Here is a 144,179-nt window from a genome sequence, read left to right as displayed (position 1 = left end):
TATGAAATTTTAGTTTTCATTGAAATATTTTAAAATTAATTCACTAATAAGTAATGTTATTAATAAAAAGAACATTTGAAACCAAAGTTGTATGTTTTACACCATTTTTAACCATTTTATTGAAAGAAAAGTTATATTTATCAAATGTGCTTATGCAAAAACGGTTCTAAATCCTATGGAGTTAGGACCTTTGAAACTTTTAAAACAATTGCATAAAGTATTTGAGCTTAAAATTTACATATCTTTCAATTTTTCAATCAACTAAAAGGTTATTATATAACCCTTATTGTATTTGCAGATTTATATTAAGCTTAAAAAACAAATCATCAATTGTATACTTTGTATTTGTTACACATCCTTTAGTTGATAAATTGATGAATATTTGATTGATCAACTAATTGATTTATTGACTGACTACAGGAAAAAAAATAAGAAATGGGTTTAAACATATATTCTTCATAGAAAGAAACAAAAATATAAAAGAACCTATCTTACGAATAAATGTTTTGTTTTCAAAAATTCAGAATATAATTACATGTATTTCAAAAATATTATGTGAAGGAACTGTAACAAACGTATTTTCACTAGACGACTACATTTATATAAACTAAGTTACAAATATTATAAAATACATCAGCTTTAGCTTTATAGTTTCAATATCTCAGAATATGGTCTCGAAAAATCCAACAAAAGCTACCAGAACATGCCTTTGTCGCCAAAATGTAAAATATTTATAAAATTAACATTAACTACCTAAAGCATCCCAAATGCTCAAATTTAAACATTTCCTCTTACACAATAAATGTTATGGTGATATATATAGAAAACCTCTAAACAATATCTTTCAGACTTAAATGTCTTCATGCAAAATTTTAAAAAGGGATAAATATGGTATATGTGCAACAAAGGTTCTATCTCCATGAACACAAAATTCACATAATAGTTTTTGTTATAATTTTCACACAAATGAATATTTCTGCAAATTAATTTGACAAAACATAGAAGAAAACATTGTTGTTGTATATTTCTATGCACATTTTGACATAAAATCAAAATATAATCACATTTTCATATTTTTTTTTGCCTCAAAACAAAAAAACATGGATAGATTTAATGCAACAAACTCCACCTCTGGAATAAGAACCTTTGTAAAATTTTCACCTTAAAAACAAAGAAATGAGTAACAAAGGGGGGTTATTCTAATTCCAAATAACGTTCTTTAAATCACAAAGGTCTTAACTCAATTTTACCCAAAATTGTAGCTAGGTACCTTGTTGCACTGACCCATTCTTTAATGTGTTAGCTTGTGTTGGTCTGCCATGATCGCATTGGTAGAATTATCAAAATTAGCCAGCAACCTAGATAATTATTAAAAGTATATTATGTTCAAATTTGATATTAGAACATATTGATAATTGCTCCACAATTTTTTTAAATATTAGACTTCACACAAATTAAATAAGTACTAAAAGTAGATTTGCTATGTTTAAATTTCTACACACTGAAGGTGGTCGCAATATGAATATAAAGTGTCATTTAAGGAAGGACCAATTTTACTTTAACAGTAATAGGAAACGCAGCTTCAAATACATAATATTATTATTTATATTATTAAAATGCATTCTTTAATTCAAATTAAACATATATAAAGTAAGAATAATATAGATTTCAGTAAGCTATTCAACTCAAGGATGAACATAGTATACCTGTAAATAACAATTTTATTTCATTGTCTCTTATTATTTAGATCTATTTCAAATGATAAAGAATCATGTACAGTGCTCATTTAGCAGACAATACCAAACATTAACTTTAGGCATCCTTGCTACAAAATAAATATTTGTATACTTTAATTAAACAAAATTCTGGAAACAAAGTGATCCATTGGAAGCATTAATCACAACAAAATAACATAAGAATTGCAGACTCGGTTTGATTGAGTCTGTACATGAGGGATAATGAATAAGTGCAACATCCCTCACGCCCCCTAGCTCCGGCTTGAGCGGTACTCAATTCTCAACACTTTATAGTGCTGGCATCAATGACCCCGAAGGACCAGAAAATATAACTACACGAAGTGAAGTACGGGGCAACTTTTTACGGCTGCCACACGACACCTGACACCTGCTGTTGTGAAGTACAAAATTCTGGAAACAAAGTGATCCCTCGGAAGCATTAATCACAACAAAATAACATAAGAATTGCAGACTCGGTTTGATTGAGTCTGTACATGAGGGATAATGAATAAGTGCAACATCCCTCAAGCCCCTAGCACCGGCTTGAGCGGTACTCAATTCTTTATAGTGCTGGCATACCGCCAAATAATTTGCATTAAAATACATTGTATCATTTATTTACATTTTTTTCAATTTTTGAAACACCTGCATAATTAATCTTTTGCATATATTGGCTAATCTTTCTTAAATAAGTAACCATGCCTCAAAATTAATACCTCTAACTTCTGACTAGCGTCTTAATACAATAATATAACGTACTATCAGGAAGGAAATTCAGAATTATTTCGAGTTTCAAATAAATTTGATTCACCTTCGAAATTAAGATATTTCGGAAAAAAAGAATTAATTCGAAACCTGTGCATGAAAATTGTAAAATCTAACTGTCGCGTCTTTACTACAAATTACATCGTAGTCATTCGTTTGGATTCGTCTACATAGCGATCTCAAAACAACGAGACCGCTTTTCACACAAAAAAAACACAACAGAATATGAAATCAGTTTCATTTTTTAAAGGAGTGATGTCACCCTATGGAGATTTATATTCTGCATTCTTAGGAGGCATGTAATAAAAATGTATGCAAGAATTGTTTCATATTAGCGGAACGTCTTTTTTGTTACTATTGATGTTATTATTGCTGTTAATGGCATTACTGCTGTTGTTGATGTCCTTGCTGCTGTCGCTGCTCATCTGTTTGTGTGTTTGTTTTGTTTATTTGTTGGTTTATTATTGGGAATATATATATATATATATGTATATTGTCCCTGTTGAGAACGTTTAAATCCTGTTTCCCTGCAACATTTCTTCCCTGATAGTACAAGCTTTATTGATATCCATTTTCTTCTCACTGTCGTCAGAAAAGAGTGGTTAAATTTCCTGATTTCTGAATAGTTATTGGTGTCATTAATTATATATCATAATTGAATGCGCACACTTTTATCCCCGTGGCCATTTTGTAATCCCGTTTGGTTTAAAATCAAAATAATTCATTAACGCATGGTCCCTGAAGTAGAATTGAATCAGAAAAAACATCATAAATGTCCGGCCAAATATAAATCGACAGATTTGCAAGATGTATAGTTATATGCCTATTACTGAGACGTTGTAATGGATCCTTTTTAAGGCGACTTTATCATGAAGAAGCTGACAAACGTATAACATATACAATGTTACAATTAAACTAACATGCTCAAAATTACACACTTATTGTGTAACTTAGATTTTTCCCAGCTACCTTCCTTTAATTGCAAAGCAATGATTCGAGAAAATATTTTGTGGCAACAATCATCTTCATTCACAAAACATCCTTTATCGTAAATGTACGTCAAAATCCCTAAATAAAAAACAAATGTAAACCTTGACCCTTTTTTCTTCTAAGGAACCGCTTAACACAATCATGTCCCGCTACCGAGAAAGCTAAGCAATATCATCTTCATGAAGCTTAGAAACACAACTTCGAAGCAGAAAGCTATATGTCCTCCCTATTTGCTGAAAACGCGATACTTTCACCCAAACTGAAACACAACTTCTGTAATGTACGATGCTTTACTTCAATACTATTCAAAAAAACATTTTGTCCATATTGGCGGTTAACGTAATTCTTTCTGTCCAACATACACTCAATTACCTTTTTCATGCATTTCATAATAACACGTATATCTTAAATCCACCACTTTGAGTTTATGTTAGTTTAACAGTATCTCAGTCTTAACTTAAAATAGATAAATATAGAATCCCTTGAGAAAGCCAAATACGACAAAATTGAAAATGTTGCAGGATCGGTTTGAATGAGCCTGTTCATGGACGGTACTGGAAAGTGCAAGTTATCGTCCACGCCCCCTAGCACCGGCTTAACCGCAATGTGCCTGTCCCCTGACATTCGTCACCAGCGCACGGGTCTTAATTAATGTAGCTGTAATATTTCTGTCGATATTGGCTCTAGTGAATAATTATTTGATTGAATACTGTCAGAAGAGGCATTTCTATGTAAACTAGTGTTCTTACAATATCATTTTTATCTCTAGTACAAAAGCCATAAATATATTAAAAAAAAAAAAACTTATTTTACTGTATTTGTCCTGAACATATATCACTCGTATGTGATTGTTGTAGATATGATGGAGATTATGATAAATCATGTAACAATCATACAAAAAACATATTTTGCTCATCAATTAAACATTTCCAAACACTTTGTTTAGAATTTACACAATTCATTTTTATACAATTTTACTTATATTGAATCGATAATTTCCTTACCTACCTATGTCTTTTTACATGTTGCTGCATGATATTATAAAGATTAAATTTTAAAGGCTAAACAGTCCCGGTTCTCGTAAGTTTAAGACTAATGCTTAGTTTCTCAAGCTTAAGATTCATTTCAACTTGCTTTTACCGATATATCAAAACCTATACTTACACTTATGTTGCCATATTATTTTCATGAGAAATATGCACTATTGTCTAATAAAAGCAAAGCTTGTAAATATTTAATATTCTATATCGACCTTGATCTATAGGTCGTTTTGTGGTAATTGCGATTCGCTGCAAGATGTTATAGATAAGATTTTAAATTAAATTGTATGTATCTCTTTCAGTGAGTGGAAAACACCGAAAGATATAGGACTATAAAAAATTACGGGGTACCAAACTTACAATAAATCACAAATATCCCAAGAAATACGTCAACGATTATGAATATAGCTAAATAAATAAGGTAATAACTTGTTTGATTCAAACCTTTCTCTGTAAAAAGTGACATAATTGATATGAAGCAATTATTTATATAGTTATTAACCATTGTCTTGTGAGAGCGTATCTTTTAAAATTTGATGCTTCTATATGTATCTATATGAGAGAAATAATGCACATGTTTCATTAGTATATGTATATTTTTATAATCATGGAAGCCCAAACTGTAAATACGAAATATGAAAACTGCACATAATAAGAATGATCAAACAAAAATAACTGAATGTCTGAATTAGAAGATAAAATCATGCAACCAAAAGGTATGTTTAGCGATTGCTCTGATAGTATATCAGTCAATTCCTCATTTAAACAGATTTAAAACCATTGCCTGACAACTCTTTGGAGCAGTTACTGTCAAAGGTCCTGGTAATATTTGACAGGTCGTCATAATGTTGTCTCCATTTCAAGAACAAAAGAAGAATTTTGTAGCCAGTAAACTTTATTCTTGCGTCGTGCACTAGTCATGAGTGACATTTGCGTCTGATCTGTCATGTATTGTCTAATATCAAATATATCCCATTGTCTGTTAACGTCAAATAAATCTGTTATTGATGCTTTGTGAATCTGCAGTTCCGAAAAGATACATGACACCTCCAGGAGTGCTTTTGAGTGCTTATTGCTTAAATTAAGGCAAAAAACGTCAGAAGCAGTGACATATACAGTCTAATAAATATGCGTGTCAAAATCACATACTTATATTTCAAAAAAAGGAAGCTGGACATGTCCGTTAAAGAAGTTCAGAGGGTTAGAAGTTAATGCAGTTGTTAATTCGATATGTATATTTAAGGTATTGCTTCTTAAAAGTATTATTATTATCTGTAGAGTCACGGAGGCACACTCTCCTTATGTACCAATTTTTGTGTCTTTGTTTTGGAGTTGATTCAATATTATATATGATAAATATAAACAAAAAGTAAATGCTGCAAGTAATTGTTGGTAATTGGGTATTTACTTCAACTATCTAAATAATTTGTAAATTATTTGTAAAAAAATGCGGGGTAAAGAGCTGATAATGATGTTAATTATGTACAGTATATTGAATGAGTGTTTTTTCAATAATGACTTTATTGAACGAGTTAAATTATCAAATATATCTGATGTTTTAAATTATGATAGCTATATTGATAATGACAGCTATAAAATAAAAACATACCACTATATGCTATTAAATGATCACGTGGTCGCAAAACAAGGTAGACGCCTAATTGAACTTTGTCACAATCTACCTCGCTAATAGTTTAGACGGTGATAGCTGTGTAGGCGTGCAAACATACCATTCATTTTACGGATCAAGTGTGGTAGATTATTTCTACTGAATATTGAAGATTTTTTGTTATATCTATTTTTTGTATCCTTCATCATAATGAATTTTCGAATCACTCGGGTTTAAATACAGTTGACTCTCGGTAACTCGAAATCCAAGGGACTTGGCATTTTACTTCGAGAGAAACGAAATTCGAGTAACGTTGAACTGCCGCCATTACTGTATATACATGTGCCTGATTAAATGTGCAAAGAAGTAGGTTTGTTATTGTTGTTAGCGGCAATGCTGCAATATTTAACCGTTGAAATGACGGTAAATCCCTTACAACTACAAATTATAAATCATTCAAAATTTAATACATGTATATTAATAGTGAAATACAAACACACAATTATATTTGATTTTATTGATCATCGGACGAAAACGAAAGTAGCAACTATTGTGAACCAGAAGTACAAATTAATGTATGCAAAATGACGGAACATTAATTATACAAATGTCATTTACGTTGATAAAACACATCAATACTTAGGCTGTTATTTGACTAACACCGTCAGACTGGCACGAGTCAACTTTCTTAAAGAAATGTAATTAAATTTCAATTTAGTTATCTAACTGTTAAAACTAATTAAGTGCTGAAACTGATGAAAGCCACTTATACGACGTGTTAATAATACATGATGACCGACAATTAAAAATTACTATGAAACGTGTAAATCACGATAGACAACATCTCAACTTTATGTCGCCGACTTTTGATCAGTCGGCTGTTTTCTCACTTCGACTTATTGAGATGAAAATATGTTGGACTTTAATTGACGGGACCAAATTTTCTTTTCGACTAAACAGGAGTCTCGGTAAGTCAAAATTTGACCTAAGCGGAGTTAAAATATAAAGATAAAGAAGGTAATTTGACGGGACTTTAGAAATTCTTCGACTAACGCGGAATTTTGAGTAAAGCGATTTTGACTTATTGAGAGTCAACTGTAGTTTGAAGAACGCAAAATAGAGAAAGACAAAATGAGTTCTCAGATAATTAAACATTTATCAGAGTGTTGTGATATAACCATAAAATGAATTTCATTCAATTCTTACCACATTTAGAAGCATTTAAAATTCTGCCTCTATAATATTTTAAGTATTTTCTTTTTCTCACCTTTGACCAAGATTAAAAAGTTTACTATGAAACAAATGTAGAAGACAATGGTTTGTGTGTTTGTTATTGAATGCTATAAGGAACTTACATTGCTCCATAGAACACTAGCGTAAATATGTGCGCGGTTCCTATTAATAACATAACAAAATGGCTCAGTGTTTATTCTTCTTATCTGAATCTGCATTGTTCAATAGTCTGCAATAATATTTTGTCTGTCCATTTATTAATTACGAATGGTATTATTCAAAATGGAAGTTAAAAGTCAAAGTCAGTAACAGTCTATATTTTATGGTTAAGTTTGAATTTGTTGTTTATTCAGTTCAAGATAAAGTGAACACTTACACTTATAAGTGAATAATAATTAATAGTTTTCATCTAGAAATATATTATGACGTCGGTCTTGATGCTTTGCATCAATGCTTTTCATTTTGCAACAGTTGAAATTTAAAGGTTAAAACTAACAAAACAAAAATCATGATTTTCGAACAAGGTTGTCATTCTACAAACACTTTTCTTTTTAACAGTATGCCACTTGAAGTAGTGACATCATTCAAATATCTAGGAATAACTTTATTTAAAACAGCCAAATGGATCGTACACAAAGGCAAATGTTTAACTCTCTTTATTTGCTTTACATAATTTATTTATTGTTTTTTTAATAAAATATACCTATCTACACCAGCAAAATGTAAACAACATTTGATTCTTTGGTGCAATCAAATAACTTCTCTGTAAACATTTTGTGTGATTGTTTTGCAAAATAAATGTCTTATTGTCTATTGCTAGATCTACACGGAGATATATTTTAATAACTTGTCTGAAAACATTTTGTACTGTATCATGAACATTTTTTGTAAAAATGTCCTGCACCATATCTATATTATGTAATTATGGCTATATGCCACATGTAGTTAAATGGCAAATGAATAATTGAAATTAATACAATTGTATTATGTCAGCCTCAGGCGAATATGTTTTATACTCTTTTTCTACGAAATCACAAAAATGGGTATACTCGAACCCCATGATACCAGTGACTCCACGGTACCGGTATATTCACAAATCTCGCGATATTTTTGTCAACACCACCTACCGAGTGTTTATATTGACATGCTCCCAGTAATATTGGCTATTTCAAAGTTTTTAAACATTTTCAAGAGTTTCTGAGGGAAATATTTCACATATCCTACCTTATTTTAATTTTACTATCCTATTTTTCCATTGCATAAATTAGTCTCTCGACAAAACACATTTTTTCCAAGAAAATAAAAAATCACAGGTGCTGACGTCATTCAACCTCGATTACATGTCACTTGACCTTTTGACATCATTTTTGGCGGGAAAAAATTAATCTATGGAAAGCCATTAGTGCATATAAAATAGTTTATGAAAATTAAATAGTCAGTTTCATTCAGTCTTTTAAGGGAGCCTGTGTTAAGTGCCATATCGATATTTTATCTTCATCATATAGAAATAAAATTGATTCAATGATACAAAAGGACCAGACAATCACAACAACACTAAGATTAAGTGAAGGGGTATTTTTGAATCCAGCCACATGGTATAATATACACCTGTAATTGGGAGGAAAAGGTTCTAAAACAGAGACCCCTTGGGAGTCATAAAAGATGAACAATAAAAAATTATTGAATCACACGTTTTTATGTTGTTTTTAAGCGTTTTTTTTTCAGATATGAATACAAGAATGCTAAAATGATATATTTGCAATTAAAACTGCAATGGCTTTCCATATAAATAACATTTTTACCAGTGCACCGGTAGCATGAAGTCTGTTTAACTACGTCATACAAAATGGTCGACCATTGTTTACATTCGCAATGAGCGAGAATTTCAGAGTAACAGAACTCTGTAATGTAAATTTAACATGATTAAATGTTAATGAAGTTGTTTATTCCTTCTTTTTTTCAAGTCAGTAAATTTTTATATGAAAAACACCTTGTATAAAATATGTACACCGGTATCGTGGAGACCCGGGCTAAGTGATTTATATTGGATATTGAATGAGTGTAGTTTCAATACTTAATTAATTGAACGAGTTGAATTAAAATTATATAATGCGAGCCTCTGGCGAGCAGTATATACTTTTTTTTTCAATGAGTTCAATAAATTCAGTAATGAACCTACACGAATATAAAATTATATTTATCACATACCCAAAATAAAGAATGTTACATTAACTTGCCTATACTGAAACGTTTACATTTAGCACATTTTCACATTATGTTTTCTATACTGTAACGAAAATGACGTCATGCCAAAATAGAATCTATATGCTTGGCCATTTTTGCGGGGTGGCAAGATAGGCACGGGTATGTAATAAAATTATGTAATAAAAGCGATATAAAAATAGTGTCATAACAATTTGACTCCACGTCAAATTCGTTTTATACAATCACAGCTTAAAAGCGGGCTTATATTAGCGTCAAAATTAAGGCGAGGCAATGAAAATGACACGTTTATCTGTAAACCGTTCTGATTTTAGATATGTGATAAATAGAATATTATATTCGTATAGATTTAATCCAAAATGTATTGAACTCGTTGAATAGATTTAGCATTAAATTTATATTCATTCAATGCCACTATTTATTTTCTTTAACAAAAAAAGACTGGCAATAGAATTGCACACCGGCGAACTTCATGTAAAGCAAAACCCATCGACTTGTACACAACATACATATTGACATTGATTTTAAGATATGACCCGTTAATATCAAGTCTATGAGTTTTTGCCATAAACCAAGTCGCTTTATCATTCTTCCGATGCAAATTTTTCCTTTCTACGTCTCCTCCTGAAACAGGTTTATTAAAAAAGCATTACAGTTAGAAATCTACGGAAGAGCATTAGTGCCAGGTGTATGTTTTTTATTAACTCGAAATTTCGAGTTACTAACTCGAAATTTCGAGTTACTTATCTCGAAATTTCGAGTTACTAACTCGAAATTTCGACTTACTAACTCGAAATTTCGACTTACTAACTCGAAATTTCGAGTTACTTATCTCGAAATTTCGAGTTACTAACTCGAAATTTCGACTTACTAACTCGAAATTTCGACTTACTAACTCGAAATTTCGAGTAACTTATCTCGAAATTTCGAGTTACTAACTCGAAATTTCGACTTACTAACCCGAAATTTCGACTTAGTAACTCGAAATTTCGACTTACTAACTCGAAATTTCGAGTTACTTATCTCGAAATTTCGACTTAGTAACTCGAAATTTCGACTTATTAACATTACAAGAATGGCCAAAGTTATTAGTTAGATGGTATAAGATATAGTAGGCAGTGCCTTTGAACGATGGAGATGGAGAAACGGGTGCCTGGACAAAAACTATTGAAATTTAACTTAAACTTAGTAATGGCATGTACACACCCGACCTAAAAAAACAAGGCTTCCTTTAATTTGTACGTTCAGGCGTTCTTCAGACTTTGTATTGTATCCCATCTGTTCGAACATATCTTTTCACTAATCATATTCTTCTCATCCCTGTAAAAAACGATCCTATACTTCACGTGTGTGACATCTGAGGAAAGTATCGCGGCGGGGCCAAAATAGGGCGTGCTGAGGCCTTTGTCAAAATTGTTGGACTGACTATATTTCTTGTAAAATCGGATGCTTTTAAATTTAAATTATTCCCAACATATATATAACAACAAGTATCACTTTTATCAACTTTTATCAACACAATATCAAAGTATTAGTAAATAATGAATAATGTTACAAAAACATTATTAGTATAAAGAAACGTGACAGACTAACTGGCGTACACACGCCAATTAAAACTTATTTAACACATGATATTGCACAGTTTACAATAGGGTGGGTTTTGGACTTGTTGTTTCTCCACATGATGGTTGTATGTGTGCTTAAGAAAAAGAAACACCCGATTAACACAGAAATGTGGAAAGTGTGATTTTACAAAGCCCCCCCCCCCCTCCACAAAAAAGCGAAGGATATGTTCAGTATGTGTGGACAATTTGACCCTATAAAATTGTTCTGTTAAATAAATGTTAAAAGTGCTCTGTCAATGTGCAACAGCTACACACGAAAGATAGTATCTTGAATTCAATCCTTGCTTTCTCCGGCAACCAATGAAAGTCGTGCGATGTAAGTCGAAATTTCGAGTTAGTAAGTCGAAATTTCGAGTAACTAACTCGAAATTTCGAGTTAATAAGTCGAAATTTCGAGTTAGTAAGTCGAAATTTCGAGTTAGTAACTCGAAATTTCGAGATAAGTAACTCGAAATTTCGAGTTAGTAACTCGAAATTTCGAGTTAATAAGTCGAAATTTCGAGTTAGTAAGTCGAAATTTCGAGTTAGTAACTCGAAATTTCGAGATAAGTAAGTCGAAATTTCGAGTTAGTAACTCGAAATTTCGAGTTAGCAACTCGAAATTTCGAGATAAGTAACTCGAAATTTCGAGTTATTAACTCGAAATTTCGAGTTAGTAACTCGAAATTTCGAGTTAATAAAAACATACACCTGGCACTAATGCTCTTCCGTAGAAATCTCATCTAGATCAAAGGTAATGAAATCATACTATCCAGAGTTATTGAAATTAAGCTTTTTGAAATTGCTTTGAAAAACTTCTGATGATATTTTTTTCAATTACAGACATTCTTTCACCGTTAAAGGTATTCTATTTTGAATTTCTAAGCCTAATTTCAAAACCATCATAACACTCTCTTTTTTTCTTTTCATCATACCCCTATATTGTGTATAGTTATTTTAATCTATGAAAACACATGCGCAGCGACCATTAAAAGCGGTGATGTAATGGTTATATACAGCCAACAACCGTTTAAAACTGTAGTATTTTGTGCATCAAAAAATGACGAAATTTCTATGAAAGAAATTTTTCGATATCTCTAATAATTTACAAATTGAAGTTTATTTTCATCATTTTCAGTTTAGTTAAGAAGCATGAAAAACTCATTTTTTAAGAAATGTGTTCAGATTATCGCTTGTTTCATACAGAATTATTGGATAGAGTTATATTTGTATAAAATTGTGCTTGTTGCGTGTAATAAACTGTCTAATACATTTTTTATAACAGTGTGGCTATTGATATTTATGGTTACAATGGAAACTGCATTTTACAAAAAATTCCAATACGTCAACATATATTTTTCTTTTTTATTTTTATTTTTGAATTCTTCATTAAATTTAACTTATCATACAAAAAAATTAGAAATTTCTATGAAAGCAAATTTTCGATATTTTGTTATTTTTTTTTTAAGTCCCCTACCGGTTTACCGGAGGGGACTTTAGGTTTACCCTCCGTCCGTCTGTCCGTCAGTCCGTCCGTCTGCCGCTCCGTCAGTCCGTCAATCCACAAAACTGGATCCCGCGATAACGCAAAAAGTACTGAAAATATTTTAATGAAACTTGATATATGGATGGATGGCAGTATGGAGATTATGCACGTCTTTTTCTTTTCTTCCTATGTTGAAAATTCTGGTTGCTATGGCAACAAATAGACTGAAAATATGGCAAATTTTACACATAACCTGGATCCCGGGATAACGCAAAAAGTACTGAAAATATTTTTATGAAACTTGATATATGAATAGATGGCAGTATGGAGATTATGCACAACTTTTTCTTTTCTTCCTATGCTGAAAATTCTGGTTGCTATGGCAACAAATAGACTGAAAATATGGCAAATTTTACACATAACCTGGATCCAGTGATACAAAAAGTACTGAAAATATGTTTATGAAACTTGACATATGGGTAGATGGCAGTATGGAAATAATGCACATCCTTTTTTTATCTTCCTATGTTGAAAATTCTGGTTGCTATGGCAACAAATAGACTAATTTCAAGATTTCTGATTCTAGTTTTTAAGTTTATTCACTATAAGTTCTTTATTTCTTAAGGTATTTTCTTCAAACTTTAAATATAAGTTGCTTGTCATCAACCACATCATATGTGACAAGGTTGACAACTCTAGTGCAAAAATTATCAGAATTACCTCCCTTGAACTTAAAATTTTCATGAAAAAAAACATTTTTTTTTTTTTTTGATAACTTCTTTTTCTGAATATATCTATTTCAAACTTCATATAAATGTTTCTTATTATCACTCAACATTTGTGAGTGTTCAATACTCTACTAAGACTATTTCCAGAATTATGCCCCTTTTGAACTTTGAGAAATTGGTAATTTTTACTCCAACTTCTTCAATCATGGTAGGATTTTAAAAATGTTATATTTTGATAACAGGGATGTTTAAAAAATAACTTTAGAGTGTCCTTCAGTCCGTCTGTCTGTACATAAAAACTGTTTCCTTTGATCACTTTTAAAGAACTTTTTCAACAAATTTACTTAAAATAGGAACATAAGTGAATGGCAATGGCCCTTCAGAATGTTGCTTGGGCTCTTACCGGTAGGGGACTTATGGATTGCTTGCAATACTATGATAATTGCTTGTTATTCTCGCCCTAAACATAATATAACCGTAACTATTGTACAATGAAAACTGGCGATTCACAATCAAAGAATATTGAACACATTAGAGCCACTGTTTCTACAACAGCTCAGGATTATTTCAAGATAAATTATCTATGAAATATACCATTTATCAAGTTTGAAATTAGACAACGAAAATTCGTCTATGTCAGACATTCTTTGAATAGAGGACAATTGAACATGTCGTAGCATTAACTGGAACAAAATGTCCTTAGAGAACATTTGGTATATAATTAAATACGCTGAAACTTTGAATCTCTAGGTGTGCATTTCTGTCCGTCCTGCGTGTTAACTTGTGTTTACTGTACCGACTTTTTTAATTACTTCATTATTTTGTACGGTATAAGTGTTTAACAAGTTAAATGTTGATACTACACATCAAGGACGCCGCAAATGATCTGAAGAACAAAATCAGCATTGAAAATCATTCTCTGTTACAGTTGAATATCCGAAGCTCTAATCAGTTTTTCTCTATGTTCTTGGTATGTTCTAGTTGTTTAATAATTAAGCTAGATGCATTTGTTTGTGAAAAAGTAGAACCGAATGCATAAATTCATAAAGAAATGCCATGTTTGAAATAATGAAAAGTTTGTCTGTTGCGACAAAGATTGAAAGGTCTGGTCGAAGCAAAATACATTGGATAGCAAGTAAAAATGAAATGAGTGGCTTACTTAAAATGAATTCAAGACAAAGACAGAGGTAAAGGAAAATATCTCCGTTGCACTGAGAATATGACCATTTAAATATTGATGCAAATTGCATAATGTTCGAAAGATTTTGAGGACGATTTTTTCTTTTATTTTACAAATAGCAAAAATCAAATAATAGTTATGAATAAACTGTTAAATATAATCAATTTTTATTGACATATTGTTTACTTATTTATAAAAGATTAAATTACTTGATTAAACACAATATTGCATATTTGCCTGGAATCTAGGTATAAAACCACCAAATGTAATAAAAATCAGGTAAAAGAGGATAATCGTCACAGAATAGTTCAGCAAATATTTGTGATACATTTTAAAATAAACATACTTTTTTAACTTTGTTAATCTGTTTTATAACTTAAATGTTATTTTCATGAAAAAGCACACGTTTTGCCTATTTGGCAAAAAAATTCCGTTGCGCCCGTAGAGACAAAAAATCTCCGTTTCGTATTTTAGTCATACCCCTTGTTCCCTGTCCGACTTTGGATCCCGTCCTGAAACGGTTCTTTTTAAAAGGTTGAGAGAGAACCGCCTCTCTAATAATGGGCTTGATGTAGGTTTTGTAACTTGCAATTTAATAATTCGTGCTAATTTTGTAAGGAAGTGATATTGGTTATAGTTGCCCTGGTTTTCTTTCCTCCGTCAACGAAGCATACAGAGTATCATATTAAATTTGACGATTATTTAATGCGGAGCCGTACTTTAACAGAGGAGGAGCATATGAACTGAGTGACACTGCCTCAGTCGTTACCTCTCTAAACCGTTAAGTTTTGATACGATCGACTATAGAATGGCTCATTGGCATGTTATTTATTAGGTAAATAAAATAAGATAATAATTAAAGGGATATTCAGGAAAAATTATGGAACGCCGTGACTGTCTTATGCTATCAATGATTTTGCTATCTTGTGAAATGATGATATCATTTTGTCATTTAAGCATATATACATGTGCAATTTACATCATATCTTGTCTAAAGACAATGCTGACTTGTTCAAACAGCATGTTAACTTGTCGAATAATCATTATGACATGTGCAGACAACATGTTAACATGTCAAAGTATCATGATGACTTGTGCAAACGACATGTTAACTTGTCAAAATATCATGATGACTTGTGCAAACGACGTGTTAACTTGTCAAAATTTCATGATGACATGTGCAAACAGCATGTTAACTTGTCGAATTATTGTGATGACATGCTCATAATACCTTAACAAGTTAACATGTGTTTTGCACAAGTCATCACGATTTTTTGACAAATTAACATGTTGTCTGCACAAGTCATCATGATAATTTGACAAGTTAACATGTCGTTTGCACAAGTCATCATGATATTTTGACAAGTTAACATGGCATTTGCACATGTTATCACGATACCTTGACAAGTTAACATGTTGTTTGCACATGTCATCATGAAATTTTGACAAGTTAACATGATACTTGGACAAGTTAGCATGTTGTTTGCACATGTTATCACGATGATTTGACAAGTTATCATACTGTTTGCACATGTCATCATGAAATTTTGACAAGTTAGCATGGCATTTGCACAAGTCATCATTATACTTGGGCCAGTTAAAATGCCGTTTGCACAAGTCATCATGATACTTGGACAAGTTTACTTGCTGTATGCACATGTCATAACGATAATTCGACAAGTTAACATGCTGTTTACACATGTCATCATGGAATTTTGACATGTTAGCATGGCATTTGCACAAGTTATTATAATACTTTGACAAGTAAACAGTACGGTTTGACATGTCAGCATGATACAAGATAACATGTCATTTGCACAAGTCATCACGATTCTTTGACATGTTCACATGTTGTCTTCACAAGTCATCATGGTTATTTGACATGTTAACATGCTGTTTGCACAAGTCATCATGATACTTTGACAAGTTAACATGCTGTTTGCACATGTCATCACGATAATTCGACAAGTTAACATGTCGTTTGCACAAGTCATCATTATACTTTGACAAGTTAACATGGCGTTTGCACAAGTCATCATGACATTTTGACAAGTTAACATGCTGTTTGCACATGTCATCACAATAATTCGACAAGTTAACATGTCGTTTGCACAAGTCATCATTACATTTTGACAAGTTACCATGTCATTTGCACAAGTCATCATTATACTTTGACAAGTTACCATGTCATTTGCACAAGTCATCACGATACTTTGACAAGTTAGCATGTTGTCTGCACATGTCATCATAATAATTTGACAAGTTAACATGCTGTTTGTACATGTAAGCATGTTCCTTTGACAAGACATGATGTAAATTGCACATGTTAACATGCTCATACGACAAAATAATATCATCGTTTCACAAGATAACAAAAACATTGATTACATAAGACAGTCACGGCGTTCCATAAAAAATAATGACAAAAATATTAAAATGATCTTATGCACTCAAATCACGCCAAAATGACATTTCTTGAAAGTTTCAGCATGAATTTCTGTTTAAATTCTATATAGTTTTGGTTTGAAGCGTAAATACACATGTATCTATATATGTTGAACAAAATTAAGACCCGAATAGAATCACCAAATAGTTTTAAAACAAGTCACATGACTTTAACAAACCCTTGAAGTAACAATAAAAGATATTATGGATATTATATGATTGTAACAAGTTTAAGTCATACATTTGACATGTTTCCAGAATCACGGTGCATATCCATATCGGTACCCTCTTTGCGAAATCTGCTGAAACGGTACCGTCTTTGCGCATGCACAGGCCACTCTCTGCTAAAACAAACCACGATGGATAACAATACAGTCAAATTTAATTAAATAAGGAAGAAAGTATGACACGTAGAAAAGATGTATACCACGGAACGTTAGAATGTTTTATCTATGTGCTGATGTGTCATGTGCCGTTATTCATGTACTACAACTTCACAATAAGCTACAAAAAATCGAAATGTCTTGCTTCGCCAATCACCTCGACATATTTTTTGGGCTGAAATGAAACCTATGGCTTGATTATATATGCATCATACATATTTAGTATGTTCATTTACTTATCATCTCCGGAAAAATGGCAGTATATCGTCAAAAATAATTGTAAAATTCATAAAAACACCCTACTTTGGTTTTGCAGCGGCACGGCTACCTCTCTTCATTTGATTTTTATATCACAGGCACCCTGTCATATTTTTTACAAAATAGGTACCCTCAAGGAAACGACATATGCTTTATTTTGCGTTAATCGTAAGGTATGTAATATTTCTTACTTTTATGTAAATATTAGATTTAATTTGCATACTTAACGATAAACGCAAAAAAAAAAGCATATATCGTGCCTTGAGGGTACCTTATGTGTTAAAAATGAAGAGGGTACCTGTGACATAAAAATTCAAACGAAGAGAGTAGCCCGTGCCGCCTTGCAAAACCGAAAGTATTGGTGTTTTTATAAATTTTACAATTATTTTCGACAATGTAATGCCATTTGTCCGAAGATGATATGTAAATGAACATAGTAAATATGTATGATGCATATATAATCAAGCCACAGGTTCATTTCAGCCAGAACAGTATGTCGAGGTGATGGGCGGAGCAAGACATGTTCCGTGGTATACATCCTTTCCACGTGTCATACCTCCTTTTCCTTATTACAATGAATTTTTACTGGCTTGTTATCCATTGCTGGTTTGTTTTGAGCAGAGAATGACCTGTGCATGTACAAAGAGGGTACCGTTTCAGCAGATTTCGCAAAGAGGGTACCGATATGGATATGCACCGTGAGAATTCACCTTGACAACTATTTAAAAATCCTAGCGCTCTAACCTGGCCCACGGGTGTCAAGTTAGGAAACCACCATTTTATTCATTATATGGAGAAAAGTTTTGTTCCTTTGACTGTTTTTAGGGCATTAACAGAATAGTGACTGAAAAACTCAAAACTAAGAAATGAAAATTTTGCCTGTGTCTCCCTTTAAAAATATGATATCACTTCAGTTAAAGATTTATTTTAATTCATTTAAGCTCGGTGACATGTTGTACATCAGAAAAGCTAATTTATTTTTAGAAAATTTGAAAACATTTTGATTTTGTAAAACCAAAAATAAAGACACAAAAACAAGACTAAAATTGTCCCTTTTGCTGAATAGACGAAATAATGATAATCTAACTAACTTTGTTCAAGATTTTGGTTGAAAAAGAAAATATATTTAAATAAGTATGCCCTTTTCTTAAATAAACCTTGTATCACTATCACAGGCAATATTGGATCACAATACCTAACGCATAAGTATAACACATATACATCTTCTGCTTGACTTTTATAACTTTCTAGTAGGTACTTTTTACATGATTTTTATATTGTAAAAAATTATTAATGAATTTTATATATTCTGACAGATCATTCCAGTCTTTAATTTCATTATAAAAAAGGGTCTGTGTCATCATAGAATTACACTGGGGGACAATAAATTTAAAATTGCTGTATCTAGTTTTGTAAAATCTTACGTCAGTACAACACCTATAGACAGCTCTAAGTATGATGGACTCTTTTTGTAAAAAATCTAGGTGTTTAATTCTGGATAAATCTTGATAATTGTTTGTTATTGGTTACTTTCTGTTCAAATGTTTTGTCAAGAGGAACAAGAGTAGTCAAAATGACACTTGAATCAACTTAAAAAAAAATTTGTTTTTTTTAAATCTAAAATGTCTGTCTCCGACAAAATTTGAGCTTCTTTTTGTTAGAAATTTTACATTAAAATTTTTTTTCCCCAGATACATCACTATTTCATTTATAGACAATTACTTAACAAATTAGAACTTTAATACTGTGACCATTCCATGAAATAGTAAATTGTCCTTCCCTTCGTAATTCTCTTTTCGGGACAAATTCAAGGGATAATTTAGTGATTTAACTGTTGGCAGAAATATGCCATCATATAAATAGCACTTGACAGTCAAATAATAATAATAATATACCACTAGATACCTAACAAAGAAACAAAAAGCAAATTTGCTTAAACATGGCCACGCGTTAAATGACTAATAAAATCGTTACCAGTTAAGTTATACAAATTCGTTCCGGTAAAGAATTGTTTATCTTGTCATAGCCACGACATATTACAATTAGTTTTTTTTCCCTTCGTCAAAATTATATATTTCTTTGTGGACACTAGTAAAGATAACCAAGCAACATCATTCAAATTTGTTCTGCCATATTATCTCGTAACCACGAAATAATATAACAAAATCACCATCTCCTCTCTGCGTTTCTGTAAATATATGCACATTGACACGTTTATATACAAATATCAATGAGAACATAATGAAAGTTTTTACATAAGAACAAAATTAATTGTTAATGAAGTGTTTTAAATTCATAAGATAGAGAAAAACGAGATCCCTAAAAACCGCCATAAACGACAAATTTGAAAATGTTGCAGGCTCGGGTTGACCTCTGCTATCATTTACCAGATAACATTCTCAAAAAGTCTCAGTAACCGTAATGATTGATACTTTGACCTGCTTATTAGTCCCCTACCGGTTTACCGGAGGGGACTTTAGGTCTGTCCGTCAGTTCGTCCGTCCGTCTGTCCGGCCGTCAGTCTGTCCGTCCACAAAACTGGATCCCGCGATAACGCAAAAAGTACTGAAAATATTTTTATGAAATTGATATATTGATAGATGGCAGTATGGAGATTATGCACGTTTTTTTTCTTTTCTTCCTATGTTGACAATTCTGGTTGCTATGGCAAAAAATAGACTGAAAATATGGCAAATTCTACACATAACCTGGATCCCGAGATAACGCAATAAGTACTGAAAATATTTTTATGAAACTTGATATATGGATAGATGGCAGTATGGAGATTATGCACATCTTTTTCTTTTTTCTTTTTTTCTATGCTGAAAATTCTGGTTGCTATGGCAACAAATAGACTGAAAATATGGCAAATTTTACACATAACCTGGATCCAGTGATAAAGCAAAAAGTAGTACTACTATAAATATTTTTAAGAAACTTGACATATGGGTAGATGGCAGTCTGGAAATTATGCACATTTTTTTTTATCTTCCTATGTTGAAAATTCTGGTTGCTATGGCAACAAATGGACTGAGTTTCAAGATTTCTGATTCTAGTTTTTTTAATTTTTTTCACTATAAGTTCTTTATTTCTTTAGGTATTATCTTCAAACTTTAAATATAAGTTGCTAGTCATCAACCACATCATATGTGACAAAGTTAACAACTCTAGCACAACATTTATCAGAATTACCTCCCTTGAACTTAAAATTTTCATGAAAAAATATTGCTTTTTTTAATAACTTCTTTTTTTCTGAATGTATCTACTTCAAACTTCATATATATGTTTCCTATTATCACTCAACATTTGTGAGAAAGTTCAATACATTAGCAAGACTATTCCCCCTTTTGAACTTAGACTTTTTTTTTCGAGAAATTGGTAATTTTTACTCCAACTTCTTCAATCATGATAGGATTTTCTTCAAACTCCCACATCATAATAATATGACAAGGTTTATAAATCTTGCATCCATATTTCCAGAATTATCTCCTCCTTTTATTTTTTCTTATTCGTTCTTTCATTTACTTCAAATTCAAAATAACCATTCATTATTCATACGTTCATTACTAATTTTCTTTGTAACACTCATATCATGTATGACATCTTGCCTCTTTATTTCAAGAGTTATCTCCTTTTTAAAAAAAATGCTTTTAAAAATGTTATATTTTGATAACAGGGATGTTTGAAAAATAACTGTAGAGTGTCCTTCAGTCTGTCTGTCTGTACATAAAAATCGTTTCCTGTGATCACTTTTAAAGAACTTTTTCAACAAATTTACTTAAAATAGAAACAAAAGTGAATTGCCAATGGCCCTTCAGAATGTTGCTGGGGTTCTAACCGGTAGGGCACTTATGGATTGCCTGCAATACTATGATAACTGCTTGTTTACAAATAATTTATGAATTATTTTCCGCCGTATTTAGATCGTATTAACAGTTATATTTTGAAGATAATTTTAATCTTATTATTTTTCTATCAATAACGTAATTTGATTGTAACTCGTCTCATTAAAACTAGGTTTAGGAAAGTACTTGAGGAAATCATTTTGAAAATTAACTTATTACTTAAAGGTTTTGTGAGATGTAAATTAGACATCGCTTAAATGAGTCCCGGATGTGTGTTTTCCTTATATTGTTGTAGTTGTTTCTTAACATGTTTGAATTATACAACTAATTAGATTGTAGGTAACTACAGAGGCTGTCATCAGTGGCATGTATTTTGAACAAAGTAATGATATTATTGATTGATTTTGTAAGTTTTGTTATCCAAGTATTTCTACATGAGCATGTCTATTTTAACTTAATTGATGTGTTTTAGATATGGTAATGAAACCATTATTGTTGTTGAAACGTTTTATTCCATTTCACGCTTTCTAGTAGATAGATAATTATATTTGAATAGTCAAATACGGTTTGAGGAAACGTTTTCCAATTTTCCCTACTGTCAGACAGGCTCAGAAAGTGAATTCGTTTTCTATCACTTCCATTTCACAAGTTAAGCATTTCCTGTCTTCCTTTCAAACGTTTGAACATAGGTCAGTTTAGATTGTCATGAGAAGAAAAATGTTATTTTAATATGCTGTTCGATATATCTATTTTTAGAATTGAAACTGTGTTTGTATACAAAGTAAAGATCCCTTTTTGTAAACGTCTAAATGTTCTTGAGTGTATTTCTTCTGTTGATTGGTTTAGTAAGATAAAAGATTTCTCATCTGATCTAATAATTATCTTATTTTTACTGTTGTTTGCATTTTGAGTAGAACTCCAAAAATCATTTATACAAATATATTTCTGGAATCATCAACTAAGATTTAATTCGTGTTCTATATAATTCTTCGTAATAGTCATCTAAATTGTTTTTTTGTTTTGTTTATTTGTTTAATATCATAGCATAAAAGACCTTACAAAAGAATTTACTTTTTTCAGACTCAAGATTCCTCAGAAACTTGGCATAATAAACATTGTATCTGTCTCGGTAAACACAGAGTACATTTACGTCTACGTAATAAGTAAAAGAAATTGCATATTATATGCACGACCATGTTGTACGTTTTCACAGAGTCGATAAAGGCAAATTTGTTTGTACATATTATATTTCTATCGTGAAGACCAGCTTTTTTATTTTCATTCGTGGCTACGCCAGTCAAAAACATATTCCTGCAAGTGGTGACAACTTGAGGAAATATAGTTCGATATAACATTGAAACAAACAAATATTCCCCTTATAGGTTTACATTATTGGCTTATATAAGGCAGCTCTACAGCTAGTTGACAAACGTCGGCAGACCTACTCAAGTGCCCGATCATGCCAGAAATTCTGTTACATGTCTAAGTGTGTGTTACCTAACAAGCAATTTATTGCAACGGTCACTGTGAAGTGATAATATCATTAATTGTTATAGTATGTTAAATATCATTCTAATTATGAATCTTCATGACAATTCCAAAATGATATTGCATACGGTGAATTTACCACATTTATATAAAATTATCAATGAAGATCATGACTCGAATTAGCAAATCTTATCATTTACTTTCATATTATCAGTCGATGGATAATTTTTCCTATTTTTTTTCCTATTCAAATTGGCCAATTTCTACCCTACACATTCGGTAAGTACTAGTAATTACATAAATGTTTGTTTATGTAAACATGTTGTTATTTTGAAAACGTAATGATAATATTGTAGTAACCTTTCGGCACTCCTTTTGGATGGTATTGTGCCTTACTGACAATAAAATTATGCAATCTAAAAGAATGAACATTTGAGCTTAGATTATTTATTTGTTTTTTCTTAATATAAACAATATTGTGCCATGAAATTAAGCTGTTGGTCTTTCTACTACATTGTATAAAAAAAGAGTACACCTGGTTATATGTAATTAAAATTATTTGTATATAATACGCATGACATATGTCGTACGTTTTTACAGAGTCGGCAAGACAAAATTTGTTTGTTCAAATTATATTTCTTTCGTGAAGCCAGCTGTAATGTTTTCATTTGTGGCCACGCAAGTCATAAACATATTCCTGCAAGTGGTGACCACTTGGGGAAATATATTTCGATACAGCATTAAAAGAAACAAATGTTCTCTTTATAGTTCTGTATCACTGACTGAAATTCAACAGGCGTTACCGTTTTCTCTGAAAATTATGCAATACTGATTGTGATTTAATTGACATCTTGTATCACAACAAAAACAGATTCTATACCAGCTAAGCTGTCATAATATTATTTAAATTTGATTACGGATTAGACGGAAGGGCTGGCGTTTGAACTCTTAGTGTAAAATAATATAATTTACATATCAAATAAGGATTATATCATATTATTCTAGATTCATTGAATCTGAAAGTCTTGTGTGGAATCAATGATTGAAGTACTGCAATGTCTGAAATTCATTTGGTTTTGTTTATAACGTTTTAATCAATGCCTTGAATGTGTTTAATGTACTTTTAACCAATTTAGCCATTACCCTGTTAAATGTGTTTCATATATTTGACCAGTTTTAAATATAACCATATAAAATTTGTATTATGTACTTTTTACCAGTTTTAAATGTAACACCATAAAATATTAATAGTTACTTTTAACCAATGTTGATTATAACCAGGCTGAATTTCAAAAATGAACATTTTTACCAATAATTTGTAAGTTTGCATAAGCAACTTGTTCTATTAAAGTTTAGATTTTATAAATCATCAAAAGCTTATAGCAGCCAACATTTTAAATACAATATCAACAACAACATTTTATTTGCATAAATGTATCAACAACATTTTACATGAAATATTGTAAACAGTGGCATAAGTTTAAATACAAACTGAAGCATAAGGGTGAAATTAAATTCTGTTTCTATTGCAAAATGCAAAATGCTAACATGCTTCAAACTATTCTCCTATCGAATGGATAGAGCACTCAAGTGCATTCACAAAAAGTCTTTTCCCTTAGTTTTTAAAACGAAAGCTACTGAAATGTATAAACGTGAGTGGTATGACACTATTTACAAGAATACTGTTATGGATTTGTATAAGTTTTTTATGAAACGTATCTTGATGTCTTGCCAAATTCGTTAAGAATATTTTTTTTCTCGACTACGTATGTCTGCACATCCTTCGAGGATACAGACCGGTAGATATAGTAATGATAATAGACCTAGACATGAACGATATTGTCTTGTTTGTAATTCATATGACGTTGAAGACGAATACAATTTTATTTGTATCATGTCATCTTGTTATTCAAATATTTGAAAACAATACATTGATACAAAATACTATGTGAAACCATCAGCTTATAAGTATTTGCAATTGTTAACAACTGTAGGTAAACAAAAACTAATCAATATTTCACTTTATGCTAAACGTGCTTTGCTTATACTTTCAAATATCACTTACACTGAACTTTAATTATGTTCATCTCCACTTTGTACCATTTTGTATACTTGACTAACGTTACAAACACTTTTTATATTATTTGCTATATTCTTTGTTAATCACGTTGACAAGTATACATATAGATGATGTACTTTGTACAAATCTAAATAAAATATCTCTCTATCATTATTACCTGAAATCTGCACAGAATATAGAGAATAACATGCTACTTTCTTTTGATATCAATTTTATCAGGCGAGGCTGATATGGGCTATAATGGGGCGAGGCTTGCCGAGTTCTTTCTGCCCGTATCAGCCGAGCCTGATAAAATTGATATCAAAGGACAGTAACATGTTTTTTATAATTATCATGTAACACATAAAACCTACTTTCAAATATGAAATTCGTAGAAAGGGGCATTTTTGTTCAAAAAACAAATTCCTCCGCCCCTGAAACTTAAAATTTGTAAATGGCGGCCATTTTTTTCTTTCAACTCGAGATTATTTCCTGTGGTAATCGATAAAACAGAAAGTAACACGATAAGTATCTTAACTTCAAACATCGATCAAAACAATCTCTTAGAATCACATTTACTTAACTGCACTTTTTTCCTTGAATTGTCAAATTCCAAAGTTCACGACGATTTTAATCAAAAAATTTAGTCATAGCGGCAATCAAACACAATCTACACAAACATGCGTCTTTTTGAAGAACCAATTTGTTATTATATTAAATAATAATCTGGTGAAGTAAAGTAAACATTTACAAGTTCTCAACAAAAATTGTGTAGCCTGTTTGTTATGTCTATGTATAAGATGACGTGAACATCGATGATGTCATTTGCAATATAAATCATGAGGTCACTTCATTTAGTTGGTGATCTTAATTATTCTTAATTGAAATCGAAATAATAAATAAATATCGCATCTTGATTCAAGACTTGTTAGGGTATGAGATAAAATTGCAGCATTCACATGCTGATAAAATGAGAATATAAACAATTGAAAAAAGTCCGTGAAAATGGACGGGGCTTATTTTTGATATTACTGACCTGATATCAGGCAAGTGTTATCGGGCGGTTACCATAGCAGTTGCATAATAAAAAACAAGAAATGCTTATACGTCGTTATCCAATCTACGCTCAATGTAGTTCAACATATTGTAATCATTTCTCTTTTTTGTAGTAGCAAGTTAGAATGTAAATATAGTATAATAATGCATGGTTTATCGTTTATTTGCTTTGTAATTATTCACTCAGGCCTATTGGCCTTCTTGATTATGTTCCTACACATTTGAACTCGAATCATATATTATTCTAAATTAATATCGTTTTCCTAAATAACATATTTGCTTAAACCAGTGAATTCTTAAGGTGACATTGTTATTAATATTTTTTAGTGAAGGCCATCTACAATAATAATATTTTGTTTTGATAATGTTTTAGATATCTTATTCTAATTCCTGTGTGTTAAATTTATAGATAGTTGTGTCAAACCGCACAAATGGCTCTGGAATTAACGATTGAATAGGCATCTTTACTTATTTTTGCTTTTTGTTTGGTTTGCTTTTTATTTTTACTTATCTATTTTATGTTGCTTTGTTGGTTTGTCCTTCAATATTTGTTTTTAACCGTTCAGAAAAGATTTCTATTTTATAAAAAAATGAGCTATTCATATTGTAATAATTCATTTCATGTTTTCCCCCTTTAAATATGTTGAAATCTAATTTTTATAGAAAGAGTTATTAGATTCTTCCAATTTTTTCACAGTTAAAAAATTGTATGCTTAGTATTATGCCATCCTATATTTTGTCATATTTTTGATGACATATCGGAAGTGGCCCGTTGTGATATACATGTAGTTTGTAAACCTGTACATTAAAAGAAAGCACTTCCGATATATCACCACTATTGACAATTTCTTGTATAAGTACATTGTATCATAATATGTCTTTAAATATTTTATGTCCTATTTCAAATCATCGGCTTGTAATAACGTGCATTGATTAGTTCTCGGAATAGAGATTAACTTTTAATGGTTTATGCACTTATATCTGCTAATTTGCAATTATTAAACTAAACAAAGTGTCACACTATTTCGAGATTGATAATGAGTTCGTTAGTGAAAACTAATCAGCTGTTTCAATAATACTCGTATGATTAAATAAATTTGAACATGCCTATTACAAAACTTATTGTTAAAATAATATGAATTAATGTTTTAAGTTATACCCATTTTTGTGACAGCCCATCCATCTTTATTATGATATAAATTTAGCAACATAACACATTCATTCTCAATGAAAGTAATTGTTGCAAAATCATATGCACTGTTCTCTAGCTTCTTACTTGTTATAAAAAGTTTCACATTTTTATTATGAACTAAAACGTATAACAGTGACAAGCCAATTCAGTTTCTTTATTCAGCACTTGAACAGTGACGTGTTCGTCGCCTTTAGCATGATATATTTGCATTTGAGAAAAACATGGAAATACCTAAACATATACATAATTAATTATCATTTGACTATGTATCTCTTGAAAGGTAATTAAAACTTACTACATATAAACAAATCAAAAGGAAACTTAATACATATAAACATTTAGATATTTATTAAACTTAGTTACTTTAAATCATTTATTTTATCAACTTCATTCAAATACTGGTTTACAAACGCCGGGGTAATTGCTTCTCCAACATTTTGAGTAGAAATAATGCTAGATAAATGTCAATTACTAGTAGTGCTCAGAAAGCTTCCATTTTTTAATTTGCATTTTACTATGTGTCCGTATTATCTAATCAATAATTGATCATCAAGACTACAACAAAACAAAAACAACAAACCAACAGGTGTCTGTTTTTATATGCGTCATTTGTGAAAAATATATTATCGTTTATATAAAATCGTTTTGTAACAGCGATTTACTCAGTGAAGTGTGAAATTTTATAACGTATCACTTCATTAGCACATATACGTCGTGAAGCATCTGGAAAATTAGTTCTTGCGTACATCTATACTATTATAACAAAAACAAGATTTTTTTCAAATGTCACCGGATATTACGAAATATATCTGTTAAAACAATAAAATATGACTTACTTATGCCATACTTATTTGTTTTAAACACTTTTTCAACAACAAAAAGTGTTCGTAAGTCTAAAAGCAATTATATCAAATGATGAAAGAGGACGTTGAAAGGTCATAAATTCTATTAACGTTAGGTTTAATGCACCATTTTTCGTGTATTTATAAACGCAGATTACTGGGCGGGTCTTCAAGATGAGGGATTAAATAAGGCCAAGGTCTAAGTATCAAAAAAGGTCAAGTTTATTAAAATACTAAACTTATATTTAGTTTATTTACAGAGCTTAGATATTTTTATACAACCGGTATTAGAATTTTGTATAACTTTTACATATAATATTTAAGTAACTGAAAGAGATTTTTACTACACTGTTTATTACTATTGTCACCGTGAACTATAACTGATACTCGTAACACAGAGAATTTTGGTTCATCAGTACTAAATATTATTTTGAAGGTGTAACGGTACTAAATCTGACGACCCAAACAAATAAAAACGAATGTGTATGATTATATTCTAGATAATTATGTTTTGACGATTTTGCTAATATTGATGTTATTTGTTTATAAATATTCAGGTGTTTTTATGTAAAAAGTTACATTCAAAGTAATTAGAAGCAACCAAACCATCCCATATTAGCACTATTTTTTACAATAACCAGTCGTGAAAGTCAGCAAAAATGGTGACATTTGAATAGGCAAAGAAACATGGCATTCAACAATTATAATAAAAAATTGAAGACTGTTTTTGTCCATTTGTAGTACGTACACGATATGAAGCTTCATATGTATATTTTTGATTAACAAATTTAAATATATATTTTTTAAACTTCACGAGTTATATATGCGTGTATTTATGTTATTAATATCAATATCTTGCACGTAACTGTGGGTAAACATTGACAAACAAACTATCACAATAAACAATCGGCAAATAAATATAAAGTGCATTATAAGTCATTTTGTCGAGGCATATTTTCTCGAATTTTAAGACTTCATTTGATAAACATCATTGTCTTGTGATTCACAGATCTAAGCGGTTCTTTAAGCTGACGCATACTAGGTCGAAGTGTCTAATACTCACTTACATACTTTTTCTAATTGCTCTATATTTTGAACATTTAAGCATAAAGCGGAATTCGTCCTTTATTGCGACATTTCAACATATTTGACACATTCTATTGTTTCCTTGTTTCCATATCGCCTGTTTCTATGTGTAAACAGCGTACCGACGTTCTGATTATTGTTATGAATTGATATGGATTTTTCGGAGTTGTAGATCCAAAACTCTGTGGAGATCTGAAACAAAATTTTGAAGACGAGTGTAACTAAACATTGTTGTTTGTGATTCAGACGAAATATTATATAACAATTGCCATTGTGACATCAGAAGACAAAAACACCCTTCCAAGTTTTTCCATATGCTTGTATATATTTACGTCGCACTATCTAGAAATGAAGAAAAAGACGAGCATAAAAATGTTATTTAATTCTCAAATTTATTGCATATCATGGTGTACGATATACAAAGATATTAACCAGGTCTGAATTTTTACAATATTGCAGCGATGAATTATTGGATATCTGGCATTACAAAATAGCATTATTCCATACCAAAAACTGTCAAAATTCCGAGGTCAGACGAAAGATCTGACAGGGTGACTGGTGAGTTGGATCTCATTTTCAAATGATTTAATCACATCATGCTTCATTTTGATTACGATGAAATTTTATTGGAAGTACTGGGAAAAATGTCTCGAAATTCTACAGAATGTTACAAAAAAAAACTAAGTGAAAAAATAAAAATTATATTTACGGAAAAGTAGAATAAATTGGAAAAGGATGCAAGAGTTGTAGTGTAAATAATAGAGTTCTGATAATGTACGTATAATCAGTTGAATAATATTAGGAATTCTACTGAGAAATATGTAATAGATGAATGTAAAATAAAGTTTCCTTTTAAAAGGAAAGGCTTGCTCAGTTGTGCCATCATCCCTTCCCTTTAAAATTGTTTTTTTTTTTTTTCAATTTATTATCACAATTTTTTTTTTAATTACGTATTTGTATATCATCTGGGATGTACTATAATATCGTATGTTCCAGATATCATAAAGAATTTATTTAGTTTTTTTTTTCTCGAAAAAAAAGTTTCACTTTTAAAGGGATATGTAGGCTTTTTTCGTTTTGGCAGTTGCTAATTTCATTTATATAGCAGTTTTATATAGCAGTTTTAGAGACAAGTAAATGCACTAAAAGACTTCGTTACGTGGTACCAATTAATAAGCATGTATCAACTATGTTACACCTAAAATATCTATGATCGACAACACAGGAGATCAGCACGTGGCAAGGTTAATGATATGCATGGGCTATTTTTAGATTACCTCACCAAGACGTTTAAACTCTGTCAGTAGATCTAAATATAACTTGATCATGCACTAATATTCTGCGTGATTCGGTCACGATCTTTTGTTAAGCAGGACCGCCCTTTGGAGACGGAATACTACTACAGTAACCATTCTCTATTGTATAACACTAATAAAGACAAAAACCAATTATAAAAGAAACTAACTTTTGCGTCTTGAAAAAGAATTAAAACGGAATCAAGTAAAAATAGAAATCCTATTTATATGATTACCGAAGTAACTAAAATAGCTTAGATTTCCGTAATATTACTACGTCTGATTCGCAGTATGACGGAATCGCCCGAATTGTCACGATTGCAATCGGAACTACATCGGCTATTATCATTAATCCGAAGAGTGACGGAAAGGGCCGAAAAGTTGCGATTGGCACGACTGCAGCTGGTTTCCCGTTCAATCATGCACTAACAAATGTAAGCAGGAAACCACCTAACCGGAACAAGTTTTCCAAAACAAATGTCTTGCAGCCGTGGCTGCAAGCCAAAAAGAAACTTAACCAAGGACACAGTTGGACTTTCTTTTTCAAATAAATATTAGTAGCTGAAAGTATATATTGCATGTATAAAAATGTGCTTATGTAACAAGCATACTCTTGGCTTAAACTTCAAAATAATAAAATGTCGTTTTTTTTCTGTTGTTACCATAAATTAATTATACAACATACATGCGAATGTGAAACTGCAGAGACAGAAGTATTGTCTTAACCGAAGTGATAACAGTGATAACGACTTAAAGCAGAAAACTGTAGTTCTGACATTGTGCTAAAATAATGGTTCTAATTGTCTTGTATCAAAATCAAATTACATTCTTAAGAGTCAAAATAACCGTGACGACTTGACCTGCTAATTTTCAAGTAATTTATGAATTGTTTTCCGCCGTATTTAGATCGTATGGACTGCAGTATTTTGAAAACAATTTGAATGTAATTATTTTTCTATTAATAACGTAATTTGATTGTTACTCAACTCATTAAAACTAAGTTTAGGAAAGGGCCTGAGAAAATCATTTTGTAAATTAGTTTATTACTATGAGGTTTCATAAGATATAAATTAAACAACGCTAACAAAGAGTTTGGCACATGTAATTTCTTTTCTGTTGTTGTTGTTGTTGACGATGATGTTGCTGCTGTGGCTGCTGCTGTTGTTTGTTTTGTTTTTTTAATACCACCTAGAATTTATTTTGCTTGAATGATGTAACTAATTAGATTGTAATGTAACTACAGCGGCGGTCATCAGTGGCTTGTACATGTATTTTGAACGAGATAATGATATTATTAATTGATCTTATAAGTTTTGACATGGACATATAAATTTTAACTGAAATTGTGTGATTTAGATATGGTAATGAAATCATTATTGTTGTTGATACGTTTTATTCTATTTCACGCTTTCTTGTAGATAGATAATTATATTTGAATAAATTTACCGTCAAATACGGTTTAAGGAAACGTTTTCCAATTTTCCCTACAATCGGACAGGCTTAGAAAGTGAAATTCGTTTTCCATCACTTCCATTTCACAAGTTAAGCATTTCCTGTCTTCCTTTCTAACGTTTGAACATAGGTCAGATTAGATTGTCATGAGAAGAGAAACGTTATTTTGAAAATGTTATTCGATATACAAATGTATGATATTAACTACCATGCCATACGGTTTTATAGAGACGACAGGGTTATCCAGTACAGACAATTTGTTTCTTCAAATTATACCAGCTGTAATTCTTTCTTTCGAGGCCACGCCAGTCATAAACATATTCCTGCAAGAGGTGACCACTTGAGGAAATAAATTTCGATCTAATATTGAAGTAAACAAATATTCTCTTTATAGTTTTTACATTTTTGACTGGTGTGAGGCAGCTATTCAGCTAGCTAACGGAACGTCTTTTTTTCTACTCAGATCCCGCTCGTGCCTTAAATAATAAAGTGCACCTTATAAAATTAGGTCTTTATCAACTAGTAAAGCTGGAAATTCTCCGTACCTTTAAAGTGTTGGTGCGACGTAAAACACAACCAGAACAGTCGTTATTGTCTTCATCATAATTTCTAAAGCCATATACATCATTACCTTTACATGTCTTTCATAATGTTAAGACTTTGCAATATTTAAATACAGCATCGGACAAATAGATTTCTAGACGCGGCGTTGGATAAAATAGATAAATACAGAATCCCTGAGGAACGCCCGACACGACAAATTGAAAATGTTGCAGGCTTGGTTTGATTAATCCTGTTCATGGACGGTACTGGAAAAAGCAAGTAACCGTTCACGCCCCCTAGCACCAGCTCAAGCAGAATTCAACATTTAACACGAAAATAGTGAAATTTTGAATTTAGAAACATCCGCAGATGTGTCCATACTGTGGATATCATGGAACCTTCAATGTGGCACAGTAGTGCCATCCAATGAAAAGCGGCGTATGGTCCCCACGTAAAGAATGCTTTTGCCCTCAACGAGAAAACAATGGGCGGAACTAAATAAAATGGAATTTTGAAAGGGGTCTGAGGTTATGAAGCCTGCATATCACAGATAAGACGTCAAAAGACAAATTTAAAAGCAGGCAACATATCCCAAGGATGATTATATAGTATTCAAGTAGACATATTGGAACCACCCAAGTTGAGAATGGCCGAATAGAAGAAACTAAAAATACCACAAGCACAACAATAGTAAAACCCCTTCGGATAACGGTTGTTCAAGGACTGGTTTGTTACAGCCAGTTTTGCAATAAAACGTGTTTTGCAATAACTTATTGCAAAAACTGTTGCTATGACATACTTTTGTTGTTTTTTTTACACCAGTTTTGCAATAAAACCGAGTTTTGCAATATATTATCCTGATATCAGATTTCATATAAACATTAAACTCTAAACATTGTAATGTTTGTCTTATTATATAAGGTATGACATTCAGTGATTTCATTCAATAAATATGTATATAATACTTAACATCAATTTCCATTCTAAAACCATATATTCATTATTGCCAAATACATGTACATGATAAAAATGTATTGTTTTTAAATCTCAGCAATTTTTTTTCTATCAGTTTTGCAATAAATTATTCTTATTAGACTGACAGGTCATAACCATATGAAAAATTAATTAAAATCATAGTCAGCTGGTCGCAACCGATTCTACAGCTTAAGACTAGACGTTAACACTGCCCGCTATTAATTTTATTCAGTGTACGAGTAAATCTAAAACTATCTCTGAAATTGTTAAATAGCTGCATCCATATTCGAAATATGGACAATTGCATATCACTAATGGTAAGAGTTAAATGTTACGTTGCAATGGAAACAATTGTTACGAGCCAGGCGTAACGAGAAAGAAAAGCCAGCAACAAACTTGTAACAATAACAAATTTATTACAGAAAAATTATTAAAGTAAAAATAAAATAACAAATTATCTTTACAAATACCTGAAGTCCAAATAAAAATTACAAATGTCTAGTCTGATCCTGGAATGATCCTTTTTCAATAGCACAGTTAAATCCAAGTTAAATCCAAGAACACTTTAGAATAAATTCCCACAATAAAATCCACAAGAATAATTAATAATCCAAGCTCCAATAAATCACTTAATTTCCAAGTTGAATAATACTCCAAATATATTGATGACTTAAAAGATCACTGATGACTAAAAAGGTAACTGATGACTTAAAGATAAGATTAATGAAAAATGTCTCCTTATATATATTAACTAAGAAGTTTCCAGAAAGGTCTATTATGTTCTCAAGTAATCATAATCTAGCAACTTCAACAATAAAGATCATTCCAGAAGTTTCTATCTAAATATAATGCATGAGTTTTCTACAACAGTTAAGAACCTTCTAGTACATACATGTAGTTTATGTTCTAAAAATAGAACAATGATAATATTGGAAATACCAACTGGTCAGATATAAATTATATACATGTAATATGTTGCATACATAACACAATTAAGATTTCATGTCAACCATGATACAGATTAATGAGAATAGATCTTAAGGGAAGTTCTAAATACAATGCGGACAGTGGTCACCTAAATCACTGGAGAGTAAGCGGCTAGTGCTGATATAAATGTCACCAGAATTCTCTTATTAATTATCATTAATTCATTGGTCAATTAGTTTATGACGATCGTGTCATATCATAGGCGTTATTTGCCTTATTTGCATTGGAATATACACCAGAATAAATCAACATTATGAACGTACGTAATGTTGGTATAAGTTATAAAAAATATGAAGTTAACTGATAATGTGTCTATAGATATTTATGTATTCTAACTTATATAGAACAACTTTTACCGGTAGGAAGTTAGCAGTAGCAGTGAGCAGTAGCAGTAACAGTAGCAAATTTATAAAACGTGAAGTTGGCAGTAGCAGTAGGACAGCAGTAGCAGTAGCAAAATTATAAAACGTGAAATTGGCAGTAGCAGTAGCTCAGCAGTAGCAGTAGCAAAATTATAAAACGTGAAGTTGGCAGTAGCAGTAGCTCAGCAGTAGCAGTAGCAAATTTATAAAAACGTGAAGTTGGCAGTAGCAGTAGGACAGCAGTAGCAGTAGCAAAATTATAAAACGTGAAATTGGCAGTAGCAGTAGCACAACTGTAGCAAAATTATAAAACGTGAAATTGGCAGTAGCAGTAGCACAGCAGTAGCAGTAGCAAAATTATAAAACGTGAAGTTGGCAGTAGCAGTAGCTCAGCAGTAGCAGTAGCAAATTTATAAAACGTGAAGTTGGCAGTAGCAGTAGGACAGCAGTAGCAGTAGCAAAATTATAAAACGTGAAATTGGCAGTAGCAGTAGCTCAGCAGTAGCAGTAGCAAAATTATAAAACGTGAAGTTGGCAGTAGCAGTAGCTCAGCAGTAGCAGTAGCAAATTTATAAAACGTGAAGTTGGCAGTAGCAGTAGCACAGCAGTAGCAGTAGCAAAATTATAAAACGTGAAATTGGCAGTAGCAGTAGCACAGCAGTAGCAGTAGCAAAATTATAAAACGTGAAATTGGCAGTAGCAGTAGCACAGCAGTAGTAGCAATGCAGTAGCAAAATTATAAAACGTGAAATTGGCAGTAGCAGTAGCACAGCAGTAGCAGTAGCAAAATTATAAAACGTGAAGTTGGCAGTAGCAGTAGCACAGCAGTAGCAGTAGCAAAATTATAAAACGTGAAATTGGCAGTAGCAGTAGCTCAGCAGTAGCAGTAGCAAAATTATAAAACGTGAAGTTGGCAGTAGCAGTAGCTCAGCAGTAGCAGTAGCAAATTTATAAAACGTGAAGTTGGCAGTAGCAGTAGGACAGCAGTAGCAGTAGCAAAATTATAAAAACGTGAAATTGGCAGTAGCAGTAGCTCAGCAGTAGCAAAATTATAAAACGTGAAATTGGCAGTAGCAGTAGCTCAGCAGAAGCAGTAGCAAATTTATAAAACGTGAAGTTGGCAGTAGCAGTAGCTCAGCAGTAGCAGTAGCAAATTTATAAAACGTGAAGTTGGGAGTAGCAGTTGCTCAAAAGTAGCAAAATTATTAAACGCGAAGTTGGCAGTAGCAGTAGCTCAGCAGTAGCAAAATTATAAAACGTGAAATTGGCAGTAGCAGTAGCTCAGCAGTAGCAGTAGCAGATTTATAAAACGTGAAGTTGGTAGTAGCAGTAGATCAGCAGTAGCAGTAGCAAAATTATAAAACTTGAAGAAGGCAGTAGCAGTAGCTCAGCAGTAGCAGTAGCAAAATTATAAATCGTGACGTTGGCAGACGCAGTAGATCAGCAGTAGCAGTAGCAAAATTATAAAACGTGAAGTTGGCAGTAGCAGTGTTCAGCAGTAGCAGAAGCAAAATAATAAACGTGAAGTTGGCAGTAGCAGTTGCACAGCAGTAGCAAAATTATAAAACGTGAAATTGGCAGTAGCATTAGCTCAGCAGTAGCAGTAGCAAAATTATAAAACGTGAAGTTGGCAGTAGCAGTTGCACAGCAGTAGCAAAATTATATAACGTGAAGTTTGCAGTAGCAGTGGCACAGCAGTAGCAGTAGCAAAATTATAAAACGTGAAGTTGGCAGTTTCAGTAGCTCAGCAGTAGCAGTAGCAAAATTATAAAACGTGAAGTTGGCAGTTTCAGTAGCTCAGCAGTAGCAGTAGCAAAATTATAAAACGTGAAGTTGGCAGTAGCAGTAGGACTCAGCAGTAGCAGTAGCAAAATTATAAAACGTGAAATTGGCAGTAGCAGTAGCTCAGCAGTAGCAGTAGCAAAATTATAAAACGTGAAATTGGCAGTAGCAGTAGCTCAGCAGTAGCAGTAGCAAAATTATAAAACGTGAAGTTGGCAGTAGCAGTAGCTCAGCAGTAGCAGTAGCAAAATTATAAAACGTGAAGTTGGCAGTAGCAGTAGCTCAGCAGTAGCAGTAGCAAAATTATAAAACGTGAAGTTGGCAGTAGCAGTAGGACAGCAGTAGCAGTAGCAAAATTATAAAACGTGAAATTGGCAGTAGCAGTAGCTCAGCAGTAGCAGTAGCAAAATTATAAAACGTGAAGTTGGCAGTAGCAGTAGCTCAGCAGTAGCAGTAGCAAAATTATAAAACGTGAAGTTGGCAGTAGCAGTAGCTCAGCAGTAGCAGTAGCAAATTTATAAAACGTGAAGTTGGCAGTAGCAGTAGCTCAGCAGTAGCAGTAGCAAAATTATAAAACGAGCATTGAGCATTGACATGAATAATACATTTTCAACAAATCATGTATTACAACTTCCATAATATGACTATTTTCAGTGTTAATTTTTAGTTAATACAAATTTATTTTATTTTGTTATTCAACATCAATTGGTAAAAAATAACACTATTAACTGGGTTGAGTAAAGCAGTCAATCTAACTTATGGGGACATGTTACAGAAAGAAGGAAGACAATGTTATATATATTGTTTTATCATATATGTAATTGTATTTTAGAGAAATTTTAAATTTACAACCGAAGATCGGTTGCCTTCGTAATGCCTGCCGAACACTTCTGAATACTCCAGGTAATCGATTTCATGACCGAACATAACATAATTTATCAATAAATGATTTATATATGATGTACGTCTTTTTTCAAATTTACAAACTGGACAGGATTTCTTTTTTCATTAAACGAGGAAACTTTAACTTTCAATCTGGACATAGGTGCGTAATTCGACATATAATTTTCGACATTTTCACTTTTCATAATATTTTCTGTAGTTGGTAGTATTAATCGGGTTTTATTTTTTTCCAGCAAATCAGGAAGAACTGACCTTTGGTTAATGCACATGCAAACGAAAACATGATGAAAATTAATTTCTTCTAAAAAACCAATTTTATGTTGATTTTTTTAACTGATTCGAAGACATGTGTCAAGATATCAGATGTGGTGTATTTCCAAATAACTGGTTTCTTACATTAGAGTAGATTGAATAGGACGGAGCTATGAAAAATGATACTCTGATGCTAAGATATTTATTATATCACTTAGGAATTGGTGTTGATAAGCAAGACATGTCGCAAAGAGCGAGTTTATGAACTTTGTTATATTTTGTTATGTTTTTACGAAAGGGAGCAGGCTGCTCCCAATGGAGTATATAAACAATTGATGGGAGCAATATTATTAAATATTTTCATGTATTTCATGTATTTCCTGATTTTCATGGTTTTCGATATTTTCATGCTAATTTTCCCGCTTAAATATTTACTATAAAAGGTGTTCACTTTTTCGATTGTTAGGGACTGATTTGAGATTTACTATGCTGTGATGTATAAATGTGAACTTAAAGTTAAAAGTATTTGGAATTATAAAAATAAAGGAAAATAAAAGGTATGAATATTAAAGTTGTTTTCAAGTTATCTATTCAACATTAAACATCCGATGTAATGGGGATAAAAGTTAAAATGGTATAAAGGTTTAAAAGTTGTTATTATATCTTCACTACATTGATTGGCGCCGGAACCCGGGAGCAGCAATTATTCTCATAAAAAGCAGTGTTTAAGGTTTTGTGTATTGATTACTTAAAGTGAAATTAGTGTGCTGACAATTCATCCAGTATGTCGGGACTTCAATACTTGAAAGGTGTGCGAACAAGATTTTACAACAAACTGTTGGAAGAGATACAAAACGTAAAAGAAATTTTGAATACTGATTTGAGTGATTTGTTTGATGTTGATGAATATAAACAACTACGTCAGCGTGTGCTGGAAGCTAAGCTTAGTATCAACTTATATAACGACAAGCTTATGATGCAGTCCGAGAAATTATCTCAAGCAATCGATGACAAAGACAGTGAATTTATAGACATAATAATAAAAAATGACTCCGATATAATAGAAGAGGCTAGCACTTTATATCATAAGCTACAGATTTTTGAGGACACTTTGCAAGAAAGTAAGGAAACAGAACATAACAAGAAAGAAGAAAAGGAGCGTGCTTTATCTTTAGCTGTAGTTACGGAAGAAATGAAGAAAATGTTTGAAGCTCAAATGGAATTACAGAGAGATTTAGTTGAAAGCAAACGAGTAAAGAAAGACACGGTAAAATTACCTAAGATTGACATACCATCTTTCAATGGAAACAAGTTATACTGGATTGAATTCTTGGATTCTTTTGAAAATTCTGTGCATAAAAATGATAATCTCTCAGATGTTGATAAATTCAATTATTTGAAGAGCAAGCTTACGGGAGATGCTGAATGCAATAATAGGTCTTACCTTATCAAATACGAATTATTCAGTCGCTATTGAGTTATTGCATAAAAGATTCGGAAAAAGGCAGGAGACAATAGATTCTACTACAAAGCATTGATGGATATGAATCCTGCAAGAAATTCCGTGGAGAATTTAAGACAGTTCATTGATAAGGTCGAGAAATACCTTCGATGTCTTGAAGTTTTGAGCCAAGATACAACCCAAGACATTTGTGTATCAATGATAAGAAGAAATTACCAAATGACGTTCTTCTTCAAATTGAGATAATGAAAGGAACTGAAAAAAGTGGTCAGTGTGTAACTTACGTGACTTACTTCGTCAATACATCGTGGCAAAAAAAAAAGCTGAAAACGCAGATATTGTGAAACCAAAGCATTGGAGCAAAGATTCTACTATATATGATTTGGATGCGACAAATGGTTCGAGAAGGTTTAACAGACCTGAAAAGCAAGGAGTTTCTTCATCGAGTGTTTTAGTCACTAGTGAAAAGTCAAAGAATTCAAACATATTGAAATGTAGATACTGTGACCAGAAACACTGGAGCGATGAATGTCCAAATTACACGACTATAACCGAAAGAAAAAGACGAATTAAAGGGAGCTGCTATAGATGTCTCAAAGAAGGACACATCTCAAGTCAGTGTAAATCGTCGAAAGGCTGCGTATATTGTGGTGAATTTAACACCCACCATAGGAGCTTATGTGGAAGGAAATTCAAAAGGGAGACACCTAAAGAGAGTGTTTATCTTTCAAAAGAAGTAAAGAGCCTTGAAAGCAATGAAGCTGAAAATATGTCTGGTGAAATAGGACTCCTGTCTTGTGATGAATCAGTTGTGATGCAAACTGCGAAATGTAGTATTGAGAATCCTGAAAGTGGAGCATCTGATGAAGTCAGATTAATTCTAGATTCAGGCTCCCAAAGGACTTACATAACTGAAGATTTGGCGCATCGACTTAGACTTAAGGTTGATAAGGAGCAACATATTCAGTTAGTGACATTTGGTAGTAAAAAGGAAAAGGTTATTAAAACTAAAAGTACTAAGCTAAAAGTAAAATTAAATAATGGCACTTATATGACTTTAGTGGCAAATATTGTACCAACATTGACTGGAACAATAACGCGTAAACAAGTAAAGCTCAATTCACCAAGAAGGTTTAAAGAAATTACACAAAACTTGATGCTGGCGGATACAATTCCAAACAAGAATGAAGCTGTTACGTTAGAACTTTTAATAGGAAACGATTATTATTTGGATATAACTCAACCGGAAAAAATCGAAATACAACCAGGATTTTACTTGTTATCATCAAAGCTTGGATGGATATTGTCTGGTAGAATGAAATCAAATGATGAAGCTGTTAAAACACCTGAAGCGAGTATGTTGATCCTTACATATGGCGAAAATGCCACTGAAACAAACTTGCTCACATGTGTTGATAGAGTTCTTCCCACAAAACCAAACTTGGAAGACTTTTGGAGTATTGAGAGTATAGGTATCACAGATAGAATCGATCAATCTGAAGATGAAACCGCAATGGAACGTTTTAGGGAGACACTTCAGTTTAATAATGGTAGATACCAAGTAACATGGCCTTGGCGAGAAGAGTTCCCAGATTTACCAGAAAATCGTGGTTTGGCAAAAGGTAGGTTAAGATCCCTTGTTAGTAGACTAGAGAAACAACCAGAGATAATGAAACGATATGATGACATCATTAAAGATCAGCTTGAAAAGGGGATAATAGAAAAGACGGAAACGGATGTTAGTGATGGATTAAAACACTATATTCCTCACCACGTAGTGATTACTCCAGAGAAAAGCACTACAAAAATGAGAATTGTATACGACGCATCTGCAAAAACACGAAAAGACTATAAAAGTCTCAACGAATGCTTATATAGAGGCCCTGTGCTGTTACATAACCTGTGCGGCATAATCATGAGATTCAGATTACACAATATTGGCATTGTAGCGGATATAGAAAAGGCATTTCTCCAAGTGGAGTTACAGAAACCTGAAAGGGATGTTACCTGCTTTTTATGGTTAAAGGATTGTGAAAAGCCTATGGTTACTGAAAATTGCATACAAGAATATAGGTTTTGTCGGGTTCCCTTTGGAATTATTTCCAGTCCATTTTTACTTGGAGCTACTATTGAAAGTCATTTGGACAAATACAATTCAAAATTGGCAAATCAGTTAAAAGAAGATATTTACATGGACAATGTGATAACAGGAGTACAAACGAAAGTTGAAGCAGTTGAATTGTATAAAAGAGCGAAATCAATTTTCGGTGAAATGAATATGAACCTACGCGAGTGGATGACTAACAATAAGGAGCTTCGCATGACAATTCATGAAGAAGATAGATCAAATGGTAATACTGTTAAAGTGTTGGGCCATTGGTGGAATGTAAAGGATGATACTCTATCATTAAAAGGGGCAAAGTCAATTAAGGAAGAGGTCAAAATTACAAAAAGAAACGTTTTGAAACAGATTGCATCAGTGTATGATCCGTTAGGAATGTGTTCTCCAGTAACATTGCTTGGTAAATTATTGCTCCAACGAGTTTGGTGCAAAGGTTATGAGTGGGATGATTTGTTAGATAAAGAAGATTCAGATGACTGGCTTGAAATCAGACGTGACTTAGAGCAAATTGAAAATGTAAGAATACAAAGGAATCTAACCATAGCAGATGACATAGAAGGTGTAAAATATTCACTAGTTTGCTTCAGTGATGCCTCAAGTAAAGCATATTCAGCACTTATTTATCTGATACAACTTAAAGACAAAATGTTTAAGTGTGACTTGATGTTTTCTAAATGTAGACTTGCACCAGTTAAAGTAATGACCATTCCTAGACTTGAATTAATGGCAGTACTTATAGGAGTCAGATGCTTAAAGTTTGTAGAAAAACAAATACAGCTGCCATTGGAACATCTTATTTTGTTAACTGATTCTCAGTGTGTTCTCCAATGGTTGTCGTCAGAAAAGTCACTCCCTGTATTCATAAAGAATCGTGTCAAAGAAATAAACAGCTATAGTGATATTACATGTAGCTTTGTGAAATCTGCAGACAATATAGCGGATGTAGCAAGTCGCGGGAGTACCTTGGTGGATTTATGTAAAAATCAAATATATTGGCATGGCTCCAAGATGCTACAAAAGATTGTGACAGGCTTACAAGGAAAGACACTATGTTATATTTCTGAAGAAGATTATGAATTCAATGAAAGAACAAATGAGTGTCAAAGGGAAGATATTAAAACACTATTCGATGTAAAAATTAGTGATGAGCCGAAAGAAGACGCAAAATTATCTGAATCTGATTATTTAACGGAAGGTTGTCTATTAACTGAAAACAACAAAGAAGAAAAAACGCCGTTTGGAATAGATGTTAACAAGTTTTCATCTATATCAAAATTACTAAGAGTTACAGCATGGTGCAATCGATTTATTCGAAATGCGAGAAGTCGCTCAAATAGAAGTCATACTCTTTCCATTGATGAAATCAACGAAGCGGAACAGTTATGGTTAAAACAGATTCAAAGAAACCATTTTGCTGATGTTTTTCAATCTATACAAGATGAAAGACCCAATAATTTGGTAAAACAGTTGGATTTGTTTGTTGATGAATCAGAAATGATAAGATGTGGCGGACGACTACAACACGCTAATCTTTGCGAAGCCGCTAGAAGACCAATATTACTTCCAAGAAAAGACAAGTTCACAATTCTTTTGATTGAAAGGATGCATAATAAAATATTACACAGCGGTGTGTCGCAGACTCTAAGTGAGACAAGACAAAGATTTTGGATTCCAAGAGGAAGAGCAACGATTCGTTCGGTGTTAAAATCGTGCCGAGTCTGTAGACGAGTTGAAGGTGGTCCTTATAAATTGCCATCTATGGCTCCCTTGCCGAGAGAACGTGTCACAGAAACTACTCCATTTTCTTCTGTAGGCTTAGATTATCTCGGACCGCTTTATATAAAGGAAAATAATGAAATTAAAAAGGTTTGGATTTGCATTTTCACTTGTCTAGTTATTCGTGCTATACATTTGGAAATTGTACAAGATATGACAGCTTATTCCTTTCTTTTGTGTCTAAGAAGATTCGTAGCAGTAAGAGGAACACCAAAGGAAATAATCAGCGACAATGCCAAACAATTCAAATTGTCTAATCAAACTATTAGATTGATATGGGCGAAAACATTGCAAGAAGCAGATGTACAAAATTACGCATCCACTGAGGGTATTAAATGGACCTTCATAGTAGAACTGGCGCCCTGGATGGGAGGTGTATATGAAAGATTAGTTGGAATTGTAAAGCGTGCATTGAGGAAAGCTCTAGGAAAGAAATTGTTATTGATGGATCAAATAAGCACTGTCGTTAAAGAGATAGAAGCTGTAGTCAACAGGAGACCTCTAGTGTATGTTGGCGAAGACATAAAGTCATCAATAACTTTAACACCAGGTCATTTTCTCTGCTTAAATCCGAAAACTGGAATACCAATTCTTGATTATGATTACAGCGATCCAGAATTTAAACCATATGAAAGTTCTGCCGAGAGGTTATTACAACTATGGAAAAAAGGAGAACGACTCCTGAATAAATTTTGGATCTTATGGCGAGATGAATATTTGCTTAGTTTACGAGAGAGATCACAGAACAAAATTAAATCTGTAAAAGTGCAATCATCCGAATCACCTAACTTAGGAGATATAGTTATTATAAAAGATGATCTTCCACGAGGTCAGTGGAAACTAGCAAAAATAATAAATTTACGCACAAGTAGGGATGGACAAGTTCGGTCTGCTGAATTAGAAACCTCAATTGGACAAATTTTGAGACGGCCTCTTAATTTGCTTTACCCTATTGAAATGTCAGAGTCAAAAATTAGGGATCCAGATATTAAAAGAAATTCACACCAACAAGAGACAGGAGCAAAGGATTGTCAATTCAAAACATTAAGGCCTATGCGTAAAGCTGCAGAGAAAGCTAGACAAATGTTCCAAAATATGTGATAATTCAACATCTTTGGCGGAAGCGTCGCATATGCGCGAAATAACTTTAAGTAATGTAAAAAAAAAAAAATTACATATGCTGCAAAAATATTGAAAACATAAAAAAATGTATAAAGATTGCTGTATATTGGAATGAATTTTATGTGTAAAATGTATAAAAGCAACCATAATGACGTGTGAATATTTTTTTTTGTACATATTTTGAGAAACTGTTTATTATTTAACAGCCCCGCATAGATAGCAAAATCCGTTATCTAAACTATTGTAAACGGGAGCAAAGAGTTTGTGTAACCAATACCGTGAAATCATGTGATCGGCGGGAGCAAAGATATAGAGAAATAAATGGCGGGAAATTTGCACGGGTTTTGCGAGATTTTTGTGCGCTATAGCCACATGCTTAGTATTCATTGTTTGCTCAGTTTTCAATCGAGAAACATATTCTGTCTTGCTTAAAAATGTATTTTTGTGACACTTGTCAAGCAATATTTACTTTGAAAAGGAATTTGACTCGTCATATTTCAGAAAAACATTTGTATCATAATTATTGGCATTGTGCTATAGAAGGATGTGAAACAAAGTACACAAGGCGTTACAATCTTGTGAACCATCTGGAGAAAACGCATAGTTTATCAAGAGTACAGGCACTTCAAACGGCGCTAAGGTGTAATTCTTCAATGCCCGATAAAGATGGGTACGAAGATATAAATGAAGATGATGATGCAATAGTACAAATCATTGCTGAAATTGAAACTGCTGCTCAACCTAACATAGAAATACAAAATAAAATCATCGACCAATTCGACTTAGACTTATTCCAAGAGCAGCAACCCCACACTGACAATCTTGATTTGGAAGTAATCTCTTCAATAAGTGATAACACTCTAAGTATGGAATATCATGATGATAAGATGGAGGCTGTAGATGTAAATAATAATGCCGACGACAAGGAAGAAAGTTATTGCAGTGCTCCTGAAGATGGTGTTGGTGTTGGCAGTTGTGATTCTGATCAAAGGGATTCTTATGTTGATGACAGGGAATCCGATACTTGTGCTTATAATAATGATGATGATACAGATGGAATAAACAGTAGGCAAGAAAGTGACAATGAAGATATTTTGGATTATAATGATGATCTTGAAGAAACTGAAAATGGAAGTTCCGGTGATGATGATGAAATATATGAACATATGGATGAAATGTATGATGCTGATGATAATGAATCTGATGATGTTATTATTTGTAGTGATGTTGATGACCAGGAGCTACATGACGGAACTGTGGAGTTACCATTTGATAGGATAACGGAAATCTTCATATTAACATTTAAAAAGGACACAATCCTTGACAACAGTGGCAATATAATAGACCAATCAGGATCAGTGGAAACAGATTATTTCAAGTATACGAATATGTAAATATGTGAACAGATTGACATTATACCATTGTCATATTCCCAGGTGGGAGTGTCGCAAAGAGCGAGTTTATGAACTTTGTTATATTTTGTTATGTTTTTACGAAAGGGAGCAGGCTGCTCCCAATGGAGTATATAAACAATTGATGGGAGCAATATTATTAAATATTTTCATGTATTTCATGTATTTCCTGATTTTCATGGTTTTCGATATTTTCATGCTAATTTTCCCGCTTAAATATTTACTATAAAAGGTGTTCACTTTTTCGATTGTTAGGGACTGATTTGAGATTTACTATGCTGTGATGTATAAATGTGAACTTAAAGTTAAAAGTATTTGGAATTATAAAAATAAAGGAAAATAAAAGGTATGAATATTAAAGTTGTTTTCAAGTTATCTATTCAACATTAAACATCCGATGTAATGAGGATAAAAGTTAAAATAGTTTAAAGGTTTAAAAGTTGTTATTATATTTTCACTACAAGACATAAAAAATACAGCGTTTTGCTTACTGTCTATTGCTTGCTGTGCATATTTTAAAGCAATAATATCAAAACATTCCGAATATTGTGATAACGTTACAACAAACAGTGTACTGTCAACTGCCTATTTCTAACTATTTTTTTCTTGTTTCAAAATAAAAAATCTATTGCAATCACATTGGTCAAAGAACTATGTATACAGTTGCCGAAATAGTTTGTGTTTTTTTGTATTTACTCATAGATAGCAGTCACATATAAGGCACGCATCAAGGCTCCCTCAAAACTGTTTTCACTGCGACTATAGATATTAATAAAGGATCGATCATAGCTGACCATTTATTCTCGTTGTTTACTACTTCTGGACTGAATAAAATGTAATACAGAATGTAATACATTTTATGTAAAACATGCTCGAATTCGAAATATTCAGTGTATAACTTTTCTTTACTGTATAAGTACAACATTGACCATCGGTGTGTATGACGATCATGAAACAACATTAGAATTACAAGACTGTTATTCCGGGAGAATGGATCACTCTCACCGAGATTACCAACTCGTCCTATCCGACTCCTAACACAACGAATTCACACAGTCCGAATAAAGTTCAATACTCTGTATTACCGTTTCTTGCATTCTAGTATTCAAGTTCAGTATCCCCCAGACATAAACTAACCAACCTCTGTGTACGTTGGGCAACCGGTACTAGTACCAACGCTTAAAATCCAATTTGCATATTAGTACTTTGTGATAAAGGCAAACGTATTGAAAGTGCGAGGTCGAATACTTGAATCTCGACTACGAGTTGAAGGCCACCTAGTTCAACAAGCAATAATCTAAGTATTGCAAGCTATGTAGGAGCACATTTGTCTCGGGTCACATTTGTCTCACGAGGTGTGACCGATGTGCTCGTAAACATTTATATTTGCGAAAAATGGGAAATGAGACAGATGTGTTCGACACACAATAGAAAGGACACTCGAATCACATTTGTCTCACATTATTCCATAAAATTCTAAAATGGTAATAATTATGCCCGACCGTATCATGGTAACCAGTCATTGTTCTGTGTTGTCTGTATTTATAATACCGTTTTTATGTCACTTCCGACCGGCCAAAAACTTCCTACCTCTGCACAGGAGTCCTATACATGTATTAACGAAAAGAATATCCCTGTTCTGCGTGTCACAATGAAAATTTCTACCAGTGCAGTATCCAGAACTCAAACACATATGTAGAGAGTCCATTCTTATCGTTATTAATTGTGACACGTTTCTTTTCGATGCTTAAAGATTATAAATAATTTAAGAAATATTCTTTGCAACACCAAGGTAGTATCTACGGTGGCATATAGGGGACATAGTATTTTCTTATCTATTACGTGCGCACGCGATAGCTATTACGTGGACACGCGATACCAGTACTATTGCATGTGCGCGCGATAGCTTTTTTAAAGGGACATGCGATTTTAGACATTTTGGTAAAACAAAAATGCGAGCAAAGGTGTTATTTTATAAAGTGAATTTCAATTTTAATATTGGTGGTTTTTCCACGTCATGGCAAATTTTACAAAAACAAATGATACGCTAGACATTTTCTTTGGAGATACATTTTTTCCGTTTTATCATAACTCTTTATTTGTTCTCTAAAATGGATCTATCTATGTTTTGTAGGTCTTTGAAAAATGTCAATTTTATATAGAATATAGAGGGAATATTTAGTGGTACATGGCCTCTGGCGTCGACGTACAATATGCGAAGAGAGACGCGAGATTCAGGCGAGATGCGAAACGAGTCACGATATTGTATCGTTCAAATATCGCCCGATTACGGTGTTTCGTTTGGACATAAGTACATGTAACAATTTTTGTTCCCCTGATACACTATGCACAATGGTACAATTTTGGTAACGTGAGGTAACGATGGTACGATGATGACAACACGACGGTACGATGATGAAACAACGATGACAGGATGGTGAAATCACGCTGATGCAATAACACGATGGTGAAAATAATATCGCGTTTTCATTATCATGCCGTCGCAGTTTCATAATCGTTGCATCGTATTTTTACCATCGTAGCATCGTATTTTCACATCGTACCATTACGTTTTTACCATCGTGATTTCGTAGTTCCACCATTCCCGTTGTACCATCAGTGTTTCGCCATCATACAACCGTTTTTTACGTTCGTATCATCATGTTTTCACCATCGTACCATTGCGTTTTCATCATTTTATCACGGTGGACGGGATTTCGTATGTTTAAGTGTATGTTTCAGGTTCAGCCAATCAAATTTCTTGTATTAGAAGAAAACTCAGAAAACCGGACCGGACCCTGTCCGGACTTGACCAAAAGTCCGGTTTTCAGAGGATTCCGGTTTTCAGAGGTTTTATACATTTATTGTTTAATATGATGTGTTTGAACAATGACTTTGTTCAATCATTTTGTATTTGCTTTTCAACCCTTTTGTCTAAGTCATATTTCAATTTCTTTTTGCAATAAATGTCTTAAGTAATTTTATTATGCAAATCCATAAATATAATTCTGAAAATCAGAAATTAAAACAACACATTGTCTGAAATATATCTTTTTAATTGGCTTTTGAAATATGTAATTAATGGAATTTAGTATTGATATTTTTGCATATAATTAATATCAAACCAGAGATAACTTCAAGGTCAAAATTTTAAGCAAAACAGAAATCATTTTACAAAAGTTTTGCTAGACATTTATACATGTATTTAACAAAAATCAAAACATTTTGAAAAATCATGCCTATACAGGGAAAGACACAATTATGATGAAAGAACTTTAATTTAATTGCCATAATTGCCATAAGAAATTAACACACACTGACAAGTGTTTTCACACCTGCATAGATAAAAGGAGGTGATCCTTAATTGGTAATTGAACATGTCACCAGTTGAGATTATTTTTTAATCTACATTAAAATACACAGAAAGTTGACACTTAAAATTGCTGTCCGGTTTTCAGAGGATTTTTTATGCATGTTTAGCATTAGAAACCATAGAAAATCGTCCGGTTTTCGGAATTCAGAGGTTCCGGTATTCAGAGGATTTTTTTCAATGAACATATAAGGAGAAAATACGGGACTTTTAAAATTGTCCGGTTTTCAGAGGATTCCGGTTTTCAGAGGGTCCGGTTTTCAGAGTTTTTACTGTATAATAATATATAGTTCCACTGGTGTACGGACATAATCCCCTTCGGACAAAATCCCCTTCATGTATTTTTGTATATCCGGACATAATCCCCTTCGTGGGTGGACATAATCCCCTTCATGTGTGAAATTTTGAAGTGGACAAAATCCCCTTCATAAAATTACTACCTTGGACAAAATCCCCCTCAGAGGAATTTTCGGTTTATAAAGTGGGTATAAGAGTGACATACTGCATTATGCTGTATAGTAAATGTCTTAATGTATGAATAAGTAGAAAATATTTCAGCAGAAAAGAACATTCAATTAACAACATTTAAATCACCTTAAAATTGCTTTTGTTAAAGCATTCATAACAATCAATCGAGTAGTGCAGTGATCTTGGTTTGATTTAATTATCACTCTTTCATCAATAGAAATTGTAACAATGGATAGTATATATCAATTAGAATTATCAACTTAAACAATCAATGAAACAATTATTGGCTAATAAAAATGTTTTTCATACTAATCAGTTTAAAATAATTAAAGAAATTGCCAAATCAAATATGTGTTATGCAGTTGATAATTTACCATAATATTAATGAAAACTTCTAAACTAAATAAAGGTTAACTATTGATGCATAATTATAAATAAAAAAAACAAAAGTTCATTATTTATCAATTTTTAGGGAGTATAATAATACATTATTCATCAATTTTTATGGAGCATAATAGTACATTAGAACCCTATGAAAAAAGGGGATTTTGTCCGGGTATTGAAGGGGATTTTGTCCAGCCTTGCAAAAATTTGAAGGGGATTATGTCCACCCATGAAGGGGATTTTGTCCGGGTAGGTGAAGGGGATTTTGTCCGAAGGGGATTATGTCTGACATTCAGTTCCACTGTAGGTTTTAGGTTTAAGATTTTATATAAATATATGTACAAACCTATTTATGATGACAATTGACATGAGGTAAAACGGCGAACATCGATTCTAAAAAGCACATATGCAGCGAGATTCTTAACGTTATCAATGGTGACACGTTTCTTTCCGATACTCAAGTTTTATAAATGATTAAAGAATTATTCTAAGCAACAAAAAGGTAGTAAAAGGGACTTAGGATTTTCTTATTTATTATGTTCACACGCAAAAGCGTTTACGTGGCCACTCGATACTTATATCTGCGAACGCGATAGCTATTACGTTCAAAAGGAATAGTTATTGCGTGCGCACGCGATAACTATAACGTGCGCACGCGGATAGGTATTCTGCATTTGGAACCTGGACGGGCTTCCTCGCATGAATAGTTCGACGCTCCGAGTGCGTGTCAAACCAATAGCGGTTAAAGGCAAGTAGTTTTTTTTAAATCACCCGGCCACGAAGACCTCTAAATGTTCTAAGGAAGAAAACGAGATGACTATCTCACACGTATTTTGTTTTCATCAGAAACATATAAAAAATATTGCCATTTTAAGAGAAGTGCTACTTTCAGATCCGCCATTGAAAAGCACTTACAACGTGTATGAGTTCCTAAAAGAATCCGGGTAATGCCATAACCGTGCAGAATCGGGCGAGACGCGACATTCCGACGAGACCAGAAGCGAGGCACGATACTGTAACACTAGATCCCGCCATGTCGAAGTATCCCGTACCACGAAAGTCCACGGCTCGCTTCATGTTTTGCCGGAATGTCGCTTTTCTTGTCTCGCGCATCGCTTCATGCATGTGCTTCTCAAATGCCTGACTATGATAAAGGAACATATTCCCAACAGCTGGCAAAAAAAATGTTAAATTTCTTAGACAATTAGTCTTTTCTGACATGTTTCTTTAAAAAACTAACGACTATATATCATACACACTATAAATAAATCTTCAAGAAATATATTTCGTTAAAATTTATTTATTGGCACCATGCACCATAAAAAACACTAATTTAAAATATAAAGATAATAAATTTCAAAGGTTTTAAGTTATTGAGCCGACAAGAAAGATGCATTTGTGCCTTTTTTATGAGTCCGTTTAATCACATGATGCATTTCGTAAAAAAAGTATTAATTCATAAAAACGAAACATTAATTCGTTATTACGAGATATCAATTCGTTATTACGAAACATTCGTGATAACGAAATATTAAATCTTTTTTACGAAATATTAATTCGTAATAACGAAATATTAATTCGTTTTTACGAAATATTATTTCGTAATAACGAAATATTAATTTGTGAAAATGAAATATTTCGTAAAATCGAATTAAGACTGGGAAAAAAAGTGTGGAAAATGTCACCTTATATAGGGGATCCGTATTGTTGCAATATTGGTAAATAGTTTACACATACATTCATTAAACTATTAATATTTTATAATATCAACTGCCTGCCGAAATAGCCTTTTCGGGACGGGAAGATCTTTTCAGCATTTAATATACATTGTAATAATGTACAGTAAATGACAATGAGGTTTACATTCTTACATGTATATTAGAAACATAATGCGTCTAATGGGAAAAATCATAATTGTTTATTAAATTAAAGTGCACAACAGACGCCATTTCACATTTTTGAACTGTTGAAATAAAAACTATTTAAGCACCATATATTTTTGTTTATATTGTTACGATGGTTGTTATGATGGTTTTGTTACGATGATTCTCATTAAAGTTCCATTACAAAAGAAATATAAAGCACTATTTGCCTGGTTGAGAAATAATTTAATAACCAATTACTCAGGTATATTATTTTGCTTGCTGTCCTCATTACTGAATGAAGGTATTGTGACTGTTCATGGTTACTCAAAAATGGAATAGGATTTCATAAAAACGAATTATTATTTCGTAAAAACGAATTAACATTTTGAAAAAAACGAATATTTCGTAAAAGACGGATTATTATTTGGTAATTACGAATAAATATTTCGTAAAAACGAATTATTATTTCGATAACGAATTAATATTTGATAAACACGAATTATTATTTCGTTAAAACGAATAAATATTTTATGAAAACGAATTAATATTTGTAATTACGAATTGATATTTCGTAAACATGAATTGATATTTCGTTATTACGAATTAATATTTCGTTTAAATGAATTAAGTCCCGGAAAAAAGTGGAAAATGTCACTTAAGGGGCTCCGTACAATTATGATTAAGTTTGTTAGAAAAAGATTTTTGCAATTATAGTCAGAGATAAGCGTGCGTTATACCCACATATGAGAAACACACGAGCTGCATATCTGGAACAATTCTGATACTTTCAAGAGATTTATGAGAGATGGAATCTAATTCCATCAATATCTACACGATATAGAGAGTTACAACAAACCTAGTATAAACAAGATCAGGAAAGGTTAAATAGATAAAAGTATCTCAAAATATTTACATTTCCCTTTATATGATGTATGAATGATGATTTAAAGAAATCAGTTTTAAAATTATGTTACTGTCACAAATCTGGAAACAAAGTGATCCCTCGGATGCATTAATCACAACAAAATTACAAGAGAAATGCAAATATAATGAGTAAATACAATAACAACTTTGGTGAAATTATCTAACCTGAGTATTTCTATTAAAGTTCAATAAATTAATATAAAATATTCAAATAGATCTGCTTATACGAAACAAATACCAATAACATCATGTCTGATGTATGTGAAGTATATTTTAAAGAGAATAATGTTGTGTTATGTCGTGAATCATATCAAATGTATGTTAACAATACATAATCACATATAAAAAGTTAACAAGGGCATGCAATTTTCCGAATCAATTTTATAAATACTTGAACAAATTAATGTATTATCTCAACAGAATTTCGCACATAAAAGTCGAAAAATGATTTTTTAAATTCATTTGTGTCACTAATATAACTTTACTGTTTTTGCTTCGCTTTTTCATTTCGAAATAAAACGTTCATAACATAATCATATACTTTCTACATATAGTCTCTCTTTGAATTTGTAAGAATTTGTAACATCAAACTTTTATATATAGAAAATTTATATAAGGTAAATTCATTTGTCACATTAGTGACATTACAGTTTTGCCAATACATCGATACCGTACTTTGTCTAAGGTTCTTACTGACCGGGTCGCCTGAACCAGTGGGCGGAGCGATCCCTTCTCTGGCGTAATGTCAATTAAGTTCCTGCTGAGAATTATGCAATTAAACAGGACCAAGTACCCATTAAACAGGACACTGTCATGTATGAAATTCCATAGTAAAAAGGATGATCCCCTTCATTTACAAATAATTCCATTCCATGCAGAATTCGTGTTGTTGCATACGACCGTAAAAAAAACTTTTAACTCTATTTAACGCCTATTTTTGATTTTCGGGTATATATAGAACAAAATGAAATAATTCGGTTTTCGTAGGTAAAGCCGAAGTGAAGTGACTGTTTACCTGAATGAAGTGTTAAATTACGGTCAGCTTGGTTTTTCATTGTCGTCTGAATGGCGATTGTAACACGATTAGTGATGGAAATCGGATGAAATTTGTCCCAATCGATAATCGGTTCAGTCGGATGGGACATAATCGATAACTTTTCGAATAAAGTCGCGTTAGAAAAAAATAGGGAAGTAACATTACTTACCAAGGCACGTGATTATATTTAGTTACATAAACTTCATTAAGCACTTTTCAACACAGTTTTTAACCTTATGAAGTCATAATTTTACGAAATAGATTTTATTTTTCACGGGATGTCAAATAATACCATTCACATCACATTATATTACTATTGTTTACATAACTTATTGATCCTGTTCAACTCCAAATTGTCTCCGAGTGATTTTTTGCGATCGGCGAGGTATTCTTAAAAGAAAATTACCGTCAGAATTAATTCCCTTTGATACTTTGAACATTTTCGACGACGTCGCAGAACAAATTTTTGTGAATCGATTATTGTCGTTTTACAGAACAGTAACTGATTATCGACGACTTGCGACAATCGGAACATCACTAAACACGATAAAATAACGCGAAATCGAAATGCAAAACGAATAATCCCGCTTGCGGTTCATCCTGTGATATATATCGGATGTAAATAGGGCCAAATATTGAGCTATTTTTTGCAGCCTTTACCCCTCTTAAACGTAGTAGTAAAATCGCAAAAATGCGTTGCTATTTTACCGCTACAATATTACTGCTACTGCTGTGCAACTGCTACTGCTAAATTCACGTTTTATAATTTTGCTACTGCTACTGCCAATTTCACGTTTTTATAATTTGCTACTGCTACTGCTGAGCTACTGCTACTGCCAACTTCACGTTTTTATTATTTTACTGCTACTGCTGAGCTACTGCTACTGCCAACTTCACGTTTAATAAATTTGTTACTGCTACTGCTGAGCTACTGCTACTGCAATTTCACGTTTTATAAATTTTACTACTGCTACTGCTGAGATACTGCTACTGCCAACTTCACGTTTATAAATTTGTTACTGCTACTGCTGAGCTACTGCTACTGCAATTTCACGTTTTATAATTTTGCTACTGCTACTGCCTGAGCTACTGCTACTGGCAACTTCACGTTTTATATTTTTGCTACTGCTACTGATGAGCTTACTGCTACGGCCAACTTCACGTTTTATAAACTTGCTACTGCTACTGCTGAGCTACTGCTACTGCCACTTCAATTTTGTTACACGCTTTGCCACTTATAATTTTGCTACTGCTACTGCTGAGCTACTGCTACTGCCAACTTCACGTTTTATAATTTTGCTACTGCTACTGCTGAGCTACTGCTACTGCCAATTTCACGTTTTATAATTTTTTGCTACTGCTACTGCCAACTGAGCTACTGCTACTGCCACTGCTACTTTCACGTTTTATAATAATTTGCTACTGCTACTGCTGAGCTACTGCTACTGCAACTTCACGTTTTATAATTTTGCTACTGCTACTGCTGAGCTACTGCTACTGCCAACTTCACGTTTTATAATTTTGCTACTGCTACTGCTGAGCTACTGCTACTGCCAATTTCACGTTTTATTATTTTGCTACTGCTTTGCTAGCTACTGCTACTGCTGTCCTACTGCTACTGCACTGCTTCACGTTTTATAATTTTGCTACTGCTACTGCTGAGCTACTGCTACTGCCAACTTCACGTTTTATAATTTTGCTACTGCTACTGCTGTCCTACTGCTACTGCATTTCACGTTTTATAATTTTGCTACCTACTGCTACTGCTACTGCCAACTACTGCTACTGTACGCTTTTTTATATTTTGCTACTGCTACTGCTGACTGCTTTTACTGCTACTGCTACTGCTGTTCTTCTGCTACTGTTTTTATAATTTTGCTACTGCTACTGCTGAGCTACTGCTACTGCCAACTTCACGTTTTATAATTTTTGCTACTGCTACTGCTGAGCTACTGCTACTGCCAACCTCACGTTTTATAATTTTGCTACTGCTACTGCTGAGCTACTGCTACTGCAACTTCACGTTTTATAATTTTGCTACTGCTACTGCTGAGCTACTGCTACTGCCAACTTCACGTTTTATAATTTTGCTACTGCTACTGCTGTCCTACTGCTACTGCCAACTTCACGTTTTATAATTTTGCTACTGCTACTGCTACTGCCAATTTCACGTTTAATAAGTTTGCTACTGCTACTGCTGAGCTACTGCTACTGCCAATTTCACGTTTTATTATTTACTACTGCTACTGTTGAGCTACTGCTACTGCCAACTTCACGTTTTATAATTTTGCTACTGCTACTGCTGAGCTACTGCTACTGCCAACTTCACGTTTTATAATTTTGCTACTGCTACTGCTGTGTACTGCTACTGCCAACTTCACGTTTTATAATTTTGCTACTGCTACTGCTGTGCTACTGCTACTGCTCACTTCACGTTTCCTACTGCTGCTACTGCTACTGCCTACTTCCCATACATAACAATATATACACAAGTAGAGTTTGTGTCAGTCTCGATATTAGATAAGACGCTAAACCTGAAGGAATGACTTAATGATGATGAAGATCAGACATTTTAATGACTGAAGTAAAGTAATGATATTACCAACATCCACCTTCAACTTCAACAAGTCCAAAGTGTATAACTGTCTATGATCATCAGGCCAATGTGCTGAAAGAGACATAAAATAACAGATAGCCAGTACATCTGTACTTGATTAATTAGTTCTACATCGTTACATAACGAGGGTTTCGTGCGAAAGCTCTGTAACTCATATTACATAATGAAAGAGTTACGTTCGTTTCACGACGATCCATCAATAAGCTAAATGTCAACTACAATTCTATTTTTTGTTACATGTCACAGTGTGTTTTATACGTAACATAATAACGAGCAATTTATTGTAACGATAATATCATTAATTGTTATATAATGTTAAATATCATTCTTGTTATGAATTTTCATGACAATTCCAAAATGATTTGCATACGTTTTATATGAAATAATCAATGAAGATAAGATCATGACTCGAATTAGCAAATATTATTATTTACTTTCATATTATCAGTGGATGGATAATTTCTTCTATTGTTTTCATATTCAAATTGGCCAATTTCCACCCTACACATTTGGTAAGTACTTAAGTAATTACAGAAATGTTTGTTTATGTAAACATGTTGTTATAATGTAAACATAATAATAATATTGTAGTAATCCTTTGGTATTCCTTGTGGATGGTATTGTGCCTTACTTATTATAAAATTATGTTATCCAAATGTATTAACATGTCTGAAGGAAAGCAATATGTGAAAATGTAAGGTGATCAGAGAATAGGTATACCATTGAAAACAATTTAATGTTTCACTTGGTTAGAGAAATATTACGCTCAGTAGATTAACTTTATACGAATATCTCCTGTAATTTTTTTTTATGTTTTCAAACATTTTACATGTATGAAATGATAACAGTATATAAATAACACATGTGTTTGTGGGTAATAGTAAAAATATCATCCCGAGGAAAATACTGTTACCCGAGGCTACGCCTATTTTATTACCCCGAACAAAAATACTGAGATGATCTGAAATTGTCAACTAAATCTAACTGTAACAACAATAAACCAAGAGTTACAATAACTAAACTGTCCTTACCTTTTAAGTTTTAAGTGTACTTTACTTTTGGCCTACTTGAGAAGTTTTCTTTTTCTTTCATTCTTTGTGATGATATCTACAAATCATAAACATACAATATGCTAGGTTTTATTTAGGAAACACAACACTAACCCATTTACACGGTTATGATCTGTGATATCTGATCCTTCTGTTTCCAGAATATTCTTAGCATGGTTTTTGACAAAATAACGATGATATCCTATGTTCACCATATCTGTAACGTTTCACTGATCAAATTTGTTAAATAATCCTTTGTTGCATGCTTAAATCGTCTACATGTCCAAGTTTGACACATAATTATTTACATTGCAATTACTTCCGTTGACTTTTTGACAATTCAACAAAAAGTTATTTTATACTTGAAAAAGCACACCAGGTTGCAAACAACTAAATTTTATGAGTGTCATAGTGACTCCAGAGGAGAAATTGATGTCCTATCGGGGAATTTAACGTTTTATTTAGGAAATAGACCACGTGACCTGTTAAAAAATACTGTTAGCTATGTAACAGTACAAAATTCTTAGTCACGTGGTACACTTGCATTAACAGTAAAAATAGCTCCCAGAGGCCTGTGGGAAATTAGCATTACGTAAAAAATGAGGGGTAAAGGAAATATATTTTGATATAACATTGAAACATTCTCTTTTATATCATTGATTTAAATTCAACAGGCCTAACCTTTTTCTTTTAAAATTATGCAAAACTGATTGTGATATATTATACATCTTGCATTACGACAAAAAAGGGATTCTATACAAGCTGTCATAATGTTACTGAAAATTGATTACAGATTAGACGGAAAGTCTGGCGTTTTAACTCATCGTGTCAAATTATATAATTTACATATCAAATAAGGATTATTTCAAATCATTCTAGATTCCTTGAATCTGAAAGTCCTGTGTGGAATCAATGACTGAAGTACTGAAATGTCTGAAATTCATTTGGTTTTGTTTATTACGTTTTAATCATAATCCTGTTGAAGGCCTTGAATGTGTTTAATGTACTTTTAACCAATATAGCCATTACCCTGTTAAATGTGTATACTATATTTTAACCAGTTTTAAATGTAACCATATAAAATTTGTTTTATGTACTTTTACCAATTTTAAACATAACATCATAAAATATTAGTAGATTACTTTTAACCAATTTTGACTATAACCCGGCTTAATTACAAAAATAATTTTTTTTTTTATAATCTATTAAGTTTGCATAAGCAACTTGCTTTTCACAAAGTAACAAACGGTTATAGAAGCCAACACTTTAAATACAAGAACAACAAGAACATTTTATTTGCATCAATGTATCAACAACATTATACATGAAATATTGTAAACAGCGGCATAAATTAAAATACAAAATATTAGCACGGGAAGCATAAGGATGAAATTAAATTCTGTTTCTATTGCAAAATGCAAATGCTAACATGCTTCACACTATTCCCCTATCAAATGGCAAGAGCACTCAAGTGCATTATTACATGCTGTATGCACAGAATAAAAAAGAAATGCCTCCGTGTCTTTAGACGTCAAATATTATGACGTCAATAAGCTCAATAACATCAAGAATATTTCTTCTGCACTCAGTGTAGTTCAACACATTTAATCATTTCTCTTTTTTATTCCAGTAGCATGTAAGAATGTACTGCAAATAATTTTCTTGCACTATAATATAATAAAACACTTTTTTCTTTTATTAATTTATTTTATGTCCGTCAAAATTTGTTTTTAACCGTTCAGAAAAGATTTCTATTTTATAAAAAAAAAATTAGCTATTCATAATGTGACTATATTCATTTCAATTTTTTCCCTTTAAATATGTTGAAATTTATTTTTTTAAGAAAAAGTTATTAGATTCTTCCAATTATTTCACAGTTATAAGATTGTATGCTTTGTATCGTGTCATCTTGTATTTCGTCGTATTTTTATTACATATCAGAAGTAGTCCGTTGTGATATACATGGACATGTAGTTTGTAAACCTGTACATTAAAGGAAAACAATTGACAATTTCTAGTATAAGTACATTGTATCATAATATGTCTTTAAATATTTTATGTCCTATTTTTAAATCATCGGCTTGTAATACCGTGCCTTGATTAGTTCTTGGAAAAGAGATTTACTTTTAATGGTTTATGCACTTATATCAGCCAATCTGCAATTATTGAACTAAACAAAGTTTTACACTATTTCGAGAGATTGATGATGAGTTCTTTACAGAAAATGTATCAACAGTTACAATAATATCTGATTAAGTAAAATGTGAACATAACAATTACAAAACTTATTTTTGAAATAATATTAATTGATGCTAAAGTTTTACCAATTTTTGTGAAAGCCCATCCATCTTTATTGTGATATCAATTTGTAATACAACACTTCATTTCCAATGAAAGTAATTGTTGCATAATCACATGCACAGTTCTCTAGCTTCTTACTTGTTATAAAAAGTTTCACATTTTTATTATGAACTAAGACATATTACAGTGACAAGCCAATTCATTTTCTTTATTCAGCATTTGAACAATTACATGTTCGTCGCCTTTAGCATGATGTTGGCGATTACAATATAAGCATTTGAGAAAAAGCATGAAAATACATAAACATATACATAATTAATTATCAGTTAACTGTGTAGAAATAAGTATGTCTACCAGTATCATGCACACACCGTCTCTTGATAGGTCATTAAAAGGAAACTTAATGCAGATAAACATTTAGATATTAATTAAACTTAGTTACTTTAAATTATTTATTTTTTCAAATTCATCAGCCCGTGTATTCAAATACTGGTTGCAAACGCCAAAAGTAATTGCTTCCTCAACATTTTGAGTAGAAATAATGCTAGATAAATGTCAATTACTAGTAGTACTCAGAAAAGCTTCCATTTTTAATTTGCATTTTACTATGCGTCCGTATTATCTAATCAATAATTGATCATCACGACTACAACAAAACAAAAACAACAAACCAACAGGTGTCTGTTTTTATATGCGTCATTATGTGAAAAATATATTATCGTATATATAAAATCGTTTTGTAACAGCAATTTACTCAGTGAAGTGTGAAATTTTATAACGTATCACTTCATTAACACATATACGTCGTGAAGCATCTGGAAAATTAGTTATTGCGTATATCTATACTATTATAACAATAATTATAACAAAAACAACGGATATTACGAAATATATCTGTTTAAACAATAAAACATGAATAACAAATGTCATTATTATTAGTTTTAAACACTTTTAGACAAAAAATGTTCGTAAAAGCAATTATATCAAATGATGAAAGAGGTCGTTGATAGACAAAATAAAAGCGGTCATAAATTCTATTAGGTTTAATGCACCATTTTTCGTGTATATATAAATGCAGATTACTGGGGATCTTTTTAAGTCCGGGTCTTCAAGATGAGGGATTAAATAAGCCCAAGGTCTTCTGCAGATGTAAATTCACGCATATGTAATTGTATGTGTGTGAAGTTTCTATGCAAGCACAGACTGTAAAAGATGTAACGTCTGAAGTGCGGTTTTTCGTAAAGAGATAATGCGGTTTTTCGTAAATAGATAATGTAAAATAAAAAACGGCGAAATTGCTTCTAAAACAATCCAGTTCGAAATTTCCATATTCGAATAACTCATTGACATCATTATCGCTACTTTTAATGCTTAAAATGCATAAACATCTGCATATCTAATATGTCTTTGAAGAAGAGTGATGAGCAAGTACAACCGATCATTTGAAATCTTTTTTTCAGAATGGAACCTTTCAGGAAACCATCTTTCACTTAGCGTACGTGTAAATTTGTCAATAAACCAATCAATATTATAAAAACAAATGAATATGATTATATTCGAGATACTTCCTTTTTGTGTTGACGATTTTGCTCCTTTTCATGTTATTATCCCCTGCCGATGGAATCGGGATGGAGGTATAGTTTTGGCGTTGTCCGTCCGTCCGTCTGTCCGTCCGCCCTTCCGTCCGTTCTTCAGTCCACCCATCCGTCCGAATTTCGTTTCCGGAGTAGTCCTCTGCAACTACTGGCTGGAATTCAACGAAACTTTATGGGAATCATCAATATAAAGAGGAGATGCGCATACCGTCGGCTTGTTCCGGTCCGACCCTTTAACTCAGTGTTATGTCCCTTGATTAGTTATGTAGTATGGATATAGAGTAAAAATCGTTTCCGGAGTAGTTCTCTGCAACTACTGGCTGGAATTCAACGAAACTTTATGGGAATCATCAATATCAAGAGGAGATGCGCATATCGTCGGCTTGTTCGGGTCAGACACTTTAACTCAGAGTAATGACCCTTCATTAGTTATGCAGTATGCATATGGAGTAGAAATCGTTTCCGGGTTAGTTCTCTGCAACTACTGGCTGGAATTCAACGAAACTTTATGGGAACCTTCAATACCAAGAGGAGATGCGCATATCGTCGGCTTGTTCGGGTCAGACACTTTAACTCAGAGTAATGGCCCTTGATTAGTTGTGCAATATGCATATGGAGTAAAAATTGTTTACGGAGTAGTTCTCTGCAATTAATGGCTGGAATTCAACGAAACTTTATGGGAACCTTCAATACCAAGAGGAGATGCGCATATCGTCGGCTTGTTCCGGTCAGACACTTTAACTCAGAGTTATGGCCCTTGATTAGTTATGCAGTACCATATAGAAAATTATTTGTTTCCTCGCTACTTCACTGCTACTACTGGCTGGAATTCAATGAAACTTTATGGGATACTAAGAGGAGATGTGCATTTAGTCGCCTTGTTTCAGTCAGATACTTATAACTCAGATTTATGGCCCTTGATTAGTTATGTAGTATGCATACATCTCATTGGCATTTCCTGATTTTACTATTTAACACAAAGTTATGGCTCTTTTATTACCCTGAATATTTATCAAGTTCAAAGAATATTACTGTTTATGCCACGATTAATATATAAATAAAGCCTTATGTCTTCAGTTGTTGTGTTAATAATAGCCAGTACTTGGCGAAGGATATAAATTCAACGAATTTGCTTGTTTGATTATTAATATTCAATTGTTTTTATGTAAAAATTAGTAGCACCCAAACCATCCCATATTCGCACTCTATTTTACAATAATCAGCTGTGAAAGTAAACAAAATTGTAAATTGATTGAAGAAACATTGCATTAAACAATTATAATACAAATGGAAGGTTCATTGTCCATTTGTAGTACATACACGATACGAAGCTTCATATGTAAATTTTTGTGACAGACCGACAGTCAGAAAATTTTATTGACGTAAAAAGTACATTTTTGTCATCCATTTTAAATGTATACAATAACATATATTTGTCAAGTGATCAAATAAAGTTCAAACAATAATTACATTTTTTATAACAAAAATAAATAAAAATGCTTCAAGGAGGATAAATCAGTAACTTACATTTTCCACTTAATAAGACAAGTTTGTTGTTACAAATTTGCAATTAACAGTAAAGACTTTCTTAACTTAAACCTCATAGTTCTGGATTCCATAACTTTATATATCGCTTTTATTTTGACGTTGTTCGACAGTAGAGTTATGGGTAAATCCTATTTGCTAAGGCTATCAGAATTTTGGCAGTTCGTGTACAGTACATAAAAACCTATTAGAAGCACCCTTATTAATCAAATTTGGGTCAAAAGTATCATTTGATAAACAAATCAATTTTGAATCAATTCATGTTTTGTTTTAAAATGAAACTTCAATGACATCGTGTACCCAACTATTTGTTAGGCAAATATGTTGAGATTGTTTACAATATGGAGTCTGCTTTCAGCTAGACTTCAAGTCTTGGAAATTCTAGCATCGATTTTTAGTATCGGACCATACACTATTTTTAGTATTGTACGAGTTTTAAAAAATACAAAAAATAACTCATGAATCATAACTCAAAACAATATGAATCCAATATGTCTTTGGTACAACCTCTGTTTTTGAATAAAAAAAAACATCGTTATTCATAATTGCAAAGCCATTTTTTTTTCAATTAAAAGTAGCATTTGGGTCATAGGTCATGCAAAGTTAACCGAACCTAAATTCTCGCAAGTCACATGCTGATTAGGGCAGCGAATTTTATGAAATGTAAACGAACAAATGAATTTTGAGGCATTATTTCATCAATCTGACCTTCTTTGTCAACACAATTTAGACTGAAGTGTTCAAAATATAGCTAACTACCTGTATTTAAAAAGCTTTTGTCCAGATAACGCAAATTGATTGAATTACAGCAGGACATAAATATGTCACAGCTCTGGTTGTCTTTTGATATAGGTTTGGCTTCAGCAAACAGGTCATAAATTCAATTAGGTTTAATGCACCATTTTTTGTGTATTTATAAATGAAGATTACTAGGAATCTTTTTAAGTCCGGGTCTTCAAGATGAGGGATTAAATAAGTCAAAGGACTTATGTAGATGTAAATTAACGTATATGTTATTGTATCAGTGTAAAGTTTCTATGCAAGCACAAACTTTAAATGACGTAACGTCTGAAATGCGGCTGTTAGTAAATAGATAATGTAAAATACAAAATTGCTTCTAAAACAATCCAGTTTAACATTTCCATATTCGAATAACTCATTTACATCATTATCGCTACTTTTAATGCTTAAAACGCATAATCATCTGCAAATATAATGTGTCATTGAAGTGGAGTGATGAGCAAGTACAACCTAACTCTTGGTAACCTTTTTTTCAGTTTGGAACCTTTCAGGGAACGATCTTGCACTTAGCGTATGTGTCAATTTGTCAATGAACCGAGCAATATTATAAAAACGAATGAATATGATCAATTCAAGATACTTCCTTTTTGTGTTGACAATTTTGCTCCTTTTGATGCTATTTGATTATTAATATTCAATTGTTTTTATGTAAAAATTAGAAGCAACCTAACCATCCCACATTCGCACTTTATTTTACAATCATCAGCCGTGAAACAAAAATATAATTAAGTTAATAGAAACACTGCATTAAACAATTATAATACAAATTGAAGCTTCATGTGTAAAATTTTTTGACAGACCGACGGTCAGAAAATTTTAATGACGTAGACAGTACATTTGTTTTTTCATACATTTTACATGTATACAAAAACATATATTTGTCAAGTGATCAAATAAAGTTCAAACAATAATTTCATTTTTATAAAAAAATAAACAAAAATGTTTCAAGGAGGATAATCAGTAACTTACACTTTCCAGTTAATAAGACAGGTTGGATGTTTCAAATTTGCAATTTACAATAAAGACTTTCTTAACTTAAATGCGCCATATATGATTTTTGCAAGATTTACAACAGTAACACAATTATTACATTTCAAAAGGCTCTATAAACTTCATAGTTCTGGATTCCATAACTTTATATGTCGCTTTTATTTTGACGTTGTGCAACAGTAAAGTTATGGGTAAATCCTATTTGCGAAGGCTATCAGAAGTTTGGCAGTTCGTGTGCAGTACATAAAAACCTATTAGAATCACATTTTTTAATCAAATTTGGGTCAAATAAAAGTATCATTTGATACTCAAATCAATTTTGAATCAACTCATGTTTTGTTTTTTGTTTTTAAATGAAACTTCAATGACACCGTGTACCAAACTATTTGTTAGGCAAATATGTGGAGATTGTTTACTTTCAAATCAAATATCGCCGGACTTTAAGATTTGGGAATTCAAGCATATATTTTTAGTAACGGACCATACACAATATTAGTACTGTACGATTTTTAAAAATTACAAAAACAATCATGAATCATCACTTAAAACAATATGAATCCAACATGTTTTGGTACAACGTCTGTTATTGGATAAAAACACCGTATTTCCATATTGCAAAGCCATTTTTTTCAATTAAAAGTTGCATTTGGGTCATGGGTCATGCTAAGGTATCCGAACCTAAACTCTGGCAAGTCACGTGATGATTAGGCAGCAATGGCGCGATATTTATGAAATGTAAACGCACTGATTGCGCTGAGGCATTATTTCATCAATCTAACCTTCTAATAGACTGAAGTGTACAAAATATATCTAACTACCTGTATTTAAATAGCTTTTGTCCAGAAAACGCAAATTGATTTAATTAACAGCATGACATAAATATGTCACAGCTGTGGTTGACTTTCGATACAGGATTGGCTTCAGCAAACAGGTCTAGCAGTACTATAAAACCTGTTCGTTGAAGTCTCTTTAGCTATAAACTTCATTGCATTCGGCCTTCTATAAGAATATGTTTTTTTAAAGAATTGTTTCCTTATATTACCGTATACTTGACATATCATGACAAAATGATATTCGTCTTCTACATATCTATTGCTACAAAATATACAATATCGCACATTTCTTTCTACCCTATTCCTTAGCGTTTCAATGGCTAACTTGTGCGACGATAGTCTAAGCTTAGAGACAGAGCACTTCAAAAATTTAGATGGCAATATATCGAATTATTTTTCAAACCCTAATGATGTTTAATAATGTTTGTATATTTCCAATGTTCCGCATCCCTGAAGTCATAGGTGCAAGTTTTTTTTAAAGTATCTATTACGCTCTCTTTAAAAGAAGTGGTGGAACTTACTTAAGTTAACACAAAATTGATTGTTCCAAACTAATGAAAAACCATAACAATCTGAAAGGTATTTAACTTGTTAATTATGCCCAGTTATTTCTATTAACCGGGCATTTACAAATATTCATACATTTTAGCTAACACTATATTAGAAGACGTTATCATTTTACACCAGAATTAAATAATAAGCACATATATATCTATATTCAATGTGTAACGCCCCAATTCTCCATAAACGCCCATATTACTACATTTTGTTCTAACCCTCAAAATTTTAGATGGATACGTTCAATTTCTATCGATTTACCAAACTGCAAATTTCACACCCATAATTGAGAGTAGCTGTAACAAAGGCGTCATATAGCTAGCTTTTGATATTGTACATTAAGAAATTTAGATCTTTAAGACCTTTACCTGCCAATGTTTCTTGATTTAATACAAATGCACCCATGTAATTAAAAACTATTCCCAAATAATTATAATTATCAGAACAGAACAGAACAGATCATATTTTTATTAACTCAAGTTACATACAATATAACACATGAGTATACATAACAGTAGTGATAACACATGACATGGTTTTATTCAATAAATTTCTACACAGTTCAATAATATTTTAAGGTATTTGTAAGAGGAAAATTAATAATTATCATTATCAACAATTTCTATTTCCAACATTCATCATGTTTAATGGGGCCTCTTTCTGAAAACAATAATTTTCGTCTTCCAGACCCCATTTTTTACAATATGTATAGGCAAGTTTAGGCTTTTTTGTAGGTCGCTTACTATTCATGTCGTTTGCAATTAACAAAAGTATAAAATTTACATCACCTGGTAATAAACCGCTTTCATGTTTTTCTTGCAAAAATAGGTCAAGGTCGAGAACATCAAAGGGGACATAACCTATGTTTAGGCCTAAAGCACATTCGAAGAATTCCGAATATGAATTAAAACTTTTAACACAAACTTTAAGATGTGAATACGTATCCTTCATTAATGCATAATTTATACAATGTTTTGTGAAACAACTTTTATTTAACAGTTAAATGTAAGTCGGTCTGTTTGTTAATGTTGTTCGTTTTTACAAATTTTATTGTGTGTGTATGCGCGCGCGTGAGTGCGTACGTGCAAGTGTGTGTGTGTTGTTATTTTTTCATATGTAAAACATGCAGAATATTGTATTTTATGTAAAACTTATCAGATCGTCCTTATGAAAGGAAAAAATATTAGTATTATTAAAACTCAAATTTTTCGTTAAACAGAACAGAACATATCATTTATTAGATTTGAGATGTAAACATAGGTTAATCATATATGCATTTCTTAGAATAAAAAACATGTTAAATTAATAATAAATATCAATATCTATATAAATACCATTCACGTAACTTAGAGTAAATGTTGACAACCAAATGAACACATTAAACAATCGGCAAATAAATATAAAGTGTATGATAAATAATTTTGTCTTAGCATATTTTCTAGAATTTTAAGACCACACTTGATAAACATCGCCAACTTTGTCATTGTCTTGCGAATCATCGATCTTAGCAGTTCAATAAGCTTGAATAGTTTAATCATATTTTATTGCTATATACATGTATATACAATACAGATACAAATTTCATATGTATTTTAAACAGCAAAAGCAAACGGGTTGGGCCCAAGTTCTTACAACATTAGCGGTCGGCCCTCCCCGGTCAATAAGCTTAAATATGCTTGGGCGAAGTGTGTAATACTCCGCCCGAAACTGCTTTTCTAATTTATTTATATTTCGCACATTTAAGCATAAAGTGGCATTCGTCCTCTTTTTCGACATTTTCATATATTTGACACAGTCTATTTTCTCTGACCAATTTATTATTTCCATATTGCCCGTTTGTATGTGTAGACGCCTTTTGACATCATGTATAATCATTTTAATGATATAAGGAACTCTACAGAGAATTTTTGGCATGATGGGAGTAATACTACTGACAGGACTGACAATATTTTTCCTGATCTTTTGTGTACCCTCTGAAGATGTAAATCTGGACGCCATTGTAAACGCTTTAATTACATCTGGTTAGGATTCGCACACACAAAAAAAGATTTTTAGTTCTTTCTTAATTATTTTTTTACATATTTGTCAGATTTAAATTTTTTTTAGTTACCCAGTTTGTCAATTTAAAATTTAAAACATATTTATTTTCTCAGACTTTTAACTCCAGTGGAAATCCTTTAAATCATAAAAAATTAAATTGTTGTTCAAGTTTATTCCGAATATATCAAATGTATTTTGTAAAGTAGGAAATTTTTTTCAAGAAAGTTTAAGCCAGAGAGAAGTTTCGAGTGTACTGTAGTGAGCGAAAAATGTTTTGTTTGGTTTCTTAAAATGACAAACAAAATTATGTAAACAAGTAGGAGTTTGGCAGACTTATGGTTTAAATTGTTGACCGTTCTTAGTAAGAATAATGTTTACAAACATTACGACAGCGTAATAAAATTTGTTGAAATTACTTGGAGATTTTCAAATGAGCTGATTATTACTTTACATTTCGTTCTAAGGTGATAGTTATTCGTTTATTTGAAATAAAAAATGATAAAATCATTTAAGTGCGTTTCGAAAAATGCATTTTGCTGTTATAAAACATTTAATTTAAAATAAAAAAAGAGGAATAAGGTTACTTTCCTTTTTTTATTAAACCTCAGGTTTCGTCATAAAAAATAATAACATTTAAAATATTATTATTACTACTGTAATTAAAAAAGTGGAAGTGTAATACTTGTGTGTTTTTAATCTCCTTCATACGTAGTTGTGAACTTTTCTTGCCTGATCTTGATACCTTTTTGTCATATATCAATGAGTAATAAAGCCTTTGTAAAAGATATGTACTTGTCTTTTGATATTTGCTCCACAGAAACATTATATGTTAAATATCTATTGACGTCATTCAGATTTTTACGTACTCGGTTGTATTCTTGCTTTCTGACGCCACTATCTGTAGCTCATGACACGTTTATATTTTACCACACAACTGAACTTAACAGTTCTATGAACTTGTGAAATGTCAGTGTAAAATCTAAAACAAATGGGTCTTCTTTCAAATGTTATTACTTTTAGACAACGTATCTGGGCGTATATCGAAGATACCTTTCATAAATATATAAACATGAATTTTTTTTTTTTACTTTTAATATTCATGTGCCAAAAAGGACAATATGCTAGATATGTTATCGTGTGTGTTGCCATGTAAACAAATAATAATTTCAATTATTTGAAATAATGAATCGAGTTAAATGAGATACTCTTTAGAATCTTAAAATGTAGAATGAGCCGGGTCACTACAAAACCAACGTAATGTGTTTGCGAACAGCATGGATCCAGACCAGCCTGCGCATCCGTGCAGTCTGATGAGGATCCATGCTCTTCGCTATCAGCTTCTCTTCTTGTAATAGGGTTTCTTAGCGAACAGCATGGATCCTGATCAGACTGCGCGGATGCGCAGGCTGGTCCGGAACCATGCTGGTCGCAAAAGCATTATGTTGGTTTTGTCGTTACGCGGCTCATACAGTAATATTATAATTCTTTTACATCACTGCAAATATGGTGCCATATTAAATAAGTTCCTATACTAGTATTCTATCATTTACCAGTATTGAACGGCGTGTTCATTGTCTGTAACGAAAATATAAGAAAAAATCCGGCAAATTACAAGTATTAATTGTGTAATCAATGATTGTCAATGTTTTTCAGAATATTTATTTAAAATCTTAATATTAGTGAGTGAGTGAGTGAGTGAGTGAGTGAGTGAGTGAGTGAGTTGGTGAGTTGGTGAGTGAGTGAGTGAGTGAGTTGGTGAGTGAGTGAGTGAGTGAGTGAGTGCGCGAGTGAGTGAGTGAGTGAGTGAGTGAGTGAGTGAGTGAGTGAGTGAGTGAGTGAGTGAGTGAGTGAGTGAGTGAGTGAGTGAGTGAGTGAGTGAGTGACGCCTTTATTTAAAGAGGCTGACACATTCGGTTTCCGATTCTCAAATGTAAAGTGTTATAGTTTCATAAGCATTTAAAAATGTTAAAATCTAATATGTTTAAGTCTGTGAAATCTGTGTAACCGACAAATATTTACCGACATTCGCCTCATAGAAGCTTTATTTTCTGAATTTTCTTTAAACTTTGGCGAAATATGAACCTTTGTTCTAGTGTTATACTGTGCGACATTTGTACGCTTTTTTCCTAAATTCAGAAAGTTTTCTACATCTATGAACGCTGCATAAACAAAACATTTTTCTGAGAGCATTATGGATTATTCATATTGCAAAATTTGGAAACAGTGCTCAATATTTTTAACGCATTGCGTTTATTGTTTAAAACTTCATCTCTAGAGAGATCTTCCAAAGGGAAGCACTGGAGCGATCTTTGTATACGATTCGGCTATATGGACGCGAAGAAGGTCCACGAGGTTTGTTGCTAACTCGAATCTGGGCAAGCGTTTTACTTACCTCAGACTGTAGGCTAAAAAACTCAGACTTAACTAAACTTTTTGGGGGGAGGTGGGGGGTCAAATGTTTAAAGTTGTGTCGGGAGTTTATGATATTTATGATCAGTGTGATCGATCTGATATGTTTATAACCTCGGGGCCTGGTCTGTATCAGCTTAAATAAGGTTTCACAGACATAACGGTATTCCTTGGTCAAATGTTTCTTGAATGAATATTCATTTGGTTAAACTCTGGCGCCAAAGATGGTTGCAAAATCCCTCGATAATAGATAATATTAAATTTATTGTTGTTGGTAAATTTCTGCTTCTGCATATGAATTTTCAAGTGATTTATTGCAAGTTTTCTTTTATAGCATTTTCATGCGATAAAACTTAACTTTATTGGATAAACGTCATGATATTTCTTAATAATATGCATAATAAGCAATGTGTGTTCTTGCTCAAGAATGATACTTTTGGATATTTCTGAGACACTAGTTTATTCTGCAATTGAAATATACCCATAAGAGAAAATCAGCAATATTTCAAATCTTATTAAAAAAAAAGATGTTCTATTATTAAGTAGTAAAACACATTAAGTAAGAGGCTCTTCACAAAGAAGGCTGTAACCTGGTGTGCCTAGATAAAGTATTTTAATAGAACCCTTAAAATGAAAACATCGGGACTAAGTTTATCACGCCGTAGAGATGAATTTTATTATACAGAATCAAATTGAAAGTATATTAAAAAATTTCCAGTCTAGAATTTGGGTATTGAAGGTGGCGTCTTATTATGTATATTGTAATAATCGCGTTGACCCAACACAGTGATCTATCCTGTTTTATATCAAATGAACACAGTGAACAAACTACAATGTCCTTCCTTGTCTTAAGCAAAGCAATTTAAGGCATGGATTTTAGATATTTGATATGAAACATTGCCTATTGGGTCTCTACCTTTTTTTCATTTTCATTGCATTTTTTTTTTCAAATCGTGACCTTCTGAAATTTAAAGGGTATCACTTTGGTCTATTTGAGTCCCAGTTGAGATTAATTGATTGTATCTTGATTTATACATAAAAGACTTAAATATTTGTCATGTAAGACACCAAACAGTCTTTATTGTAGATATTTGATGCGCAGCAAGGCTTATTAGACTTATTTCAAGCTTGACCAAGCTATATCCATTGAGACATTATTGGACCCATCCAATTTCTTTCCTCAAGTATTTATTGATATATCGATATCTTAGTTATGAAATTGCACTGTTATAAATATGGTTAGTGTCGCGTTCTCTTAAATCAAAGCTACTACTCTCTCCATACGGCATTCATTTATTGACATGAAAGGGGTTTATTTTGCATTATCATTCACCCATAGGTGGCATTATACTTCACTTGGGGTCAGTGAGGCCGATTAAGGGCAAGCATGACCCTTACATTTTGCATCTTACACATAAAAACATTGCGTTTGTTTATTCAGTTACGAAATATTCATATTTAAGAACTCATGAACAAATTTATTACAAACAAAGCAAAAACAAACAGAGTGAATGATACAAAAATGTATTATTTTGGCATCGACTATGCATATTTTTTGTTCATTCGGAACACTTTGCCGAATAATTATTAATTTGATTATGGCTTTTTGAAGTTTGACGGAAAGAACCGAAAAGTTATTTATGATTATGCACATGGGCTTAAAATTGTTTCTGTATGTTTCATGATCTTTAAAGGAATTCATAATTCTAAAGTAAACAACTTTTAAAAATATACTAGAAATCCAGGTCTTCTTTCTTTCTTTTTCGTATCGCCATATTGCTACAAATAAATACTTCAGGAATTTATATAAAAAATTGAGGCGTACTTAAGAGCGGCACTGCTTACGTCATTCATTTGTTCATTACCGGCGTTATTTTAAACATATTCGGGTGCGTACAATGACCACTGGACTTTCAGAATAACTTGTAACTTAAATGTATGAAGCTAATGCTCTTCGTAAGATTCCAAACTACAGCAAAGGGGTTAATTGATTTCGACGTCACTGAACCAAAAAGACAACGATCTTTATCGAATGTTTCGTCAATTTTTTAAACAAATAATTCGTAGCATTTGGCAATACACACTTATCAGACAAATTTAAAGAATCATTTCTAGTCAGATAGTTTTATTGACAAAAGAGTGCCGTTATATAATACCAATATTCTATCACTCTGAAACATAATACATTTTAGTTGTATTAAAATTATATCAATATTTAGATATCTGTAATTTATATGATGCTTGCCGTGTTCATATATTCCTGGTCATGACAGAACGTGATCAAGTGTTGGTATTGCCGGATACAATGTGGCTAATGTAAAGAAACTAGTACTCAGTGTAACAATTAAATGAAGTGATATAATATCCGTATGATCCAACGATTGGAAAGCAAAGAAAACTTTTCCCGTACAGTCACTAGTTAAACACATTCAATTGAACCTTGTTATACAAGTTACCTTCCGCTTACATCCACCAACAAAATATATGAGCCGCGCCATGACAAAACCAACATAATGGATTTGCGACCAGCATGGATCCAGACCAGCCTGCGCATCCGCGCAGTCTGATCAGGATCCATGCTGTTCGCTTACAAACCCTATAACAAGTAGAGAAACTGATAGCGAACAGCATGGATCCTGATCAGACTGCGCGGATGCGCAGGCTGGTCTTGATCCATGCTGGTCGCAAATCCATTATGTTGGTTTTGTCGTGACGCGGCTCAAATGACCTAACTGGTCTCAATCACATTGATGACTGAGCATAGAGACGGACCTCATAACCACAAGGTAACAACAGCAGAGACAGCTGACCTTTTGTCTAGCTTTGAGTTGAAGTATGGTAAACTATTTAATTATTAACGGATTGTTATGATTTTCATATATATCCATATATATTTTGATACGATTATCAAATTTAAGAGAATAACTTAGAATTCTTTACTCACATGACAAATTTTCGGACATATTATACCATATACCTCACTTTTAGGACGGAAATATTTTCAACGAACATTTGTATGCTTACAAAGCCTAAAGACTATAAATTTTCAAATTTTCCAATGGTTTTGAAAAATGGTAAAGTTCCCATGAAAAAGATTAAAAAATACATAAATTGAACCAAATTTAATTTTTGCAACAAAAAACAAACAATATAAGAAAACTTAAAGTGGAAAACTTAAATATCTAAAAAATTTTATTTATGTTTATTAAAATATTCAAGCAATAAAAAAATAACAAAAAACACCCCAATCTAAAAAGGAATAACCTTTACAATTTGTAATGTCAAAGGGATGCCAACAATATATATGAATCTAACCAGACTCTATATCTTTTCAACTTTTTATCATGATATCCCCAAAACCGATAATGTACTGTTCTAAAAAATGAAAGCTGGACAAGTTCATTTCAGAAATTAAGTAGGTTAAAGGTTAACAAATTAGTGTCTTTTTTTTCTGAAAAAAAAAGAGATGTTTGATTGTAATACTCTATCATTTTAACCATTACCTTCTGAATTTGTGTAATGGATTTTCCAATTTTTGAATATGGAATATTCCATTCAAGCTTTAACGGGATTTAATGTCAAAATTCAAAAACTGAGATGCCGACAGTGCAGAAACTGGTCAGACGGCAAGTATGTGCAAGCTGGCCTGGCTCTATACTGGTGGTAAAGGTTTATTACTTTCGGTTTCAGCAGGTAAAGTGTTAAAGTACACGTATCATAGCCATTCTGAGACTTTTATTTTGTGAAGAAAATACATAACAATTATGAACACGTCAGAGGATTATGGGTACTTGCTTTATATTTTGTTACCGAGTAAGAAATGAAAAGCTTGACAAAAATAATGTCCTAGAAACTTAGTTTTAATAGTAACAATAAGCAAATATGGTGACATCTTCCCTGAAAATAAGAGATTTGGCAAGAGATTTTTTTTTCCTAAAAAAAAAACAAAAACAAAAAAAAAACAACACCAGAAATATATAATGCCATCAGTTAGAAAAACTTTAAATTGAAATTTATGATTAACAAAATAACAATAAAATTTGAGGTAAAAATTTGAGTTTAAGAATTAATATCTGCCTTAACAGTGTTACATTGTTCAAGTTTATCTAAATGTAAATTCATAACAAAATACAATAACAAGTCAATAAATTAAGCTAAAATAATGATGGAACTCTTACAGCAAGATCTTAAAACGAGCTTTACAGCAAAAGGAGTTTATTGTATAAAGGCCCATTATTCTCCAGAAATTCTACTTTTATATCTTAAAAGCTTTTTTTATGTGTTGGGGGGATTGTCTTGTTATAGATTTCAAAAAATTGCCCACTAGACAATTACCTGACCCATGTTTTGTTTCTGTAGCATTTTGCCAATGAGTATAGTTATATAGTGATTTAGTATTTTGTATAGAAGTAAATACTAATTTGTTTACATATTGCTACATTTATGGCAAATAAATTCACATGCATTATTACTTTTAATATTTAAAACTCTCTGAGATCATTACTTAAACTTTATAACACTCATGTTTGTCGTTCTAAAGAAGGGGAAAAACATTTGTTTCTGGGGCATAATGTACCTTTAATTAAAAGTTTTTACAAAAGTTTAAATACTCAGATAAAATATCATTAAAACCATTGTCTTGAGTGTTAAAACTATTTGAATATCATAATTGGTCTTTGAATACACAATAAGGTTGACTATGCTGAAAACATTTTGTAATGACCTGGGAAGTTAAGAATGAAGTTTCTGAACAAACACAGACTACAAAATAACAAAACCCTGAAAATTCAGACCCAAAAATGTAAGGTTCCTTCTTAACAATACAATTGTTTCTGTGTCTTTAAATACATTTTCTTTAATTTTGTTTAAAGCAATAAATATTTACATAAATACTTAAATAAATGCAAACTTACGCTACATAAAAAATTGTAAATTGAAATGAGATCTTAATGTAAAATGTAATAATTATTTAGTTCAATTTCTCCAATGGTTTCCTTAATATGATAATTGCTATTCCATAAATATTACCTTCAGTATTACATCATCAGAAATGCAGTCATGAATGTGTGTGCAGGTGTGCATGTGTATGAGCGTGAGCGGTGTGTATGTGCATGAGCGCGTATTCTTGGCTTAATGAGGGTCCATCTGCCTTTCAAGAATTACATTTAAAGATTTCTATAGGCAATCACACAAAGAGAAAGACTGAAAATAGTTATATGTGCCCAATCAGACAATAAATAGCTCCTTTTTTTACAATATTTACCTCCCTTGCCAAAGTGGCAGCCATTTTTTTTGGGGGGGGGGGGGGAGGGTCAATATTCTTTATAATACAATTGACAAAATATTTAAAAAAATCAATATACACAGCCAATTTATGTGCATTGCGTCAAATTGTTTTAAACATATGCAGCTCAATATTATCATAGCACCAATATGTAAAAGATTTTATGAGTTTTCATATAGATGATAGAATTATGAGAGATTTTTATCTAATCTGAACCACAAGATAAATTACGAATGACCCCCAAAATGGTGACCAAAGGAGGTAAATATTGCATTGTAAAAAGTATATTCAGAGCTATATCTGATGATTTCAGCATGTACAATTACTGGAAATATACAAATAATTCATGAAATGCTCATGTATTCATGATTTGTGTAACATTTTGAATGTTTCACAACAAATATGACTCAATATACTCTTTTCATCACCCTAGCCTGACACTTATTGAGTATGAGTTATCTTTGGTTATTTTGATATAATGACAAAAGTAATTCTTTTATGGGGGGAGGGGGAGAAAGACGTCAGATGCCCCCTCTGTGCATTATTTCAGGCGCGAACAGGCACCTGAGTAAAATCACTGGTGTTCCATAAGCTAATTGGATAGCTTCCTAACATGAAAGTAACAAAATTTCCATGTAAAAAAGGAGCATATGGCTATCTTTAGTCACTTGACTTGAACATTTTTTTGTTATTTAGCATACTTTCATAATGTTTTCTTAACATGCTTTTACAACCATTACCATGCTACTTATCTTAAACGAACTTGTTAATCTTTCAATCTTGATAAAACCAATTATCATTTTTAGGGAAAAAATTTAAAAATAAGTACCAACTTAATAGCAAACAGAGCAGATCATGATTAGGCAGCAGACGTTCAAGTCCCATGGGTAGAATAAGTAACAAGCAGGCTAACTGGTCATACATGATAGCATAATATAAACAAAATAAAAAACATGTTCAAATCTTCACATTACCATGTGCCAAGATTAAAAGTGAAATTAATCTGGCTTGATACTTTTGGTTTCAGTTATGTGAAGTTTCACATATCAAACCTTGTCAAAGTAACAAGAGTTCTGACCTGACCTGAGAAAAGCAAAATAATTTGCTGTAACTCATTACCATGCTGGAAATGAGAGTAGTTTCCCTTTACCACCAGTTTAACCCCATGCCTGCTTTTATATCCCTCCAGTCTGACCAGGCTCTATATTGTTGACTAAATTTATATCTTGATATCTTCAAATTGCTAAGAACAGTTTAAAACTGTAAGCAGTGCAAATCCATTTATAGAATTCAGAAAGGAAAGGAAAAATCTCCATATTACCAATTTACAATCCAAATTTCATCAATTTATTAAAAAATTTATTTAGTTACTTGTTACTCTAAATTAAACCATTTTTCAAATTCAACCTAGTTTTGACAACTTTTGTTATTATAATTACTATAATAAAGAAATATGTCCCAAGGAAAACTGCATGACCTCTTTTAGAAAATAATGACATTGCCTAGGGCTGGTCCTCAATTTATACTTCTTCAAATGAAGTTTTACTTCAAAATCTTTTAGCTATGCTAAAAAAAAACATTTAAAAATTTATCACAAGAACAATATCTATCTATATAATATAAAGACCCTAGAAATTCTTGCTAATAGTTAAACTAAGACTTATTGTTTTGATCATCTTGCTTTAAACAGCAATTCCCTTCTATTATGAGTTTAAAACATTATTAACAATACTATCTACAAAAGGATTTCAATAACTGGTATAACCAATTTATTATGAAACTCTAATTCTTAATTGTGCTTGAATTTTTACATATATACACCACTCAATATTATTTCATAACAACAGGAAGTGAATTGCCCTCCTTTCATTTATCCTCCTGCAAGTCTTTTTGTTCCTGCTAGTAAATATTTCCTGCTTGTAAATAACTAAAACTTTAGTTTCTTCAGTATGTTATTAAACAGTAGAAATCTAATTTAATCAACTGAGTCCATGTCTGTATAACCTAAATCTTCCTCATCAGATGCTATAACAGTCACTTGTTCACCTTCAGTCACAGTCTTTTCTTCTCTGAAATCTGCTTCCACAAGCTCAATATCATCTTTACAAGTAGAATCTTCGGTATCCCTAGATGTGTCAATTACCAACCTTGCATGACCTTCCTCTTGTATGTTTCCGGGCAACTCTGACACCTCCTCAATTTCGGAACTCGCAGACTGGTATTCATCGTCATCCTCCACAGACTCACCGGAAACAACCGGAGGTGGAGGAACAAAGACCTCTCGCCGACGATAAAATAACAGATACGCCGCACGAGTCACAACATTTTTTTCATGACTCACTGTTGAAACCCGACTGTCATCGCAAAGTCTCCAGCCTATAAAAGTTTAATATATGAGAATGCATACATGAAATAATAATACTGTATAATATCTCTATTTTCATAACAAATTATGTGCTGTTTCTTTTTTGAAAAATGTTTGTTGGTTGCAAAACTGGTGGGATATCTGGCAATAAAAAATTCTCAGAAAAGATGAATATTTATAAAATCGAAAAACAATACATCATAATGTGGTGGTGGTTGTGGTCCATGCATCATTTCCATTTCTTTCAAGATATTTATATTTCAGATTAGATTCCAACCTAAAATATGACATTGGAAAAAAAAAATTTGGACACCATTAAAATAAAAAAAAACAACAGAATTTCAGCTCTGTTCACCAGACACATCTATCCAATATACAAACTGTTTCATGTAAAGGTTATTAAACATTTATCCATCAAATGTGATAAGATAGTTGACACTTTTATCAACAATTTAAATTCATTCAACAGGTACTTTTAACAGTTAATGTGTCATTTATCACATAATGAGAAACCAAGAGAAGGTCAAAATCAAATGAAAAACTGTCAGTATAACAAGATAATGACATTTATCTCACCATATTGACACATTCTTTAAATCAGCAAAATATTTTCACATCTATTGAGATGCATTATCATCATGACAAAACAAAAACAAACATAATGGGTTTGCGACCAGCATAGATCCAGACCAGCCTGTGCATTCTGATCAGGATCCATGCTGTTCGCTATCAGTTTCTCTACTTGTTATAGAGTTTGTAAGCGAACAGCATGCATCCTGATCAGACTGTGTGGATGCGCAGGCTGGTCTGGATCCATGCTGGTCGCAAACCCATTATGTTGGTTTTGTCATGACACGGCTCAAATATAGGTGATCAATCTTAAATTTCTATTTTTTGTTATTGAATGTCATACTTCTATCAGGTAAGTGGGAAATTACCTCACATAAAATAAAACTGTCCCTCATAAACACTCTCCTTTCCTATTAGATGGGCATACATTGTATATATAACTTTGGGTCTACTAAAATATAGGATCAAATAAAGGAATTTTTTGTTGGAACTAAAAAATATAGGAATTTTCACTGCTAAATAGAAATACTGCACAATACGTCATCTAACTTACCGACTTCACTAGTTACACCAGGTGATAGATCTGCACATCTGACATGTGCTGTATAATGTCCGCCTAAAATACCCCCATGATGATTGACGACCCCATAAAGGTCATATATCGGTGGAGGTTCATTACTCGGTCGACTTCCCACATAGAACGCTGACAAGTCCAAACCTCTGTAATATTATACAACCATTAAAATAAACAACAGCATAGATAAACATGGAATCAACAAGAACAAAATTATGCATGTGATAAAAAAATACATGATAAAATATCTTTGAATGAAAAAATGAAAGAAAATCATCGAATCCTTAGTTATGCTGGATAACTTTCCTCTAATAAGAATAACAGTGCCTGGCAAGATTCCAACTCAAAACTGTAAGGGGCAAGTGATTCAGCTCGGACACCTTACCGTCTTGATCAAATTCGATGATTTTTTTTCTTCTCTTTTTTTTTCTTATGGTGTCTTCCCAGCTTTAGAAATGGAGGAAGACCTAAGATGCCATTCCATGCATTATTTCAGGCATTAACTGGCACCTGAGTAGAACCACCTATGTTCCGTAAGCTCGCTGGATAGCTTCCTCAAACAAGAAGGCCCATGAGTCCTAAAAGGGGCCAATCAAATTCATATGAGCAAACTTGATAAAAGACTACCCAAGAATGCTACAGACAAAGTTTGGTGATCATCCATCTATTAGTTCTGTAGAAGAAGATGTTTAAAGGTTTTTCTATTTTTTAGCTCTGCTGACCCCTAAATGGGGCCAATTGGAATGGCATGAGCATATAAATTCAAGTGTGATTGTCACAAGGATGCTACAGACCAAATTTGAAGTAAATCTGCCCAGTGGTTTAAGGGAAGAAGATGATTGTTGACGCATGACGAAAGCCGAAGCATCCCCCTTTGATACATTTAAGAACTCATTGCCACACATAATAACTAGTATATTATTATAAGCGCTTATCAAAAATGAGTTGTTTTTTTTGTTTTGTTTTTTGTTCAAAAAATTATTTCTCAACTCACCTTGTGGGAAACTCTACCATTTTATCTATCTTATCTCGCCATATAAAGTTGCGGAAAGAAAATCTCTTCAGCTGTATAATCAGAGTGTGTGGTAATTTCCACGTTGATAACTGTTTTGTTGCCTCCCTATGCTCCTTACACTGGGGACAATACCTGTAATATATGATTTCAACTTTTATGTATAATATCAATTTATATATTTATAAATGAAATATTGAAAAATATTTATGAAATACAATGTGCTTTTTCATTTTCTGTATTTCCACTGCAGTGAAACATATTTATTATATTTTCACTGGTGTCATAGCAGACTACTTTCTTCTTTATTCTGCCAATACATAAAATTAAAGTAAATGACTTAAGAATTGTAAGGTCGAAAAAGTTTTTTAAAAGAGAGTGTATATAAACATAAAATTTGAGTTTTTTCTTTAAATACAAGATTTGTTTTCATCTTGTAATATGAAAATTATCATATTTCACTTGTGGCTCCTGCCACTTGCGAAATATTGATTTTCAAATCAATTGATGAAAATAAATCCTGTATTTAAAGAAAAAACTTTAATTTTCTGTCTATTATATACTTGAAACTTGAATATCTTGTACGCATTTACATTTTTTTTTCATAACTCAAAACAAATTGGGGAGAAAAAATGACTGTTTATACAATTTATTTCAACTATTGACAAAAAAAAACAAAAAAACTAAAAAGAAACCCCATGTTTTTATAGCTCAAAACAAAGACAAGAGGAGGAATTGACAATGACAATGACAAATGACAATGACAAATAGTTTATTGATTCAAGGCCTCTAGCCCAAAACAACATAAACATAGCAATACAATTTCATACAATGGAATATAGTACATTATATCATTATGTTAAACAAAATCTTTTTACTATCTAGTGGTGTTTATCATATTTATTCATGTTCTAACACATAATAATCTTTTTCTTTCTTCAAAGGCATGGAACACAAACTTTGCCAAATTTTCTATAATATTTTCAGCCTGACAACTCATTAAGATATTAAATTTATGAATATTAGGATTAACAAAATATTTGCTTGGTAAGTATTTTGATCTTAAATTTTCATAAGCCGTACATACCATTACAAAATGATATTCTGTTTCTACTGAAACTTTACATAAATTACATATACGCTCAGATCTCTCTTCTTGTCTATATCTACCTCTTTCAATATTTAAATCATGTGATGAAGTACGTAATTTTGCAAGTGCATTTCTAAATTTACGAATTAAAACAACAGATAAATATGTCTCATGGATAAATTCAGATTTATACAAACGATATGAATCTAACTTTTTACTTTGATTTATTTTTTCTTGCCAGTTCTGCCTATATTGATCTCTCATTCTATCTGTAAATATTTTTAGGAACAATTTCTTATTATCAACTCCCTGGTTATTCCAAACATATCCAAAACCATTTGTATAAAGTAGTTGTTTAATGTTAGTAGCCCAATTTTTCATTCCATTCCTATCATATATAAGTAACATATTATAACATTGTTTGACATATCGATCATTTGGTAAACTTAATATCTTTAACCAATATACTAAAACTCTTGATGCAGTAGTTATGTACAATGGATAACGGCCACAATCTCCTAAAACTGATGCATTTGCAGTTGATTGTTTAACACACATGTATCTTTTACATGCATAATTATGTACGGTTTCTATACTTTTATGTTCAATCGACCCCCATAATTCAGATCCATAGCATAATATTGGAACTATTTTAGTATCAAATATATTAAAATATACATGTTTTTTAAGCTGACCATATTTGTAAAGATTTGATAAAATAGAAATAAGAACTCTTTTTCCTTTAATGGCTTGTTCATCAGCCATTTTAAATATTGACATCTGTCTTGACATTGTTACACCAACATATGAAAATTTAGAAACAGTTTCCAATAGTTTACCATCATAATACCATTTCTCTTTATTAGAAAGTCTACCTCCCTTTTTAAATACTAATATCTTGGTTTTTTCAATATTCACCTCTAAGCCACTTTCATCACAAAAAAGTTTAAGTTTATTAAGCAATCTTTGTAAACCTACAACTGTTTCGTTTATAAGGGCTAAATCATCTGCAAAAAGTAGAGACAGAATTTCTGTATTTTCCGGAAATAACTGAACTCCTTTTATTTCACTATTTTTCAAATTTATGATGAGTTCATTTATATAGATAATGAAAAGTGTTGGAGAAATCAAACAGCCTTGCTTAAGTCCATTGTCACAATAAAAATAGTTTGTCATACCTTCTGAAGTTCTAACACAAGATTTAACTGAATGATAAATAGATTTTATTGCCCTATATAATTTTCCTTCAATTCCATTTTTACACAGAACTTTCCAAAGCTTATCTCTATTAACCATATCAAAGGCTTTCTTAAAATCAATCATGCCTACATACAATTTACCACGATTTTTTTGTAACTGTTTACTTACAATAGATTGCAAAATAAAAGCATTGTCAACAGTAGAATACCCTTCCCTAAAACCTGCCTGTTCCTCATTGATAATTCCATAGACATTTACAAAAAAGTTAAGTCTTCTAGAGAGTATTCCAGTGTATATTTTTCCCAAAATGTTTGATAAAGATATTCCTCTATAATTATTTGGATTATTTCTATCACCTTTCTTATAAATTGTAACAATTACGGACTTTGTCCATGATTCTGGAAAAATACCTTTATTATAAATTTTGTTAAAATAGTTATACACAAGAGCTGTCCGTAAGACAGCGCGCTCGACTTTTTTATTGCTTGCCAATAAAAAAAGTTTTTGCAGTAAAAGGCAATACAAGAATCTCTGTATTTTTAAAGTGAACAATGGCCATGAGCATTAAGATATTTAGTGAAGAATTATTTTACTGAATTGTGTGATACCCTTGAACACTGCAGCAAAGTTTGAAATGTTTAAGTCAAAAGAGGGCTGGTAAGAAAGAAAAAAAAACTTTTTTAGTGCTTGCCTATAATACAAAACATTGACAGTTAAGGGCCATAATTCAAATAAAATCTTTGACAGAATTACCTTCTCCTGGACATGTTTGGGAATCATGATTGTAAACAAGTATTCCAACTTTCAAATTAATATCTCAAACAGTTCAGTCAAAAAGTGGACTGGTACTAAAAACTTAACCAAGATTCTAAGTCGATAAAAGGCCTTAATTTTTAAAACAAATCCTTGACAGAGTTACCTTCTCTTGCGTACAGATGGGGGTAATGATGTGAAATAGCATTAAAAGTTTCAAAGCAATATCTCAAAGGGTTAAGGCAATAAGTGGATTTTACCCATATTCAATGTATTTTCTAAGTCAAAAAGGGGCATAATTCTGTCAAAAACCTTGACAGAGTTATGTCCTCTTGTCTGTTGATGAAGGTAGTGATGGTAAACAAGTATGGTCAGTTTCAAAGCAATACCTCCAATGGTTTTGAAATAAAGTGAGGTGGTACAAAAAACTTAACCAAGCTCAATACACTTTCTAAGTCAAAAAAGGGCCATAATTCTGTCAAAAACCTTGACAGAGTTATGTACTCTTGTCTGTAGATGGAGGTTATGATGGTGAACAAGTATGGTAAGTTTCAAAGCCATACTTGTAATACTTCTGAAATAAAGTGGGGTGGTACGAAAAACTTAACCAAGGTGTGACGCCGACGCCGACGCCGGGGCGAGTAGGATAGCTCCCCTTTTCATAGAAAAGTCGAGCTAAAAATAGGTAATAATTTGTCAATTGAGAAAATAAAAAATTCAGGAATAGTACCATCTTCCCCACTACTAGACCCTTTTTTCAATGATTTAACAGTTTTCAAGATTTCTTCATATGAGATTTCTTCATTAAATATATCTTCCTTAATTTCATCAAGACTTTCAGAATCTAAACCTTCAACTACATGTACTTCTGTTATATCAATACATTCAATATCATTATTATTTGACTTAAACAATTCCTCAAAATGTTGTACCCAATTATCATTAGAAATAGAATTTGTAATTTGTTGTTTTTTCCCTGCCATTTTCTTAAATTTTTTCCAAAATGATTTAGAGTCTTTAACATTTTCCGTAAGTTCATCTAATTGTTTATTATAAAAATTTGTTTTACTTTTCTCACACTGATTTTTGAAAAAATTTCTAGTCTGTTTATATACACTTAAATTACTGTCATTTGGATTTCTTCTATACTCCCGTAAGCGCTTATTTTTCTCAAATTTTGCGGTTTTACAGCTTTGATCAAACCACTCTAGTTGATAATTACTGGATATTTTATTTACTTGTTTGCAACATTCACCACATTTTAGAAGAATCTCAACAATTTCAGAGTTTATTTGATTTTCGTCTACATTAGTACATCTACATTCTCTAATTAAATTTTCAACAACATTGTCATTGAGTAATAACTCAATATTTTCCAAAAATTGTATTTTACGTTGTTCTGAAAATTTATATCTAACAATTTGTTCATTACTCAGTCTTACCATCGTATCATTTCTACATAGATTTTTTATTTTTATAGAAAATACAATAGGCATATGACTTGATTCACTCCTTGTACCTATCTCAAATGCACTAATATCATCTATAGTGTCATGGCTCACAACTAAATAATCAATAACACTATTACCATTTTGCCCTATATAAGTAAAAGCCCCCTGGTTACAATCATTAAACAATCTTCCATTTGCAATAATAAAATTGTAACATTTACAAAAATTTAAAAAATCTTTGCCAAATTTATTTACACCTGTATCATTACTAACCCTCTTTTGTATATATTCATCATCTAATATATCCCTATATTCATCATAAACAGGAGCATTATCTATGCAACCAAGATTATCAATTTCCCTCCCAATACGACTGTTTAAATCTCCTACAACAAATACATCTACATTATATTTTTCTTGTATTTCTAATAATTTATGTTCAAGAAGGTCAATACCTTCAAGTTCTTGTCTATCATAGTAGGGTGAACCATCCGGAGGTAAATAAACAATACAAATAACTTTATCTTTTATGCTATCAATAAACAAATTTTTGTCAATGACAATAAATGTACAAAAATCACAATTTGTTACAACTTGTTTTATAAACATATTCAAAGATTTCTTAATAAAAATACTTATTCCTATCATTGGACGACCATTTTTTGAATGTTTTACACCTTGTATAAAGTATTCATTATATTCATACAATTCATTTGATAATAATTGGTTACTTTCTAACAACCATGTTTCTACAAAACCTATAATATAAAAAGATTTAATAAAATCAATCAAATCTTTATCAAATATCTTATTGTTCAATCCTTCAATATTCCAGCAAACACACTTAAGTTCTGAAAGTTGTAATGTGCTTTGGCCACACCCCTATAAAACACCATTATCATTGCCAGCAGCATTTTTGTTTACACCTTTGATTCCTGCAAATGAATTATCACATTTATCGTTTATAACCATGTATAAATCTGAATTTTCCTCATCAGCTCCAACTTGTGATTCCCAATCCATATGCTTTCTTTGCATGTTTGCTCCATATTCTTCACTGTTATTACTTTTCTCAAACTTTTCACTATTAACGCTTTCCTTTCGTTGATTATTGTTTTCATTTCCCATTTTCCGAGCAGGTCTAATCATAAATCGCCCTTTATAGTAATATCCGATTTTACCTTCTTCTTTACAAGTCTTCATCCTTTCACGTTGTTTTCTTGTAAGGTCATCACTTATCCTTATATTTATTTCTCTGAGCTCGGTTCTACCCTTATATATTTTACCTTTGTCGTCATCAAATCTCAAATCAATTATTACCATCCTATCTTTATTATCATGTTTATTTCCTACTCTGAATGCATATTTGATGTCATCTACATGCCACTTTTCTTTAGGATTTGCTATTTTAAACACTTCTTCAACCACTTTTGTTTTCAACTCTCTCTCGGTTTCTTGAACATTTTCCTTTAATCCAAATATTCGCATTCTGTGTTTCAATGACTCTTTTTCAAACATTTCGGCATCCATTTCTAATTTATCTATTTTATCATTTTTAATTTCAAGTTCCGTACTAAGGTGATCTACATCCAACGTAAGTCTTTCATATTCATCTGTTAAATGCTGCATATTATCATTCAGCCTTTCAACATTCCACAAGATATCCTGTTGTTTCTGTTTAGTATCTATAATTTCTCTTTTATTCTCACTGCAATCTTGTTTTACTTTTCTTACCTCACATTTTAAATTTTCAAGTTCTTGCTGAACCTTGTCAATTTTTGCTGTTATTCGGTTTTCAGATGCACTTATCGCACATAAAATTTTTTCTTCTGATGACTCTGTTAAAGGACCTGGATTTAGTTCAATGTCCCCAGAAAGAAACAGTAACTCTTTACATGTAAACACATTCACATGTATTAACTTCAGATGATTTGTTATATGGATTGTGCCACCTACATATGAGTGAAAAGTTATCTCATTCTTTCCGTCTTCATAATCATAATTAGTTGACATCAGATTAGAGTTTGAAATTTTGTCTAACACCTTACAATTTACCAACATTACAATATAAGTCATTGTTAAAACTGCCGTCAGTACAATCATAGATGAAAACACTCTAATATGTATGTCACTTCCAACAGTATTTGGATTATACCTAACTTTGCTTTTTCTGGATTTTCTTTTCATTTTACACATGGAAAAGATCCCTATGCGCATCCTATATAACTGGATATCAATACCCATGACTCAATATTCTGCACTCTTTGATTCCGTGAGATAAAATAAAAACTGTCCGAAATACCTCTTGTGTCCGTCTACTACTCTACTTCGCGAAAACTTGTGATAAACTACTAATATGGATCTATAGTCTATTTTTCTCACCAAAACACCATACCAAATTTTGGCTAGTATGTTTCTGCAGTTTATAACCTGGTAACAATGCCTTTATGTTATATGTATCTGCAACTTTTCTATTTTTTTATAAAGCTTTTAAAGTATATAATATTCAAACAATATCATTTAACTTCATTGAAAATTATTATGACCTTCCCTTATTTATGAAAAAAACAAACAACACAACACTTTCACGCAAACCATTCCCAGTCGCCCCCGGATACTGTACACTATTCATATAATATCATGATCTGAGTATATATACAAATAAAAACAGGCATTAAAATATGTTTTCTTTTTTGTCAGATTAACCGTAAATCTTTTGTTACATCATTTATGGAAAAACAACCTATATTCTTGAGTATTTGGGCACAAAAATTCTGTGAATAATTAACATTTCGGTCAACTTTAATCACTTCATTTGTATACTTGATGAAATCTTTCCTTATTATGTGAATCTTATACATATCTTTAACAAGAGCAATCAGTGATCACATGTGTTGCCTCATGATTGCCAATTTCATGTTGGGACAAGTTTTGTGACAGACGGACAGACAGATGAACAGTTCACAACAAGACTTGGTACTGATCATTCCTGTAAAGTTTGGATAAAATTGCACCAGTAGTTTATGAGGAGTAGTCCGGACAAGCTTTTGTGTATCTGGCAACACACAGAAAAATACACCTTTTTATCAAAGGGCCATAACTCAGCCAAAAATCATTCAACCCGAAAACCCGTGCAATATGGGCAAGGACTTCAGCTACAGATCAATCCTGTAAAGATTCATTGAAATTACATATTGAAATTACATAGTAGTATAATAAGTAGTCCGGACAAACTTTAAAAATAAAAAATATTAAAGGGCCATAACTCTGAAAAAAATCATTGAACCGGAAAATGCTGATAATATGCACAACTAGACTTGGTACTAATCATTTCTGTAAAGTTTGGATGTTTGGATGAAACTGCATCAGTAGTTTATGAGGAGTAGTCTGGACAAGTTTTGTGATGGACGGACAGACGGATGGACGGTTCAATTACTATATGCCAGGGGGCATAAAAAGGCATTAAAATACTTTTTTTATTTTTTAATCAGAATTAACTGTAAATCACATGTTACATTATTTATGGAGAGGCAATCTATATTCTTGTGTCTTTGGATGAAACCTTTTCCTTATAATGGGCACCTTATACATATCTATTAAAAATCAGCACTAGGCAGACATCTATTGGAATGCTGCTTTTTAAAAGAAAGGTATAACACGTGTATGATAACCACAGACTTACCATGCTTCTTCTGGATTCAATATTTCTGGCTCTGTGAACAACTCTAGACACTGTTCTAACGTCACATGACTCTCTGTAAATACATAGATTTACACTTGCATTATCAATATAGTTTTTTTTACATAATTCCTGATATAAACTACATAACACTCGAAACAAATAAGTGGTCCTTTCGGACAAGTAATTTTGCTCTGTAATTTTAATTAGTCCATGTAGACATAAATTAATGTACTTTAATTACAGTCTTTTTATGTATGCTTGTTTTACAGGTTTACAGCACAAACATATTGATGTACATGTATGATTACTTCCATAGAGTTGACAAATCATTCATTTTTTTCTATTCCTCTTACTTTTTAAACTGGTTTAAATTCACACCTGTGAAGGTACTATGGCCTCTTTCCAGCTTCGCTGGTGGAGGAAGTGTCCCTGTGTTCATTAATTCAGGTATGAGTGGGCTACTAAGAACACCACTGATGTTCTGTATGTGGGCTGGTAAGCTCCCTCACATGAAAGACTTTATTAGTCCCTGACAGGATTCGAACCCTCAGCAGTGATTAGCAAGTGGTTTGAAGTCAACACGCTTATCCACTTGACCATTGATGCCCTTTCCTGGCATGTAAGTAGAACCACAAGTCATGCCTTCTATAAGTTAACTGTAAGCCTGTTCAGATTATGATTGCAAAACCAAGGACCTTTACCACTCAGCCACTGTCTCCATATCAAACAATAGTGTTGATTTAGACTTAAGTTAAACTTTGTGACTAAAAGTTCAGACATACAATAAACATGTATAGTAGTTCTCTCCAAGTTTGCTCATGTTCCACTACTAACCTTTTATTTTCCAAACATGTGCCAAACTTTCCATAAAAAGTTAGAAGACTTGTAAATGATGTTATACCAAATGATTAAACAGTTTGAAAAAAACGTGAGCTGTTTCTAAGCTTTTATCTTGCAAACATAAACCTGTAGACTCAATTGTATTACTACATGCTATCCAATCATATTTTGTCACCTATGTGCAATAACTGGTTAACACCTACTAAATTAAGGACTTAAACTGTTGCTTCACTAAGGTGACAATTTATAGATGGTGACTTACCTTCTAATGAAGCTGACATCATACTACTGTCATTCTCAAAGTCCTGAAATATGAAATAATTGAGCCGCGTCACGACAAAGCCAACAAAATGCGTTTGCGACCAGCATGGATCCAGACCAGACTGTGCCTCCGCGCAGTCTGATCAGGATCCATGCTGTTCGCTTTCAGTTTCTCTACTTGTAATAGGGTATGTAAGCGAACAGCATGGATCCTGATCAGACTGTGCAGATGTGCTGGTCGCAAACGCATAACGTTGGTTTTTTCGTGGCACAGGTCATTATTAATTATGTCCTCTTTAGTGTCAAAAGATGACCAATGTTAAAAAATTCAACTAAAAATTGAATAAAACAACCAGAAATAATTATTGGGAGAACAAGATTTCAACAAAGTGTCATTGAAACCTTGACTTTTGACCGAATTACCTTAACACAAATGCATCTATATGTGTCAACCACAAGGGCAATGTGCCAACAAATATTCACAAAACTATGTTGCATCATTTTCAAATTATTAATTGGACAAGGATTTTCCACTAAGCAAAACTGTAACTTTGACCTAATGACCTCATACTCAATGTGGATCAATATCCCTATCAGGTTTGACAAACGTAGACTTATCCGATCTCAAGTTATTAAAGCTGCATGCCTCCAGATGACCCAAAATATTTCAAGAAAATCAAACTTGGAAAAACCATACTAAAAGTTTGAGAAAAGTAAACAACTTAAAGATTCAAGTGATAATTTATATCTTATGTGCAATTAATGACTGTGTTTTGTAGTATTTATCACCATATTTCTACTGCGTTACTAACGCAGTAGGGGTGATTTATGCATATTTTGACCTCTTTTTGGTAATTTACGTGGATTTTAAGTGCCAATTGTGATGTGTCAAGTACTTTCTTTGTTCATTTCACAATATTTTACCTTTAAATACATTTTCAAAATTTTCATGAAAATTAGGATAATTCTGAAGGCATGCTGCTTTAATGAGATAAGATTTTTCACAAAGTTACAATGTGACACAATGAGCAATCCTCCCTTATAAGTACAAAGGTAGCATACTTATAAGTTATCTATATTACCACATTGGCTAACAGATGGACAAGCGCATACCATTAAATGACCAAAGTCATCTCAATGAGTATAACAATGCTAATTCTATGTCAGAAAAGAATTTTACTAGACATCTTTAGTGTCTCTTATATTAATTAAAAGTAACCAATATTCTCAAAGTAAAGAAAGACTTAAACATCTTTGAGAAGTCACATGTGTAAAAAGCTGACGTAAAAAAGTAAATACAAATACAGTCAAACACAAACAACAAGCTTAAATATCTCAACTTTCATTACACAGCAATACAGTCATCTAGAAATCAACACTTTAAAAATATTTTCCTTAAAGATATACTATGCTCATCCTTGAGTAAAATATTTTTATCACAGAAATTAATTGAAACCTATGAAATTCTTATTGAATATGTCTAAACTGAAAAAAAAATTTAATTAACTATGTATGGGAAGCTGCATTCCCTATGACAAGACAAATAAAGTTAGCCCTTTCTTAAAAGAAACTTTTTAAAACTGGCAATTTTTTAATGACACTATATATTCATATTGTGACCACCTATGATGTTATATTGTAAATATCAAAGGTTAGATAAGGAGTGCCTTGTTAGCTGTAATAATATTAACTTACCATCTCCTTTGACTGAACCAGTACATATCCAGGTAATTTGTCATTATTTTTCCAATCTACTGACAAGAAGAACTTATTTGTCAAATTGAGAGGGACTTCCCCTAAAAATATTTGAGGCAAAATTGAATTTTTAAATCATATTTATATATATGTTTATAAACTCATACTTTTGTCTCTTACTGCCACAGAATGCAATTTAATCTGAAGGCACAATTTTAAATTAACAAGTAAAACTAAGAAGAAATAGTCTTTTTTGGGGGTCAAAACTTTAAACTGCAAAATAAAATTTGTTTTTTTTTTTATTGGATTTTACTTCACACCGACACAGTATAAGTCATTTGGAGACCTTCCAGCTTTACTGATGGAGGAAGACCTCAGGTGCCCTTCTATGCATTATGTCAGGCATGAACGGGCACCTGAGTAGAACCACCGACCTTCCGTAAGCTAGCTGGAAAGCTTTCTCACATGAAAGAATCCAAAGTCCCTGTCGGGATTCTAACCCACAGCAGTGAGGGGTAAGTGGTTTGAAGTCAACAACCTTAACCACTCGGCCATGGATGCCAAAAAATAAAATTTGTAAAATAAAAACATTTTAACATGATTTGAGTCATAAACTTGCATGTAATTTATCCAAGCAACAAAACTTTTAAGCAGTCCATGTTATTTTCAACATTTTTTTGTTGTGTTATGTGGTTGCTTATTTCACCACATCAAATGTTGAAAGATAAGAAATTCTTTTTCACTTATTTTCAATATTATTTTATAAATTATAGAATCAAAGGATATGACATATAATAATCATAAAATGGAAGTGGGGGAGTAGTGTTGCTGCTGTCAATGGACTCACCTTTGTCATCAAGCCTTTCCCCATCAGTCCCTGTAAGACCAACACCATCTGAGTTGACTGGTTTTATATAAAACATTGGAGTAGATCTCTCAGTGTCTCCTGTCTGGATCCCCAAAACTGGCTTAATAGGCGAGGTAAACTCTTTTTCCTGACCCTTATCACTCCCTGAAGCTGTTGCACATCTACTCCCTTCAGAACCATTGGTCCCTCCCTGGGTGTGTACATCTACCATTGAGCTAAACCCAGAATCACTCTTTTGTGTTACATTTACACTATCCTTTTCTGCCTTTCCTATGACTGGTTTATTAATTTCCATAACACCAGTCTGGCAGTTTTGATTGGTATCAGACACCACACTTAAACCGGTCTGACCGGAAAGTGCTGAGTCACTGCCAATGGTAAATGACTGAACATTTTCAATGGACAGTCTATCACAGTCTGGAGACAAGTCTGTATCTTCGAGATTTTGTTCCTGCTCGGCTGTTATAGTGCACGAGCTACTGAAAGACGATTGGCTATCAAGACTATTTTGACTACCACTTGATTGACTGCTGTTACTGAGATTGGAAGAGGACAAGCGGCTACTGAGTTTTGGAGTTGTATCTTGCTTCACTGGAGGTTGGAAGACGTCAACTGAGTATCTGTGTTATAGAAAAAAGTACTTAGTGTCAATCAAGAATTTAACAAAATTACAATAAATAAAAGTTTACTTAAATATTTCAAAAGCAAAGAATAATCAAGTGTTCCATTTAGTATTTAAACCTTGGAAAAAATCTTATCTTATTCTGAGATTCATTACAAAACTTTGAAACTAAAGGCACTAATGACATACCTCTATTGAGGTAAACAATGACCTATGGTATCAATGTCAATACAATAGGAAAAAATTAGATAAATATATACAAACTTTTACCCCTGATAGAAAAAATAGTAGAGTACAAAAGTTTTCCTCTTTATCATTTAAAGACTAAACAAATACATTTTCTAACATAATTACATGTACCTTTCATTGCAAAATGTTTATGACAGACTTACCTTGCTTTCAATGTAGAACTGTCCATTAAAAAGAAGGGTTTAAAAATTTCAAAAATTAAGAAGACAACAGTATTTATCTGGTGCCAGACTGCATTGAAATCCCCATCTGATCTGGTTCATACAAATTTTTTTTTGTAATGTAGTAAGTTATAGCTATTATTATTGATTAGAGTTTTAAAGGTCATACCTGGAATAAGCTTCCATGAGTTGGCACACCTTAGAGAATGTGGCACGAGATTCGGGTACACTCAGAATAAATGGAGTACCAACAGGTTCAGGTGTTGTCTTACACTGACCTTTATGGTACATCCAGTGGTTCTTTTGACATGTCCTGTAAATAAAAATAAAATTGTTTATTTGCCTTAATATTGGTAACCATGACTGACCAGTTATGGCTTATCAGCTTTAAGCCTGTGACTATACCTGAATTTTTCCCCCTCTTTTAAACAAATTTCTTGTTCTAAAATCCTCATTTTGTTCCCCTTTTTAAACACATTTCTTGTGCTAAAATCCTCATTTTAAAAGGTCAAATATCAAAATTTCAACACAGTTTTGGTCATTTTTGCTGTTACCAAAGGATAAGGTTTTCAGGATATTTTTATAACTGTAATTAAACAAAAATGAAAAGAAAAATTATTATCATTATTCTGTGATATCTTATCATGTTTTAATGTACTTTTGGATATGTTTATGTTTATTGTTGAATCCTGATGGATGCTCTACCTTAAATAGATAAACAAATATAATAGTAGCAACAACGAATACTGTCAAATATGTCTTCCTTTATAATTAGTTGTAACTGGCAGCCCTGTAAATATGAGCATGCCCTGAATTTCTAAAACAAGAATATTTGTATGACTGATGCATGCTTCCCTATTTTACCTTGATAAATGGTAGACTTACCGTGGCCGAATAGGAAAATGTCACTTTTACATTAAGTGAACTTTAAATGACCAAATTAACAGGGATTTTTTTGGCTTAATTTATTGCCGATATTCAGTCATATTCCCAATTGAAAATAGTATATTATTTTCCCAATCAACAGGAAAAAATTCCCAATTGAAAAGTTACAAAATAAAGATATTGATTAACAAATTGTAAAATCTTTGAAAATAAGGGCTTCATTCATTAGCTTAACTGTTATGGTGCTTAAATGTTTGAAGATGCCACCTTTGCAAAAATTAATTCATGCATTTTTCCCCAATTTTTCTCCAAACATCTCTGAAATTACCAATTCCATAAGTATGGGTCATGTTCCCAAAATCCTGGAAAAAAAACCATGTAAATACCAATGTGACAGAGTGAACTTTAACATGACCAAATACGAATGTGTCTTACCTTTACACTGAGTGAACTTTATAATGACCCAGTCAACCTGATGCCCTATCTACAAGTGTAGGAGTTGGCAGGATGTATAAAACTTCTATAAGAAATCATTCAATGAATGACAGCACTGTCAGAAACAGTAAGAAAGTGCCATACATAGAAAATAGAAATGAAGGAAGGATGGGCAAACAGGCAAAAAATATGCACCATCAATAAATGATTCATTGGTGCAAGTTGAAAATGTCAGAAAACACTAAATCTATCATTATTTTCACAATCTTTACTGTACTTTCAGGAGTAGAAAAAACCTGAACTTCAGGCAGATGCTGACTTACTGGTCACAGTATCCAACTTTGAAACATTTTGTACATCTTTTCAGCTTCGAGCCTTCCGGACATAATTTCTTGCAGCTGCTACATTTGCTAGGGAACTGATTCGGCATCAGTGTTCTCTATGAAAACATAAAACATCAATGTTTTTATAATATCATTATGTGTTATGCAAAGCTGTGAACAAAATTTTCTGGTTAGGCCGACACCTCGTAAGAAATTCTCAGCTTATATCTATGTGCTTTAGAAAAACAAAAACAAGTATCAACAAGAATTTGTTACCAACGTCCCCGGCCTCGGGGAAGTTTAATATGGACATAAAATTGTGCTATTTCAAAAGATTGAGGTATGGATTTATGTACTTTCAGTCCAAAATTATGTGGCAGATCAATGCTAAATCTGCAAATGCAACAATAAATATTAAAGAAATAAAATTAATGTTAAGCTTTGACCTCTAAGTGTGACCTTGACCTTGGAGGTAGGGGTCTAGGTGTTGTGCATGACATATTGTCTTATTATTGTAACTATTTGTACCAAGTATTTTCAAAATCCCTTGAACTATGAAGAAGCTATAGATGAGACACAAAATATATCCTCAAAGAGACTATGTTAATCTTTGACCTCTTGGAGTGACCTTGGAGGTAGGAAACCATGTTTTGGACCTGACATATCGTCTTATTATTGTGATTATTTGTGCAAAGCATTTTTAAAATTATTGATGTATGAAAAAGTTATGGACTGGACACAAAATATACCCTAATATAGACTATGTAAAACTTTGATCACTACATGTGACCTTGACCTTGGAGGTAGGGACACTGGTGTTACACTAACATATCATCTTATCATTGTGACTATTTGTTCTCAGTTTTTTCAGAATCTCTTGATCTATGAAGAAGTTATGGATGGGACACAAAATATACCATATAACAGACTCTGTTAACTTTTGACCTCTAAGTGTGACCTTGACCTTGGAGATAAGGAGGCAGGCGTTGTACTTGATATATCATCTTATAATTCTGACTACTTGTGTCAAGTTATTTCAAAATCCCTTGCAATATGAAGAAGTTCCAACACAATATATACCCTTTAATAGACAATATTAATTTTTGACCTCGAAATGTGACTTTGACCTTGGAGGTAGGGATGCAGTAGTTACCCATGACACATCAACTTATTAAAGTGACTATTTGTGCGAAGTATTTTCAACAAGTGCAATCAGTGATCACATATGTCGCCTCATGATGGCCAATTTCATGTTGGGACAAGTTATTTGACAGACGGACAGACAGACGTACAGTGCAAAACTAAACTTGGAACCGATCATTCCTGTAAAGTTTGGGTAAAATTGCAACAGTAGTTTATGAGGAGTAGTCCAGACAAGCTTTTGTGTATCTAGCAACACACAGAAATAACACCTTCTTATCAAACGGCCATAACTTGGCAAAAATTATTCAACCAGAAAACCCGAGCAATATGCGCAAGGATTTGAGCTACAGATCAATCCTGAAAAATTTCATTGAAATTACATTAGTGGTATAAGAGAAGTAGTCCAGACAAACTATAACAAGAGCACCGCTAGGCGGAGCATTATATGCCCGAAAGTACTCTTTCTTTTAGTGAGGAAGACATGGGAATTAAATACAGTATTACCTCCTTCAAAAAGCAATCCTCCTTTATAGCTGAAGAAAATTCATGTATATATACAGTTGCTGTTTTCAAAGCACCACCATCAAGTTGTTATCTTGTAAGTAAAATGCTACAACGGATGGACACCAAGACGTATGGGGTATAAAGCTGTTAATCCTATAAAATTTTACAGCTGTAGTTCGATTAATACTTGAGTTATTGAGCGAAAACTGTTTCCAGTTTAAAGGTGATAGTAATCCCTTGATCTTTGACCTTGTGACCCCAAAATCAATAGCGGTCTTCTACCCAATATGAACAATCATCCTATGAAGTTTGAATACTGTGGGCCAAATGGAACTTAGGTTATGCTCCAGAAACCATTTATGCTCCAGAAACCATTTTCAGTATCAAGCTAATAGTGACCTTGACCTTTGACCTTGTGACCCCAAAATCAATAGGGGTCTTCTACCCAATATGGACAAGCATCCTATGAAGTTTGAATACTGTGGGTCAAATGGAACTTAAGTTATGCTTCGGAAACCATTTTACGTATTTAGCTAAAAGTGACCTTGACCTTTAACCTTGTGACCCCAAAATCAATAGGGGTCTTCTACTTAATATTGGCAATCACCCTATGAAGTTTGAATACTGTGGGTCAAATGGAACTTAAGTTATGGTCCGGAAACCATTTTCAGTAATAAGCTAATAGTGACCTTGACCTTTGACCTTGTGACCCCAAAATCAATAGGGGTCTTTTACCCAATATGGGCAATCATCCTATGAAGTTTGAATACTGTGGGTCAAATGGAACTTAAGTTATGCTCCGGAAACCATTTTCAGTATTTAGCTAATAGTGACCTTGACCTTTGACCTTGTGACCCCAAAATCAATAGGGGTCTTCTACCCAATATGGGCAATCATCCTATGAAGTTTGAATACTGTGGGCCAAATGGAACTTAAGTTATGCTCCGGAAACCAAATTGCTAACAGACGGACGGACGGACGGACGGACGTACCAAAATTTGATGTTTATGAGGCAAATGAGCTCATAAACACCACCTGGACCAACGTCCATAAGCAAAATAAGCTCATAAAAACAAAAAAATAGCTCTTAATTTGAATTTTATGAGTTTATGTTCTTTATTTAACTACGGAATGAAGCTCATAATAATCAAATGTTGGCTCGGACAGACGGACGGACGGACAGACGGACGCCAGGGGGTATAACATAATATGCCCGAAATTCTTTCGGGCATATAAAAATGAAAATTATTAAAGGGCCATAACTCTGACAAAAATCATTGAACGGGAAAATGCTGACAATATGCACAACTATACTTGGTACTGATCAATCCTGTAAAGTTTGGATGAAATTGCACCAGTAGTTTATGAGGAGTAGTCCCGACAAGTTTTGTGACAGACGGATGGACAGACGGACGACAGAGAAGTGATCCCTATATGTCGCCACTACTCAGTAGAGGCGACACAAAAAAGCTTTGGACCGAATACAAAATATACCCTATAACAGACTATGTTAATCTTTGACCTCCAAGTGTGACCTTGACCTTAGAGGTAGGTGACCCATTGTTGCGCATGACACATCATATCATTATTGTGAACAATTGTGGCAAATGTTTACAAAATCCCTTCAAAGATAAGAAAGTTATAGACCGGACACGACATATACCCTCCAGTAGAAAATGTTGACCTGTGAAGTAAAAATAATGTGAACTAAGTGAGCCCATGAGTAGGGTAAATTTTGACTTGTATCATTTTTACAGAGGAACTTAAGGTTATGTCACATGCCAAAATATCAAGGTTCTGGGCATTTTTGTTTTCTTCAAGAAAACTTAAATATATTTCAATGAATAAGTCTATATAAACTAAGGTGCCACCAGGGACATAATGCATTAAACTTTTGTATGCCAGGGACATATCATTCGTTCAACTTTTGTAGAGGACCACATTGTGGGATGAAATAAGAACAGAGAGTGTATCTGCTGTGAAATATATCACTTTTCTCGCCAGTGTTAGAATAATAGATTAACAAATTCAAAGAAGACCAACATTTTACCATCTGGAGGCGTGTTGCATTGATATTTAAAATTTTTTTTTTAATAAAACATTTGAAGGCTAGCTGCTTTCAACACTTTATTTTTAATGTGTTAAACTCATTGTTCACAATTTAACACCATATATTTACCTGTACAATGGCAACCTCATACACAGGCTCGCCTGCGACATCTTCTGACAATACCTCACACCTGAAATGTATAGCATGTGACAAATATCGTGAAAATGCGTGTTAGTTTACCACTTAAATTGTGAATCAAACAAAGTCTTAATAGAAATATTATGTTAATCTTACAATTAAAGTGAAACACTTGACATCAATTTAAACAAATTACACACAATGTGAAACAAGTAAATAATGAATTTCCTGGAAGGTGTCAGACTAAACAAATTTGTAAAATGGGACAGTAAAGTGATGAAGGATGTGCATTTATAAAAGACATGTAGGTTTATCAATATAAACACAAATATCCTATGGGTACCTAGAACATACTGAAATGGGTATAGATTATCTGCTCTTAAAACTAGTGAACAATAAATGCCAAATGCATTATGTAATCAGAATAAAATAACCAGTTTATTTATCACTCATTATTAAACATGGAACTTTCAACAAATAACTGATAACCTAAACACATGAGAATTAAGTAAAATCTGTAAAGCATAATGATTCCTAGGTTAAACTCATTAATCACATGTCACATACTAATGAATTGACGGTTTTTCCTTAAACCTAAATGGACTGGTATACATTTAAAAAAAAGTATATTCAACCAGTCTAACACATGCCCTAATATACAATAACCAGTCCGACACATACCCTATTATACAATCATTCGCTTGTACAAGACTAAGGCTTGAGCCCCTCACAAACATCTTGTGAATTCTTCCTTTATATGCTTCAAATACTCGTATCTGAAATATTCAAGTCATTGTGAGTAAAATAATAATTGAGCCGCGTCACAACAAAACTAACATAGCGGGTTTGCGACCAGCATGGATCCAGACTAGCCTGCGTATCTGCACAGTCTGGTCAGGATCCTTGCTGTTCGCTAAAAAACCCTATAGCAAGTAGAGAAACTGATAGCAAACAGCATGGATCCTGATTAGAGTGAACAGCATGGATCCTGATAAGACTGCGCAGATCAAAGGCTGGTCTGGAAACGCATTATGCTGTTTTGTCATGGCGCGGCTCATATAGTTTACAAACCAATATGTATAATTATGCTCTTTATGATTTGTAATTTATTGATTACAGAATACTTGGAATGAAAAGTAATTTGTCAGTATATTAAATGTAAGCTAATGGGGCATGTGTGAAATCATTGTCAAACCTACAGAAAATAGTAATTGTTCTGTTCTGTTAAAATATAATATATGTGTATATAAATAATAAAGACATTCTATGAAACCAGTTTTCAAAAAAAAAATTAGGGTATAAAAACAACATAATTTCACTGTTTTTGAAATTTTTATAAATTATTTCATTAGATATAGCTTTATACACTTTAGAACAAGAATAAAATTCTATATATTACAAGTTCAATTTGCTTTTGATCAACTTCAAATAAAAACCAGTTTTGTAAATATGTTTAGTTTCTGTTTCAGAATGAAGATACTAGTACATAAATGTATTGTCTACTTTTAATAAGCATTGACAGCATCTGTAATATATTTGAACATTATCAAATCATTAGCTTAACCCTGCCCCCCCCCCCCCCCCAAAAAAAAAGTTTCAAATCATGATAAGTATTCATAAGTACTTCTGTTCCCTTAAATCAACAATGACTCAATGGAGCAACAACAATGATTTATAAATAATTCTGAACATAATTATGTGCATAAAAATACAGAAAGTTAACCTTTAGGATATTAAGGTCACCTTCTTTTATATATTTTTGTATATATATAATACTGCAAATATTTCTTATTTAAGATTTGCAAAAATGAGGATAATCTGATCTGACAAAAAGGACAAAACATAAAAAAACTGAAAATTTAAAGAATAAAAATGCAACCAGTGGGGTTTGAACCAAATACCCATGTTAACTCTGTTTCCTCACTGAAAATCATAAATACTCTTCACAGAGGAGGTTCTACATTGGGCACTATAACCATATATAAAATACTTCAAGATGTCAAGACTTTAAGCATTATCAATGATAACAAGTATCTAAAATCAATTCAATAAGACTTACATTGCTTGGAGCAACTCCTGTTTTACGATGTAAAGCATCTTTTAAACCTTCTACCGTAGCTTCTTTTGATAACTTCAACATATACTGTAATTGGAAAGACTTTAGATTGTAAAGTAAGTTACATTTTTATCATGTTAGTGCAGAGTAGAATTTTTGTTACATCATCTTTCATCATACAAATCAACAAAAATCAGTATCACCATTATGACATTTGCATTTCCATCATAAACATGATAATAATAATAATAATAATAATTTTTTTCATCACTATAATCATCATTAACACAACTGTCACTATCATCATTATCAACATGATATGCTTAATTATCATCATCATTTTTCACACCATTATCAATATCATAGTCTTCATCAACACAATAATCATTATCAACACCATAATTAACACAATCATTAACATCATCACAATCATCAATAACATCATCAAAACAATCATCATATTCATCATTAAATTCATCATCATCAAGATTAACATCATCATAATAAGATTCACCATCATCACAATCATTTTTACCACCACAAACATTTCCATCAACATCATCATAATAAATCATCATTATTATTATTATTATCATCATCAGTATCCTCCTCCTCCTCATAATTATCATCATCATTATCATTCTGTAATCACCTTACATCAAAATTATAACCATCATTTTAGTTATATGATAGATATAACAGCTTTACAGAATAGAAAAAAAACACTTTCAAATCCACTATTTCAAACAATAGCAGACATGACATATATAGAGAGCTAAATAGAAGGTAAGCCATTTTTTAAGTATTTATAAAATTATGGCATTTATAAATGCATACATTTAAGTACATTAATGAAGTAAGGAGACAAATTTATAACACTGACACAATATACAAAGTACTAACTAAACTTAAAGTCACAATAAAACCATACCCTAATAGGTTTCCTGTAGGGATCTTTCCACATGAAAGTGACAGGTAGCAAGCGCTGCCTCTTTGGTAATGGCAGTGACAGGTACAGGAATGGATCAAATGTTATTGACACCTGTAATTAAAGTGCAATAAAAGTACTACATGTATTACTTTAAGAGTCTGAAATTTCTACTGATTAACAAAATATATCATGTGATCTTCTATTAAACACCACAATTTTATCAATTCATAAAAGTAAAACTTAATCCAAAGCTTGTACAAAAATTGACATGTCTCACATTTTTTCATGTCTTATCAAGGCTGTGATAAGGTACAACAAAAGTCTTTGTTCAAGCTTGTCCAAAACAGTACAAAAGTAATGTTTCACAAATATACAATTCATTATATTTGGTTATGTTTTTCCCCAACTTATATTTGCGGGACGAAACCTTACCTGCTATTTGTTGCTGGATAGCGTCCTCACTAGAATGTACCCAATTGTATTTTGATTTTCAAACTGGCAATGGTATGTGGCAAGTAAATTAGAGTAAGGGACCATAACCAGTCTGACAAAAAGTATAAATAATCTAAAACAAACAAACAAACATCTCTCACCTTTCCACATGCTGGGCATACCAATTTGGACTTGTACTGACCCTGGAAAAGATCTACAATAAACGAATCATTTCTTTTTTTATGAATATCCCATGCTTCATTAGCAACAACTTCATCTGGTCTCCCACCATCCTCTACTGTCTCTGTATATGGTTTCTTCTTTATACGGTTCAAATCCTGTAATTAATTTAATTAATTAACTTATTTTTTAAATCAATTAATTGACCTACCAATTCATTCATTTATTTATTTAAGTAGAAGCATGACCACATGGTTAATGTGTTGGACTGGTAGTCTAATGAACACTAGACATGTGGGTTCCAACACTGTCTATGGCTGGCAGTTGCTTTCTTCACCAAGAAACTTAATACTCATTGCACTCATGAGTTAGTTCAGGAACAGATTCGATGGTGTGTCTTTAAGTTTTTTCAAGAAAATCAAACTAGAATATATTCCCTATAAATTGAACCCTGTGCTAACAACAAGTATAGAATTTACTACAATGTATTAACAAATAAACAATGTCAAACATGTATCAAGTCCATTTGTACACAAAATTTGGATGTATGTACTACATGTATGTGAAGATTCAAGTCAGAAATTAACGTTTGTGATAGCATTTTCTTGATACATAATTTTTTAAGCTTAAATCAGATTACAATTCATTCTATGCAATCAATTCTTAGAAGATTGACACTTATTAAAGGTTTCAAAACCTAATACAGATGGAACATGTGGTATGAAACACTAATTGTGAGCATAAGATCTAAAAAAAATGTATTTATCAAGTGATGCAGCACATTTCTGCACACAAAATGTGTGACAGAAAACTTTGATCCTTAAAAGAGTTATTTGCCTTTTTTATTTCAATTCTCCCTCAGAACAAAAAACAAGCAGTGAAAACATAAATGCATTCATCCCTAATATGATAATAACCACACAAATAAATACAATGAGCTAACACTTACAAAATGTCAAGGTCTCAAAAGAGATGTAAATACATTGATGAATATTCACCATTGAAATGACTGGCAAAAAAAAGTGCAAGTCATTTACAAAAAGTTGGTGAAATGTTGTGATAAATACTAATACCTTGCTCAAATAAATAAGTCAAACAGTAAGTGAACTTGCTAACTATTCTAAGAAGTTGACATTGAAATTAAACAAGAGGGCAATTTTAGCCCTAAAATCGCTCACCTGAATCAAATTTTGAATATAGAAACTCTCTGTTCACACAATAGAAATATGGCAATAAATACTGCAAAGTCAGACATAACAATTAAATTATTACTGGAATCTGGATTCCTTTTACTTTTCCCAAAATTTTAATACATTTTTCTTAAGAATGATGTTTTTGAAATAATTTGCCTTATCTGGAGGAATGCAACTTTAAGAAAAACACAAATACTAAGAAATTACTCTTACCTCATGAAGTCCATCAAGAAGGAATGCCAGGAATTCCTGGGAGTCATGCTGAGCAAACCCAGTAAACTGACTTGCCTTTTGTGCTACCAGATTCTAAAAATAGACACAAAACTGTAGTTTGCGTTGAAGCACCTTGAAATTTCATTTTTGTTTTTCAACTACAGTATACAATTGTATGGTAACTTTACAGTAATGCCTGTCTTTGCACAATTTTATATACAAGGTACCTGACCAGAACCACTGATCCTATTGTGAATTAACTAATAAGTTTATTGCATGAAATAAAATTAACAAAGTGTTGTTATTAGCTTAGTTTAAGCAAACTGAGGAAGTAAAACTAAATAAATTGGAGCTTACTGGGGGAATAAAATGCTACTTATTGCTACTGTTTATGAAATGACATCAAATTTGCTTCACTTTATACTTATATACTGATATTTCATTTTGTAACCTTTACAACTAATCTTGCAGAAATAGTATACCTTCAATTTGGAGGGTGCATAAGAAAAATGCTTCCCAGACCAAAGCACTTTACATAACACAGCAAAACAAACTGCCAATTTTCCACCACTACCAAGAACATTGTCTGTATTTAAATCATTCTGGAACTTTCCTTCTGCAAAATAGAAACAACATTTTGATTTTATCCTTAATAATGAGTTTTTTTCCCAGGATTTTGGGAACATGACCGATACCCATGGAATTGGGAATTTCAGCAATGTTATGTTAAAAATTGGGATAAAAATCGCATGACTTAAATTTTGCAGTGATAGAATGAATACAACGAATAACTGTCTAGTAAAGCATCTGCAAATACAATTAAACACTATAACAGTGAAGAAGTCCTTATTTCAAAGTTTTTTTACCTGGTATTCAATATTTTTATCTTATAACTTTTCAATTGGGAATTTTTTCCTGAGGATTGGGAAAATAATATACTATTTTCAATTTGGAATATGACTGAATATCGGCTATAAAACAAGCCCAAAAAAAAATCTCTGAATGATTACAATTTTATAAACTTATCGGACATCTTGGTAACAGGGTTCCATGTTTTGAATTTTTCTTTGAAATTAAAAATTCAAAAATACCATTACCTTAATCGCTCTCTCTTGTCTATTTTTTAAATTTTCTGACATACCATTTGCATTGGTTTATTATTATTATAACACTATAAACATGTATACAGGAAGAGTTTTAAAATTAATTTCAGTGAACAGAATTTAAATACTTGTTCCATTGACTCTTGTATTTTGTGGTGAAGTACAGGATGGCACTTATGACGAGATTTACAAAATTGAAGTCCAGCATATTACCGCAGTTGCATGGATCTGTTCTACTTCTTTGAGCTTTAAACCAAGAGCTTTTTAAGTAAATTAAGATCATCTAAGTTAAATAAGATATAATACCTAGAAAAAAGTCTCTAAACTCCCTTGTGTTCACCAAACATTGTAAAACACCATTCATAAAACATGTGTTGCCAAGATTGTCAAGTCCAGTGAATCCTGGGGGCCGTACAACCTGCTCTCTTTCTTCTACCTGTTTATTCAATGGCTGCACTTTACATGTTGGTTTCTGCAGAAAAAAAGTAAATCATCATTTTCAAAAAAAAACCAAAAAAAAACCAACAAGAGCTCTCAATAGGACAGCATTCTTGACTACTCTCAGTGCTTGATAGTAAAACAAGTGCCTGGTAATGTAGATTGTTTGTTTGGTTTTACCTCACACTGACACAGTATACTAGGTCATTTGGCGATGTTCCAGCTTTACTGGTGGAGGAAGACCTCAGGTGCCCTTCCATGCATTATTTCAGGCACGAACGAGCACCTGAGTAGAACCACCAACGTTTCGTCAGCTAGCTGGACAGCTTCCTCACATAAAAAATCCAAAGTCCCTGTCGAGATGGCTAATGTAGAATAATGTTAGTTCATAAAGGGCTATTATTCTGTAAAAATCAAGCTTTGGACATTGACCTCCTTTAACGCTCTAAAATAGTTGTGTGAAGTTTCAACCCAGTCTTTTCAGCAGTTTTAGAGAAACTAACTTGCACACAAAAAACCTTACCTAAGTGTGACGCCAACTCAGGGATCAGTACAATTATAGCCCTCCCTAGGGCTATTCTTCAAAATATTTACACAGTAACAGGTCTGGCAAGGATACCCCAGCAAGCAACTTTATCTGTATTCATTTAGTCCAACTAATAAGACTTATCAATGATAAAATAATGTGCATAATCTCCATACAGCACACAGTGATTTATTTTATGCAGGCATCTACTTGGCATGGGGTCCTGTCTGTCTGGTATGAGGCCATAAATACTAATGTGTATGCAAGTTCTGTTGCTTATCAAGGACATCATTCTAAGGATAGTTTTAGCTGATATATTACATTGGATTTACGACTGTTAGCGGGCATTTTTGTCTGTTATTAAAGTGAATGTAAATTGCAAATCTGGCACAATGTATTTAAACATTATGCAAAATTAGAACTGCACTTATTTTGGAATGTAAAACCATGCATAATTGTTCTATTAAACTTAAACATCCTACATTGTTCAGCAAAATGTTTGAAACATTTAATACAATTATCTTTGAAAAAATCTTTGTAAACTTAGCATAAAATTATCATTTTATAATAGCTCAGCCAGAATTTTTGAAAATGAAGGATCCTGATTCAGCATTGTAATTAAATCATAATTCACCATTTTGAGCATTTATTAATTCAACTTATTAATGACCTTAAACAATCAATCATAAGCATATTCATTCCCAATATGTTTCATATTCATAAGCTGTTTTAAGTTAAACTATTTTAAGTTTCTAAGGTTGTCTGATAGCTCTTCATATAACATAAATATAATGGTCTAGTTAAATCAAAATGGGGCATATTCTGCAACTTAATCCTTTTATGATACAGCCTGTTGTCTTATAACTGTGTCAAGTGTAATGCTGACTGAGAGTTTTGAAAGGGGTCATAACTCCAAAAACATAGCTAATGCTCAATGTCTTACAAATGTACCTTACCATGATCAGGAAGTATTCAAAGTTCAATGTTGATAAAATTAATTGTTTTGAAATAAATCTGCTTCTTAAGTTATTTGGAAAAAAATTCTCAATTAAAAAGGAGCATAACTCTAATAAAATAATTTCAGAATAATGCCCCTTGTCTTACAACTGTGTCTTATGCATTCAGCCACGGAGGCCCCTTTAAGTCTTAGAGTAATGAACACTGACAACCAAGCAATTATAATAAATAAACTTTTTCTTCTAAACAAACAAGCTAAAAATAGAATTGGTAAGATAAACAAGAGGGCCATGAAGGCCCTGAGGTCGCTCACCTGTATATAGCCCCCCCCCCCCCCCGGGGCCAATTTTTACCCAAGGGCTTTTATTTGTTTATTTGAACAGACTTGGTAGACACCCATAAGAAGATGTTTCATGCTAAACATCTAAGTTCTAGCTCATTGGGTTTTTTAAAAGAAGATTTTTTATGTTTTTACTATACACATATAGTTAAAAACAATGACACCCTGGGGCAGGGCCAGTTTTGACCCCGGGGCTTTTATTTGAACAAACTTTGTAGAAATTTACTAAAAGATGTTTCATGCTTAATATCTAAACTCTAGCTATATGGGTTTTTTCAAAGAAGATTTTCAAGTTTTTGCTATTATACACAAAAAAGGAAAATCAATGACCCCCGTGGCAGGGCCAATTTTGACCCCGGGTCTTTTATTTGAACAAACTTTGTAGACACTGATTAGAAGATGTTTCATGCTTAATATCTAAACTCTAGCTATATGGGTTTTTTCAAAGAAGATTTTTAAGTTTTTGCCATACACATATAAGGAAAATCAATGACCCCCGGGGCGGGGCCAATTTTGACCCCAGGGCTTTTATTTGAACAAATTTGGTAGACACCCATTAGAACATGTTTCATGCTAAATATCTTAGCTCTAGCTCTTTGGGTTCTTTAAAAGAAGATTTTTTTAAGTTTTTACTATATGCATATAGGGAAAATCAATGACCCCCTGGGGCGGGGCCAATTTTGACCCCAGGGCTTTTATTTGAACAAACTTGGTAGACACTCACTAGAAGATGTTTCATGCCAAATATCTTAGCTCTAGCTCTTTGGGTTCTTTAAAAGAAGATTTTTTTAAGTTTTTACTATATGCATATAGGGAAAATCAATGACCCCCTGGGGCGGGGCCAATTTTGACCCCAGGGCTTTTATTTGAACAAACTTGGTAGACACTCACTAGAAGATGTTTCATGCCAAATATCTTAGCTCTAGCTCTTTGGGTTCTTTAAAAGAAGATTTTTTTAAGTTTTTACTATATGCATATAGGGAAAATCAATGACCCCCTGGGGCGGGGCCAATTTTGACCCCAGGGCTTTTATTTGAACAAACTCGGTAGACACTCACTAGAAGATGTTTAATGCCAAATATCTTAGCTCTAGCTCTTAAGGTTCTTTAAAAGAAGATTTTTTAAGTTTTAACTATATGCATATAGGGAAAATCAATGACCCCCTGGGGCGGGGCCAATTTTGACCCCAGGGCTTTTATTTGAACAAACTTGGTAGACACTCACTAGAAGATGTTTCATGCCAAATATCTTAGCTCTAGCTCTTTGGGTTCTTTAAAAGAAGATTTTTTAAGTTTTTACTATATGCATATAGGGAAAATCAATGACCCCCTGGGGCGGGGCCAATTTTGACCCCAGGGCTTTTATTTGAACAAACTTGGTAGACACTCACTAGAAGATGTTTCATGCCAAATATCTAAGCTCTAGCTCTTAGGGTTGTTTAAAAGAAGATATTTAAAGATTTTTCTTTCGGTTGCCATGGCAACCAGAGTTCTGCATGGAATTAAATTCTTTGAACAATTTTTAAAGGTGACCACCAAAGGAACATTCCTGTGAAGTTTGGATGAAATTGGCTCAGTGGTTTATGAGGAGATGTCATTTAAAGCAAAAGTTTACGGACGGACGGACGGACGGACGACGGCCGGACGGACGCCGGACGAAAAGCGATAACAAAAGCTCACCCTGTCACTTTGTGACAGGTGAGCTAAAAAGTCACAGATAAACTGTCATGAGACGTTATGTCTCACACAAAAACACTTGTCACTTTAAAATGTCACTTTAACAGCTCTTCCACCCAACCACATTTCTAACCTTCAAAATAACATTTAAAAAGGAACTATCACAAAAACATCCTGATGTGTAAAGATGTAGTCAAATATCTGTCTCTAAATAAAATACAGAAATTATATCAATCTAACATTGATGGTCTATGAAATCAAAGTAAGCGTGAAAGTATCTCATATTTTCTTTGTACTTATTCACCTTTACCTTCAATACAGATTTTTTGTCAAGTATAATATTACCTTATTAAGAAAACGACCTTGATTTTAAGAATTTTATCAGTGTTTTGCAAATACAACCTTGAGCCTTGATTTTAGATATTTATAACAGTGTTGTGCTGATAATCTAGAATATATGTGTCACACGTTTGCCTGGATATGTTCCAACATAGTGCTCAATCGTAAACAGACACAACTCAAATATTTTCAAACAGTCACATCATTTGGCACATCTGTTTGGAATTTGGACGATTAATTGAATTACAAGAATAAACTTTCATTCAGAATATCAAAATATTTCAGCTTGATAGATGGAATTCGAACCAAATAATAAAATGTTATAAAGTCAAATATAGATCCATGACCACTGAGCCATGCAGGCCTGGATATTACAACAGAGACACACCTGCTGTCAGTATACCTTATACCAGCTTGATTGATTCTTAAGATGACAAAATTAAAACTTCCCTCCTAAGTCTGAACCTAAAGAAATAGACAGCAAGAGATCTGTGATCTCTTTTGAACAGACTCAGTCAAACCGAACTCTCAATTCATGGTTGTTTGGTTTCTTTTCAATTATTTCAAAGACATATGAGCCGAATCACGACAAAATCAACATAGTGCATTTGCGACCAGCATGGATCCAGACCAGTCAGTTCAGTCTGATCAGGATCCATGCTGTAAGCTATCAGTTTCTCTACTTGTAATAGGGTTGGTAAGCAAACAGCATGGATCCTGATCAGACTGCGTGGAAGCGCAGACTGGTCTGGATCCATGCTGGTCGCAAACCCATTACCTTGGTTTAGCTGTGACGCAGTTCATATTCTTTATTCTGAACTTTTAGCTAAATTGCCACTATGGCTGCAAACAAGATGTGTTGAATATTACCTGAACAGGTGAGGCAGTTAGGCCGCCATCAGGTGGCTTGTCTTTCAGGTTGTCTCTCTCAATATTCTGCTTCATTTCACTGTACATTGTTTCACGTTCCTTGTCTGTGCTACTGTCCGTCTTTACAGACACAGAATTCACAGACATCCAGTTGTCTGACTTTGATGATGGGGGTGTCTCTATAATAAAAAGGACATTTTTTAAAATAAATCCTACCGACTTTCATTTAACACTGGTTTCATATTTCCTAAATTAACCCTTAAACTGCTGTATTTATGTAATGGATTTGCCCTGCTTTGAATTTGGAACAGACCATTCAAATTTTACATGCAGAGATCTAGAGCGGGTCATGACATCCATAAGATTTGACTGTTATGTACATTTATATTAAACTTCAGTTTATCAATCCCCTCTGGAAAAAAATCCTGGATGATGAATGTGGTTGATGCACTCTGTTAATATATTTTGATGCAAAATAGTAAATTATTACAGGATGTAAAAGCAAGAGTGTAAACACCAGTGACCTTCATCCCAGGTACCCCTTACTCCACCTAAAGCAAGAAGACCACCAATGGTATATACCTTTCAAACATCAAAGACGTCAGTCATCAAATATAAAGGCTGTATAAGGAAAAGTGTAACACACTTATTGTAGCACAAATGATCTTGAGCAAAGTGACAAATTAATCCTTCCAAAGTTATAGGACCACATAAGATATCTACCTACCAAGTATAACAGACATCAGTTCAAAAATGAAAGGCTTTAAGCAAAAATGTAAAAATCCATTTCTAGCACCAGTGACCTTAGACACCCCTTTATCCAGCCAACAGAAAACCACCCTGGGTACACACCTACTTAATAGTAAAAATATCTGTCAATTAATAAAGGCTGTATGATCAAAAAGTTAATTTTAGCACCAGTGACCTTGATCCAAGTGAACCTTGCTAAACCCAGTTTTAAGACCAATGGTATGTTCCTTCAAAATATGAGAAAACATCTGTCAATTACTAAAGGCTGTGCAAGCTGTATAAAGGGATATTATTGAAAAACTAAAAATTGTAGGGTCGAGGTTCTTTGACACTGCACATTCTCTCACTGGTCTCCATAACTGGTTTCATTGATACTTATGGTGTTACACTCTGACAGCAAAATACTGTTCTTGGACAGAGCACTTCCCTTTACTGGTTTCTGTAACTAAAATTCCAGTAATATCTTTCAAGTTATTTTGATATTCGCAAAACAAGAATGTGTCAATCCAACATATGGACAAGATGGCAAGTATTTCAGGGAGTACCAAAATCTAACAACACATGTCTAACTGATTTTCAAAGACAGTAAGCTCAGTTAAAGGAAAATTACATCAAGCAGTTGAGCCAAGATTTAAATACTGGTTGGATATAACATAGATATATAATATACTAAGTCATAAATTTTACCTTTTCTTTTCAAAGCTTCCAGATCACCCCATCTGCCAAATACAGATTTTGCCAAGGTAATCTCAATACAAGATTGGTTGACTTTAAATTTGCTGTTCTCAGGAATTATCTCCCCTCTGTAAACATATATACACAAGATATGCAATTATTCAATGCTTTCATTTTATTTGTTTTATACAAACTAAGGGAGGTAATTTAAATAGTCATACTGAGATAGATAGCTTTCTCAAAGTCAGACCTATAGCAGTCAGGGGCAATTGATTTTAAATCAGCAACTATAACCACTATGTCACATAGGTCACTTTGATGGGTATTAAATAACAGATTTATAATATAATATTGTCATATGAGCCGGGCCATGACAAAACCAACAAAATGCGTTTGTGACCAGCATGGATCAAGACCAGCCTGCGTATTTGGGCAGTCTGATCAGGATCCATGCTGTTCGCTATCAGTTTCTCTACTTGTTATAGGTTTGTAAGCCAACAGCATGGATCCTGATTAGAGTGCGCGGATGCGCAGGCTGGTCTGGATACATGCTTATCGCAAATGCATTATGTTGGGTTTGTCATGGCACTGCTCAATTATGTTATAATATATTATATATATAGATAATATTGTTGTTGGTGACCTCTTGGACCTCTCTTTGCAATATATCAGACATAAGCAGGCATCTGTAAGCATCCACAGTTATAGTTGCTTTTTTCTCATTTATTTTTTGCTTTTTTTTCTCTTCTTTCTCTCAAATCTCCCTTGCATTTTAAAAAAACAAAACAAAAACATTTCATGCTTTGACAAGAGTTGTCAGTAAAACAGCATACTTGACTATTCACTGTGCTTGTAAAACAAGAGTCTGAATAATGTAAAATTTTAAGTTGAAAAAGAGCTATATTAAATCAATGTAACAGTTATGGGCCGTGGATAGTGACCTCCTACCATACTCTCTAATAAGCTTGTGATGTTTCAATCATGCCCGTCAGTAGTTTTAAAATAAGTTACCGTACATGTACCAACTTCTGTGCAAAACTTAAGTGTGACACCCATGCCTGGGTGAATACAATACCTTTACATATTCTTCAACTAGACGAGCTTAAATTAAGACTCTACAGTGTTAAATTTAAAATAGAATGAGCCGCGTCACGACAAAACCAACATAGTGCGTTTGTGACCAGCATGGATCCAGACCAGCCTGCGCATCCGCGCAGTCTGATCAGGATCCATGCTGTTCCCTAACCAACCCTATTACAAGTAGAGAAACTGATAGCGAACAGCATGGATCCTGATTAGACTGCGCGGATCAGGCTGGTCCCAAATGCATTATGTTGGTTTTGTTGTGACGCGGCTAAAATGCTAAAAAAAACAACAATGGATTTTGATCAAGCTGTCAACCTCTGCAAACTTACCTGGCTTGATATTGATAAATAGATAATCCATTAAAGCAATCAAGTCTTTTCAATGGAAATACTTTCATAAAACAGTACTTAAGTTTTATTATAAAAACTATACCTAAGTTTTATTTGCCAGCAAAATTTGGTATCTTCTGTGGCTCCTGAGTGAAGTTTCAAAAACTGTGGATGGCTGAAAAAGGAAACAGAAAATGTAATTTCTTATCCCTGCAGTCTGACTAGGCTCTTTACTTTTGGCTGACTGACCTAAAAACTTGTGTCTAAATTTTTAGCCTGATAGTTGCAACTGAATGTAACCATGTGACCAGTGCAGACCAAGATCATCTTGCATATCTGTGCCATCTGGTCAAAGTTGCACTGTACTTTTTAAAAATAAAAAAATCCATAAAATTGATTAAAAGTTTAGCAAGGGTTAATATCCCAAAAAATTGATAACGGACAGTTTCAAAAATAGAAGCTGGACAAGTCCATTTAAGAAATTCAGTTTGTTTAATATTATCCAGCTGCAGTGATAAGTTATCAACAAGAACTTAGTGAACTCTCCAGTGTTATCATGAAAATAGAATCAAAAAGATGTCAACTTACTTTGACTGGAACTTGACGCTAAAATTTCGCTTGTCGAACATCACACTAAGGTTATCCTTGTTCACACCTTTCACATATATATGAACAATAAAGACATCATCCTGAAACAAGTATCATATAAGTTCATGTATTGTTAACAAAACAACTAGCACAACCTTTGCACCATATCATATTATATATCATTTGACATTTCATGTCTTACACTGATAAAGCAAGTAGACACCTAAATCAACAAGGATCAAGGTTGGCATATATATATATATGGAATAGAGATCACAAAAGCTCACCTTCGAGCATGACATTTTGAAGACTTACTGGATTTTATACAAAATTTTGGAAGTTCAAGCTAGTAAATTTTACTTTAACCCATCAAAATCTAATCTAATACACTTAATAAGAAATTCTTGTTCTCTTTATGGTCAGATAGCAATGTCAGTATAATTATATTGTAAGTGTCCCACCTTTTCTATGAAATCATGTTTTATTAACTGTAGCTCAACCACTGGCTCTGTAAAATATAGAAAATATCAACACATAGTAAGCTATAATTTCTATTTAATGCTTTTTTATGGCCCATTTGTCAAAAATTAGACACTCACAAAAAAACCTGATATACAGTATATCACAGACACATAATTATCATCCTTTTTTTAAATCACAAAAACCCTTTCCTATAAGATGTGCTTGCAATAAGCAAAATGCATTTTTCTTTGAATTAATAACGTAATAAATGCATATATTTACTTAATCATTTATTCATTATCTTATTCAGGATCCAAATAATAACAAGAACCGGTTGAACCGGGTGATGCTCCCCGAGAAGGTTCTGGACACAGGAAAGTATAAAAAAAATGAACAAAGGGCAATAACTCCAAAATTAGACCAAGCTTTGTTTAGGTTCTTGAATTGTTGCAGTTCTATCCAATTATATCTAGCTACCTACAAAGTTTCATGTTGATATCTCTAATAGTTTAAGAGTAATGTCCAGGACAAAAGTCAAAAAGTAAAAATAAACAAAGGGCAATAACTTCAAAATAAGGCAAGGCAGAGTAATGATTCTTAAGCACTGCACTTCCACCCAATGAGACCTATCTATCTACAAAGTTTCATGTTAATATCTCTTATAATTTTAGAGTTATGTCCCAGACAAAGTTCAAAGTGTCAAAATGAACAAAGGGCAATAACTCCAAAAGTAGGCAAGACAGTGTTACAGTTCTTGTGCACTGCAAACTTACTCAATGAGATCTATCTACCTACAAAGTTTCATGTTGATATCTCTTATACATTAAGAAATATGTCCCGGACAAAGTTCAAAGTGTAAAAATAAACAAAGGGGGATAATTCAAAAATTAGGCAAGGCAGAGTTAAGGTTCTTGTTCACTGCACACCTACTCAATGAGATCTATCTACCTACAAAGTTTCATGTTGATACCTCTTATACTTTTAGAGTTATGTCCCGGACAAAGTTCAAAGTGTAAAATAAACAAAGGCGGATAATTCAAAAATTAGACAAGGCAGAGTTACGGTTCTTGTGCACTGCACACCTACTTAATGAGATCTATCTACCTACAAAGTTTCATGTTGATACCTCTTGTTGTTTCAAAGTTATGTCCCGGACAAGAAAAGGGGACGGACGGACGGAAAGACTGACGGACAAGGCGGCGACTATATGCTCCCCCGAAATTTTTTCGGGGAGCATAATAAATATGATTAGACTCAGGGTCCTTACCATGCTTACAACATCACAAGCCAGAATTTTGTTCATAGGACATGCAAGCCCCCACATTACACTGTTTTGCCAGTCTACAACAGGGACAGCAGGATAAATTGACAAGGGTAAATCTTTATGCCCTCTTCTAAATAATAATAGGAATATAACAATTATTATTATCATTTAACAAATAGTAAAAAACCTTCTTCTTTTTTCGGACAATCGCTGTTTTCTGTTTCTACATCATCACTTCTTGTGTCATCTGTTGTTACATTTGGTTCCTCTGAAAGATTGGTACCAGCAATGCTTGAAGCAGGAAGCTGGGAATCAGAATATTGTGACATCACACTTGGTGATGAAGCTGGTTCTAGGCTCTCTGTTGGAGATGGCAGAGGTTCTTCTACTGTGGGTTGCTGAAAAATAATTTTTTTTTTAATCTTTAGTTTCTACTTCTGTTTTTAGCTCTAGCAACCAACATATTTTCAGACCGGAACCATTTCAGCATTGTTTATATAGGCCTGTCCAAAGATCATTCCTGTATACATGCATACATGTGAACTTTTTTTGATGATCAAGTTGGAGATTTTTCTTCAAAAAGAGGGAGATTTTAGAATTTCCAATAAACAAAGAATAAGTTCTGGCATAAAAGATAAGGAGATTTCTTTAATTTGTGAAAATACCCCTAATTTTAAGAAAAATCTTAAGAAAATATTGTTGCAGAAAGAGGGAGTCTCCTGCTAAAAGTTTCATAACTATTACTTAAGAGATTTAGAAGAGATGCTGTTTAAGTAAAATTGTTCATTAAGCATGACAGGCAACTGATGTGGGACACAAAGTGATCACAAAAGTTCACTTTGAACATGATGTGCTGCAGTAATCTAAAAATATCTGATAAAAATTAAACCATATAAATTACACTTCAATCTAAGAAAAAAATAACATGATTATAACATTAATATTTTATGTTTTCAAGGAAATGGGAAAAAATATAAACAATTACTTTCAATGTTAAACATACATCTAGACTTTCAAGATTTGACCATGTGACTGACTTCTTTTTCTTCATATGTAGACTCATTTTTCGTTTTTTAACTTTAACACGGCTGTCCTCACGAAATATTTCACCATACAACTGCCATGTCCATTTTCTACCATCTACAAACAACAAAATGAATGATTTCAATAATTATAAACTATCATAACTTTATCATGGCTAAATACAATACATGTCATTCTACTGTAGCTTCAAATTGAGATCATCTACTTTTGTCCCTTGGTCAGGGGCGGCAAAATCAATTGTCCATATTGCCCAGGATGTCCAACATCCAGTATGGACAAGCCAAATTTTCTCAGAATTCTCTTTATGACGAAATTATGCTTCATATAAAATGGACGTCAAGATAAGATTTTTGCCAACCCTGATTGTGACCAAAGTTTATTTGAACGTCTCTTCTCTTTTCAGTTCTTTTGTAACAAAGCTAAGGAAATCAGGAAAAAGTGCTTTGAGAAACTGCCTTATATGGGTATTTTAGAAAAAAAAATCTATAAATGGAATGTAGTAAGTGTACATGTCCAACTTTGCCTACCTGGAAGTTTAACTGTCACATCACTATCTGCAAATGTAACATCACTGTCTCTTAAAAGCTCATTTGTTATGTTTTCTATCTTCAATACCATAGTAACACTATCTTCTGTCTGAGACCAATCATATTTGGGAGCTAAAAATATAATAAACAACAATGATATCATAATACATATTTGAGCCCCGCCATGACAAAACCAACATAATGCCTATGTGACCAGCATGGGTCCAGACCAGCCTGCGCATACATGCAGTCTGATCAGGATCCATGACCCATAACTCCACTGTTTTGTCAATCTTATGACACTAAATCAAATATTATTTGGACTACATGTGCCTCAAGTTGAAAACTAAAAATCTTAAAGAGCAAGAATGTAATGGGCAAGAACTTTACAAATACTGAATAAATTCACAAGCAAACCCTAAGGTGGATAAGTACACATGCTGACCAACATTCTTGTAAAACTTTCAGGCCAACATGAGTACAGGTAAAATACTTTTTGAGTTATGTGCAACACAAGTTCAATATTGGAAATTTTTATTAAATCAAGGGCAATAACTCTGACAAAACTGAATAAATCCACAAGTGAAACCCAAGGTGGACAACTTCACATGCTGAGCATCATTCCTGTATAGTTTCATGACTTTAGGTCAAATACATTTTGAGCTACATGCTACGCAAGTTGAAAATTGCAAATTTTTTCTAAGTCAAGGGCAATAACTCTACTAATACTAAAAAAATCCACCTGAAAATAGCCAGGTGTACAACTTCACATGCTAAGCAACATTCCTGTAAAGTTTCATGACTCTAGGTCAAATGCTTTTGAGCTTCATGTGACACAAAATGAGAACAGAGGGACTGGCCAACAAGGAAAAATCTAAATGCCTCCCTGAAGTGGGTGCACAAAAGCTTGGGTAATAAATTGGTAATTTGTTCTGTGTAAAGTTAGTGAACACATAGTTTCCTCCTCCATTGTTAAGAACTTCACCAACCATAATATCCTCTACCACCTCTCCAACATGGTTTCAGGGGGAAAAGGTCATGTGTTATGCAACTTATAATGTTGGTAAATGACCTGGTCACCTCAGTATATGAGAAAAAACAAGTAGATCTGATTCTTTTAGATTTCAGTAATGCTTTTGACAAGGTCAGCCATGAGAAAATACTGCTGAAAATACATGACTATGGAACCAGAGGTCAACCTTTAAAATGGGTCAAAGTTTTCTTGGTAACCGTCTGGCAGCAGTCTGTTGTGCTGAATGGCAGCTGCTCAAATCCCATCCCAGTATTCTCAGGTGTCCCCAAAGGCTCTGTTCTAGGACCTTTCCTGTTTCTCTCCTATATAAATGACCTCCCACATAACATAAATTCCCAAGTCCGCTTGTTTGCAGACGATACTGCAATATACATTGCTCTGACGTCTGCAACTTAATCAGTCACCCTCCAATATTACCTAAATCAGTAGTTGGAGTGGGATATGGAATTTAACTCCTCCAAGTGTCAAGTTATCCATGTCGCAAAAAGGAAACATCCTATTCCATCACAATACTACACCCATGGAGTCCAATTAGAATCGGTTACTTCAGCTAAATACCTAGGCGTGGATATATCAGAAAACCTCATGTGGGATGCCCATTTAGACAGGACATCCAAGAAAGCAAACCAAACCCTAGGATTCCTTCGCAGAAACATAAAGGTTAAATCCCAATCCAATAAGTCCATCGCTTACCAAACGTTAGTCAGACCGTCAGACCCAAGCTTGAATATGGTTATGAAGTATGGTCTCCCCACACCAAAACTCAAATAGATCAAATCGAAAATGGTCACTTTAACTGAAGACCTTTAGATTCTAGGTTATCCCTTCTCACCCTAGTCTTCCAGTCCCTGTTTTTAAAATTTTCAAATATTCTTTTATGCTCTTTTAAACAACTCTTTTTACCTTTCTTGCGACATGTCTACGTCCCCGCTAGGGGTTCGACATTAACGGAAGAAAGATAGATAGATAGCCATCATCATAGGTAATTGTATAGACCAAAAGGGAGACTTTTCTTTTTTTTCAGTTGGGTTTCATGTTGCACCGACACATACTGGTGGAGGAATACCTGTTGAGAAATACCTCAGGTAACCATTTGTGCATTACTTCAGGTACAAACGGGCACCTGAGTGGAACCACCAACACTCCGTAAGCTAGCTGGATAGCTTTCTCACATGAAAGGATTCGAAGATGCTGGTGCAAACTGAGCCCGCAGTGGTGAAAGGCAAGTTTTTTGAAATCAATAACAACTTAGTTGGTTCAAGGAAGCGAACTAGAAAGTGATTAATATAAGTTGCAAGGACTTGTTTCCCAATTGAGCTTAAATAAATATGTTTAAACTAACCACTCAGCCATGAACGCCCCTCTAGACTGTTTTAATTTAGTCTTAATAGTTTGACCCCAAGACTGATTGACTTTACAAACTGATATTATACATAATACAGACATCAGAAGGGCGACCATTTTCTATATAATAAAAAGCCCTAAATTTGTTCAAATTTTTGGGGCTAGCAGAGACATAGATAACAGAGATAGGCTACTTCCTAGCCAGTTAAAATATCACGCGTGCCTACTAAACTTAAAACTTGTAGCAAGTAAAACTTATTAACCAGATATCAAAATCAGTAAAATAATACATTTTCTGAAAGCTTATGCATTTGTCTATGGCTGCAGGTAAATATATTTACAGTTCCCATTTAAATAAATGTTGTATCATTTTTTTAAAGAGAACTACTTAATATTTTTTGTTACAAAACTATTCATATGACAAAAAACTGGCTCAGTGGGTATGTTCTGCCATGTTTTTCTAATTGAAAGGCATAGAAAGTTACCAATATTTTAACATGCAGCCATAGATGAAAGATTTACCTTTCAAATGGTATATAATATTAAAGGATCATATATACACCCATTAAGTTTTATTTGCTACAAAATGCCTAATTTTACACTTTTTTATAGGCATGAGTGATATTTCAATGGAGTATATAGGAGCTGCTTATCTCTGTTATCTATGTCTCTGGGGCTAGTTCTAATGCAGAAGCATATACAGTATATTTCATTTAGTATCACACAAGCACATCCTCTGAAAATGTACAGTCTAAGCATTTATATAAAATTGAAATATAATATATATTTTCCTGGTTAAAAAAGAGGTTGGAGATCTTCAGTAATCTTATCATTCATATGGATCTGCTGTTATTATTTCTGAATTACATTAACATTACAAGTAGGCTAGTGAAATTTTAGCAGAATAAAAGAAACCTTGTTGATTCTCCCTACTGTTGTTCAATTCTTTCTTTCTTTTAGATTGTTGAGCTGGATCGTCCTTTTTAGAATCCATGTCTACAGGATTTTCTGTGATGGATCCTGGCAGAGAAGGCATTTTTTCGTCACTTGGCAACAGGTCTTGTACTGAAGGCACACTTTCTGTGTGCCTCCTCTTACGAACTCTTTGCTCTATCTTTAAAACTTACAATTGTTTTAGTTTTTTTTTTGTTTCAAACTTTGAGATTGAGATCTATTTTCTTGATTTTTTTCTCATTGATTCATCAAATATCAAGGTTGACAGTGTCAATATGAACCAATCGAAACTCTCGTTACAAAATATACACCAATCAATATCGATTTTACATTTAGCCTCATTTCCATTTCAACATGGATGCCAGTGCAGGTGCCGTGAATCATTATCTTGTCATTTTTATGTTTCTGTAATCCCCTGTTTCGTAAAAGATCCAAATTACCACTGTATAATGTTGAATAATATATTATCTCATTGTTTAACACAGTATGAACAAAGCAATCAAGATAGAAACACTAGTCACACCCTTAAATGATTTCGTCATATATTTTCGCGATCATGTGTAAACAGAAAGTACATTGAAAAAGAATGAGTACTAAAACTCCCAAGGTATTTAATATAGTAATGAGTACCTATTGAATTGACGATAGCTGCAGAACATAATAAGCGTTTTTTTGTTGTTGTAAATATGTACCCTACAATGTCAAACAGACATAGTAGTATGTTCACCAACGCTGAATTCGCTAAAAAACAGACTCGATAAGGTTATGAAAAACAAATTATATACTGTTATACCGGATAATAATCATTGGGTGTCAGACCTCGAGGGGGTTATAAGAGATTTCTGATCTCGCGACCCTACGCTGGATAAAGTAAAAGTAAAGACGTTTTAGTGAATCAGAGCTTGTAAAATATGATGCTTTAATTTATTTACCTTGTGTGATCAAATCAGAAAGCACTGATATCGTTGACCAACTAGTAAGCTTAGTATGATTTTTTTACAAACTAATTTAGATGTTTGAGGTCCGTCCACAGGGGAACAAGACACTTCACAAGTTCACCCCAAAGACTTCATGAGAAATAATTGACCAACAGACACGACCAACATATTTTCACATGTATGACAACTTTTAAGCTAAAACTGGTCTGAATGACGGGTTTTTCAGGGGCAAGGGAGACTTATATGAAAAAGACAAATCCTCAAAGCGAGCTCGATGTACTTTTAACGTGAAATAGTATGAAGTAATCACTCATTTTTTTATCAAATGCAGTGACGAGTGCGTGTGACGTCACACGCACTGTGTTAAATATGACTCTGCCCCTGTCATTAAATGAATATCGAGTTTAAGAAACGTTGATAAAACTTTGTTTGTTTATTTTATTTCACTCTATAATTTTTAAAGCGAAATAAAGATTATTAAAAGTGAAATAAATGTTAAATTTAAAACGTTTATGACATTAAAATAGCGTACTTGATTTGATTGTTTAGCACTGTTTGGCGCTACATTGTTAAGTAAGGCCCTCACGGCTACACGTTTAAACGGATTCGTTTCGATTTTCAGTTGTAAACGTTTACGATAAATTTTACCGTTTAATCGAAATGACCACATTGTCTTACAAAATATCTAAATCATTGCCTGTAATCGATTGTAAATGGTTTATTCCAAAGTAAAATACGGAAAATAGGTATTTACAACCCTCCACACAGCATTACCGTGCAATAATTGCTCGTGACACAATACATTTTTGGTAAAGTTGATTTTCCTTTGATCTTTCAAAATAGCGAAATTAGGATACAATGCAGAAAATGTGTGCCGACTCAATCGTGATGAGCCCTAAACATTAATATTTGTACTTGTGTTAAAAATAGAAAGTAAGTCATCATTTTGCGACTTGAATACATGGTGAAGTATAGCACATAGAAGACCCACCGTTTAAACGGTGTCCTTTCGGTTCTTAGCAATCGTGTAAACGTTTATAAAAACTTGTAAACGTGGGAGCCTTATTGTTAAGTCACGTAAACAATACTTTAAACGTCTATACAGCGTTAACGACTGAATAAAAGATATTGGTGTTCTGATTCATTTTCTTAGTTAGACCATTTTCTTTCATTCTAGATAGTTTTCACAACAAAATTCGACAAAAAATGTTTTTATTTATCAGATTTTTCAAACAAAATGGCGCCTTCAATTTTCATTTTACATTTTCCGTTTTAAAACTGTCATTCGTTTTTAGCTCGACTATTCGATAAGAATAAGTAGAGCTATTGCAGTCACCCGAGCGTCGGCGTCGGCGTAACCACTTATGTTAAAGTTTTTGTAATAGTTCAAATATTTTCAAAGTCCATTGACATATGGCTTTGAAACTTTGCACACTTGTTCACCATCATGACCCCAACCTGTAGACAGGAGGAGGTAACTCTATCAAGCATTTTGACAGAATTATGCCCCTTTTTCGACTTAGAATTTACGTTAAAGTTTTTGTAATAGTTCAAATATTTTCAAAGTCCATTGACATATGGCTTTGAAACTTTGCACACTTGTTCAACATCATGACCCCAATCTGTAAACAGTAGGAGGTAACTCTATCAAGCATTTTGACAGAATTAAGCCCCTTTTTCGACTTAGAATTTACGTTAAAGTTTTTGTTATAGTTCAAATATTTTCAAAGTCCATTGACATATGGCTTTGAAACTTTGCACACTTGTTCACCATCATGACCCCAACCTGTAAACAGGAGGAGGTAACTGTATCAAGCATTTTTTTTACTATCAAGCACTAAGAATAGTCAAGCGTTGCTGTCCTACCGACAGCTCTTGTTTTATACACAGCTTCCGTTCTGGTTCCCTGTCCAATTATGGTTCCCATAGTAGACATGCCCGGGTGACCAGTCTACACATCCGTTTTCAGTCAGAATTCCTCAATTTTTATCATTATCTTTAAATTCGAAAAGTTGCGATGTGTCCAATTCCGTACTTCGGACGAAAGTTTTCAAAACCATCACTTAGCAGGTACTCGCGTTACCGTAAAGCTCGCTTTGCGAGCAGGCCCTTCGGGCCAGCTCGTTGAGCTCGCTAATACTGACAAATATTCCTCAGTTGTTGCTAGCGAGTTTACTTTTCCTTGAACATTGTGTTATGTTAAAATTATGTACATTGGCTTATATCTTGAAATTAACCAATGGCTGATAACCATACAATAGATGTTTACAGCACACAGTCAACATGGCGTGTTTAAAGTATTACAAAGGCACACTGCAGTGGTAAAAAGAAAATTAACCCTATCAAAAAGAAGCAAAAAGGAAAAAACGATTGTAAAAACCAGGCTTGATAGAAAATTAAACAACAAATGAAAGAAAATATGAGAATGGCTTATTTTATGACAATGTATAAAACGAAATGCACTGTTCCTCCTGTGCATTGCCAGTAAAAGTGTTGAAAAACACAAAATATTAAGAAATAATACTATTACTAGATGTACAAATGTTATAAAAACTGTCAAAGGTCATGAAATATCTGGTATTCACAAAAAAGGATACAAATCTGTCTGTCTGTGCAAGACAGGGTTCAAGGGTTTGTCAGACTGAATGTTTAACACTTTTTTCAAACTTTCAGGAAGTCTGCCCCTACAATGATTGAAATCATGAATTTAATGCTTGTTTTACCCAACTTATGATAAAAACTACACAAACACTAAATTGAAGTGGCTCATGAGCAAATGTAAAGAAGACCAATTTACTTTAAATGTATGCAAGTTTCAACTGCAGCCAAACCATGTAAAGTGGTTAAGATTGGTTACTTCAAACCACTTGCCCCTCACTGTTGTGAGTTTGAATCCTGCCAGGGACTTTAGATTCTTTCATTTGATGAAGCTATCTTACTAGCATGCAGAATATTTGCGGTTCTACTCGGGTGCCTGTTTGTGCCTGAAATAACGCACAGATCCAAGGGGCACCTGAGGTCTTCTACAGTTAAATTCAATAGTCACCATATGACCTTTACATAATTTTGGTGCAACTTAATACCCAACTAAAAAAAAAAACACACAAAACTATCCCATTCTAGAATTTTATGTAAAATTATCTTCTGTCTGATTCTTATTCAGTTCCATATACAGTTAAACTTTGTTCGCTCAAACTCGGATCGCTCGAATACCTCCCTTCGCTCGAACTCATCGCCTAGTCCCGGCAAAATTCCTATATAATATATATTGTTCTACCTCGGATCGCTCGAACACCGATCGCTCGAACTCTCGAACTTGATCTCTGGTCCCTTCGGCAGAAATATAGTGAAAATCACACCTTTTCGGTCGAACACAAAAAGACAAGTCGACATGTCCTTAATAAATGACAGTCGGCGACACATGTTTTTAAAACCTCGTGATCGTGACAAAGAAAATTAAGGTTAATTGATACAAAAAAGAGGTGTTGTAACCGATTTGTTTGTTATGATAATATTGTTAATTTGCCGTTTATGGTAACGATAAAAAGAAATAATAAGTGAAATATGCAGAAGTCAATAAAGAATGACGTTTACCCGGACGGCTTTAATTACAACCGTGGTTCATGTAACGTGAATTGTAACAGTGTTGTCTATTTATATTTGTATGTGTGTTTATTTTAGTAAATGACTACAAATAGATGCTGCTGTAAAACGTTGTTTTTTTTTTAATTTTATTAATTCATTTTTTTTTTTAAATTAAATTCATCCCATAATAAACATATACATTTGTAAATATATATTTTTAACATTGTTCAACAAGTTTGGTCTGATTGCCCGATCGAACTCAACCAATTACAATATACATGGATATAGATTAACACAGTGTACCGTTAATACTTAATTGAAAACACTGGGATAATAATTCTGAATATGACATATTCGACGAACGGATGTACTAACAAACAATTATATTGACTTATTTATCATTCGAATGATGTAAGTTAGAAAACCTTTAGGCCTATGATCACCGTAATAATAGGTCAACCTCGGTTGGCTCGAACTACCGATCTCTCGAACAAATTTGCACAGGCCCTCCGAGTTCGAGCGAACGAAGTTCGACTGTAGTTCAAAATAATTTTAAATGGTCTAAAATTAACTTTGATTAATGTGTAGTTTTTGTTTCCCTCTACTGCAGACATTGAACTTGAATCTGAAAACTCCCACTCATCTAGTCCAAGACCAGCAAGGAAGAATATCACACTCAAGTTAAAGACAGAGAAATCGGCGTCATCATCAGGCCGAGGTCGACCAAGAAAGTCATCAAAAGCAGTGAAGAAAGAAGATAGTGATCATCAGTCAGCTGCAGGTACTCTGGAAAAAAAGTGATTAAACAAAAATGTTTATTCATTAGCACAACTATTTAAGTTAGTACTCATTCATACTGTCATTCTTTGGTTAAGTTTTTGCTTGCAAGTTGGTATCACCAAAACTACTGAAGTGGATTGGTTAAAAGTTCACACACTTATTAAAGAGCATAATAGGAGGTCACTGTCAAAGGTCAATCAGAATTATGGCCCTTTTGAACTTAGAAAATTTTACATTATCCAGGCTCTTGTTTGACTATCTGACAAGTACTGAGAATAGTGAAGCATGATGTTCTACCGACAGCTCTTGTTTTAGCATTTAAAGTTCAATGTTTCTTCTTTTTTGCATTTTTAGCTCACCTGAGCATGCTCAGGGTGAGCTTTTAGGATCGATGATTGGCCGTCGTCCGTTCACATTTAGTTGTTAACACTATAGCGGTCGCATTTTTGCCAAAATCATCATCAAACTTGGTCAGGATGCTTATCTAGTTGATAGCTCGGATGAGTTCTCGGATGAAAAACTAGGTCACAAGAGCTAAAAATAGAAAAACCTTGTTAACACTCTAGAGGTCACATTTTTGCCTCAATCATCATCAAACTTGGTCAGGATGCTTGTCTAGGTGATAGCTTGGATGAGTTCGAACATGGGTCATCTCGGATGAAAAACTAGGTCACCGGAGCTAAAAATAAAAAAACCTTGTTAACACTCTAGCAGTCACATTTTTGCCTTAATCATCATCAAACTTTGTCAGGATGCTTGTCTAGGTGATAGCTTGGATGAGTTCGAACATGGGTCATCTCGGATGAAAAACTAGGTCACCGGAGCTAAAAATAGAAAAATCTTGTTAACACTCTAGTGGTCACTTTTTTGCCTCAATCATCATCAAACTTTGTCAGGATGCTTGTCTAGGTGATAGCTTGGATGAGTTCGAACATGGGTCATCTCGGATGAAAAACAAGGTCACCGGAGCTAAAAATAGAAAAACCTTGTGGTCACATTTTTGCCTCAATCATCATCAAACTTGGTCAGGATGCTTGTCTAGGTGATAGCTTGGATGAGTTCGAACATGGGTCATCTCGGATGAAAAACTAGGTCACCGGAGCTAAAAATAGAAAAACCTTGTTAACACTCTAGCAGTCACATTTTTGCCTCAATCATCATCAAACTTTGTCAGGATGCTTGTCTAGGTGATAGCTTGGATGAGTTCGAACATGGGTCATCTCGGATGAAAAACTAGGTCACCGGAGCTAAAAATAGAAAAATCTTGTTAACACTCTAGTGGTCACTTTTTTGCCTCAATCATCATCAAACTTTGTCAGGATGCTTGTATAGGTGATAGCTTGGATGAGTTCGAACATGGGTCATCTCGGATGAAAAACAAGGTCACCGGAGCTAAAAATAGAAAAACCTTGTGGTCACATTTTTGCCTCAATCATCATCAAACTTGGTCAGGATGCTTGTCTAGGTGATAGCTGGGATGAGTTCGAACATGGGTCATCTCGGATGAAAAACTAGGTCACCGGAGCTAAAAATAGAAAAACCTTGTTAACACTCTAGCAGTCACATTTTTGCCTCAATCATCATCAAACTTTGTCAGAATGCTTGTCTAGGTGATAGCTTGGATGAGCTCGAACATGGGTCATCTCGGATAAAAACAAGGTCATAGGAGCTAAAAATAGAAAAATCTTGTTAACACTCTAGTGGTCACAATTTTGACTCAATTGTCATCAAACTTGGTCAGGAAACTTGTCTAGGTAATTGCTCGGATTAGTTTGAACATGAGTCATCTTGGATGAAAAACAAGGTCACAGGAGCTAAAAATAGAAAAATCTTGTTAACACTCTAGTGGCTACTGTTTTGATCCAAGTATCCTGGAAATTGGTCTGAAAGTTTGTTTTGATTTCTAGGTAAAGTTTGAATATGGGTCACCTGGGTAAAAAACTAGGTCACACTGCTCAAATATGGATAATCCTTGTTAACACTGTAGTGGTCACATTTTTGACTCACCTGTCATGAAACTTGGTCAGAATGCTTGTCTAGGTAATTGTTCGGATGAGTTTGATGGGTCAGGTGAGCGATCTAGGGCCATCATGGCCCTCTTGTTTTCTTTTGTTATTATTCGGTAACATATGGTCTTTAATTTACCTAATGCTAAGCCTGTAAGTTTAAATGACATAAGACTGAAACTTAGAAAAAGAAATAATGACAATCAATTTTAGAATTTTTGGTAAAATGTCAAATTTGTATTATACTTTTATAGTTTACAAAACATGTATAAAATAGAGTTCTCTGTGTCTCTAGTATGACCGATTTCATGTTTGAATTTTTTCAGAGGATGAGGTGTTAGATACACCAATATTTAAGACCATGGAACCTGGTGAACCCCTTCACCACAATAAGAAGTTAAGATGGGACCACAAGGTAAGGCAGAAACTCAGATTGATATAATAAAATAAGAACTTTTATTTCAATTTATTTGGCATAAATCCTTTTAAATCACAAAATTTTACACTGAATATTGAATTGAACATTGAAGCTGAAATGATGACAATAGTGTACACAGAAAATTTTCATTATTTACGTGTGTATTTTTTTTATGCCCCCACTACTTAGTGGACTGTGGAGGGCGTTATTCTTTGCCCTTGTCTGTTGGTCCACCACACTGTCTGTCCATAGTGTGATAAAACACCAGTGGACACACTCCATTTTGAATTTTTATAATTTCTAGACTTTAATTGATTAGTCAAACTTATCGATTTTTTTAAAATGTGTATCGATTATTGATAAAACTATTGACAACACATCAATATTGTTACTATTGATGACAGCTCTATATGCATATCATTTCACCTGAAGAAAGATTGAAACTTACAGAGAGTCAAATGTAGAATGAGTAGGCTAATGAATACAAAAGTAAAAAATGATAAAAAAATCATGAAAGCTATTTTTTAAAATGGCTTCACCAAGTGAAAGCTATTTATGGTTTATGAGTTACGACAACAGTATACTTGACATGTGTTAAAGAAATATGCAATGAGTAGATCTATAACACAGTCATCGAATTTAGCACTGGCCCGGTGGCCCATGGCCAGTGAAAATTAGTTCCGGCCAGTGAAAATTTTAAGAAATTTAGTTAAATATATAACTTAGAATAAATTCAAAACTGGAATTCGGGCCAGTAAATTCAAAATCTTAAATTTTTTGACTGATAACATTAAAAGCAAGTAATGTCATGCGATTAAAATCACACACAATAAATCTATAATACTTGCTTATATTCGTAGGTGAACTTGCTTGGAGAGAAGGTGGTTGACCCTCTGATCCATTGCTGTGAAATCTGCTCTCTACCAATCCTTATCTATGGTAGAATGGTGAGTCTGTGCATTATTTTCTTATTGAAGACATGTATCATAAATATTAGACATTTGAACTAGATATGTTTTTAAATTAATTTATAATGTATTCTGAAATATTCTGATTATTGATTTGGTGAAAATTTCTTGTTATCAGGTGGCTTCATTGGGAAATGTTTTCATCAAATACTTTACAATGATTATGTTACAACAATGAACCCTTAGAGTTATTAATAAAGGCATAATGTTTCCAAGATATGCTTCAATTTTTATTTTTCAAAAGCTTTTTATTTTGCTCTGTTACAGTTAACAAAACGTAATGCCTCATTTCCTGAACAGTCTTCTGCTGCTGTTTCTTTTAAGCAATCAGTACACCAACAGTGATTTAGTACTTTGTATTGAAGTCAAAGTATTTATTTTCCAACAAGTGTGTAATAAATCATGCACTTGTGTACAAAAAATGACACCGCTCAATATGATCTCACTACTTCTCTGTCGAAGAATTTCGACCTTTGCTGTCATTGAATCTCAGATGAGCAGTCCAGGGCTTTCATGGCCCCTTGTTTACATGTTGTGTGAAATAATTATGCGCTTCTGCGTTAATTACATACATTTTACTATTGGAGGCTTCTCTTTCTAATGAAATTTCCATTCATTTATAACAGAACATAAATATTGTTTGAATACTTACTTTGAAATTCCACTGCCTACTGGAAAGCATGTTATACATGATAGTACTAAATAGTATGCATACTGTATACATTGTAAATATATGTTAACCATTACAGATACAGTGTAAGCATGTGTTCTGTTTTACATGTGCCAAGAAGACAGAGAAAACCTGTACAAGGTAATTGTTGTTCTCAAATGTTGATATTTTTCACGCATTTGCTGCCATTTCTTTAAAGAGGACTTAGTAGCACTGTATCATTTTGTTAAAGGGACTCAACAGAGGTATTTTCACATGAAGGAATTTGAAATATATTTTTGAGAATTGTATACCATTTGCTGAAGGTCTGGACCTAAAACTTGTGTGCAAAATTTCATCATTTGGTCTCGCACTTTTTCAAGAATAATTTCTTTTGTGTCAAAATAAGCTGAAATCAGTACTTAGGATACCATTTTATTATTTGTTCATACTTTTTCTTTTCAAGTGACAATTTGAAATGTTATATTCTTAAAATCTAATGTATTTACACCTCATTTGAGCTCCTCTTAAGATGTTTTGTTAAATGTTTTGAAATGCTATGAATGCAAGGGGCTATATTAACATCATATGTTAGTATGAATGTAGGCCCCTTTTTACTCATTTGAACCACAAAGAAAATAAAATTGAAATAAAATGAAAATGAATTGAGCCACGCCATGACAAAACCAACATAATGGGTTTGCGACCAGCATGGATCCAGACCAGCCTGCGCATCCGTGCAGTCAGATCAGGATCCATGCTATTCGCTATCAATTTCTCTACTGGTTATAGGTTTTGTATTTTATTTTTCTCTTTGATGTTTCGAATTTAAGGCAAGGCATGTACCATACATTCAACACTTAAGAATGTAAACCAGTAAGTCTTGAAGTTAATTATTTTCTGTCAGTCCCCATCTTCTTGATAACAGTGTAGTTGATTACTTAATATCTTAATAATATAAAGAAAAATTATGGTTAAAGTGACATGCCCATCAAAATAGTAGGTATAAAGTTCCAAGTCAAAATAACTTACGATTTTGTCATAATTGTTTTCAGTTTTACAGATGTGTAGTCAGTAGTACATAATTAATAACCATGTGACTCGCAGAAAAATCCCTATATCATTCCTAATGTATCATTAACGATCATTTTATCAAATGAGTGAGGCAGTCTTTTTATGTTCAAGGCAGTCGTTATATTTTATCCTAAAACTTTTCATTATCAATTATTGGTCAATGGACATTATAACAGTTAATCTTTGTTAAATATATAGCCAGTTCTGCTCAATTTGACAGCCAAAAAGAAAATGTGCATAATGACTCTTTGAAATACTTCTGAAAATCATGTAATGAAATATGCTGATACAATTAGCATATAATTTTTAGTAGATGCTACAGCAGTAGTCTGGTAAAGTTTTACTTGTAAGTAAAACATATATATGATTTTTATGTCGATTTATGTTTGATTTGCTTTTATCTCTTTGTAACTGTTGAAATTTAACATCCCTTGTAAATTTGTAACCAAAAATTGATAAGGGCTTTGCATTCTACCTGCACATTGTGTTTTACTTGGTAATATTTCTGCATAGTATTAATAAAGATAACAATTTATTGCAGGTGTGGGGATCCTGTACAAAGGATAGAGCAGTCTGCACTTGGTACAGTATTTCTTTGTACATATGGAGGCTCGAAACATGGTTCTAATGGCTGTAGAAGAACGTATCTGTCACAGCGTGATCTCAATGCACATATTGGTCATAGACATTTGAAACACGAGATCAAAGATGCCAACTTATCTCTTGCTGCCCAGAAAGCTGGTGCAGTACTAACAGCACCAAAGGTGTCAGTTAACCCATCGCCCTCGCAGCCTGCTCAGCAGCAGGCATTCTTAGAGCAGTTTACGTCAGCAATACGTCAGGTAGCCGCTGCAACAGCTGTTGCTGGACGAGCGTCACAGGAAGGCTTATACTTACAAGGGCAGGTTGGAGGTGTTCAGCACAGTTTGCCTATTTCTACATCACACCAACCACAATTAGCTTCTGGACTTCCTTCCCAGCAAATGTATTCACATGCTGGGTCAATAATGCAGAGTTTACCATCTTCACAACCAATGCTGTCTCAAGCGACCATTTCATCGACAGCTGATAATTATACGTCAGCTATACCAGTAGTGGGCTCCAGAATTAAGACACTTATAAGTGTACCTATACAAGATGATGACTATACTAAAAAACAACAGACTTATCAGACTCATCCGGTAGCTGGAGCAACAATGCCAAACATGAACTACCCACCACCATCATTGGGGCAGTACCCTGTGGGAAGCATTGCTCCAAATATACACCAGCCACCCCCTGGTGTACCACCTCCTATGTTTTCAAGTCAAACAATCCCTAGTTCATCATTTACAAGCCCGCCACCCGGGCCTGTTCCACAGATGATTCAATCAGGGCCACCAAGAGGCCCACCTACAATGGGTGCATTACCTGGCGCACCTCGTTTCTTTGACAATCAAGGTCCACCACGAGGCCCTTGGAGAGGTGCGCCTCCAAGAGGACCTGGAGGTCCACCTCATCCTTCAAGAGGGCCTCCTAGGGCAGATTATAATTACTATTAAACTGGTATATTTAAGTGTAAATAGCAAAGTTAAAGTTAGAAATTAATTTGTGAAAGACACTCTTAACAGAATTATGTGAGCATTGTATATTTTTTTGCACAAAATTGAATTTTTCACTGTATAAGAAAATTCCTTCATTGACTTTGAATTATCAGAATTTTTGTTTTGATTTTATTCATTGTTTCTCTTTATTTATGAAATAAATTTATCATGAATGTACAAAAACTAATTGATATTTTTTTGTAAAAAAGGTTATTTCAATGTATGTTTGTCTTGGATCATGGATTAATTATTTCTGAATCATGTTGTATCTTTTTGTTGTTTAAATCACTTCAGTAAATTATACCAAAAAATGTTAATGTTATGTAAGTCATCATAAGCATCAATTATGTCTTGTGTTCACAAAATAAAGAAACAAGATTTTTATTCCTTTTTAGCTCGACTTTTCTATGAAAAGGGGAGCTATCCTACTCGCCCCGGCGTCGGCGTTGGCGTCACACCTTGGTTAAGTTTTTCGTACCACCCCACTTTATTTCAGAAGTATTACAAGTATGGCTTTGAAACTTACCATACTTGTTCACCATCATAACCTCCATCTACAGACAAGAGTACATAACTCTGTCAAGGTTTTTGACAGAATTATGGCCCTTTTTTGACTTAGAAAGTGTATTGAGCTTGGTTAAGTTTTTTGTACCACCTCACTTTATTTCAAAACCATTGGCGGTATTGCTTTGAAACTGACCATACTTGTTTACCATCACGACCTTCATCAACAGACAAGAGGACATAACTCTGTCAAGGTTTTTGACAGAATTATGCCCCTTTTTGACTTAGAAAATACATTGAATATGGGTAAAATCCACTTATTGCCTTAACCCTTTGAGATATTGCTTTGAAACTTTTAATGCTATTTCACATCATTACCCCCATCTGTACGCAAGAGAAGGTAACTCTGTCAAGGATTTGTTTTAAAAATTAAGGCCTTTTATCGACTTAGAATCTTGGTTAAGTTTTTAGTACCAGTCCACTTTTTGACTGAACTGTTTGAGATATTAATTTGAAAGTTGGAATACTTGTTTACAATCATGATTCCCAAACATGTCCAGGAGAAGGTAATTCTGTCAAAGATTTTATTTGAATTATGGCCCTTAACTGTCAATGTTTTGTATTATAGGCAAGCACTAAAAAACTTAAAAAATCTAAAAAAATTCATTCCTATCCACTTGTTCACTTTACCATAAATTATGTCATAATAAAATAATTCTTCACTAAATATCTTAATGCTCATGGCCATTGTTCACTTTAAAAATACAGAGATTCTTGTATTGCCTTTTACTGCAAAAACTTTTTTTATTGGCAAGCAATAAAAAAGTCGAGCGCGCTGTCTTACGGACAGCTCTTGTTATTTTAGTTTTAATAACACACTGATGTTTGTGTCCCATCAACAATTCTGTCACTGATGAAGGGATTTAAAATTATGAAAAAATGTGTGAGGCTTAATAACCTCACGCAGAGCATAAGAATTTCCCTACCTCAAAGTACAAGGTCACACTTGTAGATCAAGTCATGATATGAAGTTTAAGAAATGAATACTGATGTCTTGTCTAATCAACATGTCTGTCATTGATGGATGGATTAAAGAATTGTTATGCATAAATATGACAACATGTGGAGCACGAGAATTGTGTCCCTACCTCAAAGGGCAAGGTTACACTTGTATTCCAAAGCAGGGCTTCCGTAAATGGAAGTCTGGGAGTCATTTACTCCTTAAATTTGGCTTGTGACTTCCAAAATGTCATTCTTATTCTTCTTTTCTATATAGTGTGACTTCCAAATTTAGAGATTTTGTTGTCTCTAACTTCCAAATTTTGGAAGGTAGTGGAAGCCCTGTTCCAAAGTCATATGAATTTTTTCATTCAAGAGAATTGATGGTTGTCAACAATTCTGCCATTCCTGGATGGATTTTAAAATAATTTGGCATAGATGTGTAAGACATGATAATGATATGTCCCGAATATTGGTCAAGTATCAGTTCAAAGGTCAAGGTTAAATGTGAGTCATACATAAGATTGTGAGTAGGTTGTCTTCTTTTGTGCATAGCTTTTGTCATTCATTGGTGGACTTTGAAATAATTATGCATAGATATGCTGCTTATTAAGATGATATGTAATGAACGGAATTTAGCTCAGAAGTCATGATATGACAGTGCATTGATAGTCATGTCCATCCATTTTTGTCATTTAGTGACAGATTTTGTTATAACTTTGTTTAAAGAGATAAGGTTCGTTAAAACTATTTGTGATGAGATTGTAGCTTAAAGATTAAGGTCATACTAAGTCTTTTTCATAAAAATACATCAATGGTTAAATCCAGTCAACAATTCTGTCATCCCTGAATGGATTTTGAAATAACTATGCATACTTCTGTGGCACATTAGGAAAACTTGTTGCATTCAAAGGCTAGGTCGACAGTTTATAAAATGATGGTTGTACAAAGTCAAAATACTTCATTGGTGGTTGTGTCATATTTTTGTCATTCATTCATGAATGCGATTAGAAATAATTGGGCTTACTGAAAATTAGAAAATACTTGTTTATGTTTCTATATTATTGAAATACTGTTTTTAAAGTAACAAAGCCTTTGATGCAAGTCAAGGTCATGGTTCCCCTACTGGGCCCAGCTTGTGGGGCATTTGTTTCCAACGACAGTTCTTGTTTGTTAGTTTATATACATTCAATGAGAGAAAGCAAAGTTATTTGGGCACATGGTCATTATATTCGACACCACATTTAGGTTGGAGGAGAGTTGATATATAATAAATTTGTACTTGTGTAATGAATACATACAGAAAAAGCCCTGCAAGATTCAAATGTATTCCCATTTCTTTACTGCGTGCAATAACTATAACGGGTATTTTATTGAAAACCTCGGATAGCAAGCCACAATAATAACATTCCATTATTTATTGAGAGCATGAATTAGATAGGGTATCTATACAAAACTGGCAAAGTACTTATATGAAGATAATGGCATTGGCTTAAAGGTTCAAGACAACCTCGATGATTCCTTTTTCTGCTATTCAGTATTGTTAACCTAGTCCTGTAAATATGATGTTATTTTGAGAAAATGGACCTTTTCAGTGTTTACAATTTTATGCAAATTGGCTGCACTTAAGTAGTACAATCACTGGTTTACACAAAAAATACAGTGTTGAGTTTGTGAGCAAGTGATCCAGCAAAGAACAGAAAAGGTAAGGCTAAAATTTCCACTGCAAAATACAGGAAAGATCCATAAATTTTTAGGCAAAGAAGAGTATATTTTTTATAAATAATTGTATGCCAAAAAAACATATGTATTAAGTTGATATATGTATCATACTGATTTAAAGTATCATAACTTTGCATCCCCAATTTACTGTCAATGAAGCAATAGTGACTTTTGCATTGCCCTACTATAAAAAGGAAAAGGGTGCACAAGAAAAAAAAACCAACACTTAATACATTGATCATTTACAAATATTTTATTTAGGAAACATACTGTAAAAATATTGAAATCTAATGATATGTAAAATATAATATACTAAAAGGCTTTTAATGCATAGATATAACAAAATGACACTATACAGGGGGTCGAACGTATAGCGGTGCGATACTCCTTTAAGCGAGGTGAATTCATGCGATACGCCCTAATGGCGGACGGGAGCGAAAACGAAAGTGGGTATGAGCATGTTTTTTTCCAAATATTTGTTGTCTTTTGTAATTTTTTAAAGAATAGCATTGTGCATGCTGATTAGAACTTATAAATGTGCATGATTGTCAAAATAGAATACTAAATTTTATGGAATTGAGGAAGTTATTGAGGTATTTGTTGCTGCAAATTCAACCGTCAACCTGATATGCACATGCAAACGAATAATGTATCAGTCGTTTTAAAACGAGATATTCGATTAGTTTAGGTCCCAACATGTTTATTTTTGAAAACAAAACGATATACAAGAGTAGTTTTCCATATACATCCGAAAATATATAAAATATTTCCAGTTTTCTTACTGTATGCCTAATATTTGGTCCGATAAACCAACTGTACGCACAAATGTTGGTATGTTTTTCTGTAGCTTCCTCAGAACAGTACATTCTTATTCAGTTTTGATGAAATATCAAGTTTTGAGTTTGTATGTTAATCATATGTAAACCACAGTGTCAATTAAAACAACAGTGTCAATTAATGTATTATACTATGATATAGTTAATTTAAATATTCTTTTCTAACAAATGTTAATCATTAAAATGAGATAAGTTATGCACAGAAATTTGAAATTCTATCAAATAATCAATAGTCACGATAATATTCGTTTTGTTTCTTCCATTTAGTTTTTTTTTTTTTTTTTGCAATGGAACTTGAAATTTATAAAAAAAAATACTGGTTTGATTTCCTCTATGGATTGGATGTTATATATTATATACAGAGCACATCATTGTATTTCAGTAATTCTGATGTTTGTCAACAGGATTCATACTTTTAGTGATTTAACATATCTGCCAGTAGTTTTACTTTTAAAACTAGGCTTTCTCTGCAACATTTAATGTATACATTACCCCTCACTTTTTTGTAAATATTCATTTCCACTAGGAGTTACTCTTATTGTTAAAGAAAGTGTACCAAGAGATTTGTACTGTTACAGGATAACAGCACTTTTTAACAGTACAGAATCTGGGCAAGTGCGTTTTATGTAAATAAAAGTATTATAGATTACAGTATCTGTTTGGGAAATAATATAAATAACACACAAGCGTGTGTGAGTAACAGTAAAAATATCAACCCTCCTAAAAATACTGTTTCCCTCGGCTAACACCTTGGCTAACAGTATTTTCCTTGGGATGATATTCTAACTGTAACCCACAAACCCATGCGTTATTTAATTATATACTACTCCATAAGCAGTGTGACTCAATCTTATATTATATACTCAATAGCTTTTTGTTTATTTGTACATGTGTCAGCATTTGTACTTTACTTTTGTAACATTTACAACTGTGTATTTGCACATTTGAGGATCAGCTGTTCCTAAGAAAGACACTGAGCTGTTTGGTGTCCAATGACTGACTGAATTTTGAAATTGTAGTTTTGTGTTTTTTCCTGACAGGCCACAATTATGTGCACTACAAAAATAGCCTGTTCTAAGCAACATTTTAGAAAAGAATTTTACCACCTAAAGATTTTTACCACCTGGTTCTCAGTCTCTATCTCTAGAACAGCAGTGAAATGTACTTTCACTGTATTTTATAGGTTGTTTGAAATGTTCAATTCTATTTATAATATGAAAAAATATCAGTTTGACAGCAGCATGTACAAAAGATCTTAGAACCTCATGAAGTAAAACAGCCCTTATATCACATATTAACAGCTATTTTTCTGAAATGTTCTGCTTTGAAAGTGAGTTAATTTATACAAGATTTCTTAAGTAATTTGTTTCTTAAATTCATTCTTACATATTTTTGGTCAAATTCCTACTTTTTATCTAAGATCTTAGAGTAAAGGTTACCTTTTTCCAACTCCTAATTATCAAAGGATAATTATTACTAATTATTCAAATTAAGTTCTAACACTTATATAGATGGTTATACAATACTTTTATTTCAAGTAAATCTTTAAGGAAAGAAGATTTTAGAATTCCGGAAACGGGCACATATATGGTAGATATCTTAGTATAATCATAGGAAAACATGTACAGCAGATGTGACAATGAAACATATCGAACCTTTAACAGCGTACAGTTATTTTATCGCACCAAAATCCAGCGTACACTTAAATATTTTGACCAGTAAGCGTCTATGTATATCGGAGCACAAAGGTACTTGCTATGCAACTTAATAATGATTACTCTTATAGAATAAAGAAGAAAAAGAAATTAACTATATTAATATAAGCTTGCATTAAGCGATTTTATTCACCGACCCAAAATTAGTTGCCGTCAGTTTACCTTCAATAACTTTTTAAATTATGAATTTAGGCCTCTGTAAATTTGATGAAATGTGTGTCGGTCCTATCTTCACATCCTCAATACAAAATATGCAATTGTAATCGAAGATTTATGAAATACTTAATAAAAAACACTCACTCTGACGTGTGTTTACACGGGTAAATCCGCCATTAGGGCGTATCGCATGAAATCACCTCGCTTAAAGGAGTATCGCACCGCTATACGTTCGACCCCCTGCTATAACAATTGCTTATTTTTCAAATAAACTGAAAAAATATATGTATGTAAATAAAATAAGTTTTTGTAAGCATTTTACAAATTTATGTAAGTTACACTGTTACTTGAGAGAGTAAACCTGCTTAACCTTCAGTATTTAAACAATGTGTACATGTATAAAATTATGCAGATTGTGTTTCAATTAAGAATAAAGCAGTATAAATTTCGAAAATGTATAAAGACAATCTTTAATTCATAAAGCATTAACCTTACATCATAAAAATACCTACATTGACATTATGATAGAGGGTAAATTTCTAACCTTAAGACATCTAAGGGAGACCTAGTTACTTTTCTTTTTACATTCAGTTTTGTCCCTTGTCATGGAAGAATGTTTTCACCATTATGCCGATCTCTTTTTTGAAATGATTAACAACGCATATAACTTGACTATGTAATACACATACATTGTATATTCTAGTGTAATATTTTACCATGAGAAAAAATAAACAAGCAAGTTGCGTTACTAACTATATACATGTAAATTATGCACACAACACTGTCATCATGTAAACAGTCTATACCACTACTAAGAGATCATAACTATTCACAACTGGAATGTTGGTACACCTGAAAATATACAAAAATCTACTTCAGTTTTCATGTTCTGATTTCATAAAGTATTGGACAGATTTAGAGGTCTACAGTGACAAACATTTAAGTTAATGGAGCATGAGACTGTTACCTTGAGCAATACATGTCTTATTATAGATACATGTAGGTCTGGTAAAAGGACCTAATGACAAAATTACGTTTTTCGAGTCCAAAATTTCCAGCATTGATCTGCCTTAACACTAAAAATCTTATATTAAAGAATGGCAATGCCATGTGTTAGAATCGAGTCAGTTTAGAATTATTTCCTTATTTCTTAAAGGTCAATGCTTTTCAAAAAGTTAATAATCAATGAGTTCCAGCAGACAAATTAATAGCTTTGTATAATAGCTTTTATTAAAGATGTGGTTTATATCAAGTCCATTTTTAAGAAAGGAGACCTTAAATTCTTTAACAGCTACACTTTTCAAAACATAAGACCATCCTACTTTTCCAGCCAACAACTTACAAGTTGTCTAATTAACTGAGTTCTACTGTATATCTGCATTTTATGCAGCCAGGCGTCGATGCAGCTGTTGATGAAAAAAAAGATTTACCTTGATTAATGAGTAATGATTCTAATGAATGAGATTCAATCAAGCAGCCTTTCAGCGGTGCTTCTTTTTCTCCCTTTTACCACCTTTTTTCATTGATGTTTGTGGAGATGTGGCACCAGACTTTGTCTCTTGAACAGGCTCATCAAGTGGCTCCTAAAATATGATAATAAATAATTATATAATCATTCAGGTCTAGGATTTTATCCATGTTTACATCATTACATGGACTGACTGTAAATTTGTAAATAATTTACCAATTTATTAAAAGATTATTCAGTTCATAAGTTTACAGACATGATGGGGTATAAAATTTGCTTCAACAATTATTCAAAACACTGAATACATGTGACTTGGATAAAAGCCGGACAGTCGGACCGGTCCGGAATAAAAACTGTCGGACCTAATGAAAATTTATTGGACATAACCGTCGGACTGACGTATTTCGGGAAGTCTGGTCACATCCTGGGTACCCCTGGGAACAGTATTAGGTCCTTTGCTGTTCCTCCTTTACGTCAAAGACCTAGCAAGGTACTTGACTTCTACCAGCCGCCTATTTGCTGACGACAGCCTGATTTACAGAAGAATCAACTGAGAAGCCTTAACGCACTAGCTCTCCAAGAAGACCTAGGTCGACTCCATAAATGGGAACGCAAGTGGATGATGTCCTTCAAACCAGCAAATTTGAAGTAATACACATCACCAAGAAAAGGAACCCCATCATTCATGCCTACATGGTCCACCAATCATCAACTCTTCGTTCAGTAAAAAGCGGAAAGTACCTTGGTGTCAACACCGCAAATAATCTCTCATGGAATATACACACAGAATCTACCATCAAGAAAGCCAACAACTCCCTATCATTCCTTAGAAGAAATATCACAAGCTGCCCACAAAACATCAAGGCCAAGACCATTGTCAGACCCATCCTGGAGTACACAGGCACAGTCTGGGACCCACACACAGCCACCAACATCAACCAGCTGAAAGGTGAGCTGCCCGATTTGGTAAAAGGTGACTACAAGACTACCAGCAGCACCAATGCGAGAATGGCCAACACTACAGCATCACCGCTCCAATGCCAAGCTAGTGATGGTCTACAGAATCACGCAAAACCTTATAGCCATCCCAGCTGCATAGTACTTCCAGTTCCACTGCCTGACACTTGGTGGCCATGGCTACGGCCCAATTAGAAGAACTGACACCATGAAGTTCTCTTTTGTACCCTCGGCCATCCAAATTTGCAACAAGCTTCCACAGCAGTCAGCCACTGGTCAGCCTCGAGGCTTTCAAGGGAGGTGGACTAAACATAGGGCCCTAATATGCCAGAGTTGATTTTATTTTTAACCTATTCTTCTTTAAAACTTGCACTTATTCCCCGCAAAACACTTTGTACATACACCCTGTACGGTAATGCCCCACAGCGGATTATGTACAGTACTGGGTGGGGCTTGTCACAAACTTTTACAAATTCTTAAAATTTACAATCATTTCAACAACAAATAATATTACCTCCTCATTTTCACTTTGAGGTATGAATACCACAGCGAATATACACACTAACTGAAATATTGCACCCAGAAACAGGCCATAATAAAGGAAATTGTCCAAAAATGTTGGCTCGTCGATTGTTAGAGTAGACATGTTGAAAACTTGTTTGCTTGATTAAATCAGAATATATTCTGTTCATGGAAAGGCATATGACCACTAAATTCATTATTTAAAAAAAAACAAATATGCAGGTTGAATAACAGATCTATGTCAATATATAATGAAATAATATTGCATGTCATAAAACAGACACAAAATAAAAGATACAAGCTTTATGATTTAATGAATTTGATAAATAGTCACGTCAAACTTTTAGTTTTTAGGGCGACTCGGGTGTGCCTAAAATAGTAAAGAGATCGAAGTGTAAAGTAGCAAAAAGTCAATTAATTTCTTCTTTTGAAAGGAAATAATGAAATTTAAACCTTAATTTGTGCACTAAATTCCTGCCTAAATTTAACACTCGTAAGAGGGGTTGGTAGTATCCAGAGATAGATAGATAATTTTCGCTTTGTGAAAAAAAAAATAAAGTGGATTCTTCCCAATTCTTTAGATTAAATTTCGTGTAACAACAAATTTCAGACCCATATCCTAAAATATACACAATTAAAGCATCAAATAATTGACATACTATCTTAGGTTTAAGATCAAACTTTTAACAATTGTAAAACAAAACTTTAAGAGCTTTTAAAGCTTTCCCTGCCAAGTGTTCCTGGTTAAGCGAAAAATTGCCTGTATAAAATTTTAAAAACAGTACCTCAATAATTAAAATCATTCACAACTTCTAAAATTTGGCCATCATAGGTCCAGTTCTCATTTTGTAATAACCCCCTCGTTTTCGAAAAAACATTACTTTTGTTTTGCTGGTATTTACTTTTAATCCCCATGAAGAGCATTATGAATGTCAAAGATCCAAATGGTTTTGCAGTTCCAATGGTGACTTTCCTAAGATGGCCATGTGGATATTGTCAGCAAATAACAGTTAAATCAAAATAACATCGTCGAATGACAGTCCTGATTCATGACCAGTTTATATAATATAATATAACTCTTAATCGTCTACAAAGGGAGATAATAAAATCGATGAAATTACCTCCCCTTGACGTAATCCAATAGCATAATAAAAATAATCAGAATAATTCGGATACAATATTAGATGGATGAACAAAAAAAGTAACAATTATAATTATAAATTAAAATGTTATAATTCAAAGTAAAAAATGACTGTTGCATTATATTTCTTTTTTTTTGCAAAATGGGCATGAAATATCGTCAATAATTTATAACTTTACTACAATTTCATTGACAATAACACAACAACACAGAACATATATACATCAAAATTATGCACAAAAAGCAATTATAAATAATGACATAAATATAACATATACATATGATATAACATTATACATTATCTTATTATTTTCAAAATGTAAAAAAATCGCAATGTGACGTGATAATGATAATGTGTTATTCATATAACGAAATCAAATATTTATGCAATACATCAACAACAACAAACAAACAAGAGCATCAACATTGTACACATTTTAAATTCCTCGTAATTTTAGTTTCATTTATAAAATTTTATGTTCACATAAAATAATTAATGTCATTCCCCGTAATTAATGCGCTTTTACATTTATAGCTTTGATTATAGATACTATAATTTGTAACAACAAAAAAAATACATAATTAAAAATAATTAATTTGAAACGAAATACAATATAGTATACGAAAAAAAGCTTATATAAACACATTTTTCATCTAGAAAGATCGATAATTTTTTAGAAGACCGTTACTGACCGGGCCAGTATAATTGTGATACTATCGTAAATTTCGATCAAAATAGACCGGGAGAGACCGGAGACCGGAGACCGGGGTATTTTATTGTTTTTGTTGTTGTTGCTGTTTGCATTTCCGCTTCCGCTTTCGTTTTGGTTTTTAGCATGGGAGGCAGTACACAGTTTCGGCTGTTTAGTTTCGAATTGGCCAGGGTGGAATTTACAAATAAGAGACAATTTTGAAATGGAAGTGGATATTTGAGGTTCTAAATGTTTATAGTTGCTATATTTCAAGTTTTAATGACTAGTATTGTGTTTCAGTTATTTAGTAAAATTGAATTTAGTGGCGTTAACCCTTGCTTTTTTGAGAGAGCACCTGTCGGATGCGAACATGTGGTTTTTGGAGCTAGGCGGTGAATCAGCTCTTCAATTTAAAGGGTATGCAGAAGACTTAAAATAGTGAAAAAAGTAGGTGCATGACTCCCCGTTTGGATGTTATTTTCAGATTGTGCATTGTTTAAGAAGGAAGAATCACTATAGCTTGTGATTTAATCTTTTGACGTTAATATATTGTTGTATTTTGCGAATAGGGGTAATCCGCTATTTTTGTCGTTGATTTTCGCGACCAAAACAATGAAAAACACAGGGCTATGTGCCAGAAAACTAGAAGGGGGACATGTATTTTTAATTGTTTGCTGTGAGATACATATGTATATGTTAAATATGAGATGCATTTATTTCAGGTGTGTGATTACAGACTTGCGTGTGAGGTTTTGATTGTGGCGCAGTCAGTTGTTTGCCGAGAAGCCTTGAAAACTGTGTATTGCCCCCTTAAGAGCAAAATTTGATTTTTTGTAAGTACTTTTTAATATCATAATTACATGTTTATATTACCCCAAAGCTGTGGCTATGGTGAAATATGAGCTTTTAAAGTGCATATTTTGCCTCATGTCTATATTAGAGAGCAAAATCAAGGGGAGGTAATTCTTCATCGACAGTTAAAAATCATGCATTTAAGTGTTTGGTGAGCTATTCATCTTCACATTTAAGCTCACCTGAGTCATTTTCTCTGACATAGGGGTTCCAGGAGCATCAAATGATAGAAATAAGCAATTTTCGTATAAATTTTTGGACTATCGCATCGATTCCAATCATTTTAGTTCAAATGAAGGCCTCGGATCGGGCATTTTTTTCGAGACCAGTCCATTTTTTAAAGTAATTTCTGAACATGTTTTTCAGAACTGTTTCATACTGGGAGTGGTCATAAATGGTTGAAATAGCCTAAATACTTGAATAAATATCAATTTTGATCTATCTGACAGTTTTTTTAACTCTGATAAGCAGATTTTGAAGGGACGGTCCAGAATAAACATAAAACAGCTGATTTTGCTCAAACGCGAAACACATCGCAATCAATTTTCCTTTCGCAATGTCATAAATTAGCATTATGTAAATCAGTTTCACTTTTAAATCCTTGAAATGTCATTTTGCTATGTATCTTGAAGCAGATTTCTTTCAAAGAATGACAATTTTTCATTGTCTGT

At 32.9% G+C, this 144,179-nt stretch overlaps 3 protein-coding genes and 1 long non-coding RNA gene across 6 annotated transcripts; 2 read left to right on the top strand and 2 right to left on the bottom strand.

Annotated features, from left to right (window-relative positions):
* Positions 1-38,583: 38,583 nt before the first annotated feature.
* On the top strand, positions 38,584-44,260 carry LOC132738619 (uncharacterized). Its single transcript, XM_060726175.1, has 2 exons — positions 38,584-39,066; positions 39,614-44,260. The coding sequence occupies exons 1-2, from the start codon at positions 38,584-38,586 to the stop codon at positions 44,258-44,260; spliced, it is 5,130 nt and encodes a 1,709-aa protein (XP_060582158.1).
* Positions 44,261-75,780: 31,520 nt separating this feature from the next.
* Positions 75,781-120,192, bottom strand: LOC132738616 (ubiquitin carboxyl-terminal hydrolase 19-like). Of its 2 annotated transcripts, none has more exons than XM_060726170.1 (26): positions 119,905-120,192; positions 116,613-116,744; positions 116,027-116,181; positions 115,229-115,439; positions 113,777-113,823; positions 113,316-113,416; positions 112,831-112,902; positions 111,325-111,440; positions 109,888-110,066; positions 105,048-105,213; positions 104,121-104,254; positions 103,639-103,731; positions 102,214-102,390; positions 101,621-101,731; positions 100,693-100,776; positions 99,315-99,409; positions 98,625-98,685; positions 94,799-94,914; positions 93,325-93,468; positions 92,103-92,743; positions 91,256-91,356; positions 89,562-89,604; positions 88,460-88,532; positions 80,266-80,418; positions 79,251-79,417; positions 75,781-78,138 (listed from the first exon to the last, which is right to left on the bottom strand). In XM_060726170.1, exons 1-26 carry the CDS (start codon positions 120,023-120,025, stop codon positions 77,738-77,740), a joined length of 3,894 nt encoding a protein of 1,297 aa, XP_060582153.1. In that variant the 5' UTR covers positions 120,026-120,192; the 3' UTR covers positions 75,781-77,737. The 2 variants fall into 2 exon arrangements, with proteins under 2 accessions (XP_060582153.1, XP_060582154.1); XM_060726171.1 differs by having other exon boundaries at positions 116,045-116,181; positions 119,905-120,191.
* On the top strand, positions 120,184-132,328 carry LOC132738617 (E3 ubiquitin-protein ligase Hakai-like). 2 transcript variants are annotated; one of them, XM_060726172.1, is made up of 6 exons: positions 120,184-120,313; positions 125,077-125,247; positions 127,579-127,667; positions 128,531-128,617; positions 129,388-129,449; positions 130,903-132,328. In XM_060726172.1, the coding sequence occupies exons 1-6, from the start codon at positions 120,298-120,300 to the stop codon at positions 131,900-131,902; spliced, it is 1,425 nt and encodes a 474-aa protein (XP_060582155.1). In that variant the 5' UTR covers positions 120,184-120,297; the 3' UTR covers positions 131,903-132,328. The 2 variants fall into 2 exon arrangements, with proteins under 2 accessions (XP_060582155.1, XP_060582156.1); XM_060726173.1 differs by lacking the exon at positions 120,184-120,313 and having other exon boundaries at positions 125,077-125,263.
* A 3,075-nt stretch (positions 132,329-135,403) lies between these two features.
* Positions 135,404-140,979, bottom strand: LOC132738615 (uncharacterized). Its single transcript, XR_009626897.1, has 3 exons — positions 140,816-140,979; positions 139,307-139,459; positions 135,404-138,728 (listed from the first exon to the last, which is right to left on the bottom strand). It is a non-coding gene; the product is annotated as an uncharacterized LOC132738615 (long non-coding RNA).
* Positions 140,980-144,179: the final 3,200 nt, after the last annotated feature.

This window comes from Ruditapes philippinarum, unplaced genomic scaffold, assembly GCF_026571515.1.
Source record: "Ruditapes philippinarum isolate M1 unplaced genomic scaffold, ASM2657151v2 ctg2290_1_1_1_1, whole genome shotgun sequence".
NCBI lineage: Eukaryota > Metazoa > Mollusca > Bivalvia > Venerida > Veneridae > Ruditapes > Ruditapes philippinarum.
This window is presented reverse-complemented; position numbering and strand designations above follow the sequence as displayed.

Excerpts from the sequence above, each read along its gene's own strand:
- LOC132738617 (XM_060726172.1), top strand. Across the intron at positions 125,248-127,578 it reads TGATCATCAGTCAGCTGCAG|AGGATGAGGTGTTAGATACA; the intron begins GTACTCTGGAAA and ends GAATTTTTTCAG. Across the intron at positions 127,668-128,530 it reads AGTTAAGATGGGACCACAAG|GTGAACTTGCTTGGAGAGAA; the intron begins GTAAGGCAGAAA and ends TTATATTCGTAG.
- LOC132738616 (XM_060726170.1), bottom strand. The coding sequence starts at position 120,025 with ATGCCTTCTCTGCCAGGATCCATCACAGAAAATCCTGTAGACATGGAT. Across the intron at positions 105,214-109,887 it reads TAACTGCCTCACCTGTTCAG|AAACCAACATGTAAAGTGCA; the intron begins GTAATATTCAAC and ends TTTTTTCTGCAG. Across the intron at positions 78,139-79,250 it reads TGGTGTAACTAGTGAAGTCG|GCTGGAGACTTTGCGATGAC; the intron begins GTAAGTTAGATG and ends AAACTTTTATAG.
- LOC132738619 (XM_060726175.1), top strand. The coding sequence starts at position 38,584 with ATGTCGGGACTTCAATACTTGAAAGGTGTGCGAACAAGATTTTACAAC. Across the intron at positions 39,067-39,613 it reads AACGAGTAAAGAAAGACACG|CATTGGAGCAAAGATTCTAC; the intron begins GTAAAATTACCT and ends GTGAAACCAAAG.